This window comes from Python bivittatus, unplaced genomic scaffold (genome assembly GCF_059951505.1).
Source record: "Python bivittatus isolate LINGU-HERP-01145 unplaced genomic scaffold, Pbiv_v1 ctg000430_np1212, whole genome shotgun sequence".
Lineage (NCBI taxonomy): Eukaryota > Metazoa > Chordata > Lepidosauria > Squamata > Pythonidae > Python > Python bivittatus.
Window position 1 is genome coordinate 219,388 of NW_028277071.1, and position 107,737 is coordinate 327,124.

Genomic DNA, 107,737 nt, shown 5'->3' on the forward strand with positions numbered 1-107,737 from the left:
CCAAGGTACAGGAGGCTAAATCTATACATAAGGAGATGGAATCAGGACACAGACAAAGACATATAGGGACAGAACACCTCAGCAAAGTTAAACAACATAACTGTGCAATACTTCCCTGGAAATAAATTAAATACCCATGACATTTTTGCATATACTTTCCCTGTCCAATTTACTCAGCTGATTCCAGTTCTTGCAGGACTTTCAGGCCAAATACCTGAGTCCCAGATCCAGTAAGGAAATGTTTTTCCATGATCTTTCTTTTTCTAGGGACCTTCAGCCATAACTGGCTGGGGGGAAAGAACTTTACAATTGCCTCTCCCCTCCTGAAACTCACAGTCTTTTTCTTTTTTTTAATTGTAAGGAGATGATGGATACAGAGGGTTAGAGGCTACCTGAACATCAACTAGCCTGCAGGGCCCTTAATCCACCGCCAAGCTTTTGTAAACTTGTATTGTTAACAGTACTTTTAATACAAGACATTACCATGAAGCAAATGAATGAACAAGACCCAAGAATATGAAGCTGTTCTATTTTTCAGTACTATTGATCTGCTGTAACTCTTCCGAGTCACTCCAGAGCCATCAACAATATACGTATAACGACAGCAACAACAACAAGTATTTATTTATCTATTCAATCACAAAGGCTCATCTTTCAAAGTTCATGATGGAAAATATATGGTCGTCAAGGAGTATTATACAAAGTATACTCTAGCTGTATAGGTAGAGGCAGAGATAGACACAGAAGGGATAGAGATGTTATAGAGACACTACAGAGAAAAAGAAAGAAGTGTGTGTGTGTGTGTGTGTGTGTGTGTGAGAGAGAGAGAGAGAGAGAGAGAAAAGATGCAACCTGAGACATAGACATACATTTTCTCAAGATTAATTAGTTTTCTTAAATTGGCATGGGTACATCCATGTAACCCTCAGAGGCCTGCTAAGAAGTCCTTGAGGTACGTGCAAGAAAGTCAGAAGAAAAAAGAACCTTATCCAAACTTAAGGAACAAAACTCATATCTATCTTAAACCTACCGAATGCTATCTCAGAATAGATGTGGATGCTGCTGAAAAGGTGTGTTCTTTGGCTTTGTTGTCAACTTTGTATGCTACTGAACCCGAGTGATATTTTTTTTAGAGCTGGGCTAGGGGAAGAGATCATCTGTATGTTTAGGTTTTTTGGGAAAAACAACATTTCCTCTACATATTTGATGCTGGAAGGATGCTGTAATTTTGTCTCCTTGCAAATGATCTATTTCTATTTATACTATGTGAAAATGGTTTATTTTTAATGAGGGAGCATGGAATAACTTGTGGTAATGAGGGAGCATTGAACAAACTAGTGTTCCAAATTGTGGTATGGATTTGTTGGAATCTTAATGAAATAATTCCAATTAAATGGGGTTTTAGTAGAGGTTCTTTATCCATGCCTTCATGTTCTCCCTTCTTTTAAATAGTACAATCATTCATCAACTTCAGTTTGTCTGAGAAAGCGAATGTGTTTTCAACAAACTGGTTTGCGGCTGTAATCATGTGGTCCTCCAGTAGTTATCTCCATGTTCAGAGGATACTTTAAATGTTCACCTTAGAGGGTGGACAGGCTGCTCCTAAAAGGAGGAGACTGAACCTCCCTGTCCCAGTGGTTTGTGGAGGGCTACTTACACTTGCGTCAGGAAGAAGAGTCGATGTCCAACTCAGTTTTGACGGAAACAACAAGTAGCAGTTATCAGATTCTGAGTACAGAGTCTTACTGACCTTACTAGAGATTATAGGAGGTAGATCCAAAAGCTTTGGGATCTGACGCATCTCTTCTTCCTCTATGTATAGCCCTTCCTTCAAAATGCTAATCTGTACTGTGGGATCTTAGCTATCCTATCTCTACTATTTACCTTTTAACATTAAACTGAATAATGTTCGCCTTAAACTACATACTCAAATAGAGATACAACTAATTACTAATGTGGTCTGTGAATTTGTTTAGTAGGGATGGGGGAGAAATTAATTCACTTCTTATGAATCCTGCACATGGTTTCCTCCAATGATCCCTTATCAATTTCCCATATCCTATCAGGTTTCAGTTATCATAATTCATAAGATCCAGAGGAAACCATATCCATATGATTTAGAGGAAAAGTGAATGCCCATAGGTCCTTATCAAAACATGAGCCACGTGGTTTTCGTCCTCACTCCAGTTCCCAAATTCAGTGGCTACAGGCTGTCTCAGCAATAGGACATTTCCAAAAGTCAGCCAACAAATGAAACATGTATGAGTTGGACCAGGAAGGGGACATTTAAACAATTCAGAAATACCAGGGAATACTATGCACAGTAGTTCAGTTCAACCATTCTTTCGAAAATTGTCCAAATTAATGTTTGCTTCAATCCCTCATTATTTCTCCCTTGTTCCTTCTTTAACCAACAAACAATCATGTTTCCATAAATTACTCTCATTTTTTAGGAAAGAACAAGATGTCGAATGCTACATGTTTCACTGAATTTTTTCTTCTGGGATTTTCTGAATTTCATCAATTGAATATGGGATTTTATATTTTTCTGCTACTGATGTACCTTCTGTCACTTATGGGAAATTCCTTAATAATCATAGTTGTTTCCATGGAACCCATGCTCCATACTCCAATGTACTTCTTCCTCCTCAACTTATCCATGACTGAGATTTGTATCACAACAACAGAGATTCCAAAGATGCTGGTCAATGGCTTCTCTGGAAAGAACACCATCTGCTTTGCATGCTGCATGGCCCAAGGTTTCATGGTCTTCACCATGGGAGCTGTGGAGTTCATCACCCTCACGATCATGTCTTTCGACCGCTACGTAGCCATCTGCAAACCTTTACATTATCAGACCATTATGACTAGTGGGCTCTGTCTCAGTCTGTCTTTGCTGGCTTGGTTGGGTGCATTTGGACTAATACTGCCTCAATCATTAGTAGTGTGGTCTTACCCGTACTGTGGTCGCAAAGTCATTGACCACTTCTTTTGTGACGTTGGTCCAGTTTTGCAGTTGGCTTGTGCTGATACAAGGGTGATTGAGCTAATAGGGTTCCTTTACGGTGCCACTATAATGTGGGGTTCCTTTGGGGTTTCCCTGGTTTCATATGTGCGCATTATATTCACTATAATTCGGATCCCTTCTGCCACCAGGCAGTCCAAAGCCTTTGTCACCTGTGCCTCCCATCTCGCTGTTGTAACCATTTTTTATATAGTACTTATGTTTATGTACCTGAGGCCTTCAACTCATGGGGACATCCAACTAAATAAAATGTTGTCTCTTGTGCACACAAGTTTCATCCCCATGTTAAACCCTTTCATCTACACCATCCGGAACACTGATTTCCAAGCAGCTCTATGGAAAATAGTGACAAAAACAAAGAAGAGTTTCTAAGATGGTGCATTAAAAGTCTTGCATTCCCACCACTTCTTCCCCTAAACAGAATTGCATTGCTTTCTCTTCTGTCTGTTGTAATATGACTCAGTGGCAGGTGTTGTATATGGATATTTGAATCTCCATGAACTGTGTGATAACGAACACAAGTATCTTGCATATGATAATGCATTGCTTCATATATGGATGCCCGCAGATGTTCATGGTCATTTATGTATATCTACCTTATATATATCTACCTTTTATGCATTGCAGATCTCCATCCTAGAGCTACAACTGGGGAACCAGGAGCTATTCTTTTTTTAAGGTAATGTAGAACAGGCAACTGTACATTCCACACCTCATCAACAAACCTTTGTTCTTCAAGATGTGGGGATGAAACATCTGCCAATGAAAACCCAAGCTCTAAGAATTCGTACAACCCAATGTTCCAACCCTCAGCTGCGTATATTTTCCACGATCCTTCTAGCTCTCCTCTCTCTTGCTGAAGAACACTCTGCTAGTTTGTAGTGATCAGTTTTTGGGGAGAAGTGTACACCTATCAGTGAAATAAACTCTACTCCTCCACTCAGGCTGATTCTCCATGCGGCATAGAAAGGGACACTTTTCTCCCTTTTGCCTTAGAGTTCCAAATGTCTTGAACCGGTCTTCAAGATGGTTATGTCTATTGTTTGCTCAAGTTGTCTTTCATTTCTGTTCTTCAAACATCTTGGCTCATAAGCAGCCAGTTCTTCAAACTAGACCTCAGTGAGGTAGTTCCCTGATTAAGACTTTTGAATGGAATTATCCATAGCAACAGCCACTGGTTTCAACGCGGTGGGTACAACCAGACAAGCAAAGTCCTGCTCCTTGTCTGTGTGTGTGTGTGTGTGTGTGTGCAAGTGCGCGTGTGCATGCCAGGCAGTTGATACCTGCTAAAAAAGGGTGCTTTGATCAACCAAGTGTGTCTGCCGTTTGGAAGCTAATGACATCACTGCAAATGCCCCTGGTTCTGAATTCTCTGATGATACTATTAGGCTTGGTGTGGGACTGAATCAAGATATTATAATGTAAGCTCAGAAGTTCTCTTACTTGGATCACAACCATCACCACCTCCCCTTTGGATTCCTCCGGGCTACCTTTCTCCTTTGAACCTGGTCGACCTTCCTGTCTGAGTTTTAAATATAGCTCTGTCTCTCCAGCCAGTCTTCAATTGTTTGGACTCCAAGCAGCTGATAAGCTGCAAAATATAAACAAAGACTTAAATAATGATTATACTGGGGTCTCTCTTACAGGTATGCCTATATGGGCAATGTTCATTGGCTTCTCAAAACAATTAAAAGGCATCTAGTTGGGTCTGGGGCATCTCTTTGGAAATTTAATTTGGCAATCTAATTCAATTCAGTCATCTCCAAACTGAATTATCCAATCAAAGCTTCAGACTGTCCTAATGGAGAATCCAATGGCTGAAGTCCTGAGATATCAGGATGGGTTTCTGTTCATAGGGCAAACTGAATGAAGGAAAAGCATATCTTCCTCCTCTTGTGTTTCCCTTCCCTGGCTGCATCCTTTTCTCCCAATTCCGTCTCACTGCAACCTGCAGAAGGCCCTGGGACTCAATGGGAGATCAAATGCTCAAATCAAAGATGAGCCAAGCGAAGGAGACAAATAGCTTTGTCCCCCTAGCCAGCCACAGCCATACACTCAAAAGAACTCCCACATATTTCTGATCTGTCTCCTGGAAATGCCAAAACAATTTTTAACCTGGTAGGATATAAGGGAAGAAACCACTGAGTTTTCATGTCAGCATGACTGATGGAGCAAATGTGCCAAAAGAAGCAAATGTACAGAGCGTTTGGCTCACTCAAACTCTCTTCAAATGAGGAAGTGAAGCTAAGCCATGGAATGAAGAAGGAAAAACCCACCAACCAGAGGTATTGAACAAGGTAGGTTGGGTCTCCTCCAAGTTATTGTGCAGCAGCAGACCCAAATTTGGTCATTGTGTAACTTGCACAATAGTTGGTGGCAGTATCTTCTATTTTCAGAGCATCTATCCTTAGCTGTGCGGTTGAACCATGAGTGGAAGGAGTAACATGGCCCTTAAATTCATTGGCAGGTTATGGGTCATATCCAGTCCTAAAGGATGTGATAAAGACAGGTTTTTTTCCTGTTAGATTGATGAATCCAGTTCATATGGTAGCTGTTGATATTATGTCCTGACACCTTGCAAGTCAGAGTAATGTGGGTCCCTGGGAATGCAAATGCATCAGGAGGCTGGGTCAAAGTGATCAGGGCAGAAACACCTTCTGAAAAAAAGGGGAACATGAGAGCATTGAAAAATAATACAAAATGCAGAAATATAACACCCATATCGCTTTCTTTCTGAATTCCTATTCTGTCCACATGTTACATCCTTACTCTAAGATTCAAGGCAATGTGAAGAATCTCATGGATGACTGTGTCCAAACCTTAGCACCTTCCAGATGTAAGGATTTCAAGTCTCAGAAGTCCCCAGTGAGTGTGGCCATTGCTGAGAATTCTGGGAGATGGTCTATATAGTTGCCAAGGTTGGATAACTACCATTGAGAATTTTCTGTGTTAAATTTACCTAGCAGCAGATCTATATGGGAAAAAATATTTAGGTTATAGAAAAGGAAAAAGCACTTGTCATAGTAGGAAGCCTTAGAGCTGGGGAAGGAAAAATGGATGTTCAAATTTCATAGTAAGGTGCTGAAGAGCTACACATCAGAGATAACACCCTCATTGTAATTTCAATTTTAGTTTCAATGTTTGCTTCATTACAGAGGAATCATAATATTTACTGGGAAATATATTAACTGACAAAGTAAGCTTGCAAAAAAATAAAAATAAAAATTGTTACTTACCAGCCAAGAAGACCAAATAGCAAGGCTAATATAATCAAAGTGTTTCATAATTTCAGATGGATCTTTTCTTTGAATTCAGGGACTTAGTGGTTCAACAACTGGAAGGTTTGACAGTGAATTCTTATGTAATCCATGTCATGCAAATTAGTCTGCATTTCAGAAATGTTCTTCCTCCTATCATTTGAATTCCATTACCATCTCTCTATCTATAGAAGAACATTAGCTGCATTCCTCAGATCAGTGGAGAAACAAGAACTTCTTACTGTTACTTGTTAGTAGGGAAGCTGGCTATCATTTTTCCCCATTCCTCGTATATTCCATGTCCTCAGTTTTCAACTGGTTCAGCCTTAATATTTTATACTTATATGTGGATATACAAAATGTAAACTCAATCAAACCTTTTTTAAAGGAAAGAATAAAACATACATAAAAAGGGATAAGAAATCCATGTTGGGCAGGTGAGTGGACCACTGGGAGAAAGTTTTGGGTGTACCACAGTCAATGCCTAGGACTTCAGAGTGGACCACTTTTTTTCACATCACATCTATTTATTTCTTTTAAACTTTGTTTGGCCTCTGAGAACAAGAGACATAGAATCATGCAATTATGGAATTGTAAAGTTTTCTATATAGTTAAACAAAAGCCGGGCATCTGCAACTTATGCCCATGAATTCTGGTTCTGTGGCAATGGAAAATAGTTCCTGACTATTTTTCCTGATTCTAAGTGTGATCTCACTAGTGCAGAGTAGTGAGGAGTAAACACTTCATACTTAGTGAAGTGTCACAATAGTCACACGAGGATGTTACCAGAACAACGATGCATTGGATGCAAAGTTTTCTTACACTTTCTTTTTGGTCTTTGTGAAAATAACACACACATACACGGGCACATTTGCAACCAAAAGGTAATTTAGCACTACCATTTTGGGGGGCTCTGGTTGCTTCAGCAAGGAACTTGAGAACCTGTATGGACCCCACAGGCTAAGGGTTATCCTCCCCATTGTATGAAATGCTTAGCCAATAGCTTAGTAGTAGCACACCAGTGGGAAGAGAAAAACTTGTATCCCAGAGTTCTGATGCCGAAGTTGAAATAACCTGGTTCCTTACACCACTCCCCACACTTTTTAAAAAATATTTGTTTTACATATCATTTGAATAAAAGGGGATGCCTTCTCATGGATAAACCCTTCTCTGGTGGGATGTAGGTTTATCGAACTTGTAATCTATCTAGGCCAAACAGATGACCTTTTATGGTGGACCAACTAAAGCAGGGGGATCCCGATCCATTCCCAGCACTCTGTGGCTGTTTCCTATTGTTCCATCTGGGATACTAGCAAAAAGCCTCTTTCCTCTTTCTGTGAGAAGGTGTGCTTATTGATTACTGCTTACTTAATCGCCATACAAATCCTTTACCCCGTGCAAGATTCAATGTAGCATCTCCGAAAGATGATCATTCAGCCTGTGTTTGAAGACCTTTACTGAAGGAAAATTCATCACAACACGTGACATCTTGTTTCACTGGCTAACAGTTCATACAGTGAGGAAGCTTCTCATGTCTAGCCTAAACCTGCTTTCTTGTAGTTTTAACCCACTGCTACCTCTAGGTCAATATAGAACAAGTCCATTCCCTGTTCTATAGGACAACCCTTTAATTTTAATAGAATGCTATGATACATGATTTGAATATGTAGGAATATCCACCTGAAATGTATTCATCTTGACTGAGATAATATTTGGCTTCTGTTCTTATTAAAAACACATTCCATTTATATATATCTGACATCCAGGTGGCCCATATTCTTCAGCTGAGAAATTCTGAATTTTTTTTCCCCTAGAGAATGAGTCCAGAAACCAGTCTTCAAGAGAAGTATTGAAAGGAATGTGTGTGTGTGATCAACCACAAAGAGCAATGATCAAGTTCGACAGGGCATCTGCCTTTGCCTATCAGAAGGTCTACTAAGCAGAAAATCTCAGGAGCTGGGATAGAATAAGGGTCATGTCCTTAGGCTGGTTATTGGCTGCTTCACTTTGGTGGGTTTAGTTTCTGGTCAGCTGCCTTCTTTTTCTTCTTGATATATTTGTTTTTCTTTTAATTTTTACCTGTCATCTGCCTAGAGTCACTATGGAGTCAGGTGGCCTCAAAATTGAAATTAAATAAATAAATTTATAAAGCTTGCTCCCTGATGCATCAAAAGAGAGGATTAAATGCACTAGATGAGAAGTCCAGTGAAACTGGTTTTCCTTAATTTTAGAGGGAACTCTTAGTGCAGGTGGCAATATGTGATCAACCGTGTCTGACTTCACATATTTAAGCAGGGTTGAACTTGCTTAGCTGGGAGATCACTGGTCAAAAATAATGATGGGGAAGGGGTAGAGGAAGGAGAAGGAGAAGGAGAAGGAGAAGGAGAAGGAGAAGGAGAAGGAGAAGGAGAAGGAGAAGGAGAAGGAGAAGGAGAAGGAGACAAATTCCACATTGTTACCAGAAAACTAGATGACATGTCCATGAAATGACCATAGGTTCAACTTGATTTGAGGGAATCTTGATGCACTTTAACTATCTTCCTTTTCTATATAAAATAAATGAGGAAGAAAGGTAATTTTGTGGCTAATATCATGGTACTTCTGTTGAAGGAAAAGGAATACAGGCTAAACCCAACTTCTTCAACCTCCTGTCATAACCAAAAGATAGCCCAATTGTTGTGTATTTTGCCTGATTTATTACTCAAACTGTGTTCAGTGATCTCTCTTCAAAGAAGGGACTGGAAGAAAGGGGAAGTGGGAGGCCACCTGTTGTTAAGAAACACTCTGTTAAACACTTGCAGTCTCGGAATGGATCTGGTACAAAGGAAAGATCATCCTGGCTCAGTGTGTGTATCCTCTTGCACAGTAATAGATAGAGGTGTCTTGAGCTGTTAGAGCATTGATCCTCAGCTTGCCTGTAGAACCACTAGTGAAAGGGATCACCCGTCCCTTAAATTTATTAACAACAATGACTGGATTCCCCGTTCTAAAGCCACCTACATAATCAAGTCCTTTCCCAGTGGATTGAATCAACCAATGTATATGATGTCGGTTAATATCATATCCAGAAGCCAAGCATTCCAGTGTAACAGAAGCTTCTGGAACGGCTGTTACTGGAGTTGGTTGAGTTAAAGTAATTGATTCCGAAGAACCTGCTAAAAGAAATGCAAGATAAAAATAATGAAACAAGGCATTTTGCTTTAAATGTTAAGTTTTAAATATTTTATTTCTAACATTCCATTCCAAATGTATTTTTCCTATGCGGTCTAGGCTTGGGCTCATCTTTCAAAATCATCACTGGGGCATGTTAGTTCCACATACAAGATGCTTTCCCAATGAAAAGGCGGTATTGGAAATGATTTTTTGGATCACGGGGGAAAACACACCGCCCAGCACTCCTAAATAGCCCTCTATGAATGGAGTCACTGAATCAGGAACAATGCTGTAGCAGTTTCAATTTACAAATAAGAGTTTCAGCTGAGAAGTATGGAATCTGAATTCAAAATTTCACAGAGGTTACAATTTGCAGATTGTTTAGGACAGTTCAACCTTCGAATGTTGAAATCCAGGCAATGGCTGAATATTTGAAGAAGGATGGGCGCTGATCACAGCTATCTGCCATTCTGTCCCAAAATTATGTGTTTCAGAGGGACAAAAGAAAATATCCTCATAGATAATTAACATTTAATACTGAAAAGGCAGCCAGTTTGGGGGAAAAAAAAAAAAAAGTTGTCTTCGGTTGTTGTGGTTCTCCTTCTCCTTCTAAAATTAGGGATATCCTATTTGGAATAATGTCTACCCAACACCTGTAGTTGTTACTCACCAGGCAACCACAGAAGAAAAGGGTAAATATAAGCAAACCAGCCCATCCTGTAATATGAGATCAGTATTTGCCTTGGGTTCAAGATGTTAGGATAAAGTATTTACAGTGACCAAATCAGTTAATCCTTTGCATGGTTTTGCATAATCCAGGATAAACAAAACATTTTGCATTTCAGAAATGTCCCTTCCTTTCTTGGTTCCTGCTATCTCTATTTGATTCTGGCAGCACCGCTTTTCCAGGAAGAAAGCATAATCCCTTTAACATTTTTATGGCAGAAGGGAAGAACTGACCTTTCCATCTTACTATTCTTGCAGGCCTTTTCTCCAAGCTATCTTATCCTTTTGGGAGGAGGAGGAGCAGAGGAGGAGGAGGAGGTAAAGGAGAAGGAGAAGGAGAAAATGAGGAGGAGGGGGAGAAGGAGAGGAGGAGGAGCTTATACTCACCAAAGTGCAACTAAGGTGCAATTGAGCTTAGATCTGAGTAAACATTGTTTTTTTAGATTTTTAAATCCCACCTTTATTACTTTATAAGTAACTCAAGGCGGTGAACATACCTAATACTCCTTCCTCCTCCTATTTTCCCCACAACAACAACTCTGTGAGGTGAATTGGGCTGAGAGAGAATGACTGGTCCAAAGTCGCCCAGCTGGCTTTCATGCCTAAGGCAGGACGAGAACTCACCATCTCCTGCTTTCTAGCCTGGTGCCTTCACCACTAGACCAAACTGTATTTGTGCCTCTTTAATCTCTAAAATAATTAAAACCAGAAGAACCACAGTGAATGGAATAACTGCCTGTGCAACAGAGGTGTTGGAGGAAAAGTAATGTTGCTGCTACAAACTTTGTTCAGTACATATTGTATATCTCCTTCTAAATTACACACAGTGGCTGTAACAGAACACTTCAAGGACATGACTTTATTTTCTGAGAATTTACAGAATGCTCTTTAGCCCTACTCAGCATTGCAGTGCCAAAACATCTAAATGGGAATCAATCAATGTCTTTGATATTGATTGATTTCTTTCTTTGTTTGTTTATTTATAGTACTTGTATGGCCTCCATCTCAAAAGTAGAACTCTCGGCAGCTCACAGCCGTAATATAAAAACATCATGCAAAAAAATGAAAAAAATGAAAATGAAAACAATATAACAACAAAAGCAGATACAACAAAAGCCCAGGGCCATACCCCAGCTCTCTTGATGCAGCTCATAACATTCTCTTCCAACTCTGGCTTTGCCCTGTTCCAATGCATGGGGGAAAACCAGCTCTTTATGGCTTTCTGGAAGGGCCAGGGCCTGCTGGATCTCAAGAGGAAAGGTGTTCCATAGGGCAAGGGTTGCCATGGAAAAGGCATGCTTCCTAGGTCCTGCAAGATGGCAACATTTAAGGGAAGGGACCTGGAGTGTTCCTACTCTATCCGATCTGGTGGGAGGGGCAGGTATCCTCAGGGAGAGGCAGTCCCATAAATAATCTGGCCATGTGTCATGTAAAGTTATAAAGGTGATAACCAGCACCTTGGATTGCACCAGAAGAAAACCAATGCAGCTCGCACAACAGAGGTGTAACATGGGTGAACCTATGAGTGCCCAGCGCTGTGCATGCTATCACATTCTGGATCAGTTGTAACTTCTGGATGATCTTCAAGGGCAGTCTCATACCGTACATTGCGGTAGCCCAACCAGGAAGTGAGTGACCACGAGCAAGGCCTCCCAGTTCAGGCAAGGGCCCAATGGCCACATCAGACGAATCTGTATATTTGCTTTAAACTTCCCAGAAGCCTAAGTAAAAGGAAACAAAAAGAGACTGCTATTAGGTTGGTCAGTGGTCAGCTATTCTGGTTTACATCTTTGGACTCCTAATCATTTTTTTTAAATTCCAAAGATGCTATTTGAGATTTTGGTGCGTTTTGGGAACTGATGATAGATGCCATTTCCCCGTTAGTAATTTAGAGCATCTTTTAGGGATACCCAAATACCATTGTTCCAAAAAAAAATTCAAACAGGCTTTATATCACTTGGATGATGGCTATCACCCTTAAAAAAAAGGGCTTAATTTAAAAAAAAAAAGGCTTCCAAGGACACAATCTCATGGCTCAAATTCTGCAAACAGATTTCTATGACCTGTTCACCAGATGGTTTCACTAGAGAGACACCCAAAAGGAAGTTTCAATTGTGCAATATTGTTGAAGAACATTTCCTTTCTGATATGTGAGACTCGAAACAGTGCTGCTTAGTTCAAACCGCAGTTTTGGTTAGACTTTTTCTCAAGCCTGTGGTCTAGTTTTGAGCAGCAAACTTCAAAGACGATTCAAACTAACTGGGAGAGCTTCAAAGAAGGACGATAAGGATAATCAGGAGAGAAGTAATGAAATCCTATGCAGAGAGATTGGAAGAACTAGGCATGTTTAGTCTTCGGAGAAGAAAGCTACATGGAAGATGGCTTGTTCTTTAACATTCCAGAGTGCTGGACATGGAGTAATGGATTTAAGTCAGAGAAGGAAAGATTCCAATGAAATATTAGGAAAAGCATCACAATAAAAATACTTTGATGGTGGAACCCTTCACTGGATTTATTCAAGAAGAGGCTCCCTTCACTGGATCTGTTCAAGAAGAGATTAGAAGTTGTACATCTGGGATGCTTCAATGTGGATTCCTAAACTAAGCAGATGGTGGGACTTGGTGACTTCAATGGCCCTTCCCACCCTATTTTCCTTTTTTTCTGCATTGGTGCTTTTCACATGCATGTTTTGCAGATACACTTTGATCAGTAACACCATCAGTCATTCAGTGTGCAAAACCAATGTGGCTACTTCAAAAACAAAAAGAAATTGTAGAACAATAATCACCTGCTATCTGGGAAAAAATCGGTGTGCCTATGTGTGTGCCTAAAAGAAAAAGAAAGAGGAGATAGCTAAGCAAGAAAGGAAAATTTAACCTTCCATGATCGCTGTAAATCATGGATGGGGAATCTGCCTTCTTTCAGTTTCTTCTCTTAAGCCTGAGATGGCTTGGTCCAAGGTGCTGGAAATTATAGTCCCCAACATCTGGAGAACCACAGGTTCTTGAACTCAGCTTCTGGTTGGGTTGCATTTTAGCAAGTTGTTTATTTTAATGCCTGGGCCCTGTAGGTGGCCTTGCCCTTCCTCTTAGAAGAACCACTAAAAAGATATGTTTTTGAGTGTCTTTAACCCCAACTGTCTTTTTAATGTTTCCAAATAACTAGCGTGAACCTCCTAGTATAAAATGCAACCTGATTCTAAGTCATTTGGTTTGGAAAGTTCATAAGCAAGAAGAAATGAAAGCAGCTTGATTTTCATGTCCTGTTGTTGAGCGAGGGCCCCATAACTTTCATTTCTGTCCTTCTCTTTCTATTAGCAATAGAAAATTGCTTTCTTCCATGGGCTGAGAGTTGCTTTCTCTAGTTCTGCCTTAATATTCTGTCTTCGGTAGAGCAAGAACTCCACCAAGAGCACAGAACCTAAACTGCATTTTGCCTCCAGTAAATAAAACCCACCACTAGCTTACTGAAACCAAGAACAACCACAGAAAGAAACAAAATAATAAATGCAGCCCAATGAGTCATTTTGATACTTGTTGTGGTTTTGCATAAGTTATAAAGGGCAACATCTGTTTCTCCATTTCTTTTCCTTGGCTTTTGCTGCCATCAGGTGGTTAACATGCAATGTTATATTTGTTCATTTTTCTCACCAAATATAAGGATAGAGAACACGTGGCCCTCCAGATGTTGGTGAATTAAAATATGTATTCCCTACCTCTTACTTAACTGACTAGAGTTGCTAAGAACTGTAGTTCAGCAACTTTGGGAGGATCACAGATTCCCCAATCCTGGCATAATTAATAATTATGGATAGAGTGACTTTACTTATATTTAGCAAGCCATTTAAGGACCTTGTGCTTGCAGTAATATAGAAAGCTAGGCTTGGTTAGATTTTTTTTTTTTGGTGGTGGTTTAGTGTTTTGTACCAACCCCGTTTGATTAGTTTATGGTTCAGGGTCCTGTGTCAACTAGCCTTTCTATTTTGATACCAAAATCATCATCATCATCATCATCATCATCATCATCATCATCATCATCCATGGAATTTTAATTAAGGCAGAAGGATCTTAACATCTTAATTGAAAATACACATAAAATAAAGTAAACCTGATAGACCTTTCAAGAGAGCTGTAAATGCTCAATGTGCACTCTGGCTATGGTATGGATATCAACTTGGCCAAGTTATCTTAGCTACATGTCTAGTTAGTAGAGTATGATCTGCAAGGAGAATGGACAAAGAATGTTGAAACTGTTGGTGGTTTATACAGAAGATTCTTCAAAGGCAACATCTGCCTCTCACTATTTCACATTTGTTTGTCTGGTCATTTGTTCAGAGCTTCAGTGCCATCAAGTGCTCAACAATGTAAATTCAAGTCTTCCTTGAGTCAAAAACAACACAGATTGTGCTTGCAGTCATCAGGTTAACTCCTGATGTCCACATGGACCTATTCAGGTTGTTTTCATGGCAACGTTATGGAAATGGTTTGCTGTTGCTTTCTTCTGGACAATTTTTTCAACTTTCCAGTGCAGACCATAGTCCTGGGATTTTTGAGTCATCTCCCATTCAAATACTCATCAGCTCCAACCTTGCTTAGCAAGGCTGGTAACAGTCAAGGACACTTAGGTACCATATTCACCAGCAATTTGTTTAATTCTCTAATGTTCTACTACGATGAGTTGAGTCATAATAATGATATATATCTAAAATAATTTGTGTTAATGTGCTGGTTTGGGGACTCCATAGATTGCTATAACATGAAGATGTGATTTAGCACTTGTACCAATGATCTTCATTAATCATAAAGAATGAGAAATTGGGGAGTGTTTTTTTTTTTTTAAAAAAGCATTGGCTGCTAATTGAAATATTCTGCTATACCCTTCACTTTAAAGTTCCAATTAACTGCCTATTTAGGCAGTAGATTTTGTGAAAGTTTGAGAGATCTTTTAGTTCATTTTTCAACTGACTCATTACTTCTATGCTTCTTCCTCTTCTTTGGCTGTTATTTCGATTATTTATATGATATATTGTCCTCCTCCCACTCTCCCTGGTTTTTCTATTGTGTGCTTATGGTGTTTTTAATCTGGAATTTATCAAGGACACCTTTTTGCGAATCAAGACCTGTGACGAACTATTTGGCTCTTAAATATTGCTTACCCATTCAATAGTGGCACAAGTAGACTTTCGTATGTGAATCAGGAATCAATCTATATTAACTAAGTTAAAATTTAAATGCTGTGTTCAGTGAAGCCAGTTCTCACATTCAGGGCATGAATATGATGCACATCTGAATGCTATTGTGTCTTTTGGGGTGCAAATTGTCTTCTTCCCCCACCTCCACCCTGCATAATAAATATCTTCAATAATTCTGAATCATCTATATCTATCTATCTATCTATCTATCTATCTATCTATCTATCTATCTATCTATCTATCTATCATCATCTCTCTCTCTCTCTCTCTCATGTGTTTTTGTTTCATCTATTGGAATTCAAAATTCATTTATTTTAAGAAAGGAAACAGAAAGTGTAGGAATGAAGAAATAACGTTAGGTTAATCATCTGTCATTTTTCAAGATGCTATAAGAAGCAATACTTTAGAAGCCCAAAGTTCAGCAGCTCTGTCCGAATGCCTGTAGTTTCATTCATTTCCAGCTTTGCTCTCTTAATTGGGTTCAAACAGCATAGTGTTTGTGCAAGTGATGATTCCATTAAAAAGCATTGTTGTATAGGACACATTGGCCTTGAGGATTCAGTAGAAAGTTTGCATTCAAAGATGGCATTTATTCGTTCATCTATTTATAGTATCACCCTCTTATACTTCTCTCGACCGCAAGGGGTCCTCATTGTATTTTACAGGACCATCAACATTTCTTGTTCAGGTATCCAATGTTTCTTTCTCACTAGCAGAACACAAACATTCTCATTAACCCTCAGAGAAATATTTCTCATCCACCTAACTCCAGAAATAGTCTCCACACTTACTCAGCTTGGATGTAGATTCTCTTGCTCTTCCTGCCAAAGGATTTAGCTTTTCTCTACCTCTGGCTGACTCATGAAAATTGATTATGTTTGCTGACCTAAAAAATGACAGCAAGTTTGCTGTAGTGGTTAAGGCATCTGGCTAGCAACCGTGAGACCATGAGTTCTAGTCCCACCTTAGGCACAAAGCCAGCTGGGTGACCTTGGGCCAGTCATTCTCTCTCAGCCATAAGAAGAAGGCAATGACTAGTCCAAGCAGCTGCCAGGAGTCAATATTGACTCAAAGATGCCTCCCTCAAAAAAAGTATCTGTGTATGGGTGGTATGGGGGGAGAATATAAATATGAATGCATGTCACTCTTTTTCCCCATACCACCCATACAAAACAAAGATGGTTAATGGTCATGGGTGAACCAGAGACAGCGCATAGCATTTGTGGATGGTTTGGTGGTTCTTAGGATTCTAAGAACAATGTTGAACATCACACAGGAAAAGGAGCAGAGAAACAAATACTTCTCTGCAGGGAAGGAGATGGTTGTGATGGGGAAACACTCTCCATGTTGAAAACTTCTCAAGCACTGGGGGAAACCACTGTAGTTATCCATGAGAAGAAGACACATATATTGCTTCTAAAAACTACATTTTCCTTTCCACTCTTTTGAAAACCTCTCATAAGAGTTACAGGTATTACATGGAAGGTGGTCATCACTAGAGGCTAATAAAATATCATTCTCTTTTATGATGTTGTGATCCCTTAAAGACCAGACCATTGCCAATGATTTTAGATGATCTTTCAGTAACCTCAAAGCTGTGTTGATCACAGCCAAAATTCCCTTGAAATCTGCACTTGAAGAAGGAAGGAAAGATCCTACTTGTCTCTCCTATGGCATTCCTGAGATTTTGTAAAGCTGTCTTGGATGTGGGCATAAAGAAGAACCCAGATGAGTATCATTAGGAACCCAGGAAGGACTCATGCACTGAGCACATGAATGGTCCATCTAGAGTTTCAAAGGAAGGTCTTCCTAAGCCTTAATTGGAAATGCTGAAAGTTGAGCCAGAAATCACTGCATGAAGTCTTCTTGATCCTATTACCTCAACAGTATGAAGATCAAATCATTTCTAAGAAAGAGAATGTTTATCTATTCTAGGAAGGGATGGAGGGATGGAGGGAGGGAGGAAAGAAGGAAGGAGGGAAGGGAGGGAGGGAGGGAGGGAGGGAGGGAGGGAGGGAGTGCTTGGGGTGGTACCATCTCAAAATAAATCTTATCTTACATTGAATATTAGGCTGGGAACTTTGAGTCCTAACATCAATGTCTTCCTCTTCAAGTCTTTGCATTACAAACCAGCACTTATGATCTAGGGAATCTAAGTGTGACCTCAGATTGTAACACTTTCCGCACTGCTGTTTTGACTTCATTATTTCGGATTGTGTAGATGAAAGGGTTTAGCACAGGGGTGATTACAGTGTTCAGCACAGAGATGGCCTTGTTGAGGCTGAATGAAGAATGTGCAGCAGAAGGTCTTAAATAGATAAAAAGGACAGCCCCATACAAGATGCTGACCACAGTCAGATGAGAAGCACAAGTAGAGAAGGCTTTCTTTTGTCCACTGGCTGAAGGGATGCGGAGAATGGTGGAAATGATGAAAATATAAGAAATCACAGTCAGAAGCAGAGAAGTCAATATCACAGCCACAGCAATAAGAAAGCCAAGGGCTTCGATAAGATCTGTATGACCCCCTGCAATTTTCAACATGGGTCCAATGTCACAATAAAAATGATTGACAATGTTGGAATGGCAGAAAGGGAGTCTCACCACCAACGTAGTCTGGAGAAGGATGGTACAGAACCCCCCAAACCATGCAGCCAGTGCAAGCTGAAAGCAGACATTGGTGGTCATGATGGTGGCATATCTTAATGGCTTGCAGATAGCTAAATACCGGTCAAATGACATGACAGTGAGGATATAAAATTCTGTGATGCCAAAGAGAAAGTGGAAATAGCACTGTGCCATGCAGCAATGGAAGCAGATGGTGGTCTTGGATGAAAGAAGGTTGGCCAACATTTTGGGGACAACAGCAGTGGTATACCATATCTCAAGGAAAGAGAGATTGCTAAGGAAGAAGTACATTGGCTTTTGGAGCTGACGGTCAACTCTTACCATGACAATGATGAAACCATTACCAGTGATGGACAAAATGTAGAGCAGGAGGACAACTATAAACAAAGTGATGTTCATTCCTGAAATGTGTGGAAACCCAAGGAGGATGAATTCTGTCACTCGAGTACAATTGATCAGATCCATGTCCTGGGATCTCTAGTAACTGAATAAGAGAGAAGTGACCAAGGTGTTAGTTTTGCAAATGTTTAGGTAACTCTACTCCAAAACATTAAAGCAAAAATATTGTTTCTTCTTATATCCTTTATTTTTCAGATTCCTATTAGACTGAGGAAGAACTGCAACTGACGCTTATAAAATCCAGTAGAAGAAAATATCTGTAGCTCAGGGTTGGATTGTGAAGACCTTGGTGCTCTCTGAGCTTGGTTGATTGCTTGCAGACATTTCATTACTCAACTAGGTAAAATCATCAGTGCTAGTAAGAGTGGGGCTTCCTTCCTAAAAGTCACACCCCCACCAACACTGGCAGGGAAATATACTGTATAAAAAAACAAGAAGCAAACCCCACACTCACTAAAACCTGATGGTGTTACCTAGTTGAGTAACGAAACATCTGTAAAAAAAAGCAACCAAGCTCAGAGAGCACCAAGGAGTCCACTGATAAAATCCCCCCAAATTCTTCTGAGCCCATGGCTGGATGCTGACATTGCTCATAACATAAACACACAGTCAAATTTTCAAAACATCACACATCCATAAAACACTCTGAGTACAGATCCATTAACTTTATTGTTGAACATTTTGCTTAGGTGAGTAAATATCTACCTCTTTCTAATAGTCATGCCAAGGTACAAAAATCACCCAAATTCTACTGAAGCCATGGCTAGATCCTAACAAGGCTCTTATAGCCCAGTGTGATGTGTGAAAATTGCCACTGCTGCAAAATAAGAGGTCATTTGGGGTTTCTGAAATGTATAATGACATTTTTGGAAGTTGTAGTCCAGAGGTGAAATATTTTGATACAAATTAGAACTTGGGAATTTAGGTCTCATATCTCTGTGCAGAGACCCTCTTTATGTTCTTAGTTATCTAAAGGAGAGAGCAATAAAATACTGAAAAACAAAATGCAGAATGTGGTAGAAAAATGAAGAAAAAGAAGAATGTTTAAAGAAGAGATGGGATACAAAGAGATGGTAGAGAGCAAATGAAGAGAGAAGTGGTGAATGATTTAGGGAAACCAAATTATGCGGTAAGAGTAATAAAAGGATGGAAGACTGTATTATGCAGTAAAGAGAATATTATCTGAGAATCTCAAGAAAAAGGAATATAAACCCACCTGATACAGACAATGGAATTCATGTATGGTCACCCAAAGCATTTACCAACAGAGATGGTTTGAAAAATTGATTAGGTCAACTCCTTTCTCTCCACTGTCCCAGAATGACCTGCATTTTGTCCTTCCACTTGTAGGAAAAAAACAAAAGGAATACATTTCCATACCCACAAACCAAATATTTTGTGGCAGTAACAAGTCAAGGCCTCAGCAGTGATGAATGGGCTTAATTGCTTTTCCTACCCATGTTATTGTCCACAACCCTTTTTGCCCTCATGGTTTGTTTGCCTGTATCCCTATACCATAAGAAACATGATCAATAACACCATATTTTAGATAATGGAGATGTAAGTAAATCCAGAGCTGTAGAAATAAAAGACCCAAGATGTTTCTCTCTGTTGGTGGGGGTGGATGTGTGGATGTGCTAGTAACTCATTGTTATTTCTACAGTGACATTCTGTTCCATGTGCTCGTTCTGTAAGACATGGACCTAAAGATCTCTCCACCTTTCCCTTGTCTTGTTCTTCCTTTATTACCTGCCTTGTCTTCTCCAAGTGTCTTTTGCTCCATCTCTCTATCCATTCATCAAGGCAGTGTTTTGAAGAACCAAAGTGATACTTACTATGTGTTGGGGGGAAAATTGTAGAGTTCTTGAAAAATGTTTTCCTTCACATTTAAAGAACATAGAGCAGGTTGTGTCATAGAAAGTTTATTTACTGATTCTCTACAGAAGCCTGGGATGCAGTCTCTAAGGATATTTGCCTTTAATTTCCCATGAGTATCCATGCACTATAGCTAGAATGTACTCAAGGTTGATATCATTGGGGCCAAATTTCAAGTGGCATCCCAAGATAGGAGGTCCTCTGGAGGCAATCCAACATGGACAATCTCTGCAACTCTTTTGTAGTTGTTCTAATTAGCACTCCTCTTCAACTGCAAAAAGAGAAAATGTAACACCTTCACTGATGCAGCACTTAATTTTATACAGGAGGTTGAGATACCATCTCTACCGATATTTGTCTCTCAGTTCCCATAAATATCCATATACTATGCCGAGAAGATATCAGTTTGAATCAGCATGCGGCATGCCTGGTTTTATTTCAACCAAAATCCAAGTACCATTCCCAGAAATGGACTCTTCTACGTATTATTATGTATTCTTTGAACCCTCAATAAAATAGGGAAGGAACTGATTGGAGATGATGTCCAAGAATGATTTTCTTCCCACTTTCCCTTTTTCCCCATTCATTTTTCCATGCAATTCAAGATGAAGACATTCATCATAGTATCCTCAGGACTCACAGATTTGAAATCCCCTTGAGGAGGGGTGGTGAGAGGGAAAGATTATTTAGGGAATCAGAAGTTTTATGCTTTAGTGAAGTGTTTTTCAAACTTGGCCACTTTAAGATGTGTGGACTTCAACTCCCAGAATTCCCCAGCCAGCATAACGAGGGCACCAAAATGTGATGTTATCATCCAATGCTGTGTAATACATAATTTTGTCAGATATTGTGTGAAACCATGATGCATTCAATGTTGTGTCCCACCCCCACCTCCCCTTTATTTATCTGTATTGAAGATGGTGGTCTCTTCATGACTGGTAGTATTTATGTGGAGACTACATTGTATTCCTTTGGGATACCTAAGTTTTGATTCTTGCTCCAAAGTGAAGGCAGGAGGTGGAATTCAATGGCCTAAATGTCCCTTTCAACTCTGGGATTTTATGAGGATGTAATTCTATGTGGCAATAGAATATTGCTTAAGAGTAGAGGTCAGAAACTAGAATGGACAGAGTAAGTCAGCTGAGATGGAGAATAAAATGATAACATACATAGACTTGAAGATGTTACACCATATAAGGATCCTTTTTAGCAGTCAGCTTTCGCCATTTCACTCTGCTCCAGGACAGACACCTTTTTCTATTCCCCACCCCTACCATTTTCTGGGTTCCATTTATTCTCCTCATAGAAAATTCATGCATTTGGAAAGCTCTGCAGATACCCTATCCTATGTGCAATGATACTACACAGGTAACATGAGGCCAAGAATGTTGAGAACGGTTTACTCACCCATAAGCTTCCATGACTAAGGGGGACATGGACTTATTCCTCTCCATTCCTAGCCCAAAGCTTCAGCCATTATACCACACACATTTAGCATACAGAACTTCCAAGAATTGCAATCTAAGGACAAGGCTTAGGAAACAGACTTTATTGAAAACACGTCATAATACAAAGTCATTGCATGATAATAAATTAATGTCCCAAGTGGTATGGAATGACCCACCACCCAATCTTCATCAATGATTACCTAGAGATGGGGAAGAAACAAATTTAGCCTCCATCTGAGTGTATACTTAGATAATGTTGTATCTTTGAATCAATATATAAAACAAAAATTAAATATTCATTTCTCATTACCCATAATAAAATCAAGGAACACTCAACAGATTGTATTCCTTTGGGATACCTAAGTTTTGATTCTTGGTCCAAAGTGAAGGCAAGTGGTGGAATTCAATGGCCTAAATGTCCCTTTCAACTCTGGGATTTTATGAGGATGTAAACAGATCTTTTATAAAAATGTAGAGCAATTGTATGAACATAATATATAAGTATGCATTCTTTTCGAGAACTTATTTAACCAAATGATATTGTAGGCAAATGTACACAGGCTACACTTGGAGAAAGCTTCAGTTCATAATTTGAAAAATTATTCTCCAATTAAAAAAACAGGATTTCAAATGTTCCCACCAAAGGAAGGAATAAGAGAAACCCACCTGGGCAAAAAGTCCCCATCAATATAACAGGTAGGATTTTCAGCCAAGAAGGATGTGCTCATGTGGAAGGAAGAATTCTGCAATGCCTGAATTGTTTGGAAGGCACCAGGTTGGGGAAGTTAATTTAAAGATGAGAAGAAGAAGAAGGTACCATCGGATCTGAATGTTTATGAACATGTGATAATAAAGAAGGACACAACTGGGATATATAGTCACACTTCTCTCCAATTTCAATGAACTGCTCTAAGCAACATCGCTGAATGTATGGTATTAGCTCAGATAGTCCACCCAGCTTGACCCAAGAAATGTCCATTTGCTTGTTTTGGGCTAGATTTAGTCTGTTTAAATTGTTCTTGTGTCTTTGGATACTGCCTAAACTTTCTCTGGTGACTGAGGCTGCTAACCTAATAAATAAATACATACACACATACATACATACATACATACATACATAGGCTGGAAAACATCTTGAAAGAAAATGACTTCCCCACAATAATTTGAATCCCTCCCCCCCCCTTTTTTTTTTTCCATACATCACTTTCCCAAGCTTTATTGTTCTCTGTGCTTGAATTCTTATTTTTATAGCTGTCCATTCAGGCTTCCTCCCCTTGAAACATCTATACTTGTGCAAATATTTAAGTTCTCCCCGATCTGCAGATCCCCCTTATACCTAGATGCTTGGGCCATGTAAGAAGAATGTGCTTGTAAGAATCAATCTTGGCCCTCTCGACGACTCTTTTTTCCACTCTAATTCCCAGAGATTTCTGGTTTCCATTTTCTCCCCGCATAAAAGCCACGTAGCAATTGCTGCATTTGGCAAATTCAGATCAGGATACTCCTTTTTATATGTAGTGCTACTAGGATATGAAGAATTATAGAGAAGAATGAGTGATTTCTAAATATCTTTGCTTGAACCACTACACTATATTGTTTTAGTATATACAACATCAAAAATAAGAAGCAAATTAAAAACCATTAAAAAAATAAATTTTATTGAAAGTACACAACCAATACACCATGATTCAGCACATGATGCCCCATCTTATGTGAAATCACCAAATGTCCAAACTTGGTCATTGGGTGGACAGAAATGTCCTTCTTCAATTGCCCCAACACCTAGAATGAGGAAGAAATGTATGGAGTGTCCATTTGACTGAAAACTTGTACAGTTTTGGACTTTTGAACCAACATGTTAAAATCTCTGCATTTCGTCTTCCATTGGCCCACAGTAAAAGGAAGAAACATTCCGAAAATAGCTGCAGGAATATACATTTCTCAAAACTACTGTTTAAGAATATATTATTTTAGGGAATCCTTTATAAAAAAAGCATAATTGTGCAAATGAAGAAGGCATATATTTAGGAAACATGAATTGGTATTGATTGATTGATTGATTGATTGATTGATTGATTGATTGATTGAATTTCTAAGGTTGCCCAACTCCATAATAACTTTTGGCGGTACACACTATCGAAAACAGTTCAAAACAAAATAGCAAATACAAATTGTTCACCTGTCCCAAATATGGAAGTACAACCCTATTTGGGAGTAAAAAATATCTGGGACAAGATGGTCCAAATATCCCCAGCCAGCTGGTCTTTCTAGGGTTGAACCTGAGTCCGTTTCTCCCCATTTAGATCTCCAATGAGACATGACCTTGAAAACATCACTTGGTTGGTCCAGGGTTGAAATATGCAGCTGAATGTTACCTGATCCAAACTGACAGATGACCTCACTCAGTTGCCTCATGTAGATGTTAAACAAGGGGGTGGGAGTGTCAAGCTGTGTAGCATTCCAAACATCAGAGGCTTCAGGCTTGGTGTCTTCACTGCTGCCAACACCAGCTGGAACTAACCATAGAAAAATGAGAAGTATATGTGAAGCTTCATGCCTCCTCCAAGCACTCTAATCTCTGTAGGCAGTCCAGAAGGATCCCATGATTGATGGTACTCAAAGATGCTAGGAGCTGAAGAAGAATCAGGATGATTGCAACATGCCTTCCCAGCTTTGACACTTGCAAGCATGGTTAATGCTGTCTCAGTACTATGTCATGAAACCCAGCTGATCATCAGTATTTAATTTTATGTTATACAGTACTTGCAGATGCTTCTCAATAATTCTCACATTAAAGGGAAAAAAACCCCTATTGCCTTCCACTTAAATGTTACTCACTGATTCCCTCTTTGTTATGGTAGGCAAGGTGAAATATCTCAACAATCTTGATTGATATTTTTGGCACTCCCCAACTTGACAGAATACGTACAAATAGAGGAGTCCTTCAAAAGACAGATTAGGTTTGCATTTCATCTACAAGAAATCTGTTTGAAAATGGAATCACTTCCCATTCCTTTTAACGCAGGGGAATACTTAGAGATTTGGGAATCTTTCTTCTTATCATTTTCTGCACAGCCTCTTTCACTTCATTGTTCCTAATGGTGTAGATGAAAGGATTGAGCACAGGGGTGATCATAGTGTACACAATGGAGACAGCCTTCATTACCCTGAAGGAAGAGTTCTTGACAGTTGGCCTTAAGTAGACAAAAAACACTGATCCATACAAAATGCTAACTACTATGAGATGGGAAGCACACGTGGAGAAGGCCCTCTGCTGTCTGGTGGTTGAAGACATTCGGAGAATAGTGCAGATGATGAAGAGGTAAGAAATCAGGGTGAAAAGCAGGGAGGACATGATCACAAAAACAGAAACTAGGAAACCAAGGGCTTCAATAAGACGTGTATCTCCTCCTGCAATCTTCAACACAGGTCCCACGTCACAAAAGAAATGATTGATAATGTTGGAGGTGCAGTAGGGTAGGTTTGCAATCATTACAACCTGACAAAGAATGGACAAAAAGCCTCCAAACCAGGCTGCTACTGCCAGTTTAAGGCAGACCCCAGAAGTCATGATAGTGGCATATCTCAAAGGATGGCAAATGGCTAAGTATCTGTCCAGGGATATCAAAGTGATGATGAAAAATTCAGTAACCCCAAAAAGGAAATAGAAGCATAACTGTATTACACAGCAATAAAAACAGATGGAATTGCTTGCAGAGAGATAATTGAGCAACAGTTTAGGAATAAAGGCTGTGGTATGTCCAATGTCTATGAAAGAAAGGTTGCTAAGGAAGAAATACATGGGTTTCTGGAGATGGCGATCCATGATTACCATCATAATGATGAGCCCATTGCCCATCAGAGACAGGAGATAGAGCAGAAAGACACTAGCATACATCATGGTTTCCATTCTCCCAAATTTTGACAATCCAACAAGGAGGAACTCTGCCGGTCTTGTACAGTTGGTGAAATCCATTCTCCCCTTTAGCTACCAAAACAATCAGAATTATAATTGATTTAACCTTTAGGTCTATTTCTTTAAATTATTTCTTATGCTAATAGCATGTTTGGAAAGGTGTGCTATGAAAAAGGCTAACAGTTGCTAAAGTTTTCTGAAATTCTTGTTAAGTATGATGAGGTTGGCTGGGATCACAGAAGATATTTAACCCAAAATCATGATTTCTAAAGATCCATCTGTGGAATCCCACAAAATATATGGTCAAAACCAAAGAAACCCCATCATGGGTTAGTGTGAGGAGAAGAACTGGTCTGCTGGAGGTTGTGAAATCTTTAAAGTTATAACAACATTTTAGGGAACTGCACTTTCTAGGTCAGATTAGAATTTAAAGACAGTCTGAATGTGACATTCCAGATTGAATTAACTATATCAAGGTTATATTTGCAGAACTGATGGGTTGCATGCAAAGTTAATCAAGGTGGACAGTTGAAATGATGGAGCTTCCATTTAGGAATATTTCTAGAACATGTTAAGGATCAGTCAAGGCAATAGGTCATACGCTTTTGGATGTCTTGATAACCAGAGTGAGTTATATTATGGGTTGTGTCATTAGAGTTTTTTTTGTTTTGTTTTTATAACCTATTAGCTTATTATGCTATATTACTGTTGTAAAATTTTGTTCTATTGTTCTGATCATTAATCAAATAAATAATTTTATCTTACCTTACCTTGAATGACTTAAAAATCAGAATTTCCTTTTCTTTTGCAAGTTCCCATCAAGTCTTACATGCAGAAATAATGGTTTTTCTTATCTCCAATTCTCATGTCCAAAGGCTGGATGACCCACCATGCATTCAATGAAATCTCAATGAAAGAGTCTCCTATTTTTATATGAAAACATTCTTCACATAGGCATGGAGATACTCCATCCTGAAGCATAAAATGCAGGTTGTGGTGGAAGATGATGAAAAAGAAGAAAGAAAACTTTGGTAGATAGAACTTCATATTGACATAGAACACGGACGTTGGGTTGAGAGAAGAGAAAACAAAATAGTAAACACAGCAAAAGAATGGGTGTGGGATATGAAATTGTGGATTTTCTGATATTGTCAAGAAAGAAGAATACTGGGTCACTCTATGCATGAATAATGACATTGGTGGTCTCCAGTTGCCAAGCACCAACCCTGATGGTTTAAAAAAATTATTAAATATGTTTCCCAGAGTCCCCCCAAATAATCTGAATGGCACTGGGTCACTATCAGAAACTACACAAATAGTAGATTTCCACATGCAAACACCCTGTCTTTCTTGGGAATAACAAGTTCAGAGCCTCATCAGTAACAGAGGGACATCTTACTTTCTTCAGTCCAATCCTTCTTTCTTTAATTTAAATACCTTTTTGTTGAAATAATAAAACATCAGAAATGTGCAGAATGGTTTTAAAAATGAGTTGGAGAACAGAAAGAAACCTTGGGGTTTCATTAGATATGATTTCATATCCTTCTGCTCATTCTAATTCTGTCCAGGATTTTTACTGTACTTATGTTTTTTTCTTATGGATGCCAGGATTCTGGATTGTTTGGAAGTATTGTTATGCTGCAAAACCACATTCTCTATGATATGATAATTATGATAATGAGATGTAAGTTATTGGATGTGGGGGAAAAGAGAAAGAGACCAAGAGGTACCAAAAGATTTTGCCTTCCATTTTAATCGGAAATAAAAATAGCAGCATTGGATTCCTGCAGAACATACATTTCAGCCAGACAACTATTCTATTTTTAAATTTATCAGTGGAAATTCTGAGTCCCCAAAAGGGATCTTCATGTTTCAATGGATGGATTCTTCAAAATACTTCAGATTTATGTATTAAAACAAAAGCTGTACAATCTAACATATATCTGTGTGTATGAATTTAAGGGTCTATAGTGTGTGTGTGTGTGTGTGTGTGTGTGAATAATTCTAAACTACCAATACAGAAGAATCCTTTTCCTTGTGTGCTTTTTCTAACAATCAACAGCATAAATCTCTGTGGAACTTGTCTTGAGTTTTTCATCAATCGGTTCCTTACCATTTCATCCCTTCTCCATGTGTTCTTTTACTCCGTCTTGCTATCAAATCAGCCATGAAGTGTCCATAGAAACCGATACAGCCTGCATTTGAGAAAATTCCATCTACTTCAAAAATGTTGTCCTTAACATTTAAAGCAGTTCTGACAGATTGCATCATAGAAATGTTGTTCATTTTCTCCTGTAATTTGGGATACAGTCTCTGAAGAAATATGTCTCTGATTTCCCATGAGTCTCCAACCATTGTGCCTACAATTTATGATTTTGAATAGCATAGTTCCAGCCCTTTTCATGCGGATTAAAATGGAGAAATTAAGCAAAGTATAATCTTAGTCTCATACAGGTGAGATCCCATTCTGGCAAGTGTTGGGGGGAGGAAACATTAGGAATTTGAAGTTCTACATCTTAGTGGACACTTTTCTCAACAATTTCCCTTCTTCTCCATTAATTGTGCAACTTTTATAGCCATAGAATCTTAAATATCCAGGAGGTTAAGGGGATAGTGGACTTTCAAATATCCCTGGGTTAATATTACGTACTCAGCAATATAGTCATTATGGATATGTAAAGCAAGTCTTCAATTATATTTCTCTATTAACTTTACCTGGAAATATAATAGGCGGCTTCAAATTGTAGAGTCACAGAGATAATCTTAGACAAACTATGCAGAAACAGTGAGAAAAAGGACATAATGCTTTAATCCTGCATAAATAATAACATATTGCTGCATCCTTTGATTGGTAGAAAATATTGACATTTCCAAAACAGATAGATCACACATTTCAAAAAAAAAAAAAAAGTTCCTTGACATCTGGAATAATATCACTTTCCCAGTGTTTTGCCACCTCCATCCCCATGCTCAGTACAAGCACAGTTCTTGATAAAGAGTAAAATTCCAAAGCTGTGGTACAAAATTCAGCATTACGTTAACATCTTTAAAATTCCAATGTACAAACAAGAGATTATTTCATTTTCTTACAGACAGTATTATATACTCATTGTATGACAAAGAACAAGATATCCCAGCTTGTCTAAAGTCAACAGATGCTTAGGTGCCCAACTGGGAAATACCCTTGATGAATTAGTAGATTTCCCATAAATCTACTAATATACATTAATATACTGTCCCCAAAAGATATTCATTGATTTCATGACCTTATCATGTGGAAAGAAAGAACTCCAGGTATCTTGATCCATTACAGCATGCTTAAGCTGAAGATGCCTCTACTGTGGTGAACTGAAAAGATCCAGTTCAAAGGAATCTTAAGGTAACTATTAACATCTATTTCAACCCTTTCTAAAAGTTTCAACATATTTATTTCTACATATTTAGAAATATTTTCCAGTATAAACAGCCCCAAATATTTAATAAAATCTGTAGAAATCACAAATCCCATCTCTTCACATAAATGTATTGATGTATTAGAATAAGAATTAGAATACTGATCAAAAATTGCCAAAATTTCACCAACATACAGAAATAGTTTATACTCACACTCTGCCAATGTAATACCTTTAATATCTAAAGATTGACTTAACATGGTGGCCAAAGGTTCAAGAACCAAATGAAATAGCAAGGGAGAAAGTGGGCAGCCCTGCCATAAAGCACATTGTAATGGAAAAGAGTCTGAGATCATTCAATTTTTTATAACTTTAGCACAGGTTTGCAAATAATAAATCTCAATCCACTAGACAAATTCCAATGTATAAACAAGAGATTATTTCATTTTCTTACACACAATATTATATACTCATTGTATGACAAAGAACAAAATTACCCAGCTTGTCCAAAGTCAACAGATGCTCAAGTGCCCAACTGGGCACTTGATTGGGAAATTCCCTTAATGACTTCTTTCAGCAGCTTCATATAAAAGAGAAGTTGTAAATTAGTCTCCATTTAATGGTCAACTTATGTGCAAGTCTGAGCAAAACCACCACCAAAAAAAAAAAAAAATGCAGCTATTCAGATTATATTCTTATTTCCATTTCACCATGCTATTCACTGAGAATAAAAGCAAGAAATATTTAAGAAATTTTGGTAAAAATGTATATACTCACGAATATCCCATAGAAGGATAAATTCATTTAAGGATTTCAGCAACAAAAAGTGTATGATCAACCGAATGAACAAGACAGATATTTGGAGAAAGATCTGCCAGAATTCTTATAAACTTGAGTTCATAATTTAAAAAATAATTCTTGAGTCCAAGGAAGCAAATTTGAATTGAACACAAAAATGGAAAATGAGAGAAGTCAAGCTAAGGGGGTGGGGGGTGGGGAGGAAATTACTATCAGAAGGCTGTTCCATGAGTATTTGCCCATAATGGCAAAAAATATATATAGGCACAGGCCTAGGATGTTGGGATTGCACCAGATTGGGGAGGTTTAAATATAAAGCTAAAATAAGGGGGTGGGGGAGATTCTATCAGATAGAAATATTGATAAATGTACAAAAGTTGCACATGAGATATGCAGCCATGGATCTTCAATTCTAATAAGCGCTAAACATAAATTAGTGGTATTTTGGTAGTTCCCAACTTGTGTCAAACATTCCTAAGAAATGACACTTTCTTCCCTATGATCCTCAAAATCAATAGGAGTTGAAGCTCCACCTTTCTTATCATGAAAGAAGGAGACTACCAAATGCCTTAGAAAGTGACTTTTCAGGCCAGGACATGACCTTTCTGTGACAGATCATATCTAAAAGGTATTCTGAACAATTGACAGTGTCAGAAAACTTCTATTGCATTTTTCCAACCATCGTATTATGCTTACTCCTCTGATTCCAGTGATGTTCCTTCAATAAGCTATATTAGGAAGTCCAAAGGGTACAATTTCATCCCACAGGTCAGTTTTAAACAAAGGACCCCACAGAATAGATCAATATTGTTGCCAACATAGATTATAAAAAAAATGATATTTTTTCATCATGAATGAAGAATGTTCAAAAGCTATCATTCCATTATAAACCCTTCCTGGCATTCAGCCTTGATTGAAGCAATGGATGCTAGCTAAAATAATAGTACAATATCTTTGATGGATAGTCCTCCCACTCCTCATCTTGCTTCTCCACACAGGTCTATGTTTACATTTTAGGGAAAGCTGGAGTCTTTTTCCTTAATGCTTTCCAAACTGCTTCTTTCACTTCATTGTTCCTAATGGTGTAAATAAAAGGATTTAGCACTGGAGCAACTATAGTATTCACGACAGAAACAAACTTGATTACAGCAAAGGAAGAGTTCTTGACAGTAGGCCTTAAGTAGACAAAAAAGACTGACCCATACAAAATGCTAACTACTATGAGATGGGAAGCACATGTGGAGAAGGCCCTCTGCTGTCTGGTGGTTGAAGACATTCGGAGAATAGTGCAGATGATGAAGAGGTAAGAAATCAAGGTGAAAAGCAGGGAGGACATGATCACAAAAACAGAAACTAGGAAACCAAGGGCTTCAATAAGACGTGTATCTCCTCCTGCAATCTTCAACACAGGTCCCACGTCACAAAAGAAGTGATTGACAACATTGGAGGTGCAAAAGGGTAGGTTTCCAATCATTACTCCCTGATAAAGAATGGAGAAAAGGCCCCCAAACCAGGCACCTACTGCTAGTTTAAGGCAGACCCCAGAAGTCATGATAGTGGCATATCTCAAAGGATGGCAAATGGCTACGTATCTGTCCAGGGATATCAAAGTGATGATAAAAAATTCGGTGACCCCAAAAAAGAAATAAACATACAACTGTGTTAAACAGCAGGAGAAACAGATGGAACTGTTTGCACAGAGAAAATTGACCAGCAGTTTAGGAATAAAGGCTGTGGTGTGTCCAATGTCAATGAAAGAAAGGTTGCTAAGGAAAAAATACATGGGCTTCTGGAGATGGTGGTCCACAATTACCATCACAATGATGAGCCCGTTGCCCATCAGACACAGGAGGTAGAGCAGAAAGATACCGGTATGCATCACACTTTCCATTCCCGAAACACTTGGCAATCCAACAAGGATAAATTCAGTTACTCTTGTGCAGTTGGTCAAATTCATGTTCCCCTTCTGTTATAAAAAGAGAAAATATGGAATCTCCATTCAAACAAGATTTAGCTACATGTCTAAAGTTGTATTTCATACACTACGATTGCGATTGCAAAACAGAGAACATAAGAATGGATTTTCACATCAAATTAATGAAAGTTGTGTATAGCTATGGTACTTCAATAAGACATTTAAATATAAATATTTGATTATCAGTTATGATTTCCAAAGGCCTATCACTGGAATCCCACAAAAGATGAAGCCAAAACAAAGAAACCCTATTATATGTCAGTGTGATGGGTGAAATTTGCCACTGTTTGAAAATAAGAGGTCTTTTGGGGATTCTTCAATGTATAATGACATTTTTGGAAGTTGTATTCTAGAGGTGAATTATTTTGACACAAATTAGAACTTGGAAACTAGGGAGTTCTGGGATGACAGAGTCCCATATCTCTGTACCGAAACACTCCTTACATTGTTAGTTATCTAAAGAAGAGAGCAGTAAAATACTGAAAGACAAAATGTGAAGTGTGATAGAAAAATGATGAAAAAGAAGAATATTTATAGATGACATGGAAGTGGTGGTTGAGAGGAAATGAAGAGAGAAGTGGTGAATGATTTAGGGAAGCCAAATTATTGAGAAAATGTAAGGGAAAGGATGGAACGCTATCTTGTGCAACAAATAGAATATTATCTCAGATTCTCAAGAAAAAGAATATAAACCCACCTGATTTCGACAATGGGATTCCTTTGTGGTCACCCGAAGCATCCACCAGTAGAGATGGTTTGATAAATAGATTTGGTCAATTCCTTTCTCTCCACTGTCCCAGAATGACCTGGATTTTGTCCTTCCCCTTGTATGAAAAAACACAAGGAATACATTTCCATACCATGAACTCAATCTTTTCTGGAAATTATAAGTCAAGACCTCAACACTGATGGATGGGCTTAATTGCTTTTCCTGCCCAGGTTATTGTCCACAACATTTTTTCCCCTCATGGATTGTTTGCCTGTATCTCTATACCATAGGAAACATGATCTATAATACCATAATTTAGAAAATGGAGATGTAAGTAAATCAAGGGCTATAGAAATAGAAAAACCTAGAGCTTTCTCTCTGAGGGTGAATGTGTGTGTATGCTAGCAAGTCATCATTACTTCTGCAGTGAAATTCGTTCCATGTGCTCCTTCTAAAAAACATGAACCTAAAGATCTCTCCACCTTTACCTTGACTTGTTCTTCCTTCATTACCTGCCTTGTCTTCTCCAAGTGCCTTTCACTCTCTCTCTCTATCCATTCATCAAGACAATGTTTTGAAGAACCTCAGAAAATGATAAATCATGTGTTGGGGGGAAATTGGAGACTTCTTGAAAAATATTTTCTTTACCTTTTAAAGAACATATAGCAGATTGCATCATAGAAAGTTTATTTATGGATTCTCTACAGAAGGTTGGGATACAGTCTCTAAGGATGTTTGCCTTTAATTTCCCGTGAGTATCCAGCCATTGTGCCTACAATTTATGATGTTGAATAACACACCTTATTCCTGATCTTATTTGGATCAAATATTAACCTCTATTCCAAGATATGGGGCTCTCTGTATATTATCAATTGTTCAAAAACTTGCAGGCTCACTCAGAGAAGGGACCAATTGGAGGCAGTTTCTTATCTTTATTTTCTTAAGATTTTCCCTTCCCCCTGTTGCATCTTCTCATGTGGATTAAAATGGAGAAATTAAACAACGTATAATCTTAGTTTCATACAGTTGAGATCCCATTCAGGCAAGTGTTGGGAGGAGGAAACATTAGGAATTTGAAGTTTTACATTTTAGTGGACACCTCTCTCAACAATTTCCCCTCTTCTCCATTAATTGTGCAGCTTTTATAGCCAGAGAATCTTAAATATCCAGGAGGATAATCTTCAATTATTGTTCTCTATGAACTTTACTGGGAAATATAATAGTCACCTTCAGTTTGTAGAGAGTGACAGAGATATCCTTGGAGAAACTGTGTAGAAACAGTTAGAAAAGGACAGTATCCTTTAATCCTGGGAAACAGAACAGAGTCAGATGGGCTCCACCCTAATTCCTTGCAGTGAGGGAAAGGCAAACACAGTCAGCTTTCAAGGGTCTTTATTGTACCCTCTATTAATAGACTTCCTATCAAAGTAATGGAATCTGTTTCCTCACCTGTCTCCTTTGAAGGGCTGACATAAATTCTGGACAGGGTGTCATGGCAGTGTCCAGTAGTCACTACCATGATGGCAAAACACCATGGTTCATCATGTCCTCACAGAAATTATTCAGATTATGCAGTTGTGTATTCTGTGTGATGATGTCACAATGTACATACCATCCTTTCCTTACACCTTCCTCCATGGCAGATGCAAGAAGGAAGTCAAGAATTGTTTCTCTTTCCCCCTCCTTCCCTCCCTCCCTCCCTCCCTCTCTCTCTGTCCCTAAATTCTGAGAGCAGGACAGAGAAATATGGATTTAGGTTATAGGAAGGCAGATTCCAATTAGCACCCTTTAGACAATTTTTTTGGCTGAATCAACCTTCATCTCAAATCTGTCGACACCATTTTAACATTTTTAAGGACCTGAAGCCATTTCTATGGCTCCATTGGAAATTCCAGTTCTTTAGTCCATATTTGAAATACCCCAGAAATGTCCATCTTAAAATTATTCTTGAGCTTTTGATAAAGATATGTCATAGGTTTTTATTTCTGTCATGGATTCCATCTGGAAACAAAGCAACACAGAGGCCTTTAAGGCAGCCAAACCATTTGGTCCATCTTGATCCGTTAGACCATGATTAAGCTGAAGATGCCTCCATTGTAGTGAACTGGAAAGACCCAATTCAATTTGAAGGCAAGAAAAATCCTTAAAATAGTCATTCCCTAGTAGTTGATTTAAAGTTGTAATCCCAGTTTCTGCCCAAGCTTTCCAGTAAAATTATTTAGCACCTATGTTCAGAATTTTTCCGAAGAGATAGATATTTATGAGTCTCGTTATCAAAACTTATTTTACATCCCAAAGTGGCCCAAAAATGTCTCATTGCTCATACTCCTGGAAGTAACACACTTTTTCTGCTCTTGGTTGTCCCAAGCACTTTCCATGATCACAAAGGAAATAGAGAATAATTTTCCAGTTTAGCCCGTAAGGTATATTCCATTATATTTTCATTCTACCAGCAGGTGGCTGATCAAATATTGGCTCAATGATATTTTTGCAGAGCAGATAAATTAAAGCTGCCTTCCTCTAATGTTAAATTCAAATTGGCTAAGGAAAAGCTTGGTGATCCACTTACTGAAATCAATTTCCTAAATAACTTTTCAATCCAAAGGAAATATCGATTGAATATTACATAGGAATATCTCTAAGAACATGAAACAAATAAGAAGCAATGTTCATTTTAATAGCATTAACTTTACCCCATAGACTTAAAGGAATTTTAAGCCATCAATTAACATTCATTTCAAACCTTTCTAAAAGATTCAATTTTTTTCCACTTGTTTACAAATATCTTTCAGCCCCAAATATTTAATATAATCTGTAGAAATCACAGATCTTATCTCTTCACATAACCAGGTTGACGTTTAAGGGCCCAGGAGAAGCAAACAAGATTGATCCCAATTTGTCTTAGGTCCAGAATACATTCCAAAATACCATACAACCTTCATAAAATTAGAGAAAGTAGAATATTGATCCCAAATTGCCAAAATATCATCAGCATACAGAGAGTTTATACTCACACTCTGCCAATGTAATACGCTTAATATCTAAAGATTGACTTAACATGGTGGCCAAAGGTTCAAGAATCAAATGAAATAGAAAGGGAGAAAGTGGGCAGCCCTGCCATGAAGCACTTTGAAACAGAACAGAGTCTGAGATCATTCAATTTTTAAATAAATAAAACCTCTGGCACAAGGGTGCAAATAATACATTTTGGACATCACCAACTTCACTCATCCATTTCTAAGAAATGACCATTTCTTCCCTATCATCTTCAAAATTAACAGGAGTTGAAGCTCCATCTTTCTTAGCATGACAGATGCCTTAGAAAGTTACTTTTCATGCAAGGTCATGATGCTTTGGTGGCAGGTCAGTATCTAAAAGGTATTCTAAACATTTGACAGCACCAAAACATGTGTCTTCCATTTTTACAACCATCATATTTTAGTTATTTCTCTAATTCCAATGATGTTCCTTCTGTAAACTACACTAGGAAGTCCAAAGAGTGGAAACGGAACTCACAGGTCAAAGTTCCAAACAAAGGAACTGACAGAGTAGATCAATATTACTGCTGGTACCGATTAATAAAAAAAAATTGATATCTTTTCATCGTAAATGAAGAACATTCAAAAGCTATCATTCCACCAAAAACCATTTCTGGAATTCAACCTTGATTGAAGCAATGGGTGCTAGCATCATAGTTTCAAACACTGGGCTATGAGCTTTGACCTGCTGTTTGCTCTATCCTTATGAGTTGGGCAAGCTAAAATAATGGTACAATATCTTTGATGCATAGTCTTCCCACTCCTCATGTTGAAGCACAGGATTGCTTCTCCACACAGGTCTATGTTTAGATTTTGGGGAAAGCAGGAGGTTTTTTTCTTAACACTTTCCAAACTGCTTCTTTCACTTCATTGTTCCTAATGGTGTAAATGAAAGGATTTAGCACAGGAGCAACGATCGTATTCAGCCAAGAAACAGACTTGATTACATTGAAGGAAGAGTTCTTGACAGTAGGTCTTAAGTAGACAAAAAAGACTGACCCGTACAAAATGCAGACTACAATCAAATGGGAAGCACACGTAGAAAAGGCCCTCTGCTGTCTGGTGTTTGAAGGCATTCGAAGAATGGTGCAGATGATGAAGAGGTAAGAAATGAGGGTAAAAAGAAGGGAGGACATTACCACAACCACAGTAACAAGGAACCCAAGGGCTTCAATGACATGTATAGCTCCTCCTGCAATCTTCAACACAGGTCCCACATCACAATAGAAATGATTGATAACGTTAGATGTACAATAGGGTAGGTTTGCAATCATTGCTACCTGACAAACAATGGAGAAAAAGCCTCCAAACCAGGCTGCTATTGCTAGTTTAAGGCACACCGCAGAAGTCATGATAGTGGCATATCTCAAAGGATGGCAAATGGCTAAGTATCTGTCCAGGGATATCAAAGTGATGATAAAAAATTCGGTGACCCCAAAAAAGAAATAAAAGTACAACTGTGCCATACAGCAGTAGAAACAGATGGAATTGTTTGCAGAAAGATAATTGATCAACAATTTAGGAATAAAGGTTGTAGTGTGTCCCATGTCAATGAAAGAAAGGTTGCTAAGGAAGAGATACATGGGCTTCCGGAGGTGGTGATCCATGATTACCATCACAATGATGAGCCCGTTGCCCATCAGACACAGGAAGTAGAGCAGCAAGACACAGGCAAATATCATATTTTCCATTCCTTGAGCACTTGGCAATCCAACAACAATAAATTCAGTTGCTCTTGTACAGTTGGTCAAATTCATGTTCTCTTCTGTTAGAGAAAGAGAAGATATGGAATCTTCATTGAATCAAGATTTAACTACATTTCCAAACACATTTTTCATATACTCTGATTGTGATTGCAACACAGGGAACATAAGACTGGATTTTCACATTTAGTTAATGAAAGCTTTGTATTGGTATATAGTTGAATAAGACATTTAAAGGTAAATATTTGAGTTCTGATTTCTAAAGGCACATCACTGGAGTTCCACAAAACATGAGACCAAAACCTAATAAGCACTGCTGTAGCTAAGTGTGATGTGTGAAATTTGCTACTGTTGTAAATTAAGAGGTAATCTGGGAATTGTTCAATGTATAATGACATTTTTGGAAGTTGTAGTCTAGATGTGAAATATTTTGATACAAATTAGAACTTGGGAACCTGGGAATTCTAGGATGACAGACACCCATAACTCTGTGTAGAAAGGCTCTTTATGTTGGCTGGTGTGGGTCTTCCGGGCTGTGTGGCCGTGTTCTCGAAGTTTTGTTTCGTCAGCACCTGTGACTGGCATCTTCAGTGTCTGTGCTCCTGCACTCTGACTGTGCTCCTGCACTCTGAAGATGCCAGTCACAGGTGCTGGCGAAACATTAGAAAACAAAACTTTGAGAACATGGCCACACAGCCTGGAAGACCCACACCAGCCATCCTATGCCGGCTGTGAAAGCCTTCGACAAACCTCTTTATGTTGTTACTTATCTAAAGAAGAGAGTAATAAAATACTGAAAAACAAAATATGTTGTTATAATAGAAAAATGATGAAAAAGAAGAATGTTTATAGATGACATGGGAAACAGAGAGGTGAGGTGGTTGACAATCAATGAAGAGAGAAGTGGTGAATGTTTTAGTGAAACCAAATTATAGGGAAAGAGAAAAGAAAGGATGCAAGACTATGTTGCGCAGCAAAGAGAATCTTACCTGAGAATTTCAAGAAAAAGGAATATAAACCCACCTGATACAGACAATGGGATTCATTCATGGTCACCCAAAGAATCCACCAATAGAGATGGTTTGAAAAATACATTAAGTCAAATCCTTTCTCTTCATTGCCCCAGAATATCCTTGATTTTGTCCTTCCCCTTGTAGGAAAAAACAAAAAGAATAAATTTCCCTACCCAGAAACCCAATCTTTTGTGGAAATAACAAGTCAAGTCCTTGTTATTGTTGATGGATGGGCTTAACGGCTCTTCCTGTCCTAGTTATTCTCCGCAACATTTTTCCCCCATGGATTCTTTGCCTGTATCCCTATACTAGAAACATGATCAATAATACTGTAATTTAGATAATGAAGATGTAAATAAATCACAGGCTATACAAATGGAAAAGCCAAGATGTTTCTCTCTGCAGGTGGATCTGTGTAAGTCATTCTGTTCCATGTGGTTGTTCTATAAAACATGGTTTTATAGGTTTTATAGAAACGCCCTTTCTATAAAAGGTGGACCTAAAGATCTCTCCACCTTTACCTTGACTTGTTCTTCCTTCATTACCAACCTTGTCTTCTCCAAGTGCCTTTCAGTCCATCTCTCTATCCATTCAGCAAGACAGTGTTTTGAAGAACCTTGGGAAATGATGCATCATGTGTTGGGGAAAAAATTGTAGACTTCTTCAGAAATATTTTCCTTACCATTTAAAGAACATATAACAGATTGCATCATAGGAAGTTTATTTACTGATTCTGTACAGACGCTTGGGATACAGTCTCTGAGGATCTTTGCTTTTAATTTCCCATGAGTATCCATGTGCTATACCTAGAATGTAGTCAAGGTCATTATTATTTGGAGCAAACTTCTATTGCCATCCCAAGGTAGGAGGTCCTCTGAAGGTCCTCTGGATGCGATCCAACAAGGATAAACTCTGTGACTGTGAAAACCTTTAGTGATGCAGCACTTAATTTTCTACAGAAGGATGAGATACAATCTCTAGAAATATTTGTCTCTCAACTTCCATAAGTATCCATAGACTACACCCAGCATATACAATTTTGAATTAGCATGACTCATGCCTAGTTTTATTTGGGCCAAATTGCAAGTACCATTCCCAGAAATGGAGTCTTGAATATTTTATAAATCTTTCAAAGATTGTTCAAAGTCCCAATAAGAGAAAGAAGGACCTGATTGGAGATGATGTCCAAGAATGATTTTCTTCTGAATTTCCCTTTCTCCCCATTCATTTGTTCCATGGAATTCAAGATGAAGACATTCAACATAGTATCCTCAGGATTCACAGATATGAAATCCCCTTCAGGTGGGGTGGTATGAGGGCAAGATAATTTAGGGAAACTGATGTTTTATTCTTTAATGAAGTGTTTCTCAAACTTGGCAACTTTAAGATGTGTGAACTTCAACTCCCAGAATTCCCCAGGCAGCGCATCTGTTCATAATTACGAGGACAATAAAATCTTGCTCTGTGCATTTGATGGTATAAACTAATGATGTGTACTACATAATTGTGTCATATATTTTATAAGGTCATAATGCTTTCAATGTTGTGTCCCACTGCCACCTTCCTTTCATTCATCAGCATTGAAGATGGTTGTCTCCTTCATCTGATTGTACCTATTTGGAGACTAGATACTTTAAATATCTCTTCGGGGTGCTTAACTTTGGATTCTTGCATCAAACTGGGGCAGGAGGTGGAATTCCATGGCCTATATGTCCCCTTCCAATTCTGGCAATTTATTAAGATATAATATTCTGTGTCAGTAGAATATTGCCTAAGAATGGAGGTCACAAAATGTGGGATCTACAATGCATGGAGTAAGTCAGCTGAGATGGAAAATAAGATGGTAACATACATAGACTTGAAAATGTTACCCATACAAGGATCCTTTTTAGGGGTCAAGGTTCACAATTTGATTCTGTTGCAGAAAACTTTTTTCTGTTCCCCACGCCTACCATTTTCCAGGTTCATTTTCTTTTTTCTCATAGAAAGTTCATGCCTCTGTAACATTTGGAAAGCTCTGCAAATGCCCTATCCTATGTGAAAATGGTACTATTCTGGAACATAAGGACAAAGATATCAAGAATGATTTATCTCTTGTCAGATTTATGTCCCTTAAATATTTTCCCACAAGAAGTGGTCTCTGTCTGGTATGTGTCTGACCCAAACTCACCCATGAGCTTCCATGTCTAATGGGGACTTGAACCTGTCCCTCTCCATTGCTAGCCCAACACTTCAGCCACCATACCACACACATTTAGCTAAGGGAGCTTCCAAGATTTGAAATCCAAAGACAAGGCTTAGGAAACAGACTTTACTGAAAACACATCATGATACAAGGTCAATGTATGATGGTCAATGTAATGTCCCAAATGGTATGGAATGACCCACCACCCAATCTTCATCAGGGATTACCTAGAGATGGGGAAGAAACAAATTTAGCCTCCATCTGAGTTTATACCTACATAATGTTGAATCTTTGAATCAATAGGTAAAATAAAAATACCTGTTCATCCCTCATTACCCATATGAAAAGCAGCCAAGATTCAAAAAATATTTTATAAAAAAGTATATCTATTATATGAACATAATAGGTAAGTATACATTATTTTAAAAAACCTTTTTCAAAAATGATATGTCAACTCAATGTACACAGGCTATATTTGGGGAAAGCTTTAATTCATTATACAAAAAACTTCTCCAATACAGGAAACAGAATTCCAAATATTTCCAACTTGGAAGGAATACTAGAAACCAAACTGTGGGGAAAAAAATCCCCATCACTATCACAGGTTTGATTTTCCATCAAAAATGATTTGCTCATGTGGAAGGAAGAATTCTGCAAAGACTGAATTTAACTTGCTTGGAGGACATCAAGTTTGTGGAGTTAATTTAAACAGAAAAATGAGAAGAGGGACAAGGTACCATCAGAACTGAGAATTTATGAACCTTTGATAATAAAGAAGGATGCCGGCAGAAGCTTTGTAAATGGGATATATGGTCATGCCCCTCCAATATCAATGAACTGCTCTCATAAAGGTGGTTGAACTTAAGGTATTGGCTCAAACAGTTCACCCAGTTTGACCCAAGAAAGGTCCATTTCTTTCTGTCACCCTCAGATCCAACAGAAGAGAAAGCTGCTTATCTACTGTGAGTGATGGAGACCACTCAATAGCTCATAAAGCACCTTTTCAGGCCAGGGCACGATCTTTGCATGATTATTTATTATTATTATTTGTTGGATTTCTCCCCCGCCCGTCTCCCCCACAATAGGGGACTCCGGGCGACTTACAAAAAACATTAAAAACTATAAATATATCTAAAAGACATAATATATCCAGAATTAAAACAATACTAAAAAAGGAAAATCCAAGAAGATGGAAAATCAGGCTGCGGACAGCTGGCCACTATGGGGCTAGCCCTGCTTGAAGTATTCCCTCCCCACCCCAGGCCAAGTGGCAGAACCAGGTCTTTAAGGCCCTTCAGAAGGCCAGGAGTGAGGGGGCCAATCACACCTCTGGGGGCAGAATGTTCCAAAGAGTGGGGGCTACCACAGAGAAGGCCCGCCTTCTGGACCCCGCCAGTCAAAGTTCTTTCACTGAGGGGGTCCGAAGCATGCCCTCTCTGTGTGATTGGGTGGGACGGGTTGAAGTCATAGGGGAGAGGCGGTCCCTTAGATAACCTGGTCCCATGCCATGTAGGGCTTTAAAGGTGATAACCAACACCTTTATTTGGACCTGGAAGCAAACTGGTACCCAATGCAGCTCGCCAAGCAGCGGTGTTACATGGGCCCTCCTTGGGGCTCCAGAAATAGCCCGCACGGCTGCATTCTGGACCAGCTGTAGCTTCCGGATACTCTTCAAGGGTAGCCCCATGTAGAGTGCATTGCAGTAGTCTATCTGGGAGATAACAAGGGCATGAGTGACTGTTTGAAGGGCATCCCGATCCAGGAAAGGGAGTAAGTAACAGCTTGGGTATAAATGTTGTGGTGTGTCCAATGTCAATGAAAGAAAGGTTGCTAAGGAAGAAATACATGGGCTTCTGGAGATGGTGATCCATGATTACCATCACAATGATGAGCCCATTGCCCATCAGACACAGGAGGTAGAGCAGAAAGATACCGGTGTGCATCACACTTTCCATTCCCCAAACCCTTGGCAATCCAACAAGAATAAATTCAGTTGCTCTTGTGCAGTTGGTCAAATTCATGTTCCCCTTCTGTTATAAAAAGAGAAAATATGGAATCTTCATTGAATTAAGATGTAGCTAGATTGCTAAAGACATTTTTCAGACAATACAACTGAAAAATGAAATCAAAGAACATAAGACTGGATTTTTATATCAAGTTAATGAAAGTTGTCCATAGCTATAGTAGTTAAGTGAGATATTTACAGATAAATATTTGAATATCAGTTATGATTTCAAAAGGTCCATGACTGGAATCCCACAAAATATGAAGCCAAACAAAAAGAAACATTATTTTAGGTGAGAGTGATGGGTAAAATTTGCCACTGTTGTAAAATTATTATTATTATTATTATTATTATTATTATTATTATTATTATTATTATTATTTTATTTATTTGACTTGTCCCCGCCCATCTCCCCACAACGGGGGACTCTGGGCAGCTTACAACAAACTAAAATTGGCAATACATAATTAAAAGATTATAAAACCAAAGTTACAAAGAGAAAGAAAAAAAGGCTAAAAAATCCAAGAGGCCGATAGAGGCCACACCAGGCTGCTAAGGGGCCAGCCAACCCCATTTTTGATATCCTCCCTCCCCGCCCCAGGCCAGATGGCAGAGCCAGGCCTTCAAATCCCTCCGAAAGGCCTGGAGTGAGGGGGCCTGTCTCACCCCCGGGGGCAAGATGTTCCAAAGGGCGGGGGCTACAGCAGAGAAGGCCCGTCTTCTGGACCCCGCTAATTGAAGTTCTTTTACTGCGGGGATCCGGAGCATGCCTTCTCTGTGAGATCGGGTGGGATGGGTTGAAATCGTGGGGGCGAGGTGGTCCTTCAGGTAACCTGGTCCTTTATAAATAAGAGGCCATTTGGGGACTATGTATAATGATATTTTGGAAGTTGTATTCTAGAGGGGAAATATTTTGATACATATGAGAACTTGTGAACTTGGGAAATCTGAGATGACAGAGTCCCATAATTCTGTGCCAAAACACTCTTTACATTGCTACTTAACTAAAGAAGAGAGCAATAAAATACTGGAAAAAAAAATACAGAGTGTGTTAGAAAAATGATTAAAAAAAAGAATATTTATACATAACATGGAACACAGAGAGGATGTTGAGAATGAATGAAGAGAGATGTGGTGAATGATTTACTGAAGCCAAATTAAAGGGAAAGATTCAAAAAAGGATGGAAGACTATGTTGTGCAGCAAATAGAATATGATCTGAGAATCTCAAGAAAAAAGAATATAAGCCCACCTGATACAGACAATAGGATTCATTTACAGTCACCCAACGCATCCACCAATAGACATGATTTGAAAAATAGATTAGATCAATTCCTTTCTCTCCACTGTCAAAGAATGACCTGCGTTTTGTGACTCCCCTTTTAGGAAAAAAACATAAGGAATACATTTCCATAACACACACTCAAACCTTTCTGGAAAAAACAAGTCAAGACCTCAGCAGTCATGGATGGCCTTAATTACTTCTCCTGCCCAGGTAATTCTGCACAACCTTTTTTCCCCTCATGGATTCTTTGCCTGTATCTCTATACTGTAAGAAACATGATCTATAATGCCATAATTTAAAGAATGGAGATGTAAGTAAATCAAGCGCTGTAGAAGTAGAAAAGACAAGACATTTCTCTCTGAGGGTGAATGCGTCTGTATGCTAGTAAGTCATCATGACTTCTACAGTGAACTTCTGTTCCATGTGTTCCTTCTATAAAATATGGACCTAAAGATCTTTCCATCCTGACCTTCACTTGTTCTTCCTTCATTACCTGCCTTGTCTTCTCCACATGCCTTTCACTTCATCTCTCTATCCATTCATCTAGGCAGTGTTTTGAAGAACCAAAGACTGTGATATATATCATGTTGTGGGGAAACGTTGTACAGTTCTTGAAAAATATTTTCCTTCACATTTAAATAACCAAGAAACATGATTTACTTATTCTTTAGAGAACCTTGAGATACAGTGACTAAGCATATTTGTCTATAATTTCCCATGAGTATCCATGCACTATACCTAGAAAATACTGAAGGCTGATATGGACCAAATTCAAATACCATCCCAAGATCTGGAGGTCCTCTGGTGTAAATCCAACAAGGATGAACTCTGCAATTCTTTTTTAGTTGGTCTAATTCACATTGCTCTTCCACTGCAGAAAGAGAAAAGGTTAACCCTTCACTGATGTAGTGCTTAATTTTCTACAGAAGGTTGAGATACCATCTCCAGAGACATTTCTTTCCCTCTTCCTTTAGTAGTATCCATATACTATGCCCAGAAGATAGGATTTTGAATCAGTGTCAAACATGCCTTGTTTTATTTAGACCAAAAGTCCAAGTGCCAGTCCAGGAAATGGAGTCTTCTATATATTATTAAGTCTTCAAAGACTGTCAGCTGTCCCAGGTAAACCGGACAGCAAACAATGAGTAGATAAGATAATTCTACTTTCTTGTAAGGCTATGTGTACAGAATCATGCAACTCTGAAAATGCTAATCCCCCACCGTCACTTTTAACATACTGATACATCTGGGAGGACCTTTTTAAGTTTATCTCTTTGACCATTATTCAGAAGCAGGCTCCTCCCCCTTTTATCTGACCATTATCTAGGCAGCATCTCTTCCGCTTGTCTCCAAATGTCGTTCCCACAGACCATTATAAACAGTCTTCAAAGTCACAGAAAAAGAGTGAAGGAACTAACTGGAGATGATGTCCAAGAATTATTTTCTTTCCAATTCCCCTTTTTCCCCATTCATTTTTCCATGGAATTCAAGGTGAAGACATTCACTGGGGTATCCTCAAGACTCGCAAATTTGAAATCCCATTCAGGTGTTGCAGGGAAGGGCAAGATAATTCAGGGAATCAGAAGTTTTACACTTCATTGAGGTGTTTTTTAAACTTTGGCAATTTTAAGAGGTATGGACTTCAACTCCAAAATTCCCCAGCTAGCATTTTGTTCGTCATTTCGAAGTCACCAAAATCATGGACTGTGCATTATGTTGTTATCATCCAATGATCTGCAGTACATAATTGTGTCATATGTTGTATGAGGTTATGATGCATTCAATGTTCTGTCCCCATATCTCCCCTGATTATTAGTGTTTAAGAAGGTTGTCTCCTCATGGCTGATTGTATTTATGTAAAGACTAGGTTGCATCTCTTTGGGAGACTTATTTTGGATTCTTGCACCAAAGTGGGGGCAGGAGGTGGGATTCAATGGCCCAAATGTCTCCTTCAACTCTGTAATTTTATCGTGATGTAACTCTATGTGGCAGTAGAATATTGCTTAAGAGGGGAGGTTACAGAATGTCTGACCTAGAATGGACAAAATGAGACATTTCAGATGGCAAATAAGATGGTAGCATACATAGACTTGTAAATGTTACACCATGCAAGGATTCTTTTTAGGGGTGAAGGTTCATAATTTGACATTGCTCCAGGATAGACACTTTCTTCTGTTTCCCACTCCTTCCATTTTCTGCCTTTCATTTACTCTTCTCATAGAAAGAAACTTCATGCATTTCTAACATTTGGAGAGCTCTGCAGACTGCCTATCCCAAGTGTAAATAATACTACTAAGGTAACATAAGGACAAGAATGTCAAGAATGATTTTCTTCTTGTCAGATTGACATTCCTCAAATATTTTCCCCCAAGAAGTGCTCTCTGTCAGGCGTATGACTAACCACATGTCACCTGTAGGCTTTCATGACAATGGGGATTGAACCTTTGCCTCACCATTCCTAGCCCAACATTCCCACCACATCATTTTAGCATACAAAATGTCCAAGAACTCCAATTTAATGACATGCTTAGGAAACAGACGTTATTAAAAACACATCATGATACGAAGTAAATGCGTCATGATAAACTTTATCCCAAGTGGTATGGGATGACCCACCACCCAATCTTCATCAGTGATTAACTAGAGATGGGGAAGGAACAAATTGACCTTCCATCTGAGGGTATACTTGCATAAGATTTTATTTTGAAACAATAGGTAAAACAAAAATTACCTATTCATGTCTCTTTACCCATATGAAAAGCAAGGAAGATTCAACTGATGTTGTATAAAAAGGTTTATTTTTTATATGAACATAATATATGATACTTTCCTTTAGAGAACTTATCTGAAGAAAAGATACGTTAGGCAAATGTACACAGGCTACACTAGGGGAAAGCTTTAATTCATTATTTGAAAACTATTCCCCAATCCAGAAAATGGGATTTCAAATATACAACAAAGGATGGAATAAGGGAAAGTAAACTGGGGGAAAAAATCCCCATCACTATAACAGGTTTGATTTTCAGCCAAAAAGGATTTGCTCATGGGGAAGGAAAATTCTACAATGGATGCCAGGTTGCGGAAGCTAATTTAGAAAGATGAGAAGAGAACAAGGTAACATCAGTGGGTAGCATGGTACTTATAACCCACCATGTTACCCACTCCTTTCTCCCTCTTTGTTAAGGTAGCCTTGTTAACAAATACCAGCACAATAGTTTTGGAGATGGATTCTGAAGCTCCAAACCTTGATACTTTCAAAAGGATGAGTCATTTTCCATCACTTTGCCACAAAGGCCTATGCTAAGACATTTGGGAGACCTGGAGTCTTTCTCTCTAAAAGCTTCCACACTGCTTCTTTGACTTCATTGTTCCTAATAGTGTAAATGAAAGGATTTAGCGCTGGGGCAACCATGGTATACAAAATGGAGACAGACTTCATCATACTGAAGGAAGAGTTCTTGACATTAGGTCTTAAATAGACAAAAAAGACTGACCCGTACAAAATGCAGACTACAATCAGATGGGAAGCACAGGTAGAAAAGGCCCTCTGCTGTCTGGTGTTTGAAGGCATTCGGAGAATGGTGCAGATGATGAAGAGGTAAGAAATGAGGGTGGAAAGCAGGGAGGACATAATCACAACCACAGTAAGTAGGAAGCCAAGGGCTTCGATGATATGTGTATCTCCTCCTCCAATCTTTAACAGAGGTCCCGAATCACAATAAAAATGATTGATAATGTTGGACATACAGTAGGGTAGGTTTGCAGTCATTACTCCCTGGTAAAGAATGGAGAAAAAGCCTCCACACCAGGCACCTACTGCCAATTTAAGGCAGACCCCAGAAGTCATGATAGTGGCATATCTCAAAGGATGGCAGATGGCTACGTATCTGTCCAAGGATATCAATGTGATGATAAAAAATTCTGTAACTCCAAAAAAGAAATAAAAAAAAGACTGTGTTATGCAGCAATAGAAACAGATGGATTTGTTTGCAGACAGATAATTGACCAGCAGTTTAGGAATAAAGGATGTAGTGTGTCCAATGTCAATGAAAGAAAGGTTGCTAAGGAAGAAATACATGGGCTTCTGGAGATGGTGGTCCACAATTACCATCATGATGATGAGCCCATTGCCCATCAGACACAGGAGGTAGAGCAGAAAGACACATGCAAATATCATGTTTTCCATTCCCCAAAGACTTGGCAATCCAACAAGGATAAATTCAGTTACTCTTGTGCAGTTGGTCAAATTCATGTTTGGCTTCTGTTACAAAAAGAGAAAATATGGAATCTTTACTGAATCAAAATTTAGCTACATTACTAACAACATATTTCATACAACGAATATTGTGATTACAGCACAGAGAACATAAGAGTGGATTATCATCTCAAATTAACAACAGTTGTGCAAAGCTATGGTAGTTAGATAAGATATTGAAAGATTAATATTTCAATATCAGTTATGATTTCAAAAGGTCCATCATTGGAATCCCACAAAACATGAGGCCCAACACAAAGAAACATTATCATAGGTTAGGGGGATCTGTGAAACAGGCCATTATTGGAAAATAAGAGATCATTTGGAGATTCTTCAATGTATGATGACATTTCTGGGACTTGTAGTCTAGCAGTGAAATAATTTGTATCAAAATACTTGATAACATAAGATTTGTTATGTTGTTATTTATCTAAAGAAGAGAGCAGTAATATACTGAAAAGCAAATAAGAGAATGTGATAGAAAAACGATATTTATAGATGACATGGAAGAGGTGGTTGAGAGGAAATGAAAACAGAAGTGGTGAATGATTTAGTGTAGCCAAATTATAGAGAAAGTGTAAGGAAAGGACAGTACACTATCTTGTGTGACAAATAGAATATTATCTCAAATTCTCTGTAGATTTATACATAACATGGAACACAGAAAGGATGTGAAAAAAAGAATATAAACCCACCTGATGTTGAAAATGGGATACCTTTGTGCTCAGCCAAACCATCAAGGAATATAGATGGCTTGAAAAATATATTAGGTCAACTCATTCCTCTTCACTTACCCAGAATGACCTGCATTTTCTCCTTCCCCTTTTATGAAAAAAAAACAAGGAATACATTTCCATACCGACACGCCCAATCATTCATAGAAATAACAAGTCAAGACCTCAGCACTGATGGATGGGTTAATCGCTTTTCCTGCTCAGGTTATTCTCCACAATCTTTTTGCCATCATGGATTGTTTGCCTATATCCCTATACCATAAGAAAAGTGATCTATAATTTAGATAATGGACATGTAAGTAAACCAAGAGCTTTACAAGTAGAAGAGCCAGCATGTTTCTCTCTGTGAGTGGGGGTGGATGTGTGTATGTGCTAGGAAATCATCATTACTTCTGCAGTGAAATTCTGTTCCATGTGCTTGTTCTATAAAATATGGACCTGAAAATCTTTCCACCATTCCCTTGACTTCCTTCATTACCTGCCTTGTCTTCTCCCACTGCCTTTCGCTCCATCTCTCTATCAATTCATCAAGAGAGTGCTTTCAAGAACCTTGGGAAATGATACATCATGTGGTGGGGGGAAAAATGTAGGCTGCTTGAAAATATTTTCATTGCCATTTCAGGAACATAAATCCGATTGCATCACAGAAAGTTTATTTTCTGATTCTCTAGAGAACCTTGGGATACAGTCCCTAAGGATGTTTGCCTGCAATTTCCCATGAGTATCAATCGAGTGTACCCAGATAATATTCTAGGATCATATCGTTTGAACCAAAATTCAAGTGCCATCCCAAGACAGAAGGTCCTCTGGAGGTCCTCTGGGGGCAATCTAAGAAGGACAAACTCTCCAACTCTTTTATTGTTTGTCTAATTCACACTCCTCTTCATCTGCAAAAAGAGAAAATGTAACACCTTCACTGATAAAGCGCTTAATTTTCTACTGAAGGTTAAGATACCATTTCTAGAGATTTTTGTCTCTCAATTCCCGTAAGGATGCATAGACTATGCTCAGAATATATCATTTTGAATCAGCACAATGATACTCGAGAATGATTTTCTTCCTAATTTCCCTTTATCCCCATTCATTTCCCAATGTAATTCAAGGTGAAGACATTCACTGTACTGTCCTCAGGACTCACAGATTTGAAATCCCCTTCAGGTGGGGTGGTGTCAGGACAAGATAATTTAGGGAATCAGAAGTTTTATATTTTAGTGAAGTGTTTTTCAAACCTGGCAACTTTAAGATGTGTGGACTTCAGCTCCCAGAATTCCTCAGCCAGCATATTTGGTCATCATTACGAGGACACCAAAATCATGCCCTGTTCATTGTGAAGTTATTGTCCAATGTTGTGTAGTACATAATCAGATACTGTGTGAAACCGTAATGCATTCAATATTCTGTCCCACCCCCCCTCCCCATGATTGACCTGCATAGAAGATGGTGGTCTCCTCATGACTGACTGTATTTATGTGGAGACTAGATTATATCTCTTTTGAGATTTATGTTTGTGTTCTTCCACCAAAGTGGGGTCAGGAGGTAGATTCAATGGCCTAAATGTCCCCTTCCAACTCTGGAATTTTCTGATGATATAATTCAATGTGTCAGTAGAATATTGCTTTAGAGTGGAGGTCAAAAAATGTGGGACCTAGAATGGACAGAATAAGTCCGTTCAACTGGTATATATAATGGTAACAGACATAGACTTGAAAGGGCTATACCATACAAGGATCCTTCTAGTAGTCAAGATGCATCATTTGACTCTGCTCCAGGGCAGAACCTTTTTGCCATTGCCCACTTTTTTCTGTTTTCCTACCATTTAATGGGCTCCATTTATTCTCCTCATAGAAAGCTCATACAATTGTAACGTTTGGAAAGCTATGCTAATACCTCATGCTATGCGCAAATGATACTGCTCAGATAACATAAGGACAAGAATGTCAAGAATGATTTCCTTCGTAAAGAGTGACAACCCTCCAATATTTTCCCACAAGAAGCGCTAACAGGTGTGTGACTGACCCAAAGTCACCCATCAGCTTCCATGATTAAGGGGGACTTGAACCTGTGACTCTCCATTCCTAGCCCAACACTTCAGCCACTATACCACACGTGTTTAGCGTACAGGTCTTCCAAGAAGTCCCATCCAAGGAAAAGGCTTAGAAAACAGACTTTATTGAAAACACATCATGATACAATGTCAATGCATTCTTATATACTTAATTTCCCAAATGGTATGTATTCACCCAACCCAAAAATGAGAAAATGAGAGAAGCCAAGCTGGGGAAAGCAAATTAAATGTTTATTATAAGAAGGTGTTTCCAGAACTGTTTGTCCATGTTGGCATAAAATGATGGAATTCACAGGTCTACTCTTTAGGGATAGCAGCAGATTGGGATGGTAGATAGAAATGTAAAGCTAAACAATCAATCAATCAATCAATCAATCAATCAATAAAATGCAGGGGGATTTCTAACAAGTAGAAAGGAACCCAAGAAAGGTCCATTTCTTTCTGTCATCCTCAGATCCAGCAGAAGAGAAAGCTCTTTGTCTACTGTGAGTGATGGAGGCCACTTAATAGCTCATAAAGCACCTTTTCAGGCCAGGTCATGATCTTTGCATGATTAAGCCTAGATCAATATCTAAAGGGTATTGTTAATGATTGGCAGCACCAAGGCACTTTCTTCCTACTCTTTCACATGAAGGTTTCTACTCTGAGTCCAGTAAGCCTCTTTCAAAGAAATGTAATTTGAAGACAATAGTGTGTCATTTGTTCATCAAAATGGTCATTACTCCTCTCTTCTCCAAATAAAGTAATCCAGACACTAAAGGGATATTATTGTCTATATAGAGGAATAAGAAAGAAATATCCCTTTTTGTGAAGAATGGAATATATTCAAAAGCTCTCATTCCAAGTAGCTGGGTAGTGACCATGTAGTACATGGCTATTTTATGCCTTACAGGACTAGGCTTCCCAGCAATCCTTCTGTCATGGGATCATCAGACAATTGCACATGAAGACAAAAGAAAACTCCACTTGTAACCTACCATGTTAACCACTGTTTCATCCATCTTTTTTATGGTAGGCTTGTTAAAGAAGACCTGCACAATAGCTTTGGAGATGGATTCTGAAGCTACAAGCCTCGATGCTTTCAATGGGAAAAACAGAGTCATTTTCCACCACTTCTCAACAAAGGCCTAAGCTAAGAGTTTTGGGAGACCTGCAGTCCTTCTTTCTAAAAGTTTCCATACTGCACCCTTGACTGCATTGTTCTTAATGGTATAAAGGAAAGGATTTAGCACAGATGAGACCATATTGGGCACAATATGGAGACAGACTTCATCATACTGAAGGAAAAGTTCTTGACAGTAGGTCTTAGGTTGACAAAAAAGACTGACTCGTAAAAAATGCAGACTACAGTCAGATAGGAAGCACAGGTAGAAAAAGCCCTCTGCTGTCTGGTGTTTCAAGGCATTTGGAGAATGGCGCAAATCACAAAGAGGTAAGGAATGAGGGTGAAAAACAATGAGGTCATAATCCCAACCACCATAACTAGAAAACCAGGTACTTCAATGACTTCTATATCTCCTCCTGCACTCTTCCACCTTGTTCAAAGTCAACAGGTGTCCAAGTGCTCAAATGGGAAATGCCCTCGATCACTTCCTTCATCCGCTTTATATACAAGGGAAATTGTAAATAATTCTCCATTTAATGATCAACTTACATAATGTTGCAAGTCTGAGCAAAAACACCAAAAAAATGTGATCATGTGATCATCGTAAGGATTCAGAGAAGCCCTCCAATTTCTTACATCTCCAGCATGAATATTCTAATGCCCATCCTTCCGAATGCATTTTTGGGGAGTCCAATGCACCCTATATCAATTTTTTGATAACTCTCTCAATTTTTTGTAACTTTGGCAAAAGGTTGCAAATGAAAATTTTCAATCCACTGGACAAAGGAGAGATTATTTTATTTTCTTACAAACAGTGTTATTTGCTCATTGTATGACAAAGAGCAAAACATCCGGGCTTGTCCAAAGTCAACAGGTGACCCGGTGTTCAACTGGAAAATGCCCTTGATCACTTCCTTCACCAGCTTGATGTACAAGAAAAATTGTAAATTAGTCTCCAATTAATGGTCAACTTACACAATGTTGCAAGTCTGAGCCAAAACTCCAAAAAAAAAAAAAATGTAGCTATTAAGATTATATTACTCTTTGCATTTCACCATGCCATTCATCAGGAATAAAAGCAAGGAAGAGTTAGGAAATATATTGGTAAAAATGTATATACACATGAATGTTACGCATAAGCTTTCATGACATTATAAGCCCTTCCTGGCATTCAACCTTGATTGAAGCAATGGGTGCTAGCATCATAATTTCAGATATTGGGCTAGGGGTGTTGACCTCCTGCTTCTTCCATCCTTATGAGTTAGGCAAGGTGACATAATGGTACAATATCTCTGATGCATAGTCCTCCCACTCCTCATCTTCAAGCATAGGATTCCTTCCCCACAGATGTCTCTGTTTAGATCATATGGAAAGCTGGAGTCCTTCTTCTTAATGCTTTCCACACTGCTTCTTTCACTTCATGGTTCCTAATGGTGTAAATGAAAGGATTTAGCGTTGGTACGACTATAGTATTAACTGAAGAAACAGACTTCATCTTACTGAAGGAAATGTTCTTGACAGTAGGTCTTAAATTGTGATGGAATGGAATTATGAAGGCCAAGCTCAGGGAGATAAACATTTTCTTAGCTCACCAGAACTGCGTGGGAGGAACAAGAGGATGAGACTGGCACCTCCCTGAGGAATTCACACTGTTGTGGCTGGCTGACTTGGGAACTGGGGTTTCAGTCTGGGAAGATTCTTGCTAGAGGTTGTAGCTAATAAAGATAGCTGAACTGAATTTACATTGTCTCTTGGAGTTCCTTGGGCTAGACCTGACATAAATAGACTTATTTTTATACTTATAAACTGGTTTACCAAGGAATTCACTGCTATAATATGAACAATACAAGAAGTTATTATAAGGTAGCGCAGAATCTCTGCCTTAATAACCCATATTGCTGCATCCTTTGATTGGGAGAATTTTGATTTGGAGAATATTGTCTTCTCCACAACAGAGAGATCATCCATTGCCAACAACCATTCCTGGACATCTAGAATAATATCTCTTTTCTAATTTCTTAATATCATTCTTTTTGCCACCCCTCTCCCCCATGCATGATACAACCATAGTTCCTGATAAACAGTCAACTTCTGAAGCTGTGGTACCTAATTCAACACTACATGAACATTTTTTGCATTTAAAGGTTTCCCCATATATCTACTAATATACATTAATACACTTTAGAAACTAAACGATGACATGATTATATCATTTAGGTCAGTGAGCCTCCAAAATTCTTACATCTCCAGGATGGGAAATCTAATATCCATCCCTTCAAATGCATTCTTTGGGGAGTCTAAGCACCCTATAGTCAATTTTTGGGCTGAATCAACCTTCATCTCAAATCTGTTGATACCATTTTAACATTTTTCAGAACCTGAAGCCATTTCTGTGACTCTATCAGACATTCCTGTTCTTTAGTCCATAAATGAAATATCCCAGAAATGTCCACCTTAAAATTATTCTTGAGCTTTTGAAAAAGATATGTCATAGGTTTTTATTTCTGTTGTGGATTCCATTTGGAAAGAAAGCAACTCAGAGGCCTTTAAGGCAGCCAAAGCATTTGGTCCATCTTGATCCGTTAGACCATGATTAAGCTGAAGATGCCTCCATTGTAGTGAACTGGAATTCAATTTGAAGGCAAGAAATACCCTTAAAATAGTGATTCCCTAGTAGTTGATTGAAAGTTGTAATCCCAGTTTCTGCCCCAGCTTTCCAATGAAATTATTTACCACCAAAGATACAGATATTAAAGAGTCTCGTTACCAAACTTACGTTACGTCCCAATATGGCCCAAACATTTCTCATTGGTCATACTCCTGGAAGTAGCACACTTTTTCTGCTCTTGGTTGTCCCAAGCACTATCCATGATCACAAAGGAAATAGAGAATAATTTCCCAGTTTAGCTCGTAAGGTATATTCCATTATATTTTCATTCTCCAGCAGGTGGCTGATCAAATATTGGCTCAATGATATTTTTGCAGAGCAGATAAATTAAAGCTGCCTTCCTCTAATGTTAAACTCGATTTGGCTAAGGAAAAGCTTGGTGATCCACCTACTGAAATTAATTTCCTAAATAACTTTTCAATCCAAAGGAAATATCAATTGAATATTACATAGGAATACCTCTAAGAACATGAAACAAATAAGAGGCAATGTTCATTTTAATAGCATTAACTTTACCCCATAGACTTAAAGGAATTTTAAGCCATCGATTAACATTCATTTCAAACCTTTCTAAAAGATTCAATTTTTTCCCACTTGTTTACAAATATCTTTCAGCCCCCAATATTTAACATAATCTGTAGAAATCACAGATCTTATCTCTTCACATAACCAAAGGTCATGATCCTTTGGTGACAGGTCAGTATCTAAAAGGTATTCTAAACATTTGACAGCACCAAAACATGTGTCTTCCATTTTTACAAGCATCATATTTTGGTTATTTCTCTGATTCCAATGATGTTCCTTCTGTAAACTACACTAGGAAGTCCAAAGAGTGGAAATGGAACTCACAGGTCAAAGTTCCAAACAAAGGAACTGACAGAGTAGATCATTATTACTGCCGGTACCAATTAATAATAAAAAAAATTGATATCTTTTCATCGTAAATGAAGAACATTCAAAAGCTATCATTCCACCAAAAACCATTTCTGGAATTCAAACTTGATTGAAGCAATGGGTTCAAACACTGGGCTATGAGCTTTGACCGGCTGTTTGCTCTATCCTTATGAGTTAGGCAAGCTAAAATAATGGTACAATATCTTTGATGCGTAGTCTTCCCACTCCTCATCTTGAAGCACAGGATTGCTTCTCCAAACAGGTCTATGTTTAGATTTTGGGGAAAGCAGGAGGTTTTTTTCTTAACACTTTCCAAACTGCTTCTTTCACTTCATTGTTCCTAATGGTGTAAATGAAAGGATTTAGCACTGGAGTAACCATAGTATTCAGCCAAGAAACAGACTTGGTTACACTTAAGGAAGAATTCTTGACAGTAGGTCTTAGATAGACAAAACAGACCGACCCATACAAAATGCAGACTGCAATCAGATGAGAAGCACACGTAGAATAGGCCCTGTGCTGTCTGGTGTTTGAAGGCATTCGAAGAATGGTGCAGATGATGAAGAGGTAAGAAATGAGGGTAAAAAGAAGGGAGGACATTACCACAACCACAGTAACAAGGAAGCCAAGGGCTTCAATAACCTGTATATCTCCTCCTGCAATCTTCAGCACAGGTCCCACATCACAGTAGAAATGATTGATAATGTTAGACGTACAATAGGGTAGGTTTGTAATCATTACTCCCTGATAAAGAATGGAGAAAAAGCTTCCACACCAGGCAGCTACTGCTAGCTTAAGGCACAACCCAGGAGTCATGATAATGGCATATCTCAAAGGATGGCAAATGGCTATGTATCTGTCCAAAGATATCAGAGCGATGATAAAAAATGCGGTGACCCCAAAAAGGAAATAAATGTACAACTGTGCCATACAGCAGTAGAAACAGATGGAACGGTTTGCAGAGAGATAATTGACGAACAATTTAGGAATAAAGGTTGTAGTGTGCCCAATGTCAATGAAAGAAAGGTTGCTAAGGAAGAAATACATGGGCTTCCGAAGGTGGTGATCCATGATTACCATCACAATGATAAGCCCGTTGCTCATCAGACACAGGAGGTAGAGCAGCAGGACACAGGCAAGTATCATATTTTCCATTCCCTGAGCACTTGGCAATCCAACAAGAATAAATTCAGTTACTCTTGTACAGTTAGTCAAATTCATGTTCTCTTCTGTTAGAGAAAGAGAAGATATGGAATCTTCATTGAATCAAGATTTAGCTACATTTCTAAACAAATTTTTCATATACTCTGGTTGTGATTGCAACACAGGGAACATAAGACTGGATTTTCACATTTAGTTAATGAAAGTTATGTAGTTGAATAAGACATTTAAAGGTAAATATTTGAGTTCTGATTTCTAAAGGCACATCACTGGAATTCCACAAAACATGAGGCCAAAATCTAATAAGAACTGCTATAGCTAAGTGTGATGTGTGAAATTTGCTACTGTTGTAAATTAAGAGGTAATCTGGGAATTGTTCAATGTATAATGACAATTTTGGAAGTTGTAGTCTAGATGTGAAATATTTTGATACAAATTAGAACTTGGGAACCTGGGAATTCTAGGGTGACAGACACCCATAACTCTGTGCAGAAAGGCTCTTTATGTTGTTACTTATCTAAAGAAGAGAGCAGTAAAATACTGAAAAATAAAATACGTTGTTATAGTAGAAAAATGATGAAAAAGAAGAATGTTTATAGATGACATGGGAAACAGAGAGGTGAGGCGGTTGAGAATGAATGAATAGGGAAGTGGTGAATGATTTAGTGAAACCAAATTATAGGGAAAGAGTAATGAAAGGATGGAAGACTGTATTATGCAGTAAAGAGAATATTACCTGAGAATCTCAAGAAAAAGGAATATAAACCCACCTGATACAGACAATGGGATTCATTTATGGTCACCCAAAGGATCCACCAACAGAGATGGTTTGAAAAATACATTAAGTCAAATCCGTTCTCTTCATTGCCCCAGAATGACCTGGATTTTGTCCTTCCCCTTGTAGGAAAAAACAAAAGGAATAGATTTCCATACCCAGAAAGCTAGTCTTTTGTGGAAATAAAAAATCAATTCCTTGTTATTGTTGATGGATGGGCTTAACAGCTCTTCCTGTCCAAGTTATTCTCTGCAACGTTTTTTCCCCATGGATTCTTTGCCTGTATCCCTATACTAGAAACATGATCAATAATACTGCAATTTAGATATTGAAGATGTAAATAAATCACAGGCTATACAAATAGAAAAGCCAAGATGTTTCTCTCTGCAGGTGGATCTGTGTAAGTCATTCTGTCCCATGTGGCTGTTCTATAAAACATGAACCTAAAGATCTCTCCACCTTTACCTTGACTTGTTCTTTCTTCATTACCTGCCTTGGTTTCTCCAAGTGCCTTTCACTCCATCTCTCTATCCATTCAGCAAGACAATGTTGTAAAGAACCTTGGAAAATGATGCATCATGTGTTGGGGAAAAAATTGTAGACTTCTTCAAAAATATTTTCCTTACCATTTAAAGAACATATAACAGATTGCATCATAGGAAGTTTATTTACTGATTCTGAACAGAAGCTTGGGATACAGTCTCTCAGGATATTTGCTTTTAATTTCCCATGAGTGTCCATGTGCCTAGAATGTAGTCAAGGTTGTTATTATTTGGAGCAAACTTCAATTGCCATCCCAAGGTAGGAGGTCCTCTGAAGGTCCTCTGGATGTGATCCAACAAAGATAAACTCTGCAATTGCGAAAAGAGAAAACACAAAACCTTTAGTGATGCAGCACTTAATTTTCTACAGAAGGATGAGATAGAATTTCTAGAAATAATTGTCTCTCAACTCCCATAAGTATCCATAGACTAGGCCCAGCATATACAATTTTGAATCAGCATGACTCATGCCTGGTTTTATATGGGCCAATTGCAAGTACCATTCCCAGAAATGGAGTCTTAAATATATTATGTAAATCTTTCAAAGATTGTTCAAAGTCCCAATAAAAGAAGGAAGGACCTGATTGGAGATTATGTCAGTCAATAATAAGGCCCCCCTTATTCATAACCTTATTGGGGAGGAGCAGGCTGACCTGGCGTGCATCACCAAGACCTGGCTGGCACCAGAGGGGGGAGTAGCCCTCTCGGAATTGTGTCGAGCCGGGTTTAGGGTTTGGCACCAGCCGAGACCCCAGGGCAGGGGAGGGGGAGTGGCAGTGGTTATCAGGGAATCCCTATTGGCCTTCAAGGGCCCTGCTCCACAAGTGGCTGGATGTGAGACCCTGTTCCTGAGGTTGGGCACACAGGATCAGTTGGGAGTGCTGCTAGTGTACCAGCCACCTGCTGCATAGCAGCCTCCCTGCCTGAGCTGCTGGAGGCCATCTTGGGGTTGGCAGTGGAGTTCCCCAGACTTATGGTCTTGGGGGACTTTAATCTGTCATCCCTGGGGTTGGCCTCAGAGGCGGCTCGGGAGTTCATGGCTACCATGAAACCATGGGCCTGTCCCAGGTCATCGGTGGCCCGACCAGGGATAGTGGTCACACCCCAGACATGGTTTTCTTGTCGGAGCAGTGGCAGCGTGATCTGGTGGGGGACTTTATATTATCCCCCCTGTCATGGTCAGATCACTCCCTGGTGGTGGTGGGATTGTCCTATGCTGTCCCCCTCCACAAGGAGGTGGGACCTATTCGAATGGTCCATCCCCAACAACTGATTGGCCCGCACGAGTTCCAAAGGGAACTTGGGGTTGTTCCTGAGGCCTTGCTGCATGGCCCAGCAGAGGCTCTGGGCACAGCCTGGAATAAGGAGGCGGCTGGGGCCTTGGACAGGATCGCACCTGTGCGTCCTCTCTTGGCCCATCACCCCCAGCGCTCCCCGTGGTTCACGGAGGAGTTGAGGGAGCTGAAAAGGGCTAAGAGACTTCTAGAGCACCACTGGTGGAAAACTGGGGATGAATCAGACCGAACATGGGTTAGAGCTGCTATTAAGGCCTACCTAGTGGTGGTAAGGGCGGCGAAATGTCAACATTTCTCCGCTCTTATTGCATCCTCAGGGTGTTGCCCTGCAGCCCTGTTTAGGGTCACTCGGGCCCTCCTGGGAAAAGGGGGGGGGGTGGAGGACTACTTGCAGGGTCGTGCAGAGGAATTTTCTGAACACCTGATGGATAAAATCGCTCAGATCCATTCTCAGTTGGAAGCCAAGCATGGAGCAGGTCCAGAGGAGTTACCCAGGGAGCGTTCTTGCCCAGTTATCTGGGAACGGTTTGATCCTGTTGCCCCTGAGGAAGTGGACAGGGTCCTCGGGGCTGTCAGTGCAACCACCTGTTGTTTAGATCCTTGTCCCTCCTGGTTAGTTAAGACTACCAAGGAGGTGACCTTAGGGTGGGTTCCGGCAGTGGTTAATTCATCCTTGCAGGAGGGGGTGTTTCCGAAGCCTTTCAGAGAGGCTTCGTTCCGCCCACTCCTCAAGAAGCCGTTGCTAGACCCCACCCTTCTGGACAATTTTCGTCCAGTCTCGCACCTCCCCTTCTTAGGGAAGCTGGTGGAAAAGGTGATCATGCAGCAGCTTCAGAGGATCCTGGAGGAAATGGATTATCTGGACCCCTATCAGTCAGGATTCAGGGACGGTTATGGGACAGAAACAGCATTGGTCGCACTTTTAAATGATCTCTGGGGAGAGCAGGATGGGTGGAGTGCATCCATCCTTGCTCTTCTTGACCTCTCGGCGGCTTTCGATACCATCGACCATGGTATCCTTTTGGGTTGGCTGCAGGAGTTGGGGCTGGGTGGCACAATGTTGTGCTGGTTCAGCTCCTTTCTCCAAGGCTGAACCCAATCAGTGTTGATAGGGAGCGAGAGGTCCAGCCCCCGGCCCCTACTTTGTGGGGTGCTGCAGGGGTCAGTGCTTTCACCGTTCCTATTTAACATCTACAGGAAACCGTTGGGTGAGATCATCCAGCACCATGGGGTGAGGTATCATCAGTATGCTGATGATATCCAATTATACATCTCCATCCCAGGTGCCTTAAGTGACGCTGTGACTGCCCTCTCGTGGTGCCTGGAGGCTGTGGGGGCCTGGATGGGGGACAACAGGCTTCAGCTGAACCCTGGTAAGACGGAGTGGCTGTGGATGCGGGGAGCCTCAAGATCTAGGACTTTGTCATCTTTGGTTCTTGACGGGGTTGCACTACCCCAGACAGACCCGGTGCATAATCTGGGGGTTCTCCTGGACTCACAACTCCTGCTCAAAGAGCAGGTGGCAGTCGTGGCTAGGAGGGCCTTTGCACGACTTCGTGTTGTGCGGCAGTTATGCCCCTTCCTGGATCGGGAGGACCTCCGCACGGTCACTCATGCCCTGGTCACCTCCGGGTTGGACTACTGTAATGCGCTCTACATGGGGCTACCCTTGAAGAGTATCCGGAAGCTGCAGCTGGTGGGCACATATAACACCGCTGTTGCGTGAGCTCCATTGGTTACCAGTTTGTTTCCAGGTCCAATTCAAGGTGTTGGTCATCACCTTTAAAGCCCTTCATGGCACGGGACCAGGTTATCTGAGGAATCGCCTCGCCCTGGTCCTTTCAGCCTGCCCCACTCGGTCCAGCAGAAGGGGCAGGTTGCAGACCCCACCAGTCAAGGAATTCTGATTGTTGGGGTCTAGGCAGAGGGCCTTTTCTGCTGTGGCTCCCGCCCTATGGAACATCTTGCCGCCTGAGGTCCGGTGTGCCCCCTCCTTCATGGCCTTCAGGAAAGGGATCAAATCCTGGCTCTGCCAGAAGGCCTGGGGGCCGGAGGGGCCCCCGCACCTATGGAGATGGCTGGTGGGATGATGGTTTTGTCCCCCGCCCCCCAGCATCTTGCAGGTTTTTAGAGCTAAAAAATTATAGGAGGTTTTTAGGATATTTTTAATATATGTTTTTTAATTATTTATAGATTTTACCCAGGGTTGGAGGGACCTGTGTTTTTTTTCCCTTTTTTATTATTGTGAGCCGCCAGAGTCACCCATTGGGGGAGATGGGCGGCATACAGGTTTGATAATAAATAATAAATAAATAAATAAACATGTCCAAGAATGATTTTCTTCTGAATTTCCCTTTTTCCTCCATTCATTTTTTCCATGGAATTCAAGAAGTGTTTCCCAAACTTGGCAACTTTAAGATGTGTGGACTTCAACTCCCAGAATTCCCAAGGCAGCACATCTGTTCATAATTACCATATGCACAGGGCAAGAGATAATAATCACTTGCCCTGTGCATATGATGGTATCAACTAATGATGTGTACTACATGATTGTGTCTTAAGATCATCATGCTTTCAATGTTGCGTCCCACCACCACCTTCCCTTGATTCATCAGAATTGAAGATGGTTGTCTCCTCTATCTGGTTGTACCTATTTGGAGACTACATATATCTCTTTGGGGTACTTAAGTTTGGATTCTTGCATCAAACTGGGGCAGGAGGTGGAATTCCATGGCCTATATGTCCCCTTCCAATTCTGGCAATTTATTAAGATACAATATTCTGTGTCAGTAGAATATTGCCTAAGAATGGAGGTCACAAAATGTGGGATCTACAATGCACGGAGTAAGTCAGTTAAGATGGAAAATAAGATGGTAACATACATAGCCTTGAAAATGTGACCCATACAAGGATCCTTTTTAGGGGTCAAGATTCACAATTTGATTCTGTTGCAGAAAACTTTTTTCTGTTCCCCACGCCTACAATTTTCCAGGTTCATTTTCTTTTTTCTCATAGAAAGTTCATGCCTCTGAAAGATTTGGAAAGCTCTGCAAATGCCCTATCCTAATTGTAAATGGTACTATTCTGGAACATAAGGACAAAGATATCAAGAATGATTTATCTCTTGTCAGATTTATGTCCCTTAAATATTTTCCCACAAGAAGTGGTCTCTGTCTGGTATGTGTCTGACCCAAACTCACCCGTGAGGTTCCATGTCTAATGGGGACTTGAACCTGTCCCTCTCCATTCCTAGCCCAACCCTTCAGCCACCATACCACACTCATTTAGCTAAGGGAGCTTCCAAGATTTGCAATCCAAAGACAAGGCTTAGGAAACGGACTTTACTGAAAACACATCATGATACAAGGTCAATGCATGATGATAAATGTAATGTCCCAATTGGTATGGAATGACCCACCACCCAATCTTCACAGGGGATTACCTAGAGATGGGGAAGAAACAAATTTAGCCTTCATCTGAATTTATACTTACATAATGTTGAATCTTTGAACCAATAGGTAAAATAAAAATACCTGTTCATCCCTCATTACCCATATGAAAAGCAGCCAAGATTCAAAAAATCTTTTATAAAAAAGTATATCTATTATATGAACATAATAGGTAAGTATACATTATTTTAAAAAACCTTTTTCAAAAATGATATGTCAACTCAATGTACACAGGCTATATTTGGGGAAAGCTTTAATTCATTATACAAAAAACTTCTCCAGTACAGGAAACAGAATTCCAAATATTTCCAACTTGGAAGGAACCAAACTGTGGGGGAAAAATCCCCATCACTATCACAGGTTTGATTTTCCATCAAAAATGATTCCTCATGTGGAAGGAAGAATTCTGCAAAGCCTGAATTCAACTTGCTTGGAGGACACCAAGTTTGTGGAGTTAATTTAAACAGAAAAATGAGAAGAGGGACAAGGTACCATCAGAACTGAGAATTTATGAACCTTTGATAATAAAGAAGGATGCCGGCAGAAGCTTTGTAAATGGGATATATGGTCATGCCCCTCCAATATCAATGAACTGCTCTCATAAAGTTGGTTGAACTTACGGTATTGGCTCAAACAGTTCACCCAGTTTGACCCAAGAAAGGTCCATTTCTTTCTGTCACCCTCAGATCCAACAGAAGAGAAAACTGCTCATCTACTGTGAGTGATGGAGACCACTCAATAGCTCATAAAGCACCTTTTCAGGCCAGGGCACGATCTTTGCATGATAAAGTCTAGATCAATATCTAAAGCGTATTGCTAATGATTGGCAGCACCAAGGCACATTACTTGCCCATTTGCAATAAGAGGGAAGTGCTACTCTTTTATATAAAAATCTCCACTCTGAGGCCAATTAACATCTTGAAATGAAATATAATTTGAAATGAATAGGCTGTCATTTCTTCATCACAATGGTCATGACTCTCTTCTCCAAATACAGTAATCTAGATACTAAATGAATATTATAGTCTATACAGAGGAATAAGAAAGATGTATGCCTTCCCACAAAAATAAACTATAATCAAAAGCTCTCATTCCAACTAGGTGGCTAGTGTCCATGCAGTAAATGGCTAGTTTTATGCCTTACAGTACTAGACCACAGGTGCTTCCCAACGATCCTTTTATCATGGGATCATCACACAAATGCACAGGAAGACCAAAAAACCTTCCACTTGTAACTTACCATGTAACCTGCTTCTTTCTCCATCTGGGTTAAGGTAGACTTGTTAAAGAATACCAGCACAATACTGTAGCTTTGGAGATGGATTCTGGAGCTCCAAGCCTTGATACTTTCAATAGGGTAAGTAATTTTCCATCACTTCTGAACAAAGGCCTATCAAAGCTGATTTTAAGATTGAGAAAAAAGTGAAATACTTGGGTATCACTATGACTAACATGAATTGCATATTATACCAGAATAATTACATTAAGATATGGAATGAAATCCCAAAGGACATGTTAAGATGGGAAAAAATACAATAGTCATGGTTGGGGAGAATTTCTGTGTTGAAAATGAATATTTTACCAAGAATGATGCTTTTGTTTCAGACAATACCTATTATGACAACTGATGTACCATTTAAAAAATGGCAGAAAGTTATGTCTAAGTTTGTATGGCAAGGGAAAAAACCCAACAGTTAAATACAAAATGCTTCAAGATGCAAAGGAATGAAGAGTTTTGGGACAGCCTGATTTGAAATTGTATTTTGCAGCCTGTTGCTTAGTCTGGATGAAAGAATGGTTTTTGTTGAGAAATCAGAGGATCTTAGAATTTGTTGTTGTTGTTTAGTCGTTAAGTCGTGTCTGACTCTTCGTGACCCCATGAACCATATTGCGCCAGGCCTTCCTGTCCTTCACTGCCTCCCTGAGTTTGCTCAGTTTCATGCTCATTGCTTCAGTGATGCTATCTAACCATCTCATCCTCTGCCGTCCTCTTCTCCTTTTGCCTTCAATCTTTCCCAGCATCAGGGTCTTCTCCAAAGAGATCTCTCTTCGCATTAGGTGACCAAAGTATCAGAGCTTGAGCTTCATTATCGATCCTTCCAATGAGCAATCAGGATTGATTTCCTTTAAGATTGACTGGTTTGACCTCCTAGCAGTCCAGGGGACTCTCAAGAGTCTTCTCCAGCACCACAGTTCAAAGGCATCAATTCTTCGGCGCTCAGCCTTCTTGATGGTTCAGCTCTCACAGCCATACATTACTACTGGAAAAACCATAGCTTTGACTATGCGGATCTTTGTCGGCAGGGTGATGTCTCTGCTTTTTAATATGCTATCTAGGCTTGCCATAGCTTTCCTCCCAAGGAGCAAGCGTCTTTTAATTTCATGGCTGCAGTCTCCGTCTGCGGTGATCTTGGAGCCCAAATAAATGAAGTCTGTTACTGCTTCCATTTCTACCCCTTCTATTTGCCAGGAATTGATGGGTCCAGATGCCATGATCTTAGTTTTTTTAATGTTGAGTTTCAAGCCAGCTTTCGCACTCACCTCTTTCACCCGCATCAAGAGGCTCTTTAGTTCTTCTTCACTTTCTGCCATTAGGGTGGTATCGTCTGCATATCTGAGGTTGTTGATGATTCTCCCTGCAATCTTAATTCTGGCTTGTGATTCTTCCAGCCTGGCATTTCTCATGATGTACTCTGCATATAGGTTAAATAAGCAGGGTGACAGTATACAGCCTTGTCGTACACCTTTCCCTATTTTGAACCAATCAGTTGTTCCATGACCGGTTCTAACTGTTGCTTCTTGGCCCTCATACAGATTTCTCAGGAGACAGGTAAGGTGGTCTGGTACTCCCATCTCTTTAGGAATTTGCCACAGTTTGTTGTGATCCACACAATCAAAGGCTTTTGCATAATCAATGAAGCAGAAGTAGATATTTTTCTGGAACTCTCGTACTTTCTCCATAATCCAGCGAATGTTGGCGATTTGATCTCTAGTTCCTCTGCCTCTTGTACATCCGGTAGTTCTCGGTTCATGTATTGTTGAAGCCTAGCTTGTAGGATTTTGAGCATAACCTTGCTATCATGTGAAATGAGTGCAATTGTGCGATAGTTTGAGCATTCTTTGGCATTGCCCTTCTTTGGAATTGGAACATAAACTGACTTTTTCCAATCCTTTGGCCACTGTTGCATTTTCCAAACTTGCTGGCATATTGAGTGCAGCACTTTAACACCATCATCTTTTAGTATTTTAAATAACTCAGCTGGAATACTGTCATCTCCACTAGCTTTGTTGTTAGCAATGCTTCCTAAGGCCCACTTGACTTCACTCTCTAGGATGTCTGGCTCAAGGTCAGTGATCACACCAGCGTGGACATCAGGGACATTAAGATCTTTCTTGTATAGTTCTTTTGTGTATTCTTGCTACCTCTTCTTAATCTCTTCTGCTTCTGTTAGGTCCCTGCCTTTTTTGTCCTTTATCATCCCCATCTTTGCACTAAACGTTCCTTTCATATCTCCAATTTTCTTGTAGAGATCTCTAGTCTTCCCCATTCTATTGTTTTCCTCAATTTCTTTGCATTGTTCATTTAAGAAGGCCTTCTTATCTCTCCTTGCTATTCTCTGGAAATCTGCATGCAGTTGCTTATATCTTTCCCTTTCACCCTTGCTTTTCGCATTCCTTCTTTCCACAGCTATTTGTAAAGCCTCATCAGACAGCCATTTTGCTTTCTTGAATTTCTTTTTCTTTGGGCTGGTTTTAGTTGCTGCCTCCTGTACAATGTTACAGACCTCCGTCCATAGTTCTTCAGGCACTCTGCCTACCAAATCTAATCCTCTAAATCTATACATCACCTTCACTGTGTACTCACAAGGAATATGATCTAAGTCATACCTGAGTGGTCTAGTGGTTTTCCCTACATTCTTCAATTTAAGCCTAAATTTTGCAGTAAGAAGCTCATGATCTGAGCCACAGTCAGCTCCTGGTCTTGTTTTTGCTGTCTGTATAGAGCTTCTCCATCTTTGGCTGCAAAGTATGTAATAAATCTGGTTTCGGTATTGACCATCTGGTGATGTCCATGTGTAGAGTCATCTCTTGTGTTGTTGGAATAGAGTGTTTGCTATGACTAGCTTGTTCTCTTGACAGAACTCTATTAGCCTTTGCCCTGCTTCATTTTGTACTCCAAGGCCAAACTTGCCTGTTATTCCGATTACTCCTTGACTTCCTACTTTAGCATTCCAATCCCCTATGATGAAAAGGACATCTTTTTTTGGTGCTAGTTCTAGAAGGTGTTGTAGGTCTTCATAGAAGCGGTCAACTTCAGCTTCTTCAGCATCAGTGGTTGGGGCATAGACTTGGATGACTGTGATATTGAATGGTTTGCCTTGGATATGCACTGAGATCATTCTGTCGTTTTTGAGGTTGTACCCCATTACTGCCTTTCCCACTCTCTTATTGACTACGAGTGCAACTCCATTTCTTCTAAGGGTTTCTTGCCCACAGTAGTAGATATAATGGTCACCCGAATTAAATTCACCCATTCCCGTCCATTTCAGTTCACTGATTCCCAAGATGTCGACGTTCATCGTACATTCCAGGTACCTATACAATATTGTTCTTTACAGCATCGGACCTTCTTTTCGCTTCCAGATACATCCACGGCTGAACGTCCTTTCGGCTTTGGCCCAGCCGTTTCACTCTTTCTGGAGCTACTTGGAATTGCCCTCCACTCTTCCCCAGTAGCATATTGGACACCTTCCGACCTGAGGGGCTCATCTTCCGGCGTCATATCTTTAGCCTTCTAACATTGTCCATGGGGTTTTCTTGGCAAGGATACCGGAGTGGGTTGCCATTTCCTTCTCCAGTGGACCACATTTTGTCAAACTCTCTGTCATGACCTGTCCGTCTTGGGTGGCCCTGCACGGTATAGCTCATGGCTTCACTGAGTTATGCAAGCCCCTTTGCCACGACAAGGCAGTGATCCATGAAGGGGATCTTAGAATTAGAAGAGCATGATCTGAGGTTCAGATGTCATGGGTTTCTATGGTACAATAAAGTTAATCTTAAGGTAGATTTTAAGAAATCATTGTATTAGAAGTGCCATATTGGGAATATAGAAAAGTTATCAACCCAGACTGTGCCTGAAAATGCCTTTATGGGTCTCAGCACAAGAAGCATTTTACAGGAAAAAAACAGAAGTAAAAAGAAATAGTGAACTTATTGAGTGTTCTTAGAACTGGAACATGGAGAGCAATTGGCTGCAGAGGAAAACTCCGGAGTTTTCAATGGTTTTGATATGCGCAGTTAAGAGGAAGATTTAAGATAGGTAACAGAACATTTGGAATTGAAGACAGAATGTGAAGTTGAACAATGTACAAATGATGAACATGTAATTGTTAAAATGTATAAACGTTTATGGAAATTTGAATCAGAAGAAGAAGAAGTGAAAAACTACATGAAAAAAGGGGTTAAGAACTTTGGACAAAGTATACTGATGGAACAGTGGGAAAATGTGTGGTTGAAAGGATTGAAATTTACATACGTTATAACTTAAAAGAGGGTTTTTATAAAATGATGGGCCATTGGTATATGACTCCAGAAAAAATGGTCTGGAATACATAAAGGTACTTCAAATTTATGCTGGAAATGTGGACATAAAGGGCAATTTTATCATGCTTGGTGGATTTGTAAAAAAGCCAGAAATTTCTGGGTTCAAATACATATAATGATACAAAAAAATTTAAAGATCAACATTCAACTGAAACCAGAACTGTTCTTGCTGGGATCAATGGATAGTCAATAAAAAAAGAGCCATGGAAGATTATTTTTATATATAATTGCTGTTATTATTATTATATTGTTTAATAATTATTATATTTATATAATATTTAAACAATAATTATATTGTTTAATAACTATATTATTATCATCATTATATTGTTATTATATGCACAAAAATGGAAAGACTCTGAAATGCCAAAACCAGAGGAATGGTTGGTGAAGATGACAGAACTAGCAGAGATGGCAAAATTAACTTGTTTGATGAGAGAAAGATCAACAGCTACATTGATCAGTGACTGGAAACCCTGTATTGACTTTTTGCTGGAAAAAAGAGAAAAATGAGCTTGTGATTTATGGGTTTGAAGATTTGAAAGGGTAGTCTATAGAGAGAAGAAAAGTATGATGTAGCCTAAGAAAAAGAGGGTAAAATATAAATGCATTTATAATCATTGTTAAACACATCAGAAGCCTCTTCTTTATAATATTTTCTTTTCTTTCTTTTTTCTATCTTTCCATCTTTCTTCCATTTCTATTTCTATATTCTTTCTTACTTATTCCCCACTCTTCTTAATTTTGTTTCTTTAGTAATACTTGCATTATTTTTACCTTGCTACAAAATTCTTCAATAAAAATTATATTAAAAAAGTAATTGAGACAGTACATGAACATCACTGTCTCTATAGAATAATAAGGAGTTGCTAGCTCTTTCATGAAGGGTGAATGCATTCAGAGGTTCTCATTCCATGTTAGACTCTGCCCAGGAGTCTATCTTGATTACAATCATGTGTACCTAATTTTATGTTATACAGTACTTACATATGCTTCTCAACAAATCACACATTAAAGAGACAAGAAAATGTTGCCTTCCACTTGAATCTTACTGAAGGATTCCCTCTTTGTGGGCAAGGTGAAATATCTCAACAATCTTGTTTGATATTTTTGGCACTCCCCAACTTGACAGAATACGTACAAATAGAGGAGTCCTTCAAAAGACAGATTAGGTTTGCATTTCATCTACAAGAAATCTGTTTGAAAATGGAATCACTTCCCATTCCTTTTAACGCAGGGGAATACTTAGAGATTTAGGAATCTTTCTTCTTATCATTTTCTGCACAGCCTCTTTCACTTCATTGTTCCTAATGGTGTAGATGAAAGGATTGAGCACAGGGGTGATCATAGTGTACAATATGGAGACAGCCTTCATTACGCTGAAGGAAGAGTTCTTGACAGTTGGCCTTAAGTAGACAAAAAACACTGACCCATACAAAATGCTAACTACTATGAGATGGGAAGCACATGTGGAGAAGGCCCTCTGCTGTCTGGTGGTTGAAGACATTCGGAGAATAGTGCAGATGATGAAGAGGTAAGAAATCAGGGTGAAAAGCAGGGAGGACATGATCACAAAAACAGAAACTAGGAAACCAAGGGCTTCAATAAGACGTGTATCTCCTCCTGCAATCTTCAACACAGGTCCCACGTCACAAAAGAAATGATTGATAATGTTGGAGGTGCAGAAGGGTAGGTTTGCAATCATTACTACCTGACAAAGAATGGACAAAAAGCCTCCAAACCAGGCTGCTACTGCTAGTTTAAGGCAGACCCCAGAAGTCATGATAGTGGCATACCTCAAAGGATGGCAAATGGCTAAGTATCTGTCCAGGGATATCAAAGTGATGATGAAAAATTCCGTGACCCCAAAAAGGAAATAGAAGCACAACTCTATTACACAGCAATAGAAACAGATGGAATTCTGTGCAGCGAGATAATTGAGCAACAGCTTGGGTATAAATGTTGTGGTGTGTCCAATGTCTTTGAAAGAAAGGTTGCTAAGGAAGTAATACATGGGCTTCTGGAGATGGTGATCCATGATTACCATCACAATGATGAGCCCATTGCCCATCAGACACAGGAGGTAGAGCAGAAAGATACCGGTGTGCATCACACCTTCCATTCCCCAAACCCTTGGCAATCCAACAAGAATAAATTCAGTTGCTCTTGTACAGTTGGTCAAATTCATGTTCCCCTTCTGTTACAAAAAGAGAAAATATGGAATCTTCATTGAATTAAGATATAGCTACAGACATTTTTCAGACAACACAACTGAAAAATGAACACAAAGAACATAAGACTGGATTTTTACACCAAGTTAATGAAAGTTGTCCATAGCTATGGTAGTTAAGTGAGATATTTACAGATAACTATTTGAATATCAGATATGATTTCAAATGGTCCATGGCTGGAATCCCACAAAACATGAAGCCAAACAAAAAGAAACATTATTTTAGGGGAGAGTGATGGGTAAAATTTGCCACTGTTGGAAAATAAGAGGCCATTTGGGGACTATGTATAATCATATTTTGGAAGTTGTATTCTAGAGGGGAAATATTTTGATACATATGAGAACTTGTGAACTTGGGAAATCTGAGATGACAGAGTCCCATAATTCTGTGCCAAAACACTCTTTACATTGCTACTTAACTAAAGAAGAGAACAATAAAATACTGGGAAAAAAATACAGCGTATTAGAAAAATGATTAAAAAAAAGAATATTTATACATAACATGGAACACAGAGAGGATGTTGAGAATGAATGAAGAGAGATGTGGTGAATGATTTACTGAATACATATTAAAGGGAAAGATTAAAAAAAGGATGGAAGACTATGTTGTGCAACAAATAGAATATGATCTGAGAATCTCAAGAAAAAAGAATATAAGCCCACCTGATACAGACAATAGGATTCATTTACAGTCACCCAACACATCCACCAATAGACATGATTTGAAAAATACACTTGGTCAATTCCTTTCTCTCCACTGTCACAGAATGACCTGCGTTTTGTGATTCCCCTTTTAGGAAAAAACATAAGGAATACACTTCCATACCACACACTCAATCTTTTCTGGAAATAACAAGTCAAGACCTCAGCAGTCATGGATGGGCTGAACTGCTTTTCCTGCCCAGGTAATTCTGCACAACCTTTTTTCCCCTCATGGATTCTTTGCCTGTATCTCTATACCGTAAGAAACATGATCTATAATACCATAATTAAGAGAATGGAGAAGTCAGTAAATCAAGCGCTGTAGAAGCAGAAAAGACAAGACATTTCTCTCTGAGGGTGAATGTGTCTGTATGCTAGTAAGTCATCACTACTTCTTCAGTGAACCTCTGTTCCATGTGCTCCTTCTATGAAACATGGACCAAAAGATCTCTTCACCTTTACCTTGACTTGTTCTTCCTTCATTACCTGCCTTGTCTTCTCCAAATGCCTTTCACTTCATCTCTCTATCCATTCATCAAGGCAGTGTTTTGAAGAACCAAAGAACATTATATATATCATGTTGTGGGGAAAAGTTGTATAGTTCTTGAAAAATATTTTCCTTCACATTAAATAACCTAGAAACATGATTTACTTATTCTCTAGAGAACCTTGGGATACAGTGTCTAAGCATATTTGCCTGTAATTTCCCATGAGTATCCATGCACTATACCTAGAAAATACTGAAGGCCGATATGGACCAGATTCAAGTGCCATCCCAAGATCTGGAGGTCCTCTGGAGATAATCCAACAAGGATAAGTGGTGCAACTCTTTTTTAGTTTGTTTAATTCACACTGCTCTTTCACTGCAGAAAGAGAAAATGTTAACCCTTCACTGATGTAGTGCTTAATTTTCTACAGAAGGTCGACATACCATCTCCAGAGACATTTCTTTCCCTCTTTCTCTAGGTATCCATACACTATCCCCAGAAGATAGGATTTTGAATCATTGTCAAACATGCCTGGTTTTATTTAGACCAAAAGTCCAAGTGCCAGTCCTGGAAATGGAGTCTTCTATATACTATTAAATCTTTAAAGACTGTCAGCTGTCCCAGGTAAACCAGACAGCAAACAATGAGTAGATAAGATAATTCTACTTTATTGTAAGGCTATGTGTACAGAATCGTGCAACTCTGAAATACTAAACTCCCACCGTCACTTTTAACATACTGATACATTTGGGAGGACCTTTTTAAGTTTATTTCTTTGACCATTATTCAGAAGCAGGCTCCTCCCCCTTTTATCTGACTATTATCTAGGCAGCATCTCTTCCGCTTGTCTCCCAATGTCGTTCCCACAGACCATTATAAACAGTCTTCAAAGTCTCAGAAAAAGAGTGAAGGAACTGACTGGAGATGATTCCAAGAATGATTTTCTTCCCACTTCCCCTTTTTCCACATTCATTTTTCCTTGGAATTCAAGGTGAAGACATTTACTGAGGTATCCTCAGGACTCACAAATTTGAAATCCCATTCAGGTGTTGAAGGGAAGGGCAAGATAATTCAGGGAATCAGAAGTTTGACACTTCTCTGAGGTGTTTTTTAAACTTCGGAAACTACAAGAATTCCCCAGCCAGCATTTTGGTTGTCATTTCGAAGTCACCAAAATCATTATGTTGTTATCATCCAATGAACTGTAGTACATAATTGTGTTATATATTGTATGAGGTCATGATGCATTCAATGTTGTGTTCCCATATCTCCCCTGATTATGAGTGTTTAAGAAGGTTGTCTCCTCATGCCTGATTGTATTTATGTAAAGACTAGGTTGCACCAAAGTGGGGGCAGAAGGTGAAATTCAATGGCCCAAATGCCCCCTTCAACTCTGGGATCATACTGAAGGAATAGTTCTTGACATTAGGTCTTAAATAGACAAAAAAGACTGACCCGTACAAAATGCAGACTACAATCAGATGGGAAGCACAGGTAGAAAAGGCCCTGTGCTGTCTGGTGTTTATTATAAGAAGGTGTTTCCAGAACTATTTGCCCATGTTGGCATAAAGTGAGGGAAGTCACAGGCCTACGCTTTAGGGATAGCACCAGATTGGGAAGGTTGATATAAATGCAAAGATAAAAAAAAATAATAAAAGGCAGGGGGATTTCTATGAAATAGAAATATTGATACATGTTAAAAAGTGTTAATGACATATGCAGCCATGGATCTTCAACTTGAGCTAGCTCTACTCAGAAAATGTGTGGAATTTTGGGAGTTGCCAACTTCTCTCAATCATTTCTGCGAAACCACTCTTTCTTCCCTACCATCCTCAAAATTGAAGCCCCATGTTTCTTACTATGAAAGTCACTTTTCATACAAGGTCATGATCCTTTAGTTACAGATCAAATCTAAAAGGTATTCTGAAACATTGACAGCACTGAAACTCATCTCTTGCATTTTTCCAAACATCACATTATGATTTTTCCTGTGACTCCAATGATGTTCCTTCAATAAACTACAGTAGGAAGACAAAGGTCCCACAGGTCAAAGTTTGAAAGAAAGGAACCCAAAAAGTAGATCAATATCCTGCCAGTATAGAATAATGAGAAATTTGATATATCTTCATAAGCAATTAAGAACATTAAAAAGCTATCATTTCATTATAAACCCTCCCTGAGACTCAACCTTGACTGAGCAATGGATGCTAGCATCACAGTTTCAAACACTGGGTTACAAGCATTGACCTCCTTCTTCTTCCATCCTTATGACTTAGGCAAGCTAAAATAATGGTATAATATCTCTAATGGATACTTCTCCCACTCCTCATTTTCAAGTACAGGATTGCTTCTCCACACAGGTCTAGGTTTAGAGTTTAGGGAAAGCTGGAGTCTTTTTTCTTAATGCTTTCCAAACTGCTTCTTTCACTTCATGGTTCCTAATGGTGTAAATGAAAGGATTGAGCACTGGAACGACTATAGTATTCACAACAGAAACAGACTTCATCTTACTATAGGAAGAGTTCTTGACAGTTGGTCTTAAATAAACAAAAAAAAAAAACTGAGCCATACAAAATGGTGACTACAATCAGATGGGAAGCACATGTCGAAAAGGCCCTCTGCTGCCTAGAGGTTGAAGGCATTCGGAGAATGGTGGAAATGATGAAGAGGTAAGAGATGAGGGTGAAAAGCATGGAGGACATAACCACAAGCACGGTAATTAGGAAACCGAGGGCTTCAATGACCCGTATATCTCCTCCTGCAATCTTCAACAGAGGTCCCACATCGCAATAGAAATGATTGATAATATTAGAGGTGCAGAAGGGTAGTTTAGCAACAATTATTATCTGATAAAGAATGGAGAAAAAGCCTCCACACCAGGCACCTACTGCCAGTTTAAGGCAGACTCCAGAAGTCATGATAGTGGCATATCTCAAAGGATGGCAGATGGCTAGGTATCTGTCCAAGGATATCAAAGTGATGATAAAATATTCTGTCACCCCAAAAAAGAAATAAAAGTACAACTGTGCCATACAGCAGTAGAAACAGATGGAATTGTTTGCAGAGAGATAATTGACCAGCAGTTTAGGAATAAAATCTGTAGTGTGTCCAATGTCAATGACTGAAAGGTTGCTAAGGAAGAAATACATGGGCTTCTGGAGATGGTGATCCACAATTACCATCACAATGATGAGCCCGTTGCCCATCAGACACAGGAGGTAGAGCAGAAACACACTAGCATACATCATGTTATCCATTCCTGAAACACTTGGCAATCCAACAATAATAAATTCAGTTGCTCTTGTACAGTTGGTCAAATTCATGTTCTCCTTCTGCTACAAAAAGAGAAAACATGGACACTTCATTGAATCAAGATTAAGCTACCTTTGACATTTTTCAGATACTACAATTGTGATTGCAACACAAAGAACATAAGTCTAGATTTTCACATGAAGTTTACGAAAGGTGTGCATAGCTATGGTAGTTTAATAAGACACTTAAGGATAAATATTTGAATGTCAGTTATGATTTCTAAAGGCCCATCACTAGAATTGCACAAAACATGAGGCCAAAACCTGTAATGTGTGAAATTTGCCACCGTTGGAAAATAGGAGGACATTTGGGGATTCTGAAATGTGTAATGACATTTTTGGAACTTGTACTCTAGAGGAAAAGTATTTTGATACAGGTTAGAACTTGGGAGTTTGGAATTCTGGGATGACAGATTCCCGTACCTCTGTGTAGAAACACTTCTTGTATTGTTAGTTATCAAAAGAAGAGAGCAGTAAAATGCTGATAATGAAATAACAGAGAATGATAGAAAAACAATGATTGAAAAAGGAGAAGAATATTTATAGATGACATGGAAGAGGTGGTTGAGAGGAAATGAAAAGAGAACTGAATGATTTAGTGAAGCCAAATTATAGGGAAAAAGTAACAAAAGGACTGAAGACTATTTTGTGTAGCAAAGAGGGTATTATCTGAGATTCTCAAGAAAAAAGAATATAAACTCACTTGAGAGAGAGAATGAGATTAATTTATGGTCACCCAAAGCATCCACTATTACAGATGGTTTGAAAAATGTATTAGTTTAATTCCTTTCTCCCCACTGTTCCAGGAGACCTGGATTTTGTCCTTCCCCTTGTAGGAAAAAAAAGAAGGAATACAGTTCTATACCACACACCCAATCTTTTTGGAAATAACAAGTCAAGACCTCAGCAGTGATGGATGGGCTTAATTGCCTTTCCTGGCCAGGTAATTCTGCACAACTTTTTCCCCCTCATGGATTCTTTGCCTGTATCTCTATACGTAAGAAACATGATCTATAATACCATAATTTAGAGAATGGAGATGTAAGTAAATCAAGCGCTGTAGAAATAGAAAAGCCAACATGTTTCTCTCTGAGGGTGAATGTGTGTGTATGCTAGTAAGTCATTCAGTGAACCTCTGTTCCATGTGCTCCTTTTATAAAACATGGACCAAAAGATCTCTTCACCTTTACCTTGACTTGTTCTTCCTTCATTACTTGCCTTGTCTTCTCCAAGTGCCTTTCACTCCATCTCTTTATCCATTCATCATGGCAGTGTTTTGAAGGAGCAAAGAACGTGATATATATCATGTCGCTGGGAAAAATTGTAGAATTCTTGAAAACTATGTTCCTTGCCATTAAGAACATAGAGCAGACTGCATCTTTGAAACGTGATTTCCTTATTCTCTACAGAAGATTGTGATAAAGTCTCTAAGGATATGTTCCTTTAATTTCCCATGAGTATCCATGCACTATACCTAGAAAATACTGAAGGCTGATATGGACCAAATTCAATTGCCAACCCAAGATCTGGAGGTCCTCTGGAGATAAACCAACAAGGATAAACTGTACAACTCTTTTTCAGTGGGTCTAATTCACGCTGCTCTTCCACTGCAGAAAGAGAAAATGTAAACCCTTCACTGATGCAGTGCTTAATTTTATTCAGATGATTGAGATACCTTCTCTAGAGACATTTGTTTCCCTCGTCCTCTAAGTATCCATATATTACGCCCAGAATATATGATTCTGAATCACCATCAATCATGCCTGGCTTTATTTAGACCAAAATTCCAAGTGCCAGTCCCAGAAATGGAGTCTTCAAAGACTGTCAGACTCCCTGATAAACCAGACAGCAAACAATGACTACATGAGATAATTCTACTTTATTGTAAGGCTATGTTTACATACTGATACATCTGGGAAGACATTTCTTTCCCTCTTTCTCTAAGTAACCATACACTATCCCCAGAAGATAGGATTTTGAATCATTGTCAAAGATGCCTGGTTTTATTTAGACCAATAGTCCAAGTGCCAGTCCTGGAAATGGAGTCTTCTATATACTATTAAGTCTTTAAAGACTGTCAGCTGTCCCAGGTAAACCAGACAGCAAACAATGAGTAGATAAGATAATTCTACTTTATTGTAAGGCTATGTGTACAGAATCGTGCAACTCTGAAATACTAAACTCCCACCGTCACTTTTAACATACTAATACATTTGGGAGGACCTTTTTAAGTTTATTTCTTTGACCATTATTCAGAAGCAGGCTCCTCCCCCTTTCATCTGATTGCTTTCAAGGCAGCATCTCTTCCACCTGTCTCCCAATATTGTTCCCACAGACCATTATAAACACTCTTCAAAGTCTCAGAAAAAGAGGGAAGGAACTGATTGCAGAAGATGTCCAAGAATGATTTTCTTCCCACTTCCCCTTTTTCCACATTCATTTTTCCTTAGAATTCAAGGTGAAGACATTCACTGGGGTATCCTCAGGACTCACAAATTTGAAATCCCATTCAGGTGTGGCAGGGAGGGGCAAGATAATTCAGGGAATCAGAAGTTTTGAAACTTGGCCAACTCCAAGAATTCCCCAGCCAGCATTTTGCTCGTCATTTCGAAGTCCCCAAAATCAAGGACTTTGCATTATGTTGTTATCATCCAATGATCTCCAGGACATAATTGTGTCATATGTTGTATGAGGTCATGATGCATTCGATGTTGTGTCCCCATATCTCCCCTGATTATCAGTGTTTAAGAAGGTGGTCTCCTCATGACTGATTGTATTTAGGTGGAGACTACGTTGCGTCTCTTTGGGAGACTTATTTTGGATTCTTGCACCAAAGTGGGGGCAGGAGGTGGAATTCATTGGCCGAAATGTCTCCTTCAACTCTGGGATTTATGGTGATGTAATTCTATGTGGCAGTAGAATATTGCTTAAGAGGGGTGTTTGTAAAATGTGGGACCTAGAATGGACAAAGTGAGACAGTTCAGATGGCAAATAAGATGGTAACATACATAGATTTGTATATGTTACACCATGCAAGGATTCTTTTTAGGGTTCAAGGTTCATAATTTGACACTGCTCCAGGATAGACACTTTCTTCTGTTCCCAGATTCCCTATCCCAAGTGTAAATGATACTACTAAGGTAACATAAGGACAAGAATGTCAAGAATGATTTTCTTCTTGTCAGATAGACATTCCTCAAATATTTTCCCACAAGAAGTGCTTTCTGTCAGGCGTATGACGAATGACATGTCCCCTGTAAGCTTCCATGACAATGGGGATTGAACCTTTGCCTTTCCATTCCTAGCCCAACATTCCCTCCACATCATTTTAGCATACAAAACTTCAAAGAATTCCAATTTAATGTTATATATTAAATATATGTGTATTTAACATATTTAAATACTTAATTTATTATTATAGACACCTCAATATTATAGGGACATTATAATGAAAATATGGAATATTGAGGTGTCTATAACAATTTAATGACAAGCTTAGGAAACAGACTTTATTGAAAACACATCATGATACGAAGTAAATGCGTAATGATAAACTTTGTCAGGTTCGGTCAGCACGAGGTTTCAGGGAAGCACGGGGCTGCAGGGAAGCTCGCAACCAGACCACGCGGAATCCACCGGCGGTAGCTAGCGGGGAAAAGAGGAACCGAAAGCGCCGCTAATTAACGAGCCACCTGCGGCCAGCTAAACAGGAAAACCGCAGCGGAAGCTTTTAATTACGAACTGATAACGGCGCGAGCAAGCAAGGAACGGGGCCGCAGGGCAGCGAAACAAGATCGCAACGCAGCACAGAACCTGCGGTCTGCACGTAGCAGGGAGGGGCCAACCCAGCCGGAGGGGGACTGGAAATCAAGGACAATGGACTCTGACCGACCCTGCCATCATGAACGATCAGGGGGGACATTGGGGGGCCTAATAGCCCACAGCCGCAACGCGATCACGAGGCGGGAAAAAGCGCGGGAAGGGGGGAATATAACAAGTGATGCAATTGTACCAAGCCAGTCCTGGCTTTGCTTGTGACTACTACGTTACGCATGAGTAAACCTTCTTTGTGAACCACACATGTCACGAGAGTTTCTCTGTCGAACAGGGCAAATCTCACATAAAGCCAGGACTCACCGTCAGCGCTACCCGGTACCACCGAGGAGCGTTTTCTTTCTCAATACAGGCATGACCAGCGACGAGGAATCCGTGGGTCAGCTGGAGCGCGAGGGATCCAGGCTCGCGGAAGGGCGGTCGGAGCCGCCCGGGAGCGACGGGGCAGCGGCCAGGGCCGGGCGCACTCCATCCGAGCGGTGGTCGATGGGCGTGAATCAAGGACCAGACGATTCGGGCGTTACGATGACCCGGGGTTCGGGATTCCGGAACCGTGAGTGGAGCGAGAAATTCGCCCGACTAGAGGAGAGAGTCGAGCGACGCCTAGACGCCGTGGAGGCGATGCTCCAGACCCTACTACAGAGAGTGGGGCCACCGGCGGTGAACGAGGAGGCGAGCGACAGGGGGGCGGTCCGACACCCCCGCCGGCACCACCCACGGCGCCCCGGTCGGAGGACCAACGGGCGGCAGACGCCCTGAGACTTCGAGGTATCACTGGGAAGTTCTCAGGGGACCCCGAACAGCTGCCGCACTTTCTGACGCACGTCAGGGGGTTCATGCAGAGGGGTGGTCACCTATTCGCTAGAGACGAGGACAGGGTATCCTACGTGGCCGAGCTGCTAGATGGCCAAGCCGCCAGCTGGGTGATCGGGCTGTACGATGCCAACGCGGCGGAACTACGGAGTTTCCCGGACTTCATGCAGGCGCTCCGGGACAGATTCGAGGACACATTGAGCGCCAAGCGGGCGGAGGACGACATCCTACAATTCAGGCAGCGGGGCAAATCGGTATCGGAATATGCCCTGGAGTTCCGGAGGTTGGCCGAGAAGCTCGCGGACTGGCCGGAGTCCCTGAAGGTGAAGTATTTTAAGAGGGGACTCAACCCAGAGATCCTGGAACGGGCACTGGGGCGGGACGACCCGGCCACAGTGAAGGATTGGATCTGGCTGGCCGGAACGGCGGAATCAGCGTGGCGGCAGATCCAACAGAGCACAAGACGACGGGACCAGACGAGGGACCGGCCGAGGGAGAGGACCCCCGAGGAGAGACGGAGCGGTCGACGGCAGTCCACCGGGAGGCGAGAGGCGACCAGAGCCCCGAATCTGTGCTTCCGATGCGGAGGCAGAGGCCACCGAGCGGCGCAGTGCCCGACGGAGCGGGAAGGCGCCCCACCACGGCCCGAAGTCAAAACCCCGCGTGCGAACGGGAAAAGGACCGGTGACCGACCGCGGAAGGGGGCAGTGGCGGCGGTGACCGAGAAAGGACGCGGGGGTGGTCGACCCCGGAGACAGCATCCTCCGGAGAGGACTCGGAGCCGGCGGGAAACGAGGCGCGCTCGCACTGAACGGCGTCCCAGTGCGAGCAGGGGAGTCGAGGCGCGCGGACCCAATAGGAGACGAGGACTGCCCACCGTTCCGGGTGAGGATACACGTCCGGGGGTGAGATCCGGAGGGGAGGCGCAGCTACGGGCGCTACTGGACTCGGGCTGCACCCACTGCTTGATGCACCCAGCGGTGGTCTCGGGGCTCGGGCTATAGCTGAGGCGCCTCCGGGAGCCCATTTCATTCAGCCAGTTAGATGGCACGCTGGCAGGGGGGGGGCCAGCTCAGTATTACACCGAGCCGGTCCAGATGACGATCGGGAGTCACCGGGAAGAACTGAGGTTCGTGGTGGTCCCGGTGGCCGACTACGCGGTGGTACTCGGCTTGGCGTGGCTGCGGCGGCGGAACCCACGAGTCGACTGGACGGCGGAGGCAGTGCGGTTCGGGGTCGACAGACCGGCGAGGGGCGAGAGCAGAGGGGACCGAGCCGTGGAGACGGAGGCAGCCGCAACCACCGGCGGACAAGCGGAGGGTCCGGGACACCGGGAGATGGGGCGAGAGCAGATGGGGCCCGAGACCCGGGCGGCAACAGCAACAGCAGCAGCAGCAGCGCCGGGACCCCGGAGACCCGCCACGATCCCGAGGCGAGGGGAGGCAGCGGCGACTGGCGAGGCAACCGCAAAGCGAGGGGCCGGACCCGGGGAACCCCCGACGGGCGGCGGAATCCCGAGGCAGTATCGAGACCTGGCGGCAGCGTTCGGGGAGAAGGAGTCTGACCAGCTCCCACCACACCGGCCCAGTGATTGCGCCATCGAGCTAGAGCCAGGAGCGACCCTGCCTAAGCCAAAAATGTACTCCCTGTCGAGGAGGGAGATGGGAGCCCTGCGCGAGTTCATAGACAAGAACCTAGCACGGGGATTCATCCAACCCGCGAAGTCACCATTAGCGGCCCCGGTGTTATTCCGGGAGAAGAAGGACGGCTCGCTCCGTATGTGCGTAGACTACCGGGGGCTGAACGCAATCAGCACGGAGTACAAATACCCCCTCCCCCTGATGAAGGACTTGATGTCGCATCTGTCGAAGGGGAGGGTGTTCACAAAACTGGACTTGCGCGAAGCCTACTTCAGAGTTAGGATCCGCGCAAAAGATGAGTGGAAGACGGCGTTCAACACCCCGCTCGGAAGCTACCAGTTTTCCGTGATGCCGTTCGGATTAAAAGGGGCCCCGGGGGTATTTATGCAGCCAATTAATGAGGTGCTGCACGACCTACTCTACCGGGGCGTCCTGGTCTACCTGGACGACATCCTCATCTACACCGAGACCCTGGCGGAGCACGTGAGCCTGGTGCGCACGGTGCTCCAGAGACTGCTGAAGGCACAGCTGTACGCAAAGCTCTCGAAATGCGAGTTCCATCGAGAGCAACTAGACTACCTCGGCTACCGAATATCCAGCCGGGGAATTGAGATGGACCCGGCGAAAGTAAGGGATGTCCTGGGCTGGGAAGCGCCGCGAACCCGGAGGCAACTCCAAAGCTTCCTAGGGTTTGCGAACTTCTATCGTCAGTTCATCCCGAACTTCGCCCAAATCGCCCTTCCCCTAACCGACCTGCTAAAAACCAAGGGCACTGGGAAACCCCCAAGCCCAGCATGGCACTCGCGTGGACTGCAGAATGCCAGGGGGCGTTTGAGGAACTAAAACAGCGGTTCACCGCGGAGCCGATCCTGCGCCATCCCGACCCAGACCGGCGGTTTATAATCCAAGTGGATGCATCAGACGTGGCAACGGGAGCAGTCCTGCTCCAACCCAGCCCGGAGGGGCCATCCACCCGTGCGCCTACGCCTCCCGCAAATTCACCGAGACGGAGAGGAGGTGGATGGTGTGGGAGAAAGAGGCGTACGCGGTCAAGTGGGCGCTGGCCACGTGGAGGCATCTACTGGAGGGGGCAACTGAACCGTTCGAGGTGTGGACGGACCATAAGAACCTCGAGGCCCTGAAGACCCCGCGTAAGCTATCCCCCAAACAGGCACGGTGGTCCCAATACTTCGGGAGGTTCAGGTTCACACTGAAACACATCCCCGGGAAGCGCAACTTCTTAGCGGATGGACTGTCTCGCATGCCCCAGCACGCCAGCCTACGGGAGGAGATCGTGGACTCCGTCATCCCCGCCAGCAGGCTGGCTGCAAAGGCGGTGACCCGAAGCCAGACCAAGGGGGAGCGACGGGACGCGGCGTCTGAAGTAAGGCAAGGGTTCGCGGAGGCAGCGGAGCGGGACGGGTGGCTCAAGCAGAACCGAGAGGCGCTAACCGGCCAAGAGGGGTTGTGGTGGCACGAAGGAAAGCTGTACGTGCCCGAGGGTTGCCGACGGGAGGTCATGGAGAGAGCCCACGACAGCCGGAGCGCGGGGCATTACAGCTTCGTAAAGACACTCCATTTAATCCGGCGGCAGTTTTGGTGGCCCACGCTCCGGAAGGACGTGGAGGCGTACTCGGGGGGTTGCCCGGTGTGCGCAACAGCGAAAGGAGCCAAAGGCAAACCTAGAGGCCTACTCCAGCCGGTAGCGGAACCCGACGGCCCTTGGCAAGAGGTCGCCATGGACTTCATAGTGGAGCTCCCGGAGAGTAAGGGGAAGACCGCCATTTGGGTGGTCACGGACTTATTCTCCAAACAAGCGCACTTTGTAGCGTGCCGGCGAGTCCCCACGGCCGAGGGGCTGGCGAAACTGTTCGTGCAACATGTCTACCGACTCCACGGCGCACCTCGACGTATCGTCAGCGATCGGGGCGGCAACTTCATCGCGCGGTTCTGGCGGGAGTTCCTGAAGCGGGTGGGGACGAAACAAGCCCTATCCTCCGCGGCGCACCCGCAGACGGACGGAGCCACGGAACGCCTGAACGGGGGGCTCGAACAGTACCTGCGCTGCTACGTGGGGCACCAACAGGACGATTGGGCGGAGCTACTACCATTCGCGGAGGTGGCATACAACAACGCCGTCCACAAGAGCACCGGGTTCTCTCCGTTCAAAGTAGCCACCGGGAGAGAATTCATCCCCATGCCGGAGCTGCCTCAGCCGGAATCCCAGATCAACTCCCTGGACGCCTGGTTCGCCCAAATCGACGAGACCCGGCGAGCGGCGCACGCGGCATTGCAAAGAGCCAAAGCCGACTACAAGAAGCACGCGGACCGCAAGAGGCTCCCCGAGGAAAAGTGGAAAGTGGGGGACCAGGTGTATCTGTCAACCAAAAACCTAAAGACGCACCAGGCATCGAAAAAACTCAGCCCGAGGTTTGTGGGGCCGTTCCCCATTTCGGAGATCATCAATCCGGTGACCGTCAGGCTGACGCTCCCGAAAAGCCTCGGGAAGATCCACCCGGTGTTCCATTGCAGCCTGCTAAAGTTGCACCAGCCAGGGAACGCCTGGCACAAGGCGGAGGGAGTACCACCACCCATCATGGTCGGGGGGGAGCAGCATTTTGAAATCAACCGGATACTGGACGCCCGGAGGCACAAGGGGCAGACCCAGCTCCTAGTGCAATGGAAACATTTCCCCAAGTCCCACAGCGAATGGGTGAGTAAAACCCACATAAGGGCGCCGGACCTAGTGCGGGACTTTTACAGGAAATACCCCGGGAAGCCGAAATAGGACCGAGGGGGGGAGTTGTCGTCAGGGGGGCGGCATGTCAGGTTCGGTCAGCACGAGGTTTCAGGGAAGCACGGGGCTGCAGGGAAGCTCGCAACCAGACCACGCGGAATCCACCGGCGGTAGCTAGCGGGGAAAAGAGGAACCAAAAGCGCCGCTAATTAACGAGCCACCTGCGGCCAGCTAAACAGGAAAACCGCAGCAGAAGCTTTTAATTACGAACTGATAACGGCGCGAGCAAGCAAGGAACGGGGCCGCAGGGCAGCGAAACAAGATCGCAACGCAGCACAGAACCTGCGGTCTGCACGTAGCAGGGAGGGGCCAACCCAGCCGGAGGGGGACTGGCAATCAAGGACAATGGACTCTGACCGACCCTGCCATCATGAACGATCAGGGGGGACATTGGGGGGCCTAATAGCCCACAGCCGCAACGCGATCACGAGGCGGGAAAAAGCGCGGGAAGGGGGGAATATAACAAGTGATGCAATTGTACCAAGCCAGTCCTGGCTTTGCTTGTGACTACTACGTTACGCATGAGTAAACCTTCTTTGTGAACCACACGTGTCACGAGAGTTTCTCTGTCGAACGGGGCAAATCTCACAAACTTAATATCCCAACTGGTATGGAAATATCCACCACCCAGTCTTCATCAGTGATTAACTAGAGATGGGGAAGGAACACATTGACCTTCCATCTGAGGGTATATTTGCAGAATGTTTTATCTTTGAACCAATAGGTAAAAAAAATAAATTACCTATTCATATCTCATTACACAAATGAAAAGCAAGAAAGATTCAACAGGTGTTTTATAAAAAGGTTTATCTATTATAGGACCATAATATATATAATACATTCATGTAGAGAACTTTTTGAAGAAATGATATGTTAGGCAAATGTACACAGGCTACACTAGGGGAAAGCTTTAATTCATTATTTGAAAAAAATTCCCAATCCAGAAAACAGGATGTCAAATATACAACAAAGGATGGCATAAGAGAAACTAAACTGGGGGAAAAAAAAAACCCATTATTATAACAGGCTTGGTTTTGAGCCAAAAAGGATTTGCTCATGTGGAAGGAAAATTCTACAAAGGATGCCAGGTTGGGGAAGCTAATTTGAAAAATGAGAAGAGGAATAAGGTAACATCAGTGGATAGAATGGTACTTATAACCCACCATGTTACCCACTCCTTTCTCCCTCTTTGTTAAAGTAGCCTTGTTAACAAATAACAGTACAATAGCTTTGGACATGGATTCTGAAGCTCCAAACCTTGATCCTTTCAAGAGGATGAGTCATTTTCCATCACTTCGGCACAAAGGCCTATGCTAAGACATTTGGGAGACCTGGAGTCTTTCTCTCTAAAAGCTTCCACACTGCTTCTTTGACTTCATTGTTCCTAATAGTGTAAATGAAAGGATTTAGCGCTGGGGCAACCATTGTATACAAAATGGAGACAGACTTCATCATACTGAAGGAAGAGTTCTTGACATTAGGTCTTAAATAGACAAAAAAGACTGACCCATACAAAATGCAGACTACAATCAGATGGGAAGCACAGGTAGAAAAGGCCCTCTGCTGTCTGGTGTTTGAAGGCATTCGGAGAATGGTGGAGATGATGAAGAGGTAAGAAATGAGGGTGAAAAGCAGGGAGGACATAATCACAACCACAGTAAGTAGGAAGCCAAGGGCTTCGATGATATGTGTATCTCCTCCTCCAATCTTTAACAGAGGTCCCTCATCACAGTAGAAATGATTGATAATGTTGGACGTACAGTAGGGTAGGTTTGCAGTCATTATTCCCTGATAAAGAATGGAGAAAAAGCCTCCAAACCAGGCTGCTACTGCTAGTTTAAGACAGACCCCAGAAGTCATGATAGTGGCATATCTCAAAGGATGGCAGATGGCTACGTATCTGTCCAAGGATATCAAAGTAATGATAAAAAATTCTGTAACTCCAAAAAAGAAATAAAAGTACAACTGTGTTATACAGCAATAGAAACAGATGGAATTGTTTGCAGACAGATAATTGACCAGCAGTTTAGGAATAAAGGATGTAGTGTGTCCAATGTCAATGAAAGAAAGGTTGCTAAGGAAGAAATACATGGGCTTCTGGAGATGGTGGTCTACAATTACCATCATGATGATGAGCCCATTGCCCATCAGACACAGGAGGTAGAGCAGAAAGACACATGCAAATATCATATTTTCCATTCCCCAAAGACTTGGCAATCCAACAAGGATAAATTCAGTTACTCTTGTGCAGTTGGTCAAATTCATGTTTGGCTTCTGTTACAAAAAGAGAAAATATGGAATCTTTATTGAATCAAAATTTAGCTACATTACTAACAACATATTTCATACAACGAATATTGTGATTACAGCACAGAGAACATAAGAGTGGATTATCATCTCAAATTAACAACAGTTGTGCAAAGCTATGGTAGTTAGATAAGATATTGAAAGATTAATATTTCAATATCAGTTATGATTTCAAAAGGTCCATCATTGGAATCCCACAAAACATGAGGCCAAACACAAAGAAACACTATCATAGCTTAGTGTGATGTGTGAAATAGGCCACTGTTGAAAAATAAGAGATCATTTGGAGATTCTTCAATGTATGATGACATTTTGGGGACTTGTAATCTAGCAGTGAAATATTTTGATACAAATTAGATATTGGGAACTTGATAACATAGCATTTGTTATGTTTTAGTTATCTAAAGAAGAGAGCAGTCACATACTGAAAAGCAAATAAGAGAACGTGATAGAAAAACAATGATTAAAAAAAGTAGAAGGGTATTTATAGATGACATGGAAGAGGTGGTTGAGAGGAAATGAAGACAGAGGTGGTGAATCATTTAGTGAAGCCGAATTACAGAAAAAGTGTAAGATAAGGATGGTACACTATCTTGTGTGACAAATAGAATATTATCTCAGATTCTGAAGAGAAAAAAAAAAGAATATAAACCCACCTGATGTTAACAGTTGGATTCATTTGTGGTTGCCCAAAGAATCTAGGGATAGAGATGGCTTGTAAAATATGTTAGGTCAACTCCTTCCTCTTTACTGCCCCAGAATGAGCTGCATTTTCTCCTTCCCCTTTTACGAAAAAAACAAGGAATACATTTCCATACCACACACTCAATCTTTTGTGGAAATAACATGTCAGGACCTCAGCAGTGACGGATAGGCTTAACCAATTTTCCTGCTCAGGTGATTCTCCACAATCTTTTTGCCATCATGGATTGTTTGTCTGTATCCCTATACCATAAGAAACGTAATCTATAACTTAGATAATGGAGATGTAAGTAAATCAAGAGCTTTACAAATAGAAGAGCCAAGACGTTTCTCTCTGTGAGTGGGGGTGGATGTGTGTATGTGCTAGGAAATCATTGTTACTTCTGCAGTGAAATTCTGTTCCATGTGCTTGTTCTGTAAAATATGGACCTGAAAATCTTTCTACCTTTCCCTTGCCGTGTTCTTCCTTCATTACCTGCCTTGTCTTCTTCAAGTGCCTTTCACTCCATCTCTCTATCCATTCATCAAGAGAGTGCTTTCAAGAATCTTGGGAAATGATACATCATGTGTTGGGGGGGGAAATGTAGGCTGTTTGAAAATATTTTCATTGCCATTTCAGGAAAATAAATCAGATTGCTTCACAGAAAGTTTATTTTCTGATTCTCTAGAGAACCTTGGGATACAGTCTCTAAGGATGTTTACCTTTAATTTCCCATGAGTATCCATGGAGCATACCTAGAAAATATTCAAGACTCATATTATATGGACCAAAATTCAAGTGCCATCCCAAGACAGGAGGTCCTCTGGAGGTCCTCTGGGGCCAATCTAAGAAAGACAAACTCTGCAACTCTTTTATTGTTGCTCTAATTCACACTCCTCTTCATCTGCAAAAAGAGAAAATGTAACATCTTCACTGATACAGCACTTATTTTCTACGAAAGGTTGAGATACCATCTCTAGAGATATTTGTCTCTCAATTCCCATAAGGATCCATAGACTATGTCCAGAAATATCGTTTTGAATCAGCACAATGATGCTCGAGAATGATTTTCTTCCCAATTTCCCTTTATTCCCATTCATTTCCCAATGTAAGTCAAGGTGAAGATATTCACTGTACAGTTGTATCCTCAGGACTCACAGAATTGAAATCCCTTTCAGGTGGGGTGGTGTCAGGACAAGATAATTTAGGGAATCAGAAGTTTTATATTTTAGTGAAGTGTTTTTCAAACCTGGCAACTTTAAGATGTGTGGACTTCAGCTCCCAGAATTCCTCAGCCAGCATATTTGGTTACCATTACGAGGACACCAAAATCATGCCCTGTTCATTGTGAAGTTATTGTCCAATGATGTACAGTACATAATTGTGTCATGTAGTGTATGAAATCATGATGCATTCAATGTTCTGTCCCACCCCCACCTCCCCTTGACTGATCTGCACAGAAGATGGTGGTCTCCTCATGACTGGCTGTATTTATGTGGAGACTAGATTGTATCTCTTTTGAGATTTATGTTTGGATTCTTCCACCAAAGTGGGGGCAGGAGGTGGGCTTCAATGGCCTAAATGTCCCCTTCCAACTCTGGAATTTTCTGATGATATAATTCAATGTGTCAGTAGAATATTGCTTTAGAGTGGAGGTCAAAAAATGTGGGACCTAGAATGGACAGAATAAGTCCGTTCAACTGGTATATATAATGGTAACAGACATAGACTTGAAAGGGCTATACCATACAAGGATCCTTCTAGTAGTCAAGATGCATCATTTGACTCTGCTCCAGGGCAGAACCTTTTTGCCATTGCCCACTTTTTTCTGTTTTCCTACCATTTAATAGGCTCCATTTATTCTCCTCATAGAAAGCTCATACAGTTGTAACGTTTGGAAAGCTATGCTAATACCTCATGCTATGCGCAAATGATACTGCTCAGATAACATAAGGACAAGAATGTCAAGAATGATTTCCTTCGTAAAGAGTGACAACCCTCCAATATTTTCCCACAAGAAGCGCTAACAGGTGTGTGACTGACCCAAAGTCACCCATCAGCTTCCATGATTAAGGGGGACTTGAACCTGTGACTCTCCATTCCTAGCCCAACACTTCAGCCACTATACCACACGTGTTTAGCGTACAGGTCTTCCAAGAAGTCCCATCCAAGGAAAAGGCTTAGAAAACAGACTTTATTGAAAACACATCATGATACAAAGTCAATGCATTCTTATAAACTTAATTTCCCAAATGGTATGTATTCACCCAACCCAAAAATGAGAGAAGCCAAGCTGGGGAAACCAAATTAAATGTTTATTATAAGAAGGTGTTTCCAGAACTATTTGCCCATGTTGGCATAAAGTGAGGGAAGTCACAGGCCTATGCTTTAGGGATAGCACCAGATTGGGAAGGTTGATATAAATGCAAAGATTAAAAAAAATAATAAAAGGCAGGGGGATTTCTATCAAATAGAAATATTGATACATGTTAAAAAGTATTAATGACATATGCAGCCATGGATCTTCAACTTGAGCTAGCTCTACTCAGAAAATGTGTGGAATTTTGGGAGTTGCCAACTTCTCTCAATCATTTCTGAGAAACCACTCTTTCTTCCCTACCATCCTCAAAATCAACAGACCTTGAAGCCCCATGTTTCTTACCATGAAAGATGAAGACTACCAAATGCCTTAGAAAATCACTTTTCATACAAAGTCATGATCCTTTAGTGACAGATCAAATCTAAAAGGTATTCTAAAACATTGAAAGCACTGAAACTCATCTCTTGCATTTTTCCAAACATCATATTATGATTTTTCCTGTGACTCCAATGACGTTCCTTCAATAAACTACACTAGGAAGACAAAGGTCCCATAGGTCAATGTTTGAAAGAAAGGGATGCACAGAGTAGATCAATATTCCTGCCAGTATAGATTAATGAGAAATTTGATATATTTTCATAAGCAATGAAGAACATTTAAAAGCTGTCATTCCATTATAAACCCTCCCTGAGATCCAGCCTTGACTGAGCAATGGATGCTAGCATCACAGTTTCAAACACTGGGTTATGAACGTTGACCCCCTTCTTCTTCCATCCTTTTGATCTAGGCAAGCTAAAATAATGGTACAATATCTCTGATGGTTACTCCTCCTGCTCCTCAATTTCGGGCATTGAATTGCTTCTTCACACCGGTCTCTGTTTAGAGTTTGGGGGAAGCTGGAGTCTTTTTTCTTAATGCTTTCCAAACTGCTTCTACCACTTCATGGTTCCTAATGGTGTAAATGAAAGGATTTAGCACCGGAACGACTATAGTATTCACAACAGAAACAACCAGACAATGTCTAGATGAGATAATTCTAATTTATTGTAAGGCCTTCTTTACATACTGATACATTTGGGAGGACTTTTTAAACTTTATTTCTTTGACCATTATTCAGAAGCAGGCTCCTCCCCCTTTTATCTGATTGCTTTCAAGGCAACATCTCTTCCACTTGTCTCCCAATGTCATTCCCACAGACCATTATAAACACTTTTCAAAGTCTCAGAAAAAGAGTGAAGGAACTGACTGGAGATGATGTCCAAGAATGATTTTCTTCCCACTTCCCCTTTTTCCACATTCATTTTTCCTTAGAATTCAAGGTGAAGACATTCACTGGGGTATCCTCAGGACTCACAAATTTGAAATCCCATTCAGTGTGGCAGGGAGGGGCAAGATAATTCAGGGAATCAGAAGTTTTGAAACTTGGCCAACTCCAAGAATTCCCCAGCCAGCATTTTGCTCGTCATTTCAAAGTCACCAAAATCATGGACTGTGCATTATGTTGTTATCATCCAATGATCTCCAGGACATAATTGTGTCATATGTTGTATGAGGTTATGATGCATTCGATGTTGTGTCCCCATATCTCCCCTGATTATCAGTATTTAAGAAGGTTGTCTCCTCATGACTGATTGTATTTATGTGGAGACTACGTTGCATCTCTTTGGGAGACTTATTTTGGGTTCTTGCACCAAAGTGGGGGCAGGAGGTGGAATTCATTGGCCGAAATGTCTCCTTCAACTCTGGGATTTATGGTGATGTAATTCTATGTGGCAGTAGAATATTGCTTAAGAGGGGTGTTTGTAAAATGTGGGACCTAGAATGGACAAAGTGAGACAGTTCAGATGGCAAATAAGATGGTAACATACATAGATTTGTATATGTTACACCATGCAAGGATTCTTTTTAGGGTTCAAGGTTCATAATTTGACACTGCTCCAGGATAGACACTTTCTTCTGTTCCCAGATTCCCTATCCCAAGTGTAAATGATACTACTAAGGTAACATAAGGACAAGAATGTCAAGAATGATTTTCTTCTTGTCAGATTGACATTCCTCAAATATTTTCCCACAAGAAGTGCTCTCTGTCAGGCGTATCATGAATGACATGTCACCTGTAAGCTTCCTTGACAATCGGTATTGAACCTTTGCCTTTCCATTCTATGCTCAACATTCCTACCAGCCCATTTTAGCATACAAAACTTCCAAGAATTCCAATTTAATGACAAGCTTAGGAAACAGACTTTATTAAAAACACATCATGATATGAAGTAAATGCATCATGATAAACTTAATTTCCCAACTGGTATGGGATGACCAACCACCCAATCTTAATCAATGATTACCTAGAGATGGGGAAGGAACAAACTGACCCTCCATCTGAGGGTATACTTGCATAATGTTTTATCTTTGAACCAATAGGTAAAACAAAAACTACCTATTCATATCTCTTTACCCATATGAAAAGCAAGGAAAATTCAACAGTTCTTTTATAAAAAGGTTTATCTATTATATGACCATAATATATAATATGCATGCCTTTAGAGAACTTATTTGAAGAAATGATACAGGAAAATGTACACAGGCTACACCAGGGGAAAGCTTTAATTCATTATTTGAAAACTATTCCCAAATCCAGAAAATGGGATTTCAAGTATTCAACAAAGCAGGGAAAAAGAGAAACTAAACTAGGAAAAAAATCCCCATCACTATAACAGGTTTGATTTTCAGCCAAAAAGGATTTGCTCATGCAGAAGGAAAATTCTGCAAATGCTGAACCTGATTTGTTTGGAGGACACCAGGTTGGGGAAGATAATTTAGAATGATGAGAAGAGGAAAAAGGTAACATCAGTGGGTAGCATGGTACTCATAACCCACCATGTTACCCACTCCTTTCTCCCTCTTTGTTAAGGTAGCCTTGTTAACAAATGCCAGCACAATACCTTTGGAGATGGATTCTGCAGCTCCAAGCTTCGATAATTTCAAGGGGATGAGTCATTTTCCATCACTTCGCCACAAAGGCCTATGCTAAGATATTGGGGAGACCTGGAGTCTTTCTTTCTAAAAGTTTCCACACAGCTTCTTTGACTTCATTGTTCCTAATAGTATAAATGAAGGGATTTAGCACTGGAGCAACTAGAGTATTCAGCCAAGAAACAGACTTGATTACATTGAAGGAAGAGTTCTTGACATTAGGTCTTAAATAGACAAAAAAGACTGACCCATACAAAATGCAGACTACAATCAGATGGGAAGCACAGGTAGAAAAGGCCCTCTGCTGTCTGGTGTTTGAAGGCATTCGGAGAATGGTGGAGATGATGAAGAGGTAAGAAATCAGGGTGAAAAGAAGGGAGGACATAACCACAAGCACAGTAAGTAGGAAGCCAAGGGTTTCAATGATATGTGTATCTCCTCCTGCAATCTTTAACAAAGGTCCCTCATCACAGTAGAAATGATTGATAATGTTGGACGTACAGTAGGGTAGGTTTGCAGTCATTACTCCCTGGTAAAGAATGGAGAAAAACCCTGCACACCAGGCTGCTATTGCCAGTTTAAGGCAGACCCCAGAAGTCATGATAGTGGCATATCTCAAAGGATGGCAAATGGCTACATATCTGTCCAAGGATATCAAAGTAATGATAAAAAATTCTGTAACTCCAAAAAAGAAATAAAAGTACAACTGTGTTATACAGCAATAGAAACAGATGGAATTGTTTGCAGACAGATAATTGACCAGCAGTTTAGGAATAAAGGATGTAGTGTGTCCCATGTCAATGAAAGAAAGGTTGCTAAGGAAGAAATACATGGGCTTCCGGAGGTGGCGGTCCACAATTACCATCACAATGATGAGCCCATTGCCCATCAGACACAGGAGGTAGAGCAGCAAGACACATGAAAATATCAAATGTTCCATTCCCAAAACACTTGGCAATCGAAAAAGGATAAATTCAGTTACTCTTGTGCAGTTGGTCAAATTCATGTTTGCCTTCTGTTACTGAAAGAGAAAATATGGAATCTCCTTTGAATCAAGATTTAGCTACACTTCTAACACCATATTTCATCCACCAATACTGTGATTACGGCATGGAGAACATTAGACAGGATTATCATATCAAATTAACAAAAGTTGTGCAAACCTATGGTAGTAAGATAAGATATTTGAAATTTAATATTTCAATATCAATTATGATTTCAAAAGTTCCATCATTGGAATCCCACAAAACATGAGGCCCACCACAAAGAAACACTATCTTAGCTTAGTGTGATGTGTGAAATAGGCCATTATTGGAAAATAGGAGATCATTTGGGGATTCTGAAATGTATAATGATATTTTTGGAAGTTGTAGTCCAGAGGTGAAGTATTTCTATACAGACCAGAACTTGGGAACTTTGGAATTCTGTGATGTCAGAGTCCCATACCTCTGTGTAGAAACACTTGTTATGTTGTTAGTTGTCTAAAGAAGACAGCAGTAACCCACTGAAAAGTAAATAACACAGTGTGATAGAAAAATGATGATTAAAATAGGAGAATATTTATAGATGACAAAGAAGAGCTGGTTGAGAGGAAAGAAAGAAAGAAGTGGTGAATGATTTAGTGAAGCCATATTATACAGAAAGTGTAAGGAAAGGATGGAACACTATTTTGTGTGACAAATAGAATATTATCTACAATTCAAGGGAATTTTTACACACACACACACACACACACACACACACATATATATATATATATATATATATATATATATATATATATATATCTCCACCTGATGTTGAAAATGGGATACATTTGTGCTCACCCAAACTGTCAAGGAATATAGATGGCTTGAAAAATATATTAGGTCAACTCCTTTCTCTTCACTGTCCCAGAATGACCTGAATTTTCTCCTTCCCTTTTATGAAAAAAAACAAGGAATACATTTCCATACCCACACGCCCAATCATTCATAGAAATAACAAGTCAAGACCTCAGCACTGATGGATGGGTTAACTGCTTTTCCTGCTCAGGTGATTCTCCACAATCTTTTTGCCATCATGGATTGTTTGCCTGTATCCCTATACCATAAGAAACGTGATCTATAATTTAGATAATGGACATGTAAGTAAATCAAGAGCTTTACAAATAGAAGAGCCAAGACGTTTCTCTCTGTCAGTGGGGGTGGATGTGTGTATGTGCTAGGAAATCATCGTTACTTCTGCAGTGAAATTCTGCTCCATGTGCTTGTTCTATAAAATATGGACCTGAAAATCTTTCCACCATTCCCTTGACTTGTTCTTCCTTCATTACCTGCCTTGTCTTCTCCCACTGCCTTTCACTCCATCTCTCTATCAATTAATCAAAAGAGTGCTTTCAAGAACCTTGGGAAATGATACATCATGTGTTGGGGGGAAAAATGTAGGCTGCTTGAAAAGTATTTTCATTGCCATTTCAGGAAAATAAATCAGATTGCATCACAGAAAATTTATTTTCTGATTCTCTACAGAATCTTGGGATTCCCAACAGAAGGTTGGGATACAGTCTCTAAGGATGTTTGCCTTTAATTTCCCATGAGTATCCAGCCATTGTGCCTACAATTTATGATGTTGAATAACACACCTTATTCCTGATCTTATTTGGATCAAATATTAACCTCTATGCCAAGATATGGGGCTCTCTGTATATTATTAATTATTCAAAAACTTGCAGGCTCACTCAAACAGAGAAGGGATCAATTGGAGGCAGTTTCTTATCATTATTTTCCCTTCCCCCTGTTGCATCTTCTCATGTGGATTAAAATGGAGAAATTAAGCAAAGTATAATCTTAGTCTCATATAGGTGAGATCCGATTCTGGCAAGTGTTGGGGGCAGGAAACATTAGGAATTTGAAGTTTTACATTTTAGTGGACCCTTTTGTGACAATTTCCCCTCTTCTCCATTAATTGTGCAACCTTTATAACCATAGAATCTTAAATATCCAGGAGGTTAAGGGGGTAGTGGCCTTTCAAATATCCCTTGGTTAAAATTATGTCCTCAACAATATAGTCTTTTATGGATACATAAAACAAATCTTCAATTATTGTTCTCTATGAACTTTACTGGGAAATACAATAGTCACCTTCAGTTTGTAGAGAGGACAGAGATATCCTTGGAGAAACTGTGTAGAAACAGTTAGAAAAGGACAGTCTCCTTTAATCCCGGGAAACAGAACGTGTGAGGAAGAAGTTCAGATGGGCTCCACCCTAATTCCTTGCAGTGAAGGAAAGGCAAACACAGTCAGCTTTCAAGGGTCTTTATTATACCCTCTATTAATAAACTTCCAGTCAAAGTAGTGGAATCTGTTTCCTCACCTGCCTCCTTTGAAGGGCTGACATAAATTCTGGACAGGATGTCATGGCAGTGTCCAGTAGTCACTACCATGATGGCAAAACACCATGGTTCATGATGTCATCAAAGAAATTATTCAGATTATGCAGTTGTGTCTTCTATGTGATGATGTCAAAATGCACATATCATCCTTTGCTTACACCTTCCTCCATGGCAGATGCAAGAAGGAAGTCAAGAACTGTCTCTCTCTCTCTCTCTCTCTGTCTCTCTCTCTCTGTCTCTCTCTCTCTCTCTCTCTCTTCCTCTCTCTTGTTCTCTCTAAATTCTGAGAGCAGGACAGAGAAATATGGACTTAAGTTATAGGAAGGCAGATTCCAATTAAGTGTTAGAGGCGGAAAATCCAAGAGAAAGCACATTGACAGAGAACCAACAAGCTGCACAGATGGATATGTTTCAGAGGAGGCTAGATTTTTAAAGATGGGCCAAGGATAATTACATTTTAATGTTTGCATTGAGCAGAGGAGTGAACTCAATAACCCGAATGGTCTCTTCCAGTTCTAGGTTTTATCATTTTTATCATTCTAAGAGTTTTACTTAAAAGTGAGGGCACCAAAAGGTAAACCTGGATTTGAGAGAATAAGTCAATTCAAATGGTAGTTTCAGAAATGAAACTAGCAGATATGGAAATGTTGCTGTATAGAAGGACTCTGGTTGGGGACAAAAGTCTTGAAATGTGACTCTATTTCAGGATAATTTCTTCCAAATTTCTTCCTATTCTGGCAAATAGATGTGTGGTGCTTTTTGCATAATAACAGACAATCCACAGTTTGTAAAACTTTGGATGATCTGTAGAAAGGATGGATGGTCTATCATTGGTGCTACTTGGGGAACATAAAGGCAAGGATATTCAGTATGATCCTGTATATCTTAGAATATAAAAGAACAAAAAATGGCAATGAAAGAAAAAGGCTTACAAAAGAGTTTTTTTTAAAAAAAATTAAAATTAATTTAACTATTTTATAACAAAACAATCTTTAATCTTAAAAAAGTCAAACAAAAAACATGAAACATGAGAACTAGGAAAGAAAAGAAAAAAAATCTATCTTATTTTTATACTTATAAACTGGTTTACCAAGGAATTCACTGCTATAATATGAACAATACAAGATCTTATTATAAGGTATCGCAAAATCTCTGCCTTAATAACCCATATTGCTGCATCCTTTGATTGGGAGAATTTTGATTTGGAGAATATTGTCTTCTCCACAACAGAGAGATCATGCATTGCCAACAACCATTCCTTGACATCTGGAATAATATCTCTTTTATAATTTCTTAATATCATTCTTTTTGCCACCCCCCCTCCCCCATGCACGATACAACCACAGTTCCTGATAAACAGTCAACTTCCAAAGCTGTGGTACCTAATTCAACACTACATGAACATTTTTTACATTTAAAGGTTTCCCCATAAATCTACTAATATACATTAATACACTTTAGAAACTAAACGATAACATGATTATATCATTTAGGTCAGTGAGCCTCCAAAATTCTTACATCTCCAGCATGAGAACTCTAATACCCATCCTTTCAAATGCACTCTTTGGGAAATCTAAGCATCCTATAGTCAATTTTTTGGCTGAATCAACATTCATCTCAAATCTGTTGATATCATTTTAACATTTTTCAGAACCTGAAGCCATTTCTGTGGCTCTGTCAGAAATTCCTGTTCTTTAGTCCATAAATGAAATATCCCAGAAATGTCCACCTTAACATTATTCTTGAGCTTTTGATAAAGATATGTGATAGGTTTTTATTTCTGTCGTGGATTCCATATGGAAAGAATGCAACACAGAGGCCTTTAAGGCAGCCAAAGCATTTGATCCATCTTGATCCGTTAAACCATGGTTAAGCTGAAGGTGGTGAACTGGAAAGACCCAATTCAATTTGAAGGCAAGAAAAATCCTTAAAATAGTCATTCGTTGATAGCTGATTTAAAGTTATAATCCCAGTTTCTGCCCAAGCTTTCCAATAAAATTATTTACCACCAATGTTCAGAAATTTTCCAAAGAAATAGATATTCATGAGTCTCATTATCAAAACTCATTTTACATCCCAATATGGCCCAAAGATTTCCCATTGCTCATACTCCTGGAAGTAACACACTTTTTCTGTTCTTGGTTTCTCCAAGCACTTTCCATGATTGGAAAGGAAATAGAGAGTAACTTACCAAATTAGCCCATGAAGGATATTCCATTGTATTTTCATTCCACCAGCAGATGGCTGATCAAATATTAGTCCAATGATATTTTTGCAGAACAGATACATTAAAACCATCTTCCTCAAATGTTAATCTTAATTTAGCTAAGGAAAACCCTGGTGGTCCACTTTCCAAAATCAATTTTCTAAATCACCTATCAATCCAAAGGAAAGATTGATTTGATATTATATAGGAATGCCTCTAAGAACATAAAACAAGTAAGGGACAATGTTCATTTTAATAACATTAACTTTACCCCATATACCTAAAGGAATCTTCAGCCATCTATTAACATCCATTTGAACCCTTTCTAAAAGTTTCAACATATTTATTTCCATATGTGTAGAAATATCTTCTGGTATATACAGTCCCAAATATTTAATATAATCCATAGAAATCTCAAACATCATCTCTTCACATAGCTGTATCAATATATTAGGGCCCAGGGTAAGCAAACAAGATTGATTCCAGTTTATTTATGCCCAGAATACATTCCAAAATACTGCACAACCTTTATAAAATTAGGCAAAGAAAGAGAATATTGATCCCAAATTGCCAAAATATCGTAAGTATACAGAGAGAGTTTATACTCACACCCTGCCAATGTAATAAGGTTAATATCTAAAGATTGACTTAACATGGTGGCCAAAGGTTCAAGAATCAAATGAAATAGCAAGGGAGGAAGTGTACAACCCCACCATAATGCGCTGTACAAGGGGTACCCTTGAAGAGTATCCGGAAGCTTCAGCTGGTCCAGAATGCAGCCACACGAGCAATTTTTGGGGCCCGAAGAAGGACCCATATAACGCCTTTGCTCTGTGAGCTGCATTGGGTACCGGTTTGCTTCTGGGTCCAATTCAAGGTGTGGGTTATCACCTTTAAAGCCCTACATGGCATGGGGCCAGGTTACCTGAAGGACCGCCTCACCCCCTTGATTTCAACCCATCCCACCCGATCTCACAGAGAGGGCATGCTCCAGACCCCCTCGGCAAAAGAACTCCGACTACTGGGGTCCAGAAGGTGGGACTTCTCTGCTGTAGCCCCCACCCTTTGGAACATCTTGCCCCCGGAGGTGAGACAGACCCCCTCACTCCAGGCCTTTCAGAGGGATTTGAAGACTTGGCTCTGCCATCTGGCCTGGGGCGGGGAGGGAGGATATCAGAAATGGGGTTGGCTAGCCCCTTAGCGGCCTGGTGTGGCCTCTATTGGCCTCTTGGATCTTTTAATCTCTTTTTTATCTCTGTAAGTGTGGTTCTTTTATAACTTTTAATCATGTATTTATGATTTTAATTTGATGTAAGCTGCCCAGAGTCCCCCATTGTGGGGAGATGGGAGGGGACAAGTCCAATAAATAAATAAATAAATAAAATAAATAAAATAAACTACATTGTAATGGAAAAGAGTCAGAGATCACTGAATTTTTTATAACTCTGGAGTAATTTGCAAATAATAAACCTCAATCAACTCGATAAATTCTATGGACAAAAGAGAGATTGTTTTATTTTCTTACATGTAGTATTATATACTCATTGTATAAGAAAGAACAAGATATCCCAGCTTGTCCGAAGAGACCAGATGCCCAACGGCCCAACTGGGAAATGCCCCTGATGACTTCCTTCAGCAGCTTGATACACAAGAGAAAGTATAAATCAGTCTCCATTTAATGTTCAGCTAACATAATGCTGCCAGTCTGAGCCAAAACAAAAAGAAAATGTAGCTATTCAGATTATATTCCTCTTTGCATTTCATCCATAATAAAAGCAAGGAAGATTTAGGAAATATCTATAAAATTAGGTATATTCATGAATATCACATTGAATCACATTCATTTAAGGAAATCAGGAACAAAAAAGGATATGATCAACCCAATGAACAAGGCAGATACTTGGGGAAAGATGTGCCAGAGTTCTTATTAACTTGAATTAATAATTTAAAATATGTTTCCTGAGTTCAACAAAGCACATTTGAAATGACCACAGAAATGAGAAAATGAGAGAAGCCAAGCTAGGAAAAACAAAACAAAATTTTATCATAAGGAGGATGTTCCAGGAGTATTTGTCCATTCTGACCTAGAATTATAGCAGTCACCGGCCTAGGATGTTTGCGTGGCACCAGACTGCAGAGGGTGATTTAAATGTAAAGCTAACATAAGGGGGGAGGGAGGGGGGGAGATTCTATCAGATAGAAAATCAATACATGCAAAAAAGTTGCAAATGAGATATGCAACCATGGATCTCCAATTCTAATTTGCTCTGCTCAGAAAATTTGTGGAATTTTGGGAGTTCACAATTTCCTACTCCCACTTCTAAAAAAGGAGACTTTCTTCCTTATCACCCCAAAATCAACAGGACTTGAAGCTCCATCTCTCTGAACATGAAAGATGGAGACTATCAAATGCCTTAGAAAGAGACTTTTCATGCCAGGTCATGATGCTTTATGGAAAAATTGGTATCTAAAAGATATTATGAACCACTGACGCATCAAAACCCATCTCTTGCTTTTTTAAAACCATCATATTACGGCTTCTCTGATTCCAGTGATGTTCCTTCAATAAACTACACTAGGAAGTCCAAAGGGTACAAATTGATCCCAGAGGTCAGAGTTCTAAACAAAGGAATCCACAGAGTAAATCAATACTACTGCTCATACAGATTAATAAGAAAACTCATATCTTTTCATCATGAATGAAGAATATTCAAAAGTTGTCATTCCAATATAAACACTTCCTGGGATTCAACTTTGATTGAAGAAATGGGTGCTAGTATCATAGTTTCCAACACTGGGCTAGGAGCTTTGGCCTCCTGCTTCTTCCATCCTTATGAGTTAGGCAAGCTAAAATAATGGTACCATATCTCTGAATTGTACCATGCACTCCTCAAACTGAAGCATAGGACTGCTTTTCCACATAGGTCTATGTTTAGTTTTTAGGGAAAGCTGGAATGTTTTTTCTTAATGTTTTCCAAACTGCTTCTTTTACTTCATTGTTCCTAATGGTGTAAATAAAAGGATTTAGCACTGGAGCAACTATAGTATTCACGAGAGAAACAGACTTGATTACACTGAAGGAAGAGTTCTTGACCGTAGGTCTTAAGTAGACAAAAAAGACTGACCCATAGAAAATGGTGACGACAATCAGATGGGAAGCACAGGTAGAAAAGGCCCTCTGCTGTCTGGTGTTTGAAGGCATTCGGAGAATGGTGCAGATGATGAAGAGGTAAGAAATGAGGGTGAAAAGCAGGGAAGACATAATCACAACCACCTTAAGTAAGAAGCCAAGGGCTTCAATGACATGTGTATTTCCTTCTGCAATCTTTAACAAAGGTCCCTCATCACAAAAGAAATGATTGATAATGTTGGAGGTGCAGAAGGGTAGGTTTGCAATCATTACTACCTGACAAAGAATGGACAAAAAGCCTCCAAACCAGGCTGCTACTGCTAGTTTAAGGCAGACCCCAGAAGTCATGATAGTGGCATATCTCAAAGGATGGCAAATCGCTAAGTATCTGTCCAGGGATATCAAAGTGATGATAAAAAATTCAGTCACCCCAAAAAGGAAATAGAAGCACAACTGTATTACACAGCAATAGAAACAGATGGAATTCTTTGAAGAGAGATAATTGACCAGCAGTTTAGGAATAAAAGCTGTGGTGTGTCCAATGTCTATGAAAGAAAGGTTGCTAAGGAAGAAATACATGGGCTTCTGGAGATGGTGGTCCACAATTACCATCATGATGATGAGCCCATTGCCCATCAGACACAGGAGGTAGAGCAGAAACACACTAGCATGCATCATGTTTTCCATTCCTGAAACACTTGGCAATCCAACAAGAATAAATTCAGTTGCTCTTGTACAGTTGGTCAAATTCATCATCCCCTTCTGTTACAAAAAGAGAAGATATGGAATCGTCATTGAAACAAGATTTAGCTACATTTCTAAACACATTTTTTCATACATTCCAATTGTGATTGCAACACAAAGAATATAACACTTGATTTTTACATCTAATTAAAGAATGTTGTGCATTGCTATATAGTTGAATAAGACATTTAGATATAAATACTTGAATATCAGATATGATATCCAATGTCCCATTACTGGAATCCCACAAAACATGAGGCTAAAAAAAAAAGTAAGAAACACTATTATAGCTTAGTGTGATGTGTGAAATTGGCCACTTCCATGAAATAAGAGGTCATTTGTGGATTCGTAAATATATAATGACGTTTTTGGAAGTTGTAGTTTAGAGGTAAATATTTTGATACAAAATGGAACTTGGAAACTTAGGAATTCTGAGATGACAGAGTCCCACACCTCTGTGCAGAAACACTCTTTACATCATTAGATGTCTAAAGAAGAGAGCAATAAAATGCCTAAAGCAAAATATGGAGTCTGATTAAAAAAATAATGATTAAAAAAAGAAGAATATTTCTAGACGACATGGAGCAGAGAGAGGGTGTTGAGAGCCAATGAAGAGAGAAGTGGTGAATGATTTAGTGAAGCCAAATTATTCAGAAGGACTGAAGAAAGGATGGAAGACTATAATATGCAGACAAGAGGATATTATCTGAGATTCTCAAGGAAAAATAATGTAAACCCACCTTATGGAGACAATGGGATTCTGTTATGGTCACCCAAAGCATCCACCAATAGAGATGACTTGAAAAATAATTCAGGCCAATTCCTTTCTCTCCATGGTCCCAGAATGACCTGGATTTTGTCCTTCCCCATGTATGAAAAAACACAAGGAATACATTTCCACAGGACACACCAAATCTTTTGTGGAAATAGCAACTCAAGACCTCAGCAGTGATGGATGGGCCTTTGCTTCTCCTGCCCAGGTTATTAACCACAAACTTTTTCCCTCATGAATTGTTTGCCTTTATCTCTATACCATAAGAAACATGATCTATAATACCGTAATTTAGATAATGGACACGTAAGTAAACTGATGGCTATACAAATAGAAAAACCAAGTTGTTTCTCTCTGTGGGTGGATATGTGTGTATGCTAGTAAGTCATCATTACTTCTGCAGTGAAATTCTGACCCATGTGCTCATTCCATAAAACATGCACATCTCTCCACATTTACCTTGACTTGTACTTCCTTAATTAGCTGCCTTGTCTTCTCCAAGTGCCTTTCACTCAATTTCTCTATGTATTCATGATGACAGTGTTTTGAAGAACCTCGGAAAACGATGGAGCACGTGTTGGGGGAAAAAATTGTAGACTTCCTGAAAAATATTTTTTGTAGCAAAAATATTAAATGGTAGGAATTTAAGGAAGATAGAGCAGATTGTGACATAGAAAGTATATTTACTGATTCTCTACAGAAACTTGGGATGCAGTCTCTAAGGATATTTGCTTTAATTTCCCATGAGTATCCATGCACTATAGCTAGAATGTACTCAAGGTTGATATCATTGGGACCAAATTTCAAGTGCCATCCCAAGATAGAAGGTCCTCTGGAGGCAATCCAACATGGACAATCTTTGCAACACTTTTATTGTTGGTCTAATTAACACTCCTCTTCAACTGCAAAAAGAGAAAATGTAAACCCTTCACTGATGCAGCACTTAATTTTCCACAGAAAGGTGAGGTACCCTCTCTAGAGATATTTGTCTCTCAATTCCAATAAATATCCACAAACTATACCCAGAATATATCGTTTTGAATCGAAATGAATCATGTCTGCATTTATTTTGAGCAAATTCCAAGTACCATTTCTAGAAATGCAGTCTAAATAAAACAGGGAAGGAACTGATTGGAGGTGATGTCCAAGAATGATTTTCTTCCCACTTTCCCTTTTTCCCCATTCATTTTCCCATGCAATTCAAGGTGAAGACTTTGACTGTAGCATCCTCACGGCTTTCATATTTGAAATCCCATTCAGGTGGTTTGGGTGTGTGAGGGGGAGTTTATTTAGGGAATCAGAAGTTTTACATTTTAGTAAATGTCTTTCAAACCTGGTAACTTTAAGATGTGGGGACTTCAACTCCCAGAATTCCTCAGCCACCATATTGGCTCATAATTCTGAGGACACCAAAATCATACCCTGTGCTTTGTGAAGTTATCATTCAATGATGTACTATACATAATTGTGTCATATAGTGTATGAAATTATGATTCATTCAATGTTTTGTCCACCCCCACCTCCCCTTGATTCATCTGTATTGAAGATGGTGACCCTCATGACTGGCAGTAATTATCTGGAGTCTAGATTGTATCTCTTTGGGGTGCTTAAGCTTTTATTCTTCCACCAAAATAGGAGCAAGAGGTGGAATTCTGTAGCCTAAATGTCCCCTTCCAACATCCAAAGTTGGAAGGGGCCATTTTATGGTGTTTTATGATGATGTAATTTTATGTGGCTTGAGAGTGGAGGTCACAAAATGTGGGACCTTGAATGGACAGAGTAAGTCAGTTCAGATGGAAAATAAAATGATAACATAAATAGACTTGAAAATCTTACACCATACAAGGATCCTTTTTAATGGTCAGGTTTCTCCATTTTACTCTGCTCCAGGACAGACACTTTTTTCTGTTCCCCACCCTTACCATTTTCGGGGTTCCACTTATTCTCTACGTAGAAAATTCATCATTGGAAAAGCTGTGCAGATACCCCATCCTATGTGCAAATGATGCTACTCAGGTAGCATGAGGCCAAGAACGTTGAGACTGCTTTACTTTTGTCAGTTTTATATCCCTCCAATATTTTCCCACAGGAAGTGGTCGCTTTCAGGTATGTGACTGACCCAAACTCAGCCATGAGCTTCCATGTACACTGGGGACTTGAACCTGTGCCTCTCTATTCCCAGTCCAACACTTCAACCAGTCTACCACAGACGTTTAGCATACAGAACTTCCAAGAAATGCAGTCCAAGGACAAGGCTTATGAAACAGACTTTATTGAAAACACATCATGATACAAAGTCATTGCCTTGGGATAAACCTAATGTCCCAAGTGGTATGGAATGACCCACCACCCAATCTTCATCAATGATTACCTAGAGATGGGGAAGGAAGAAATTGACCCTCCATCTAAGGGTATACTTGCATAACGTTTTATCTTTGAACCAATAGGTAAAAAGAAAAATTACCTATTCATATCTCATTACACAAATGAAAAGAAGTAAGATTCAACAGTTCTTTTATTAAAAAATTACATCTTTCATATGAACATAATAGATAAGTATATATACTTTTAGAGAACTTTTTTTTTTTTTTTTTTTACAGAAATGAAATGTTAGGCGGGTATATGCAGGCTACATTAGGGGAAAGCGTTCATTCATTATTTCAAAAACTGTTCTCCAATCCAGAAAACAGGATTTCGAATATACACCAAAGAAGGGGAAAAGAGAAGTGAAACGTAGAAAAAGGATCCCCATCACAGTGTGGGATCAAAACGCAGGACACAAATGCAGAATAATCAAGGCTTCACTGCAGTGTTTATTGAGCATTACATACTGGAGGGGGACCCCACCAGAAGTTAGTGGGAGGCACTCCCCTACAGGCAAAATGGATGCTCTGATATTTATACAGTTCTACAAAAAGGGGAAGGGAAAAGAAACGCATACGCATACAGATTCATATGATGATGCAGGCACACCTAAATAAGCAATACTTCTCAAGTTACTCTCTGCCCTTCTGTTATCTGTTATCTCCTAGTAAAACAATAGTGTCACAGAAAAGAAGACACAAATTAGTTCAAGGTGCCAAATGCCAGGAAGAAGGCATCCTACCTCAGGACAGATGCCTAGGTTGCTATGGGGATGTTTGTGATAAGGAGTTTACAACTGGCCTGGTTCACATCAGCTTCAAGGATGCTACCACATGCCTTTATGTTTCAATCTTATTAAGGCAATCCCATTCATCTGAGGCCTCTAAAAACTTGTCTTTTTCACCCAAAGATTCATTTTTATCACAACAGGAAGCAGGTTCTTTTTTCAGCCAAGAAGGATTTGCTCATGTTGAAGGAAGAATTCTGCAATGCCTGAATCAAACTTGTTTGGAGGACACCAGATTGGGGGAGTTAATTTGGGTAGAAATATGAGAAGAGGAACAAGGTACCATCAGACCTGAGTATTTATGAACCTTTGATTAGAAGGAAGGATGCAGGCAGAGGGTTTGTAAATGTGATATATGGTCATGTGACTCCAATTTCAATGAACTGCTCTAAACAACATGGTTGAACTTACCATACGAGCTCAAATAGCCCACCCAGTTTGACCCAAGGAAGGTCCATTTCTTTCCGTAACTCTCCGATTTAACAGAAGATAAAGCTGCTCTGCAACTGTGAATGATGGAGACCACTCAATAACTCATAAAGATCCTTTTGATGCCAGGTCATGATCTTGGGTTGCTGAGGTCCAGATCAATATCTAAAGGGTATTGCTAATGATCGGCAACATCAATGGACATCTCTCCCATATTTGCAATAAGAGAGAAGTCCTAAACTTTTATATTAAGCTTTCTTCTCTGAGTCCAGGGAACAGCTTTTGATAAAATATAATCTTTTTAAAAAATAGGCTGTCATTTGTTCATCAAAATGGACATGAATACACACTTCTCCAAATCAAGTAATCCAGCTAAAAAAATGAATTTGCAGGGAAATAAGAAAGGGATATCCCTTTCATCAAGCATGAATTGCATTGAAAACCTGTCATTCCAGTAGATGGCTAGTGACCAGGCAGTACATGGCTAGTTTTATGCCTTGCAGGACTAGGCCAGAGGTGACTCTCAACAATCCTTTTATCATAGCATCATCACACAATTGCACATGAAGACAAGAGAAACTTCTACTTGTAACCTACCATGTTAACCACTGTTTAATCAATCTTTGTTGTGGTAGGCTTGTTAAAGAAGAGCTGCACAATAGCTTTGGAGGTGGATTCTGAAGCTCTGAGCCTTGATATCTTCAATAGAAAAATAGAGTCATTTTCCATCACTTCTCAACAAACACCTATGCTAAGAGATTTGGGAGACCTAGAGTCTTCCTTTCTAAAAGTGTCCACACTGCATCCATGACTTCATGGTTCCTACTGGTGTAAATGAAGGTATCTAGCACCAGGGTGACCACTCTGTACAATATATAGAGAGACTACATCATGCTTACTCAGTAGAACTTGATAGTAGGTTTTAAATTGACAAAACAGACTGACCCATACAAAATGCAGACTACAATCAGATGAGAAACACAGGTGCAGAAGACATCTGATGTCTGGTGGTTAAAGACATTCAGAGTGGTGGAAATCACAAAGAGGTAAGGAATGAGGGTGAAAAGCAGGGAGGTTTAGTCCCAACCACCCTAACTAGAAAACCAGGTACTTCAATGATTCCTATATCTCCTCCTGCACTCTTCCATACAGGTCCCACATCACAGGAGAAATGGGCAGTCAAAGTCCAAACAGTTGTATATAAGTCAACATTACATTAGCATCTTCAACATTTAAAAAATTCCCCATTAATCTACTAATATATATTAATATGCTAACCCCAAAAGTGATTAAATGATCAGATGACCATATCAGGTGGGTCAATAAAATCTCCAATTTCCTACATCTCCATGATGAAAATGCTAATGCCCATCATTTCTAATGCATTCTATGGGGAGCCCAATGCACCCCATGTAAAAAATTTAATAACTCTCCCAATTTTTTATAACTCTGGCATAAGGTGGCAAATGAAAAATCTCAATCCACTGGACATATTCCTGTGGACAAAAGAGAGATTATTTTATATTCTTACACAAGGTATTATTTCTTCATTGCATGACAAAGAGCAAAAT

General features: G+C 40.1%; 11 protein-coding genes and 1 pseudogene across 11 annotated transcripts; 1 reads left to right on the forward strand and 11 right to left on the reverse strand.

Annotated features, from left to right (window-relative positions):
• Positions 1 to 2,464: 2,464 nt before the first annotated feature.
• Positions 2,465 to 3,397, forward strand: LOC103059944 (olfactory receptor 6X1-like). The gene has a single exon (XM_007441823.2). It carries the CDS (start codon positions 2,465 to 2,467, stop codon positions 3,395 to 3,397), a length of 933 nt encoding a protein of 310 aa, XP_007441885.2.
• A 14,091-nt stretch (positions 3,398 to 17,488) lies between these two features.
• LOC103059462 (olfactory receptor 6X1-like) lies at positions 17,489 to 18,442 on the reverse strand. The gene has a single exon (XM_007441822.1). It carries the CDS (start codon positions 18,440 to 18,442, stop codon positions 17,489 to 17,491), a length of 954 nt encoding a protein of 317 aa, XP_007441884.1.
• A 6,273-nt stretch (positions 18,443 to 24,715) lies between these two features.
• LOC103059221 (olfactory receptor 6X1-like) lies at positions 24,716 to 25,675 on the reverse strand. The gene has a single exon (XM_007441821.3). It carries the CDS (start codon positions 25,673 to 25,675, stop codon positions 24,716 to 24,718), a length of 960 nt encoding a protein of 319 aa, XP_007441883.3.
• A 5,136-nt stretch (positions 25,676 to 30,811) lies between these two features.
• Positions 30,812 to 31,762, reverse strand: LOC103058976 (olfactory receptor 6X1-like). The gene has a single exon (XM_088144058.1). It carries the CDS (start codon positions 31,760 to 31,762, stop codon positions 30,812 to 30,814), a length of 951 nt encoding a protein of 316 aa, XP_088000184.1.
• Positions 31,763 to 36,333: 4,571 nt separating this feature from the next.
• LOC103058730 (olfactory receptor 6X1-like) lies at positions 36,334 to 37,284 on the reverse strand. Its single transcript, XM_007441819.1, has one exon. The coding sequence runs from the start codon at positions 37,282 to 37,284 to the stop codon at positions 36,334 to 36,336; it is 951 nt and encodes a 316-aa protein (XP_007441881.1).
• Positions 37,285 to 47,012: 9,728 nt separating this feature from the next.
• LOC148215201 (olfactory receptor 6X1-like) lies at positions 47,013 to 47,969 on the reverse strand. Its single transcript, XM_088143882.1, has one exon. It carries the CDS (start codon positions 47,967 to 47,969, stop codon positions 47,013 to 47,015), a length of 957 nt encoding a protein of 318 aa, XP_088000008.1.
• Positions 47,970 to 55,708: 7,739 nt separating this feature from the next.
• On the reverse strand, positions 55,709 to 56,659 carry LOC103058495 (olfactory receptor 6X1-like). The gene has a single exon (XM_007441818.1). The coding sequence runs from the start codon at positions 56,657 to 56,659 to the stop codon at positions 55,709 to 55,711; it is 951 nt and encodes a 316-aa protein (XP_007441880.1).
• Positions 56,660 to 69,492: 12,833 nt separating this feature from the next.
• LOC148215202 (olfactory receptor 6X1-like) lies at positions 69,493 to 70,452 on the reverse strand. Its single transcript, XM_088143883.1, has one exon. It carries the CDS (start codon positions 70,450 to 70,452, stop codon positions 69,493 to 69,495), a length of 960 nt encoding a protein of 319 aa, XP_088000009.1.
• A 3,600-nt stretch (positions 70,453 to 74,052) lies between these two features.
• Positions 74,053 to 75,007, reverse strand: LOC107326825 (olfactory receptor 6X1-like; annotated as a pseudogene).
• A 10,380-nt stretch (positions 75,008 to 85,387) lies between these two features.
• On the reverse strand, positions 85,388 to 86,344 carry LOC148215203 (olfactory receptor 6X1-like). The gene has a single exon (XM_088143884.1). The coding sequence runs from the start codon at positions 86,342 to 86,344 to the stop codon at positions 85,388 to 85,390; it is 957 nt and encodes a 318-aa protein (XP_088000010.1).
• A 6,066-nt stretch (positions 86,345 to 92,410) lies between these two features.
• Positions 92,411 to 93,367, reverse strand: LOC107326639 (olfactory receptor 6X1-like). The gene has a single exon (XM_088143885.1). It carries the CDS (start codon positions 93,365 to 93,367, stop codon positions 92,411 to 92,413), a length of 957 nt encoding a protein of 318 aa, XP_088000011.1.
• Positions 93,368 to 100,872: 7,505 nt separating this feature from the next.
• Positions 100,873 to 101,823, reverse strand: LOC107326640 (olfactory receptor 6X1-like). The gene has a single exon (XM_088143886.1). The coding sequence runs from the start codon at positions 101,821 to 101,823 to the stop codon at positions 100,873 to 100,875; it is 951 nt and encodes a 316-aa protein (XP_088000012.1).
• Positions 101,824 to 107,737: the final 5,914 nt, after the last annotated feature.

Excerpts from the sequence above, each read along its gene's own strand:
- LOC103058976 (XM_088144058.1), bottom strand. The coding sequence starts at position 31,762 with ATGAATTTGACCAACTGCACAAGAGTAACTGAATTTATCCTTGTTGGA.
- LOC107326639 (XM_088143885.1), bottom strand. The coding sequence starts at position 93,367 with ATGAATTTGACCAACTGCACAAGAGTAACTGAATTTATCCTTTTTCGA.
- LOC103059944 (XM_007441823.2), top strand. The coding sequence starts at position 2,465 with ATGTCGAATGCTACATGTTTCACTGAATTTTTTCTTCTGGGATTTTCT.
- LOC107326640 (XM_088143886.1), bottom strand. The coding sequence starts at position 101,823 with ATGAATTTGACCAACTGTACAAGAGCAACTGAATTTATTCTTGTTGGA.
- LOC103059221 (XM_007441821.3), bottom strand. The coding sequence starts at position 25,675 with ATGGATTTCACCAACTGTACAAGACCGGCAGAGTTCCTCCTTGTTGGA.
- LOC103058495 (XM_007441818.1), bottom strand. The coding sequence starts at position 56,659 with ATGAATTTGACTAACTGTACAAGAGTAACTGAATTTATTCTTGTTGGA.
- LOC148215203 (XM_088143884.1), bottom strand. The coding sequence starts at position 86,344 with ATGAATTTGACCAACTGCACAAGAGTAACTGAATTTATCCTTGTTGGA.
- LOC103059462 (XM_007441822.1), bottom strand. The coding sequence starts at position 18,442 with ATGGATCTGATCAATTGTACTCGAGTGACAGAATTCATCCTCCTTGGG.
- LOC148215201 (XM_088143882.1), bottom strand. The coding sequence starts at position 47,969 with ATGAATTTGACCAACTGCACAAGAGTAACTGAATTTATCCTTGTTGGA.
- LOC103058730 (XM_007441819.1), bottom strand. The coding sequence starts at position 37,284 with ATGAATTTGACCAACTGTACAAGAGCAACTGAATTTATTGTTGTTGGA.
- LOC148215202 (XM_088143883.1), bottom strand. The coding sequence starts at position 70,452 with ATGAATTTGACCAACTGTACAAGAGCAACTGAATTTATTCTTGTTGGA.